Raw genomic sequence first — 127,392 nt, 5'->3', positions numbered from 1 at the left:
AGAAAATGAACAAAAATTTGTAAATTACAAAAGATATGAGATGTTCCTTTGTATAAGAAGGAAAATCACAGAGGAGGGTAAAGAGGGGAGAGAGCAGAGAAGATGAGTTGAAAGCACACCACGGTCTCGAAACACCTGCCCTGCTCATGTAACTAGTGTAAGTAGTCCCATTCATCAAGATAAAACACGGTTTTACAATGTTATGCACCACAAAGGGAGGCATCACATGTATAAAGGGAATAATCGAATCAGAAGAGGAAATAGACAAATCTCCATGTATGGTGATAGATTTTAACACACATCTCTCATTTCTAGAACAGGAAGATAGAAAAAAATCAAAAAGTAGACAGAAGATTTAGGCAACATGATTAATAAGTCTGATCTAATGAGCATATGTAGACTATTTCAGAAAACTTCCAGCCAGCTGTTTTCAAGTACATAGGAAACATTTATTATCATTACTCTTACATTTATCCAAGAAGAAATGCTTAAAATTTTTATAGTATTAAAATAATATAGACAACATTTCCTCACCACAATGTAATTAAAAGAAAAGTAAAATGTCATATGTTTAGCAATTGGAGAACACAGTTTTAAATAACTGATGGGTCAAAAGAGACAAAACAGAAACTGATCAATATTTGGAATGAAGTATAATTAAATAACTGCATTTCAAAGTTATGAAAAATTAAAATTTAGCTTTCAGTGTGCCTATTAGGAAAGAGAAAGAATGAAAATTAATCAGCAAAATACATATCTGCTTCAGATTCTGTGTCTCCCTCTCTCTCTGCTGCTCCCCCACTCATGCTCTGTCTCTCCCTCTCTCTCTCTCTCTCTCAAAAATAAATAAGGACTTAAAAAAATTTTAATTTCACTGAAGTGTAAAGCTTCTACAATCCCTGGCATATGCCTGCTCCCAGAGAAGAACCTGCAGTGTAGACAGGGCTGCTTAGAGCTCTCCCCATCCTGCCCTTCTCCTCCTGTCCTTGCCTTGGCTCTGATTGCTCATGGGCTGGGGGAGAAGAGGCAGGAACACTGAAGACCAGTCAGGTGTAGTCTGGCCTTGGTGGGGGTGGGGGATGGTGGCAGCATACTTAGTGGCTCTTCCCCCGCCCAGGAGACCTTTAATGAGTCTTTAGAGAGTCTTCCCTGGGAATCTGCAATCACAAGTCCAACAGACGGCCACTCTCTCCCCTCCCGCCGATTGCTTCCATGTCTGTTCCTGGTGCCTGGACTTCCAGAGCTCTGGTCCACACAGAAGCTGTTGGGATCCCTGCTGGGCCCCTGGGCAAGTCCCCTTCAAACTGGCTTTGGCTGCCTCCCTACTGTGTGGCCCACATTTGATATGAGGAACCTATGCTTTTGCCACCCCCCGCCCCTTAGTGAAAATTTTGACTGCTTCCAAGACAGCCACCACCGTGTGCACCCTGCTCCCTCCACAGAACACAGCAATAGCCTTCATGTATCCCATGGGACCAGCAAGCAGCAAAGCCAAACTCCAAAGGACACACATTAAGTCTCTTAACATACACCACCCACATCCCTCTGGCAGCATCAAAGTCCTGAGGCCACCTCATTAGCTTTTGGGAAGAGGGAACCTCCATCTCGCTGGACATGGCACGCAGAGAGGAGTCCCTGTGGGGCTTCCCTTATATAGTCACACGGTTACACCTGGGTCACCTTCTGCACTGGGGGGATGATTGCTCTACAGATGAACCCCAAGAATTGACCAATTCTAATTTGTCATTGTCCCTATAACTGAAGCCTTCTCTTTTAAAAGTCATTCCTCCTGGGGTTCCTGGCTGGCTCAGTTGGAAGAGCATGCAACCCTTGACCTCATGGTCATGAGTTGGAGTCCCACATTGGATGTAGAGATTATTTAAATAAAACCTAAAAAAAAAAAGTCCTTTCTTGTTGACCCCTTCAAATATCTATCAAATTAGTTGAAGGAATAAATCTCACAAAACTGGTTTTCGCTTCTTCCTTTGGGCATCCTATGTGGATATTCTGGCATATAGCTTTTGACTGTGGGGTATTGGCAATTAGAAAGATTCAGCTGAAATTGGAGATATTTATGTTAATATCCTGCCACATTTACCCCAAGCCTTTCACATAACCTTCAGACCCAGATTTCAAGTTAATGCAGGTCATTTATATTGGACCCTACCTTTGACATCTGATATTCAACTTGTCACAAACCTAACTGAACGTTGTTGCTCCTGACTCTACCCTTCCCCTGAAAATCTTACCTGTCACCCTGAACTTTCCTGCTTCTGAACAGAAGCATGATCATCCTACCCATCACCCACATGGACACATCCTACACATTCTTCACAGTAGACTTCACACCTAAATCCTTCCTCAGGTCTTCTTCTATAAATCCTTGTTTAAATTCCCCATCATGAGTCATGACTATCACATATTTCAACAACAGGGATCATGCACACATTAAACGCTGGAAATACCACAATCTTCAGCACTGAAATAGAACCATCTTCAGAGAAAACTGGGACATAAAATATGTTAAGAGAAGTGAGTGAGCAATATTTCAATTGTCAGGTGAAGAGATAATGATTTATTTGATTTACTCGTTTTTTCTCTGCGTATGTGTTGCCTTCCAAAATAGAACCTAAGGTTGGGAAAAAAGAAATTAGCTCACGTAAGCTGCACATTCAAACAGCCCTCGCACAGGTTAATTGTATTAAGAATGCTTCTGCATATCTCTGAGGGAAAATATCCTTTAAATGGTTCTTAAATGAAAAACCTCAAGACAGGGCATGAATACTTTGCTCCCTAAAGATACTATCACACAGATGAGTCACTTACAAGGAAGTACTTTTGAAAATAAGAATTGCATGATGGCAGAGAGTACTTTGGTCTTGCTCTATCATTTGACACATGTTTTCTCATAAGAGGATTTTTCTTCCGTGTTGTTTTTACTGCATTCTGAATACTTCTGATGAATCTTAGAAAGAACAGGTGTTTAGAATCTTATGTTTTCCAGATTCAATCTCTAATCTGTCTCCCTAATATTCACTCATTGGTAAATATTCTCAGTCATGTTCACGGACAAAAAAAAAAAAGGACGACTGTAAAAATTCTAATAATTTGGATTTGGAGTGTCTGCAATCCTCATGAGTGACAGAAAGTCACCTATCTAACTGAATTTTCTCTATGATTTTAGCAAGACAGAACCTTTCATCTACTCACTGCAAATGTCACACCATGGAAGGGTAAGGAGAGATATTTCTGGTGGAAGAAAACAAACACTACAGGGAATTTTAAGCCATCAACAACAATAAAGACGTTCTGAAAGAGAAGTGGGCATCATAAGATTTATGAATCAGATTCTAGCAAGAAAAAGGTGGTCTTCTCTCATTAGGTACTTGGAGAAAGTTTAGAGAAAGGGCAACTTACAAGCTGTAGACACAGGGAATTTGCAAATCACAAGGGACATTACTAGTATCGGTGAAAAATTACAACCCAACCCTGAGAGAGTGAACAAAGACTGGAACACAGAAGGAGAGTTGGGTACAAAGGCCACCAAGGGAGGAGCTATGACCTTTGGCATAGGACTGCAGCTAGTCAGAGATGGCCCTGCAGAGATAGAGGTGGAAGAATGGATACCCCAGCCTTGCTTTTCTACTTCCACAGGGTCTCTGACTTGGACTTCCCATTGGCCAGCCAGGCAGAAGTCAGAGAGCAAGAGATCCCACTAATGCAGTGCATATATATCAGCCTCATGGGGCAAAGAGCTAAGGTGAAGTGTGATTCTACAGAGGCAAATGAAAAATATGTGGCCCAGATGGGGATTTTTTGAATACAATTGGAGACATCTTAAGTTAGGATGGTCCCTAAAAAAAGAAAAGAGAGAAACACAGTAAAAGAAACCTGTGACTTTCAGGTCTCCATGAACCACAGTACAATCTTTCCAGAGAAACCAAATACCTCCCTAACATAGGACTTGTGGCCATGCGGTGCAACGACAAATGTGACCAGTGGTTCAGACACTTAACATGTGCAGGATTTCTGATTTGAATTTTCCTGAGTCTTTCAACTCTATATGCCATTGCCTGATTATGCCAACTTTGTGTGAAGAGGGACAGGTGGGAAGGGGAGGCCATGGGGACTGAGAGCTGGGAAGAGGCTTCATTCTGGTTAGTTCTCGCTGCATAACAAACCATTCTGAAGCTCAGTGGTTAAAAACAAAAACCATCATTTATTTGTTCTCATAAAGCTGCCATTTGGGCAGGACTCAGTGGGAATGGATCATCTTTGCTTTCTGCAACTTCGTCTGAGATGGCGGGGCAGCCGGAGAGCCCGCTTCTGTGTTGCCTCACTTGCATGGCAGGCAAGTTGGTGTGAGTCACAAATGAAAGGTGAGCTGGGAAGTGGGCCAGTGACTTCAGGCCCTCTGCATGGGGGCCTCTCAAGAGGCAGCCTGGGCTTTCTCACAACATGACAGTCAAGTTCCAAGGGCAAGAACCCCAACAGGGCAAGGAAGCATTGCCCATATATAACCTTAGAGTCACAAGGTGTTGCTTCAACCATCTGCTATTAATTGAAATGGTCCCAGATCTGCCCAGTTCCAAGGTAAAGGACACAGGCCCCACAAGTCAGTGGCAGGAGTAACAGGGTCAGGTTATAGGAAGAATAAGTAGAAGCTACTGTCACAGCTGTCTATGGAAACTACAATCTACCACTATCGCAAATCATCATAAATTCAGAAGGAAAAATGAAATGGACTTTACTATCAAAACATATACCATATTTTTGGAAGCACCCACATATCATATTTAAAACATGTTCAAATATGCCCTTCTCAGCTTCTTCCCTGATATTTTTTGTTTCTTCAGCATACTTCCTCTTTAGACATTTTATTTTTTCCTCCCGTTCTCCCTGTGATTTATCAGCATATTCCTTTTCTACTAGTTGAATTTCATTATTTAATTGATCGGTGTAGATCTTCTTCAGGTCTTCTTCCCGTTGCTTCAGCCTCTTCTCTGTGTCCTCGTAAATGGTATCGGTAAAGTAAGCCCCTCCGTTGCTCTGCACCATCTCCTCTATCAGCTCCACCAGCTCCTGCACTTGAGCTTCCTTCTTGGCCTCTGAGGCTCTGTTGTTGAAGGCACAGTAGCGGTTCCCACACTCGATGATGATGTTTCTTAGTTTCACATCTGCATCTGCTAAGAAGTCACTCAGGCTCTGCTCCTCCAAGTTATCTTTGCGAGTGAACAATATGATCATGTGCTTCAAGGCTGGCTTCCCAAAGAGAGCCTTGATCAATGCCATGGTCTTCTGCTCTTCATCCGTGTAGCGGCCCAGCTGGAGGACCAAGACAATGGCGTGGGGCCCAGGACAGGAGTAGAGGACACACTGGCTGATTTCCCTGCATGTGGTATCCAGGGTCTCCTTGGTGTCAAAGAGCCCTGGGGTGTCAACAACAACAAGTTTCCTCCCCTTCCATTCCTGGGATGCTCTTTGACAGCTGGAGGTGACAGCATGGGGAGCAACTCTAGACTCAAAGACTCTACTCCCCAGGATGGTGTTTGCCGTTGCGCTCTTCCCACTTCCAGTTTTCCCCACTAGTACAATCCTCAGAGTGTTGTCCTGAGGGTCTGCAATTTCACTACCAGGAGTCTCTGTGGTGTAAAGCAAAGGAAGGAGAAGAAAAAGAGTCAAAGAAGGTAAATGGAAACCATCACCTCGCTCCTATGACCTATGTGTTCCTCCCTGAAATCCTGCAGTAGTCTACTATCCATGTTGGTCCCATAAAGACAGAAAGATGAGACAATTCAATCACCATGGAAAAACAAAGTAGTTAAAGAGTTCCCCTACAAAAGAGTACCAGGTCCAGATGGGTTCATGGGGATCTCACTTAACCTTTCTTAAACTATTCCTGATGGCTTAAAACAGAAGGAAACCTTTCCAATTCTTTCTATGACACAAGTGTGATATTGATCCCAAAGGTTAACAAAGATTTAACCAATAAATAAAGCTACAGACATGTCTCAATTGCCTAATACTAATGCAAAAATCCCAAATAAATTGTCAGACACTAAAAAGTAATACCCCACAGTTACATGTGATTTATTTCAGAAATACGAGGGTGGTTCAATATGAGAAAATGGATTGTTACAACACATCTCTAGTAGTACACTAAGAAGAAAAATACCTCAATGCAGAAGAGACAATTCCCCAAATTCAACACTTATTTAATAGATACTTCTTTAACGTGATTTTATATAAATATAATTTAAAAATTTTTGTCACCACTTTTTTCCCTGCAGCTAAAATAGTTGACTATTAAGTTCATTTGGATGAATGAAGAAAGAAAATTAGCCTGTAGAGTCAAAAAACAGAAGAACGATGAGGGAGGACTAGCTCTACCAGATAGTAAAATATTTTAGCCCCTATAATTAAGGCAGTAGGACGTGTGTGTGAACAGAGACAGAACGGAAAACAAAAACAGACAATTCAGAAATAGACCAAATTGGTCTACTATATTCATGAGTATCCAGTTCAATTGTAGTACGTTACATTTATCTTCCGTAAGGCGGCATCCCACAGCAATGGGGAGAAAGATGGACTAATAACCAGCATTGGGATAAGTACAAAACCACACAGAAAAAGACAAAACTGCACCCACGTCTTCATGCCATTCGCATACTAAATACATTAGAAATATAAACACTAGAGGGGCGCCTGGGTGGCGCAGTCGGTTAAGCGTCCGACTTCAGCCAGGTCACGATCTCGCGGTCCGTGAGTTCGAGCCCCGCGTCAGGCTCTGGGCTGATGGCTCGGAGCCTGGAGCCTGTTTCCGGTTCTGTGTCTCCCTCTCTCTCTGCCCCTCCCCCGTTCATGCTATGTCTCTCTCTGTCCCAAAAATAAATTAAAAACGTTGAAAAAAAAAATTAAAAAAAAAAAAAAGAAATATAAACACTAGAAATCAATCCACATAAATACTAGAAGAAACTCAGACATATCCTTTGTAACCTAGGGGCGGGGCAACTCTTTCTAAGATTTGAAAGATTGTAAGGAAAAGGATTCATACATCTGACTACACAAAGATCTAAAAGACAGTGGGAGACAATGAACACCACAGACAATTAAAATATGAATGTCAGACTATATCAAAGAGGGTTAATTCTCCTCTTATACAAAGAATACCTAAAAGTAGAAAGACAAATGTCCAATAACTCGATAGAAAATGGAGCAATACATAGGAATAAACAGTTGAAAGAAAAAAAAGAAATGTCAATGCTCCTCAACTATGTAAGAATATATGAACACTCATTTAAAGTAGAGGAAAATAAATCCAACATAGGAAAAGAAAAAAACTAAATATAACAAATTAAAGTTACACTGAGATACTATTTCTCCACTTACAGATTTGGCAAAAGTGCAAAAATTTGCTGCTATAATCAGTCGGTAAATGTTTAGAGGAAACAGGTTTTCTCCTCCATGGCTAATGAGAATACAAAAACAGTCTAAAACCTACAAAGGAGAAATTAGCAATATCACACAAATTACATATACATTTATTATTGGATTGTGAGTCCCAATTTTAGGATTTATGCCTATAGCAGACAAGGACAGGTCATCCCTAAACGTGCAACTTTGGCATACTGACTATTTCATACAAAAGTAACTTAAGATACAGCCTGTGTGGCAAGATTACTAAGACCCTCTTCTGCCCCCTTCAAGCAGGAAACAAATCTCCCATGTAAAAGGTGCCCTTCCTGTCCCAGGAGGTAAAGAGACACCCTTATGACCAGGGATGGGAGATTTATTTATTTATTTATTTATTTTTTTAGAATCAGAAGATTTTATTTATTTATTTTTATTTTTTCCATAAGAAATTTGTTGTCAAATTGGTTTCCATACAACACCCAGTGCTCATCCCAACAGGTGCCCTCCTCAATATCCCTCACCCACCCTCACCTCCCTCCCACCCCCCATCAACCCTCAGTTTGTTCTCAGTTTTTAAGAGTCTCTTATGGTTTGGCTCCCTCCTTCTCTAACCTTTTTTTTTTCCTTCCCCTCACCCATGGTCTTCTGTTGAGTTTCTCAGGATCCACATAGGAGTGAAAACATATGGTATCTTTCTTTCTCTGTATGACTTATTTCATGTAGCATAATACTCTCCAGTTCCATCCACATTGCTACAAAGGGCCAGATTCCATTCTTTCTCATTGCCACCTAGTATTCCATTGTGTATATAGACCACAATTTCTTTATCCATTCATCAGTTGATGGACATTTAGGCTCTTTCCATAATTTGGCTATTGTTGAAAGTGCTGCTATAAACATTGGGGTACAAGTGCCCCTATGCATCAGCACTCCTGTATCCCTTGGGTAAATTCCTAGCAGTGCTATTTCTGGGTCACAGGGTAGATCTATTTTTAATTTTTTGAGGAACATCCACACTGTTTTCCAGAGTGGCTGCACCAGTTTGCATTCCCACCAACAGTGCAACAGTGTTCCTGTTTCTCCACATCCTCTCCAGCATTTATAGTCTCCTGATTTGTTCATTTTAGCCACTCGGACTGGTGTGAGGTGGTATCTGAGTGTGGTTTTGATTTGTATTTCCCTGATGAGGAGCGATGTTGAGCACATTTTCATGTGCCTGTTGTCCATCTGGATGTCTTCCTCAGAGAAGTGTCTATTCATGTTTTCTGCCCATTTCTTCACCGGATTATTTGTTTTTCAGGTGTGGAGTTTCGTGAGTTCTTTAAAGATTTTGGATATTAGCCCTTTGTCCGATATGTCATTTGCAAATATCTTTATTTTTTTTATTTTTTTATTTTTTTTATTTTTTATTTTTTATTTTTTAATATATGAAATTTACTGTCAAATTGGTTTCCATACAATACCCAGTGCTCATCCCAAAAGGTGCCCTCCTCAATACCCATCACCCACCCTGCCCTCCCTCCCACCCCCCATCAGCCCTCAGTTTGTTCTCAGTTTTTAACAGTCTCTTATGCTTTGGCTCTCTCCCACTCTAACCTCTTTTTTTTTTTTCTTTCCTTCCCCTCCCCCATGGGTTTCTGTTACGTTTCTCAGGATCCACATAAGAGTGAAACCATATGGTATCTGTCTTTCTCTGTATGGCTTATTTCACTTAGCATCACACTCTCCAGTTCGGGATGGGAGATTTAGAGCCAAGAAGACTGTATAAACAGCCCGCTACTTTCTACAAATTTACTATCCCAGCCCAAAGTCTCTTTAGAATTCCTGCCTAACAGATGCTCCCAAAGTTAAGTTTTCCTTGTTTTGTCAATCCCTCACAGATCCATCGTCTCTTTGCCTAAAAACTATAAAAACTGCCTGCCTTGGTCATTTCTCTTGGTTTTAGTTTCATTACTGAGCATCTGTGCACACTGCTTTTTTTTTCTCTTGTTAATCTGCCTCAAGTAAATGTAATTCTTAGTGCAGCTGGAAGACCTTGAAGGGTAGAGGAAGAAGTTTCCCTTCCTTATATCCCACAGCTACACTGACAGAAACATAGGAAAAGATTAGGCATAAGTTTATTCTCCACATCACTATTTGTAATAGCAAAAGACCAAAAATCTACCAAATGCCCAATAGTAGGGGTCTGATTGAATAAACCAAGGTACATACACACAGCGATGTACTATCCAACTGTAGAAAGGAATAAGAAATACCTCTCTATGCCAGGATGGAGAGATCTCCAGGATATTTCATTAAGCAAAAAAAAAGGCAAAGTGAAGAAAATAATATTTAGTTTACTGTCATTTCTCTAATGGGGAGGAACATGAACTGTAGGTACAAAATACAACATATATTTCATGCACATGAAAAAGCAACGGCAGATCATCTGAACCGCCACAAAGAAATTGCTGACAGACAGATGGGAAGAATAAGGTGGGGGTCAGGGTAGAAGCTGGAAACTACTTTGAATATACTTCGATTTCATAGATTTGTCTTGAAGGCATGTACTTCCTTCTTTTTGAGAGTTTGAATTACAGCTCCTTTCCTTTATGAAAGACCTACATGTGTACCTGCTGTTGCTGGCTGGCATAAATTCAAAGAGGATTTTTCATTTGTACAAAAAAAAGCTGAACACGAATACAGCATTCCGCATTTGTTTCACAGCCAGTTGAGCTAATGGAGAGGCCGAGTGGGCCGTTGTCCACGCCAGCTGCCAATCACCTTCCCCGGGAACCTCACACAGGGGTTCACCATCCAGCCACCAGAACTGTGAGCCAGATGAGCACGTGGGCTTTCTCTCAATTGAATGTGTGCATCTGTTAACAAGTTGTGTCTAAAAGTATCAGAAACACATAAGGGAGGTTATTTGGGGGAGATCTGGGAATGCGCACCCTTTTTCCATGCACATTGGTGGTAATTGCTTCTCTCCTTTATGTCATTTTGTTTCATAAAAGATTTCATAGGAACATTCTGCTTGCGGATAGTGAGGAACATCTGTAAATAGCTTACATAATTATACAACAAAAACTATATTTTCATATAACTAGTAAATATCAAAAGCAAATGCAATACATAGTATTTGGTGTAATAGACAAACCACACAAAGAATTGGTCCAAGAAACTTGAAAATGCAGTTGCTTCATTGGCTATTGTCCTAATGGGATAGAGTGTAAGGCCAAATAGGGGGAAAAAACGTCAAGAAAATCTTAAATTGCTTTCAGGAATCCTGTCCTATTCTTAGGTTTTTGTGCACATGTGTAGTTTTGAAGCCCAAGGACAAGCCCAGTGGCAATGAGCATCCTTAGTGCCCATACTTTGCTCTTCAAATGCCATTTCCCACCAAAAACATTAGGACTCTTAGGAGAAGGTACCGATTCCATTTCTGGGCCAAGAAATGTGCAAGTGGATCTTAGACTATCTAGTCATACTAGAAAGCAAGGATGCTGTCAAAAAGTACTCGAACCGTGAGACGCCTGGCTATCTCAGTCAATACAGCATGCATCTCTTGATCCCACGTTCATGAGTTCTAGCCCCACATTGGGTGCACAGATCACTTTCAAAAAAAAATGTTTGGATCTTACCGAAACGACTACAGAGCCACTTGAAGAGGCTGACTGGACAGAGATGGGGTAATTTGAGTATCAATGAGAATAATAATTTCAATGGATTAAAATTCATCAAATATGTTGAAGTTCATGAATTCATAACAATACCAACATTCCGAAAGAAGTGAAGTGTTCTCTTTGGGGTATGCTAGGAAATGATGTCATCAGTCTGAACATGGACAAAAAAGAATCAAGCATTCCTTTTGTCTTATTAACTACACCTTATGGAAATGAAAGTATGATTCAGGGGAAGTTTCTTTTTATAGGATTATGCCATCCAATCAATGAAGAAAGATTGATAGAATTATAATACTATAATTTGCGACTGTTAATGAAACAAAGTTAGTCTAGGCTATCATTACTGTCTGCTACATTACAGAAAGAGACAGAAGAATATATAAGGTGCCTTCTCATGGACGTTTACAACTGCACCTATGAAATGTTGCCACCCAATAACCAGGCAAGCCTTAATCTGATCAAGCCTCTCCTTAAATTTAAATTTATACAAAACACTGAAACTAGAAGAACATGTCATATGACATCTTGAGGATTTAAAGAACAAAATGTACACTGTCCAATTCTCTTGGACAAAGGACCAACCGTTTCTTAAACAGAAACATTTTACAAAAAGAAACAGGAAGGTGAAAACTTATTTATCAAATTAAACTTAAGAGATATGAAAGAAACGCAATTGATGAACCATATATGGAGCTGATTTCAATTTTAAAATGTATGAGACAATCTGGGGATTGGAATACACCTGATAATGTTTTTTAAATTCTAAATGCTTTTTGAAGTCTGATTATGGTATCTTTTAATGACCTTTATCTTCCAGACATAGATATGTAAGTATTTACTGATAAAGTGACAAAATTTTTAGTATTCTAGTAATTAAATACTTTTTAGTATTCTAATGTTTAAAGCATATGTATGTATGTATGTATATATGTATGTATTTAATCTCTACACCCAGCATGGGGCTTGAACTCACAACCCTGAGATCAAGACTCCCATGCTCTTCCCACTGAGCCAGATAGGGGCCCCCACTCTAATTTTTGAAATGAGGAGATTGATGTGGCTCAGAAATGCTGAGAAAGTTGACCAAGGTCACTGTGCTAATGGGCTTTGGGCAGAGGAGGGATCCAATGCAAAGTATGTCTGACCTCTACACTAATGCATAACCCTTGCATGCTCTGGTCTCTTCTTGGTTCCTTCTCAGGCCCTTGATTCTACATTTCTGTTTACATTGGATCAGAAATAGATCATGGGAGGCCAGGGGAGGTATTTCACTCTCTCTCCAGAAACATGAACTGGTAGCAACCCTGGAATTAAGGAAGGCAACCAAAGGGCTTCACGCACACTTGTTTTCTATAGAATAGCTCATTCTCTCCCCATGACATCCCTTCCTTACCTCCTCTGTTACACTGTCGATCACACCATTTCTCTCTTACATGTTGGAAAGGACACAGCCAGCTGAATTCTAGACTTCTTGTCCCATTTGTGACCTGGGTATCCCGGGGAATTTGATAAAACCACATGCACACCATCTGGGATTCAGATTTTCTTTCAGGAAAGAGAGGGATTGGGCCAGACTGGTCTCTAAATTGCCTTCCAGCTCTAAAGACCTGCCTTGAGGACACTAGTTTCCCACTAAGGGAAATGGATGGGGTGTCAGGCAGTACTCACTCTGTCATGACAGCAACTGATGGAAGATATGCTGTTCAGCAAGTTTGTCCTGCTAAATAGGAGCTGTGTGGACATGGGCCACTCAATCCCCTTACTCCCACTCTTCCTCCCCTGGGACCCCTGTGGCAGCATCCTGTTTGCAGGGCTGCTGGCACGGTACTTGGTCCCCTCTCAGACCAGAACCCACACCCATGCACAGCCCTGTGTCCTGCTGCCCCTCCCGGCTCCATTGCCCTAGGCCAGGATCACCTTCTTTCCAATGAGCTGATGAGTTCCTGAGTGTTCTCCAAAGAAGCTGCTTGAGCTGGTGCTTTAGTTTAACTGAGAGGAAAAAGTGTTTGCACCCTTTAAACCTCTGAGGCAGGAAGCTCAGATTGGGTGGACCTAGTGAAGGAACTATTCGTATTTAAAGAGACAGAAATATTACCCTATAATTTGGGGAATGCTTTAGTTTTACCAAGGTGTAAGCTTTTTCTCCATGTGCCTGCTATCACACAAAATTCCCAAAGCTATATTTGTTGTTTGGGGTTATAGTGGTGGATCCCAAAGGCCCTTGTTAAGTGACCCCAATCATGCACACAGAGCCGGGCGTGCTCTCTGATCATCTTCTCTGGATGGAGTGGGAGATGCTGGGTTGATTCTGGGAGAAAGGAACTCAGATATGTGGCTAGATGTGTCCAAATTTAGAGCCTGGGATACTTCCCAGTGATTGCATCATATGGGCTTTCATGATGGTCTTTCATGAAGCTCTCAAGTTACTCATTAAAAATTTAACAGCACTCAGGTACAAAGCCAAAAGAGTCTAAACCATTGAGAACCAAGAGTAAAAGAGGAAGATGTAGCCTGGAAAAAGTCATCCAATGACCACACACCTTCTCTAGTTTTCTTCATATGGTTCTCTCAAGCCCAAAAATATGCATGACCTGACAAGAAAAGATGGACCCAGGGAGGAGAATCATCTTTCCCCTAAACCTTCCTACCTTCCCCTACCCCAGACCCAGACAGAGATAGACTTTTTCAGATTTAGCCAGTACACCCATTCCAACCTGCTCTGGAAACTATGAGATGGGAGGCAGATGGTCAAAGCTCTCATGGTTGACCAGCTGTTCCAATTATTTGTTGCATCACCATAAAATTATTATGGTTTTGATTATATATTTTTGTTCATTGCTTTTAGACATGGGATTAGTCAATGCTGAAGCTTAAATGTGGGTACTAAGAAGACTAAATGTGGCAGGAAGTAATGTATAATGGGGTGACAACCAATGGAAGGAAGTAGCTACATTTTGAAATTACCGTGTTAATGAGTATATTATTGGTCAGTATCATTGGACTACTTATTGGTGTTAATGACTTGGAGGGCCCCAGGTAACTGTTTTCCAACTTGCAATACAGACACAGACCAGGACCAGCTATGTAATTTACAAGGTCTGGCACAAAATAAAAATGCCAGGCCCTTTGTCAAAGAGAATCAAACAAACAAACACACATAAACACACACACACACATACACACAAACACACACACAAAACTTAAGAATTTCAAGATGACATCACAGGGTCCTTTACATACCCATGAAGTAGGTCTTGATGAGGCTCCATACATAGAAGTCTAGAGGGGAGCCAGAACACTATGTCCTACTCAAAATATCTCTACCATTGCCTAGTTTCATTTCAATCTATATATTCCTTGAGTGAAACGTGTCCAGCCAGAGCCACCTTGGATGTTTTCCTGGTCAGCTAATTGCTTCTCCAGGTATTATCCTCAGGTATGCTGGTAAGTTCCCTAGTGGGAACGGGAGAGTAGTTGACACAGAATTCATGGATGCCACAGGAAATCAGATGTAGGTCTCAAATGGTAACAGCCTTGCGATCATTGGTTAAAGAGGAGCATGTGGCTCTTATCAGTCCCATGCTGAGCCCCAAGTTACGAGTGATCTCCTTCTAGAAGATATTTGATAAAAGTAGTCTTGCCCCATATCTGTATTGCTCACTTAGCCACGCTCCTCATCATTGAGGGCTTCCTTCCACTTCCTTTTTTTATGCTTTCCTTTTATTATTTCAATCTCACACACACAAAGCAATGTGGATATAATGAATTTGCAAAAAGTTGTAGGGTCATTAAAAGACATTCTTTAAATTCTACAGGAGTCTTCTTGTGGGAATCAGGGAGTTTTCTGCTGCTTAGATCTAGATGGCCTCAAAGCTCAACTTATTAAAACATTGCAGAGATAATAACAGGAGATGAAAAAGAATGGTTCCCTACATTGTCCTGGTTCTTCTACATATCATCTCTATAACCTGGTGAATCAGTTTTCTATTGTTGCCATAACAAGCTATCAAAACTTTAGTAGCCTAAAACAATATAAAATTAATTTCCAACAATACTGGAAGACAAGAATATGAAATTAGTCTTATGGACATAAAATCAAGGTCCTGCAGAGCTGGTTCTATCTGGAGGCTCTAGGAGACAATCCATTGCTTGCCTCTTTCATCTTCCAGAAGCTGCCTGCTCTCCTGGGCTTGTGGCCACATCACAGCAATCTCTGCTGCCCTCATCATAATGCCTTCGTACCTCTTCCTTAGAAGGACATTTCTGATTACATTTTGGGTCCACTCAGAAACTTCAGAATTATCTTATCATAAAATCATTAACTTAATAACATCTGCAAAATCCTTATGGAATAAGGTAACATTCACAGACTCTGGGGATTAGGGTGTGGACACCTGTCTGGGGCCACCATTCAACCTGCCACATTTGGGTAAATTAAACTATCTGCAACTCACTTTCCTAATCACTAAAATGGAGTACTTACTTCAGAAGGTCATTGTGAAACCAGACAAAGTCGTACACATGAAGTGGTTCTCAGACCATAGTGATCAACAGGTAGTACTTAGTAGTAATAATACAACCCTCAATGCTAGTCTCATAGATTACAATTCTGAGCCTCATCTACACATCATAGATGCTGTCTTAGTCGGTGTGGACCGCCATAATACGACAGCCTGGGAGCAGGAACAACAGGAATTAATCTCTCACAGTTCTGGAGACTGGGCAGCCCAAGCCCAATGTGCCAGCCAACTTGTATCCCTGGGGAGGGCTCACTTCCTGATTTGTGGATGACACAGTCTCACTGTGTCCATACATGATGGAACGAGGAAGCAACTCTCTGCTATCTCTTCTTACAAGGGCACTAATCCCGTCAAGAGGGCCCCAGATTCATGAACTCATGGAAACCCACTTACCTTATCCCCAAATACCATCATGTTGGGGGTTAGGGATTCTGGAGCCTTCTCTCTTGTTGCCAAAAAAAAAAAAAACTTGTCACTTCTACTTTGTAACAATATCCCTTAAGTGAATTGTTGGATATCACTCAAGGTTTCTTGGTTTCTCCCCACTCACTCCACCCCCAAAGGGCACTGCATGAAAAGGAAGACTCAGCACCTCCACAGCCTGTCTACCAGGATAAGGGATATGGATTATCTATAGCCCTGCACTCACATGTCTTTAATGAAATGGTCTTCTGGCTCCACGGATGTGCAAGAAGAGCTGCCTCTAGCAGCCTCATGGCAGTTGTGTCACAAAAGAGATATAGGTGTTTGGTGTGACAGTGCACTTGGGGCTGAATCCCTCAAAGGAAACATTGACCAAACCCCCGTGAAATAAAGACCATGCCCCCCAAAGAGCCTTTTACTGTCTTCCACGATGTTATATTGGGTTATGAACCACAACCATTCACTCGTGTTCTCAAACAGGTCTCTGCATCCTCCTAAGGCTTCTCCGAAGATCTGCCAAAAGTGACTACTCAGAATTTGTGTCTTCACCAGAGGGTCACAGTCTTGGAGCTTCAGGGGAAAAACTGTAGGATGTACTCTGAACTACTGTTGCCTCAAAGAGACTCTTCAGAGCAGGTTTCCAAGATGGCAGCACTGACTCAATGCCCAGACTGTGCCAGTGAGCAAAGCCAGGACTACTGGGACTCTCAGTCTGGAAGCATATGTACCTCAGGAAATCAGACGACTGACTCAAGATCCAGCAGAGTGAGAAGTAATGACATAGGACTGAGTGAACGGACTCAAGATGTGCCATTGTGGTTATTTGTTTGGAATATTGATGGCATTCTGTTTGATGTTCTACTTGTATGGCTATTTGTGGAAACCTTATTTCTTTCTCCTTAAACGAATTAGTAGACTGTGTATTTGTAAATCCACAACAACTGTCTTTAAACATTACCTCATCTTCACCTACCCTCAAAATTCAGAAACAAATGCTTCTACTGAGTTTCATTCACTTTCATGATGATAGAACCATTTGCATAGGTTTAATAAAACTCTGTCCTCTTGTTTACAAAGATACCATTGGAAAAATCGATTCTGCAGCAAGGCCATATATACAGGGTGATATCTGAGAGTGACTGTTGTTTAATCAAAGACCATCAGACCACTGCTAAGGAGCAATTGTTGTTACATGTGGAGCTAATGTCTCCAAAACCTTCATAAGAAAACTAATATGATATCTGGCATCCAGGATCCCAGACTCTCAGGTATTAAGGAAGTCCACTCCCTGGTAGTCCAGAAACCTAGGCAAATTTTGGAGACCTCAGGAAGAGGGAAATTCACTGAGATTTATGGGTACACCATGCAAAGTTTATTGGAGAAAGTGTTTGGGCCTTGGTTTCCTACTCCTAGGGAAGAAGAATGGCAGGGGCTTTGAGAAGTCTGAATCAAAATTCATTTTGAAAATTTCCAAAGGAAGCTTATCCTTTGGAATTGATACTTGCTTAATATGATTAGGATCTAGATTTCCCGAGCAAACTCAAGGAGGCTTTTCCTGTTAATTAAGATTCTTGCTGCATTGTATAAATAATCAGGCCATGCATAGTAAAAACAATCTACTAGGATCAACAACACTTGTTGGAGACTGCTTATGATCACAAAGTAGAGAACGCTATGAAAATGATCCAAAACTTAGAAATAGGGAAGAGAGATTACTGGAGTGTTCTATTGTTCTGTATGGTGCTGTGCTTGATGATCACCTGTGATATTTTACAACACTTTAAAGGCAGAGAGGGTTTTTGCACATCTCTGCCTTATAGATACTCAGCGAATTTTCTGTCTGGTGGAATATAGAACTCAAAAATTACATTTTGCTACTCTCTTGAACACATCAATCCTTGATTTCAAATGAAGTTTGTGTTTCTGTTTGTTTGTGTTTTTTGTTTTATTCTTTGCTTATTTGTTTTTAACTAGGTTTCACACCCAGCATGGAGCCCAAAGTCAAGACCCTAAGGTCAAGACCTTAGCTGAGATCAAGAGTAAGACGCTAAAGTGATTGAGACACTCAAAGGAACTTTGATGCAATTATACTATCATACTGGTTCTCTAGTCAAGCCATGAGTTGAGCAAAATCTTTGATGTGTTTATACTTGCCTGAGAGGCATGATTTTGCTTTTTTTCAAAACTGCACTCAGACAAGAAAGAGAGGGAGAAATAGCATGATCCAAGCCTTGGAGGTGGAAATATACTGGACACAGGCAGAGAACAGCTAACAATTTGGAGTGCAGGAATCATTACCAGCCTTTACTGAGGGCCCACTGTGTCTCAGGCACTGGCCTCTCCATCATTATCACCTTCGTTCCTTACAAAAGTGTAAACAGATATTAACGGGAACAGTGATATCTAGAAGAATCTCATTCTTGGAAGAGAAGTTGAGACTGATTATAACGACTGTTGAATACCAGGCCAAGGAATGTGGATTCTAAGCCCTAGGCAGTAAAAGATTTCCAAGAAGCAGAGACCTAAGAAAACTATCCCAATGGGTTAACCTGGTAACTGCAACGAGGACTGGAGAGGAAGAGATCAGGGGTACTGTACCCTCACAGTGCACACACTGTCCCTCTCTTACCATATTGTAGGTTGAATTGTGTCCTCCTAAAGAAGTCCTAACTCCTGGTACCTGAGAATGTGACCTACTTTGGAGCACGGTCTCTGTGATGTCATGTCATGAAGTTAAGGTTGAGTCCTACTCCAATGCCTGGAATCGTTTAATTCACAGTGAGGGAAGTTTACACAGAGATACACACAGAGAACACCATGTGACAAAAGAGGCAGAGATTGGAGTGAAGCATCTAGAAGGCAAATGACAAAGCAGGCCAGCCAGCACCAGAAGCTAAGAAGCAGCAAAGAAGGATCCTTCCCCAGAGACTTCATGGAGAGTATGGCCCTGGGAACGTCTCAGTTTGGCACTTGTAGCCTGTGCCAGTGAGACAGTAGCCATAACAATGAGACAGTAAGTTTCTGCTCTTTAAGCAACAGTTTGTGGTCATTTGTTACAGCAGCTCCTGGGGGAACTAATATAGATTTTAAGGCCAAAAAGTACGGTCCTGCTCTGGTAATTGCCTAACATGTAAGAGTCGTTTTGAAATTGAGTAATGCATGGAGGCTCGAAGAATTCTAAGGTACATGATAAAAAAAGGCCGAGATTGCCCTTAGACTATGTCAGTGGTAGGATGAACATCAAGGTCACTTTCTGGTGAGGTCCCAGAGAGGGGTGGGGAACACGCTGCTGGACATTGGAGGAACAATGGCACTTGCTATAAAATGGCAGGGGCAGGGGGCAGGGAGGCACAGAAAGGGATTATATGCTTTTTCAATCCCAGATAATATTTATATTATCCAGACTCTAAATTCTGGTTGAAACATTTTGCTTATTTGTCTGAAGCATTTCCTCCTGTTCTTTCTTTTGGAGTGAATTCCTTCATTTTTTCATTTTGGATGAAAAAGAAATAATGAAAAAATAAAGATTAAAAGTTAAAAATTTAAAACAACACAAAAAAAAGTCAAATAATGGACGCTAGTTCCTAGGTGTGTTCTGGTCTGGTTGCTGAAAGAAACTCGGTAGAATATAGAAAAAAGAGAAAGAAAGGGGGAAAAGGGAATAAAAAGAAAATGTTTGATAATTAAAAAAACGAATACAATAAAATAGAATAGAGTGAAATGCTGAAAGTAAAATGGAATAAAAAATTTTACAAGAAAGTAAAAAAATACAGTAGATATAATTTAAAGAAAAATATTTTTTATAAAATTCAGAAAATAAAAATAAATTTTTTCTCTTTCTATATTCAAGTATAAGAAAAGAAGAAGAAAAAAGAATGAATGGATGGACTAGCGAACAGAATGAAATATGAGTGAAATTATATCCAGTTTCCACTAGAAGTCAAACTATGGAGAAATCTATAGTCTGTAAACTAAGGTGGCGGAGAGACTCATGTTCCTCTAGAGCTTGGTTGGCACAGTTGGATAGGGCTTGGTGTGACGGCTCCGTTTACACTAGACGGCACTGCTTAGATTACTGGGGTAGATCATTGTGGCGCCTGTATCCATGAATGCACATGGGTGGGAGAGGTGTAAATGGTATCACCTACCTACCCAGTCTCTAGCATCAGAACTCTGTGCTCTCACTGACTGGCAATCATGCACCCCTCCTTTGTCCCTGGCTTCTGTCCACTCCCTGCCTCTACACTATCCAGAACCAAGTCAACAGCCTGCCAGGTGGTACCTCCCTTCTGAATTTTATCTCAGATGAGGCTGTGATTCCAAACCCCTCATTTCTGAGGGCCCTGTGGCTTGGACACACTCTGACCCTCTCAGGGAGTGTCTTGCCAAGACTTGCTTGGGTGCTGGCTGCCCTTGCCCCCAGGAAAATTTGCATGACCATGTTGCTGCTGAAGCCCAGAGACTATGGCCAGGTGCCAACATTCCCAGAAAAAATTCACTCAATCTTGTAGCAGCAGCATGTAAGAGATTATGGTAAATCACACCACACATCTGGCATCAGGTTTCGCTGCTTCCTAACACCCTTGCTCAACACCAGCAAATGGCTGTTCTCTAGGGTCTGCTGGGACCTTTGCCTGTGGGGAAGCTGCATAGCCTCTACCAAATGTCCTCTTAACTGGGGAACCACCTCTCCCCATGTGGCCAGAGACCCCTCACCCTTGGACTTTGCTGTCTATTCCTGGGGATTTGCCCTTCCCACCAGAACACCACCAGGCATTGAGCTGTATAACTAACTTCAAACTCTGTGCTCCCATGTTTATAGAGTGGCATTGAACTTTCTTCTTTCTCCTTTCTCTCTCTCTTGTTCAGTCCCTTATGTGTGTTTCCACTCTTTCCCTTTCTCTCCAGCTGCTTTCAGGAAGAATTTTTACTGTACTCTCCCCCCTGTCTCAATCCTCTTTCCACAAGCAAAAATAGTTCCCTAACATCTGAGCCTTCTCTCTCCACCAGTTCACCTCTCCATGCTGCATACCTGTGAAGTTCTGTGGCTCAAGTTATGAAGATTGTTGTGTTAATCCTCAGATACATTTTCTAGGTGTTAAAAATGCTTTGGTGCTGACCTAGCTGAAATTCAGGGATGACAGAAGCAGAAAACTTCCAAAACTCTGCCATCTTGGCCCCTTCTCCTAAGTGACTATTTCTAAAAGGATTGTGAGCTTCTTGGTGTTGTGCTTCTCTAATACTTGAGATTAATTAAAAGTTCAGTCTACACCGGGACTTCTTGGTAGAACATGGAAATGTGCTTTGGGAAACCTTAGAATGGATAATGTGAGAAGTACCCAGGAGAAAAGGAGAAAAGGGGTAGAGACACCTCTTATTGTTATACATATATTAAAGACAATTTTTGTTCCAGGAAAACCAGAAAGGTCTCTGAAGCCTTGGTTACACATAACATTTATCAGTGAATAATTAATCAGTCCAAGGAAAAGGTAGTGTTTGACTGGCAGAGGGGTTGAGAATGTGGCTGGGAATTTCCAAGGAAAAGGAGGAGAGATGTGCTGAGGATAAACCAAAACTAGCTCCAAAATCATCTTGAACTTTTACCAAAAAGTAAAATTCAGTGTTCTTAGAAGAAATAACAAAGGGGGTCACCTGAGTGGCTAGTCCATTGAGCATCTGACTCTTGGTTTCGGCTCAGGTCATGATCTCACAGCTCATAGGTTTGAGCCCTGCATCGGGTTCTGCACTGATGTGTGGAGTCTGCTTGGGATTCTTTCTCTCTCTGCCTCTCCCCTGTTCATGCTCTCTCTCTCTCTCTTGCTCTCAAAGTAAATAATTAACTAATTTTAAATTAAGTAATAAAAAAACAGGAAAGTTATTTTCCAAGAAAAAGTGGACTCCAATCTTATAGAAATATGAGAGAAGAGAAAATTTTTATTTTAATAACAAGCAAACAATTCAACTGAGAGGCGGTGTAAGTAATGAAGGTCTGAGGTGATGGAGGTGAAGTGGCAACAGTTAGTTTCACATGAAAAGAAGAGAACTGGTTATTCACAAATATATTGCATTCAGGTCAAAGAGTTGCTATACATACATCTGAATACAGCAAACAGTTGTTCTCTTCTGTGTTGAATCTCCGTCTTTCAACTGCTCTTTCTGGCATTTCACTTAGTTGAGTTCTTAGAGGTCTATTTTCCAAACAACTCTTTGTCCTTCAGTAGGCAGCTGATAAGGAACAATTTGAAGCCTTCTGTAAAACTCTTACTACATAAATGTCCATTCATCTGGAAAGAATTCTATAAACATCTCCACCGATAGATTACCCAACACGAAGAACAAATCTTTCTAACAAATCATAGGGGGAAGGTGATCACTGTGTCCTAAAGGAAAAATAAGTGAGTAGAAGCAACAGAGGGAGAAGATCCACCAATCTAGAAAGAAACCAGATTTTTCTCGGGATAAATAGACAAAGTTTGGGGCCACCTTTATACCTTCTACTCTGGAGTTCCACAAATTGAGAATTCGTCCCTCCCCTGTTAAGTCAATCAAACATCTACCAATCTCCAACACTGAATCTGATTATACCCCTTAGTCCTGAGAGTCTGAGAGACAGAAGCGAGAGTGCTCCAAGGTTGGTGAATGAGTTCAGGGGTGCGGGGGCTGGGTTGGGGGGGGGGGGGTGGCAGACAGTGGGCAGGGCCAGCGGGAAATATGCAGGAAATAGGGAGATCTTTTCATTCAGGTAAATCTTACATAAACAGGTGAGAGAAAACAGGAAAAACTATCTGCAGTGCTTCCATGATCAATTCAAGGTTCCTGCAATGAGTCTCACCTTCATATCTGGCGTTCTGCTGCTTTAGGGCATAGAAAGCCTCTTTCCCTGCCAATTCTCTCCATTTGTTCCTTTCATTTCTGCCGCTCCAGTTTATCCTCCAGCTTCCTGATTTTTTCTCCAAACTCCTCTCTTACCTGCACTCTCTGTCTCTCTAGCTGTGCTCCATAAAATTCTTGCATCTCTTGGATTTGTTTCTGAATCTCCTCTTTGGCCTTTTGGTACATCTTCTTAGTGTAGCATCGTCCTTCATTCTACGCCACAATGCGCTAGACCAGGGCCAGGAGCTGGCTTCTCTGGGCCTCCTGCTCAGCTCCTGTCGCACCATTCTTGTACACGCAGTAGTGATCACGGAACTAGCCCTCCAGCCCTCAGATGCCTTCGGGTGCTTCCTCTAAGTAATCATGGAAATTGATGCCATCCAAGTCATCTTTCCGGGTGAATAAGAGAATCAAGTATCTCCTAGGTCTGAGTCCAAATATTTACTGGATCTTTTCCATGGCCTTGTGCTCTTCCTGCATGTACGGGACCAGCTGTCCCATCAGGGGCAGGGTGTGAGGTCCTGGGGAGGTCAGGAAGATGTAGCGAGTAAACTCTTGCAGGTGTCAGCATCTTGTGCCTCGGTGTCAAAAATGCCTGGTGTATCCACGACACAATTTCTCTTACCTGCCATCTGCTGCTCCCTTTCTTACAGGTCTTGGTGGCAGATGTTGTGGCAGTGCTAGAAGGAAACACTTTCTCTCCAAGGGTGCTGTTGCCCATGGCACTTTTCCCTGCTCCGAACTTACCCACTAAGATGAGTCTCAACTGTGAATCTCTGCCATCTTGGTTTCTAAGCCCTGGGACATCAGGAAACAAAAGCCACAGCATTAGGAGGTAATCCCACTGCTTCCTCTCTACAGCCTCCCATTTCCCCTCACACACACCCCTCCTCTGTTGCCCCAGGGTCCCCTCCCATAAGTGACGGCTGCACTCCCAGGAACTCTATAGAAGACCCTTTTGGAGAAACCTATTCAAAGTCTATAGGAAGCCTGAAGTTCTCTGGCAATACTTGGGGAATTCCCAAGTACTTTCCAGGATTTCCTGGAGCTTCTTACTATTACTTTTTGTAGCTAAGTAGCCCACAGAAGAGGAAACAAAATATTGTAGTTTACAAAGAGAATTCTGAGCTGCTGCTGCTGCTGGTAGCTATTCCTCATAAGAGCAATGCAGCAAGTAACACAAAATCTGTCTTTGGGGCATGTCAGTAGGAGATTCCCCTCCCCCACTGATATTCAGAATGGAACTTTTCTTCTCCCATTAAGAAGCCAGCTAGGCAGGTTACACAAGCCAACTCATCCTTGAAGGGTACAAAAGGGTACAAAGGGGTACAAAAGGGTACAAAAGGGTACAAAAGTGATCTGTGTGGAAAGACCAAGTGTCTTTTTCTATTTCGTGTGTGCAACCATCCTGTCAGGGGTTGTGACATGAGAGAGAACAATATAATTTAACTTTAAAGTTTAAAAGCTTAGCTTAGAATCCAGTGAAGTTTTTATATTCTAAAATAAGACATTACAGAATTATAGTCATAAATTACTGACATTTCTCCAAAGTTATTATAAAATCCCTTGATACTAAAAAAAATGAAAGAAAAAGAGTACCTGGGTGGCTCAATTGATTGAGTGTTGGACTCTTGATATTCGCTCTGGTCATGATCCCAGAGTCGTGCGATTGAGTCCCACATAGGCTACACGCTGAGCATGGAGTCTGCTTAAGATTCTCTCTCTCTCCCTCTCTCTCTTAATCTCTCTCCCTCTGTCCCTCTCCCTTTCTATCTCTCTATAAAAAAAAAATGAGGGGCTCCTGCGTGGCTCCGTCAGTTGAGCATCCAACTTCACCTCAGGTCATGAACTCACAGTTCATAAGTTCGAGCACCAAATCAGGTTCTGTGCTGACATCTCAGAGCCTGGAGCCTGCTTGGGATTCTGTGTCTCTCTCTTTCTCTACCAAACCCCTGCTCTAGCTCTGTCTCTCTCTGACTCAAAAGTAAATAAGTATTAAAAATTTTATTAAAAACTTAAAAAAAAAATGATCATATGATTCAGTAATGCCACTTCTGGGTATTTATCCCAAGGAAAAAACACTAACTGGAAAAGTAATCTGCATTCCCATGTTTATTGCAGCATTATCTACAATAGCCAGGATATGGAAACAATCTAAGTGTCCACTGATGGATAAATGGATCGAGAAATCATGGCATATATACACAATTGGATATTAGTCATCCATTAAAAAAAAACCCAAATCTTGCCATTTGCAACAGCATGGATGGATATCAAGGGAATTATGCTCAGTGAAATAAGTCAGACAGAGAAAAACAAGTACTCCACCATCTCCCTTATATATGGAATGTAAAAAAGAAAAAAACAAGACAAGCTCATAGTTACAGAGAACAGGTTGATGGTTCCCAGGTTGAGGGGATTGGTGAAACCTGGGAAGGGATCAAAAGATAAAAGATAAAATAAAATGAATATATGTTATGACAACATACACATATATAGGCTAGTGGGAAGTAACAAGACTTGTTGGATATATTTTTCAATTGATGATTAAATCTACTGAAAGGAGATGAATTTTATTTTATGTAAATTAAAATTCAATAAAGCTGAAAAATTGCAGCACTTTAGTACAATTGGATGCATTTAGGATAATCCGTCATGGTAGATTTACATGATTTTTTTTAAGTTTATTCATTTATTTTGAGAGAGAGAGAAAGAGAGCATGAGCAGGAAGGGGCAGAGAGAGGGAGAGAAAGAATCTCAAACAGTCTCCAGGTTGTAGGGTGCAGAGCCCAACACAGGGCTTGAACTCACAACCCATCAGATCATCACCTGGGCCAAAATCAAGAGTTTAAATTTAAAATCAAGACATCTAACGCACTGAGCCACCCGGGCGCCCCAACATGATTTACAATCATCTAAAACTGGCTACAAGCTGTCATCCTACCTGTGTCCGTGCCCCGTTACGATATGAATTTGTATCTTTTCTCATCCACAGATGGAGTCTATTTCTGCATCTTTTGGAGTTCAAAGTCTCAAAGGTTTTGCAGTTTGCCTTTTGACAATGTCTGCTTCTTTATGCATTTCTTGTCTCTGTTTTATAATTTGACACTTTTTTTCAACCCATGTCCTCCCTCTCATGAATTTAAAAATATCTGTAACACTTTATTAGAAATGACATAGTAAAGAGAAGAAAGGATGCTTCCTATGCACCTCACAGCTCATTTCCCAGAAAGTCTGTAGTCTACAAACAACATTGGCCCAGATCCCAGAACTTTCTCACAAGAACAAGCACGGTTGTTGTCAGTTTACCGGTGCACAGCCACACTTCTTTCTTGTCTTCACCACAATCATTTCCTGCTGCATCTCCTTCTGTTTTTGTCTTCCGGTGACAAAGGGTTGTGAGGACCTCACAGCACACAAGGCTGAGGTGCAAGGTCCATGCCCCCTACCCAGCCCTGCAGTGGAAGCCTGCAGCATTTTGGTACAATTGGATGCAATGAGGATAATCAGTTGTGGTAGATTTACATGATTTTTCAAAGTTAATCATTTATTTTGAGAGAGAGAAAGAGGGAGAGATACCGTGAGCAGGAAGAGGCAGAGAGAGCAATCTACAAACTGGGAGAAAATGTTTGCGAGTCACATATCAGATAAAGAAAGAACTTGTGTATATACTTGATAAACATCTGGCAAAGAATAGAATGTGTCAAGAACTCTGAAAATTCATTAATGCAAAGACAGTCCAATTTAAAATGAAAATACAAACATTTTCAACATAATTAAAGTATGTATACACCAGTGAAACCATCATAACAAGCAAGATAGCGAATGTACCCGTCAGCCACAAAAGTTCTTCATGCACCGCTCACCTGCCCCTGTCCTTTAGGCAACATTTATGTGCTCTGCACAATATGCACAGCAAACTGTTCCTCATGTGAACATTTGAGTGGCCCGACCTAGATTCAGAGCTTCAGGTCCTTAAGAAGAAGGTTTTCTTACCATCAATGCCACCTTCTGCAACATGGTCATTGTTGATCCCAAACCCCAGAGAATGCAGTCCACCTTAGGAAGAATTTCAGATAATCAAGATACTTCTTAACAGGAAGAAAGAACTTCAGAACAATTGCCTCAGATATTCCATTTTGTATTTTTGTTCATAAACATAGACCAGGCCGAAAATAAATAAATAAATAAAATAAAATAAAATAAACATAGATAGACCACTGTTTTAAAAACATACCAGAAATTATGCAACCTTACATCCACATTCACAAATGATTACAAATGCACTCTGGGTTGTTGTTCATGGACTATGTGCACAGCACTTTGGCAAATGATCGCTGCCTCTGGAACATGCATCTTCAGGGCTCATCACTCGCAACGTCTCTAAAACTCCCTCAGCAGAGTCGTCTTCAGAGTTAAAGGCGACAGTGGAAGACAAGTCTCTAAAGTGTAGCTTCTTTTTGCTTCCAAACACTAGCATGCTTTGGTCACTCAACCCCAATCTTGAAAGACAGATTCAGTCTTTCAAAAATGAAATTCATTCTCAAAAAGCCAAGTTGTGGTCTCTAAGTGTACTCAGAAATTTAGCCCCAGCCACGCCACAAGCTTGCCAGCAAAATCACCCACACAGATGTAAAGATCATGTCCATTCGCTGCTGTGCTCTTGACCACCTGTCCTCTCCTCGGACACAAGGATGTGGACACTCCTTGGAACAGATTTTTAGCTGGTCAAGTCTTGGGTCTGATTGACCTTGAATAAGTAAGGCCCAGGGCCCAGAGGGACCCTGACCCACCTGAGATATTGGAGGCCCTACTCCACCTCTCTGAATCTCTAGATTCTCTGTGATTTACACATAAATGTCCCTCTCTGGTGGGATGTGGGAACTTCCTGTCAGTTCTCTGCATGAGCAAAGTGCCTGTCACCTGAATTCCCAGTGATACACTCATAGGAAACACACACCTCAGTTACAGGAATTAGGATCGGCAAGATCTTGGGGTTCTTCTCTACTGGAATCTCCTCTCCATCAAAGTCCTCCTGTGTGCAACTATGTGATTAAATAAGAGGGATGTCACAAGGACAGGGAGAGAAGACACTTATTCTTTCCTCCCATCGGCCCTTCAAAATGGCTCCATCCGTGCCACCTGAAGGAAAACTTACACAGGTTCTGCCTTAAGCAAAAAACCTCTCCAATCACTATTGGTCACATTCATGTACTCAAATCATCTAGTGTAATAATCACACTCTCAATTTCACTGAGGGGTGGGGCGCCTGGGTGACTCACTCAGCTGAGCATCTGACTTCAGCTCAGGTCATGATCTCGAGGTCCATGGGTTTGAGCCCCACGTTGGGCTGTATGCTGACAGTTTGGAGCCTGGAGACTGCTTCAGATTCTGTGTCTCCCTCTCTCTCTGCCCCGACTCTGCTCATGCTCTCTCTCTCACACAAATAAATAAACACTTGAAAAAATTTTCAGAAGGAGTTAACATGGCAGAGAAGTAAGGGAATGTGAAGTTCCCTCGTCCCTCAAACACAGAAGTATTGAGGCAAGAAGGTTTGAAATTCCAGGAATCCAGGCTACAGAGTGACAGAAACATCTTCAGGGGCCCATGGGGACAATGTGATGGGCCACAGATGCATGATTTCAAACTGGGAGAGATAAAAAAGGCAGCGTAGGAACGGAGGGGAGGGATCCCCTTCTGCAGAAAGACAAAAGAAAGCGAAAGAGATGTTGCAGAAGGGGAAGGTTGTATTTGGACAAGAGAAAAAACTTGGGTTGGGGAACAGAAAAAAATGGAGAAAGTACCAATTTTTAACTGCAGGGCTTTCTCCGGCCTCTTTGTGTACCTGGGGAGGAGGGGAGCCAGCCCGAGCTCTGTAGCCAGCTCCCAGGCACAGTTGGAGAGAGCAATCCCCTCCCTGAGTGCTGTGGGAAGAAGGCAAATAGCCATTCCAAGGACAAAGGACACTGCAGGATCCCCCGCCACCCAGAGGCCCTTTGGACCATACCCTGGAGTGACAGTAGGCCAGAACTGGGGCACGTGGAACAGGATCCTTTAAGACATTGGGGTTTGAATCCCAGCCAACTGCCTGGGAGACCCAGGATCCTGAAGCGGAACAGACTGCCCACTCGTGCTCCTTTGGCACTGTGAGGACGACCTGAACAGAGTGGTCTAGGATGCATGGTCTGGGGAGGAGAGACTGGGGTGTCACCATTTTACTCCCCATCACCAACAAGGTGGGGCTTCAGGAAACAGACAATGGATCCACAGTGGAGGTGGACCTGCTCACACCAAAGCATGCCCCTCTGCACTTGGTAACTGTGTGTCTAACAGAGCAAGACTCAACACTGACTGAACCAGACAGTCCCTCCTCCAGACCAGCACAGGCACTGGTTACAAGGCACCATCAGGTATTGGTCCAGTAGTTTTGCGTTCTCTGATTTGATTCTTGGTCAATTTTTATGTTATGTATATATATACATATATATTTCTTCTTCTTCTTCTTCTTCTTCTTCTTCTTCTTCTTCTTCTTCTTCTTCTCTTCTTCTTCTTTCATCTTTCATCTTTCTTCTTCTTCTTCTTCCTCTTATTTCTTCCCTTCTCTAGGCTGGTTATTCTGGTTGTTGGCTTGTTTAAGCAGACATTTTTAAACTGTTCTCTTTATGCCTCTTCTGTATCTCCTTTATTTTCCTCTCTATCTCTCTCTATGGAGTAAGCCATAAAGTTTCTCTGATCTCTGGTCAATTTTTTTTCTTTTCCTTTTCCCTGCCCCTGTCATTTCTCTCTTTGTGTGGGATAAGGACTCTTCCACCACCACCCCCATTAAAATTTTTTTTCCAGGCATACTTCAACAAACAAATCAAAGCACTCCTGGTGGAAGGTCCAAACCACCACTAGGAATAGGGAGACAAAGTAATCAGAGTCTCAACAACAAAGAGCACAAAACACACTCCAATAATACCTCTTGAAGGGCCAGGCCCTGGACAACATTATGACCCCCTGTTTTAATATAATAGTCCTCACAGGAGCAAGACCCATAAGAAGCTATTAAAACACATAAGTGACAGAAAACTAGGCAAAATGATGAAATGGAAGAATTCTCCTCAAAAGAAACTCCAGGAGGAAATGACAGCTAGAAAATTGCTCAAAACAGACATAAGCAATATAACTGAGCAAGAATTTAGAATAATAGTCATATTAGTGGGCTTGAAAGAAGCATAGAAGACAGACGAGAATCTATTCCCACAGAGATCAAGGAACTAAGAAATAGTCACAACGAATTAAGAAATGCTGTAAATGAGGTGCAAAATAAACTAGATGCAGTGACAGCTAGGATGAAGGAGGCAAAGGGTAGATTAAGTGAAATAGAAGACAAAATTATGGAAAATGATGAAGCCAAGAAAAAGAGAGATAAGAACATACTAGACCCTGAGGGGAGAAATAGAGAACGAGGAGATTCAATGAAACATAATAATATCCATAAGAGTTCCAGAAGAAGAAGAAGAAAAGAGAGAGAAAAAGGGAAGAAGGTTTACTTGAACAAATTTATTGCTGTGAACTTCCCTTATCTGGGGAAGGAAATGGACATCCAAATCCAGGAGACAAAGAGAACTCCTTTCAGATTTAACAAGAATAGATCTCCTCCACAGAATATCATAGTGAAACTGGCAAAATACAAAGATAAGGAGAAAATTCTGAAAGCATCCAGGGACAAAGGGGCCTTAACTTACAAGAGTAGACACATAAGGGTAGTAGCAGACCTATCCACTGAAACTTGGCAGGCAAGAAGGGAGTGGCAGGAAATATTCAATGTGCTGAATAGGAAAAATATGCAGCCAAGAATCCTTTATCCAGCAAGGCAGTCATTCAGGATAGAAGGAAAGATAAAGGTTATCCCAGACAAACAAAACCTGAAGGAATTCATGAACACTAAACAAGTTCTGCAAGAAATCCTTAGGGGGACTCTGAGTGGAATGCTGCAAAGACTCAAAGGAGCAGGGACATCACCACAAGCATGAAACCTACAGGTAACACAACGACACTAAATCCATATCTTTCAATAATCACTCTGAATGTAAATGGACTAAATGCCCCAATCAAACACATAACATATCAGAATGGATTAAAAAAAAAAAAACCAAGATCCATCTATATGCTGTCTACAGGAGGTCCATTTTAGACCTGAGGACACTTTCACATTGAAAGTGAGGGGATGAAATGGGTAAGGGGCATTAAGTAATGTACTGAAATCATTGCTTCACTATATACTAATTCAGATGTAAACTTTAAAAAATAAAAAATAAAGTAAAAAAAAACAAAAAAAAAGTGAGGGGATGGAGAACCACCTATCATACTACTGGAAGTCAAAAGAAAGCTGGGGTAGCCATGCCTATATCACACGAACTAGATATTAATCTATAAGCTGCAACAAAACCTGAAGAAGGGCAATATATCATAATTACAGGGTCTATACATCAAGAAGAGCTAACAATTGTAAATGTTTATGCTCCCAACTTCATTGCACCCAAATACATAAATCACTTAATCACAAACACAAGTGATCTTATCGATAGAAATTCTGTAATTGGAGGAAACTTTAATTCTCCACTTACAACAATGGACAGATCGTCTGGGCAAAAAAAAAAAAAAAATCAATGAAGAAACAAAGGCTTTGAATGATACAGTGGACCAGATGGACTTGACAGATATATCCAGAACTTTTCATCCAAAAGCAGCAGAATTCTTTTCGAGTGCACATGGAACATTCTCCAAAATAGATCACATCCTACGTCACAAAACAGCCCTCAACAAAAATAAAAGAACCGAGATCATACCGTGCATATTTTCAGACAACAATGCTATGAAACTTGAAGTCAACCACAAGAAAAAATTTGGAAAGCCTCCAAATGCATGGAGGCTAAAGAACATCCTACTAATGAATGAATGGGTCAACCAGGCAATTAAAGAAGGAATTAAAACGTATATGGAAGCAACTGAAAATGAAAACATGACAGTCTGAATCCTTTGGGATGCAGCAAAGGCAGTTCTAAGAGGAAAATACATTGCAATCCAGGCCTATCTCAAGAAATAAGAAAAATCCCAAATACAAAATCTAATAGCACACCTAAAGGAAGTAGAAGCAGAACAGCAAAGAAACCCCAAACCCAGCAGAACAGCAGAAGAGAAATAATAAAGATTAGAGCAGAAATAAAAAATGTAGAACCCCCTGCCGAAAAAAAAAAAAATACAGTAGAACAGATCAATGAATCTAATAGCTAGTTTTTTTCTTTTCTGGAAAAAACAAAGAAAATTGATAAACCCCTAGTCGGGCTTCTCAAAAAGAAAAGAGAGAGGACCCAAATAGATAAAAATCACAAATAAAAGTGGACAGATCACAACCAACATCACAGAAATACAATTATCAGGGAATACTATGAAAACTTACATGCCAACAAACTGGGCAACCTGGAGGAAATGGACAAATTTCTAGACACCCACACCCTACCAAAACTCAAACAGGAAGAAATAGAAAATTTGAACACACCCATAACCAGTGAAGAAATTGAATCAGTTATCAAAAATCTAACAACAGAGAAGAGTCCTGGGCCACATGGATCCTAGGGGAATTCTACCAGACATTTAAAACAGAGTTAATCCTTATCCTTCTCAAGCTGTTCCAAAAAATAGACATGGAAGAAAGCTTCCGGACTCATTCTGTGAAGCTACCATTACCTTGATTCCCAAACCAGACCGAGACCCCACTAAAAGAGAGAATTACAGACCAATATCCCTGATTAACATAAATGCAAAAATTCCCAACAAAATACTAGCAGATCAAATTCAACAGCATCTCAAAAGAATTATTCACCACGATTAAGTGGGATTCATTTCTGGGCTGCATGGCTGGTTCAATATTCTCAAATCAATTAATGTGATAGAAGAAAGGATAAGAACCATATGATCCTGTCAATAGATGCAGAAAAAGCATTTGACAAAATATAGCATCCTTTCTTAATAAAAGCCCTCAAGAAAGTCGGGATAGAAGGAACCTACCTTAACTTCATAAGAGCCATATATTAAAAGCCCACAGCTAATACCATCCTCGTGGAAACAAAGTAAGAGCTTTCCCCCAACATCAGGAACATGGCAGGGATGTCCACTCTCATGGCTGTTGTTTAACGTCATGTTGGAAGTCCTGGCCTCAGCAAGCAGAGAACAAAATGAAATAAAAGGCATCCAAATTGGCGAAGAAGTCAAACTTTCACTTTCCGCAGATGACATGATACTCTACATGGAAAACCTGAAAGACTCCACCAAAAAGCTGCTAGAACTGATACATGAATTCAGCACAGTCACAGGATACAAAACCAATATACAGAAATCAGTTGCCTTTCTATATACCAATAATGAAGCAACAGACTACTTTCTTACACCATACACAAAATTAAACTCAAATTGATGAAAGACCTACATCTTAGAGAGAAAACCATTAAAACCCTAGAGGAGAAAACAGGCCATAACCTCTTTGACCTGAGCCCCAGCAATTTCTTGCTCGACCCATCTCTGAAGGCAAGGGAAATAAAAGAAAAAATGAACTCTTGGGACCTCATCAAGATAAAAAGCTTCTGCACTGCAAAGGAAACAATCAACAAAACAAAAAGGCAACCAATGCAATGGGAGAAGATATTTAAAAGTGACATACCAAATAAAGGGTTAGTATCCAAAATCTATAAAGAACTTACCAACCTCAACACCCAAAAAACAAATAACCCAGTGAAGAAATGGGCAGACAACATGAATAGACACTTTTCCAAAAAAGACATCCAAATGGCCAACAGACACATGAAAAGATGTTCAACGTCACTCATCATCAGTGAAATACAAATCAAAACCACATGGAGAGGCCACCTTACACCGGCCAGAGTGGCTAAAATTAACAACTCAGGAAACAAAAGATGTTGGCGAGGATGTGGAGAAACGGTAACTCTCTTGACTGTTGGTGGGAATGCAAACTGGTGCAGCCGCTCTGGAAAACATTATGGAGGTTCCCCCCAAAATTAAAATGGAACATCCCTACAACACAGCAATAGCACTACTAAGAATTTATCCAAAGGATACAGGAGGGCTGATTCACAGGGGAACATGTACCCCAATGTTTATAGTAGCACTTTCAACAATAGCCAAAGTATGGAAAGAGCCCAAATGTCCATCAACAGAAGAATGGATAAAGATGTGGTTTATATATACAATGGAATACTACTTGGCAATGAGAAAGAATGAAATCCTGCCTTTTGCAACAACATGAATTGAACTGGAGGGTATTATGCTAAGTGAAATAAGTCAGTCAGAGAAAGACAGATGTCATATGTTTTCACTCATATGTGGAGCTTAGGAAACTTAACAAAAGACCATGGGGGAAGGGAAGGGAAGAAATAATTTCAACCAGAGAGGGAGGCAAACCATAAGAGACTCTTAAATACAGAGAACGAACTGAGGGTTGATGGGGGGGGGGGGTGTTGGGGAAAATGGGTGATGGGCATTGAGGAGGGCACTTGTTGGGATGAGCAGTGGATGCTGTATGTAAGTGACGAATCATAGGAATCTGCCCCAAAACCAAGAGGACACTGTATACACTGTATGTTACCTAACTTGACAATTTATTGTCAATAAATTGACAAAAATTTATTGACAATAAATTGTCAAGTTACCTATATATATATTTACAAAAACTTTTAACAAATATTGCTGAGGGTTAAATCTTCTACTGTCCTTGGCATCCTTGACATGTGCCTGCTCCCAGAGAACCTGCAGTGTAGAGAGGGCTGCTTAGAGCTCTCCCCATGCTGCCATTCTCCTCCTGCCCTTGCCTTGGCTCTGATTCTTCATGGGCTGGAGGAGAAGAGGCAGAAACACTGAAGATGAGTCAAGTGTAGTCTGGCCTTGGAGGGGGGGGGGGGGACAGTGGCAGCATTCTTAGTGGCTCTTTTCCCCATGGAACACTGTTAATAGCCTTCAGTCTCCTCCGGGAATCTGAAATCATAAGCCCAACAGAAGGCCACTCTCTCCTCTCCCATCACTTGCTTCAACGTTTGTTCCTAGTGCCGGAATTCCAGAACTCTGATGCACATACAAGCTGCTGGGATCCCTGCTGGGCCCCTGGGCAAGTCCCCTTCAAACTGGCTTTGGGTGCCTCCCTCCCATGTGGCCCCATTTCATATATGAGGAACACATACTTTGCCCCCCTGTTAGTGAAAGTTCTGACTGCGTCCAAGACCTCCACCACCGTGTGTACTCTGCTCCCTCAACAGAGCAAAGCAACAGCCTTCATGTATCCCATGACCACCAGGCAGCAGAGCCAAACTCCAAAGGACACACAACAAGTCTCTTAATGTACACCGTCCACACCCCTCTGGCAGTATCAAACTCCAGAGGCCGCCTCACTAGGTTTCAGGAGAGAGAGAACCTCCATCTCTCTGGACATGGCACGCAGAGACGACTCCCTGTGGGGCCTCCCTTACATAGTCACACGGTTACACCTGGGCCACCTTCTGCCCTGGGGAGATGATTCTGCCACAGATGGACTCCAAGAATTGACCAATACTAATTTGTCATTGTTCTTATAAATTAAATGTTCTCGTTTAAAAAGTCCTTTCCTCTTGGGATGCCTGGCTGGATCATTTGGAAGAGCATTCGACCCTTGATCTCATGGTCATGAGTTGGAGCCCCATGTTGGGTGTAGAGATTACTTAAATGCTAAAACCTAACAGAAAAGGTCCTTTCCTCTTGACTCCTTCAAATATCTATCAAATTAGTTGAAGGACTAAACCGCACAAAACTGGTTCTTGCTTCTTCCTTTGGGCATCCTATATGGATCTTCTAGCATATAGCTTTGGACTGCGGGGTTTTGGCAATTAGTAAAGATTCAACTGATATTAAGGGAGATATTTATGTTACCCCGAGCGTTTCATATAGCCTTCTGACCCAGATTTCAAGTTAATGCAGGTCATTTACATTGGACCCTAACTTTGACATCTGATATTGAACTTGTCACAAACCTATCTGAACGCTGTTGCTCCTGACACTATCCTTCCCCTGAAAATCTTACCTGTCACCCTGAACTTTCCTGTTTCTGAATAGATGCATGACCATCGTACCCATCACCCACATGGACACATCCTACACATCCTTCAGAGTAGACTTCATACGCTAAATCTTTCCTTAGGTCTTCCTCTATTATTCCTAGTGTAAATTCCCCATCATGAGTCATGACGCTCACATATTTCAACAAAAGGGATCATGCACACATTAAATTCCACAGTCTTCAGCTGGAAATTACAGTCTTCCAGCTTCAGCTGGAAATTCCACAGTCTTCAGCACTGAAATAGAACCACATTCAGAGAAAACTGGAATATAAAATATGTTAAGAGAAGTGAGTGAGCAATATTTCGATTGTCAAGTGAAGAGATAATGATTTATTTGATTTACTCGTTATTTCTCTGGTTATGTCTTACCTTCCAAAAAAGAATCTAAGGTTGGGAGAAAAGAAATCAGCTTACATAAGCTGCACATTCAAATGGCCTGAACACAGGTTCATTGTATTAAGAATGCTTCTGCATATCTCTGGGGGAAAATATCTTTTAAACGACTCTGAAATGAAAAAGGACATGGCAATGGTTCAGACACTTAACATGTGCAGGATTTCTAATTTGAATTTTCCTGAGTCTTTGAACTCTATATGCCATTGCCTGATTATGCCAACTTTGTGTGAAGAGGGACAGGTGGGAAGGGGAGGCGGTGGGGACTGAGAGCTGGGAAGAGGCTCCATTCTGGTTAATTCTCGCTGCATAATAAGCCATTCTGAAGCTCAGTGGTTAAAAACAAAAACCATCATTTATTTGTTCTCATAAAGCTGCCATTTGGGCAGGACTCAGCGGGAATGGATCATCTTTGCTTTCTGCAAGTTCGTCTGAGATGGCAGGGCAGCCGGGGGGCCCGCTTCTGTGTTGCCTCACTTGCATGGCGGGCAAGTTGGTCTGAGTCACAAATGAAAGGTGAGCTGGGAAGTGGGCCAGTGACTTCAAGCCTTCTGCCTGGGGGCCTCTCAAGAGGCAGCCTGGGCTTTCTCACAACATGACAGTCAAGTTCCAAGGGCAAGAACCCCAACAGGGCAAGGAAGCATTGCCCACATGTAACCTTAGAGTCACAAGGTGTTGCTTCAACCATCTGCTATTAATTGAAATGGTCCCAGATCTGCCCACTTCCAAGGTAGAAGACACAGGCCCCACAAGTCAGTGGCAGGAGTAACAGGGTCAGGTTATAGGAAGAATAAGTAGAAGCTACTGTCACAGCTGTCTATGGAAACTACAATCTACCACTATCGCAAATCATCGTAAATTCAGAAGAAAAAATGAAATGGTCTTTACTACCAAAACATATGCCATATTTGTGAAAGCACCCTCTTAATCCAATTTGAACCATCTCTAAATAATCCATTCTCAGCCTCTTCCCTGATATTTTTTATTTGTTCAGCATACTTCATCTTTAGCAATTTTATTTTTTCCTCCCGTTCTTCCTGTGATTTATCAGCATATTCCTTTTCTACTAGTTGAATTTCATTATTTAATTGATCGGTGTAGATCTTCTTCAGGTCTTCTTCCCGTTGCTTCAGCCTCTTCTCCGTGTCCTCGTAAATGGCATTGGTAAAGTAAGCCCCTCCATTGCTCTTCACCATCTCCTCTATCAGCTCCACCAGCTCCTGCACTTGAGCTTCCTTCTCGGCCTCTGAGGCTCTGTTGTCGAAGGCACAGTAGCGGTTCCCACACTCGCTGATGATGTTTCTTAGCTTCACATCTGAATGTGCCAAGAAGTCACTCAGACTCTGCCCTTCCAAGTTATTTTTGCAAGTGAACAACACGATCATGTGCCTCAAGGCTGGCTTCCCAAAGGCAGCCTTGATCAATGCCACGGTCTTCTGCTCTTCAAATGTGTAGCGGCCCACCTGCAGGACCAAGACGATGGCGTGGGGCCCAGGCCAGGAGTAGAGGACACACCGGCTGAATTCCCCGCATGTGGTATCCAGCATCTCCTTGTTGTCAAAGAGCCCTGGGGTGTCAATAACAACAAGTTTCCTCCCCTTCCATTCCTTGGATGCTTTTTGACACTTGGGAGTGACAGCATAGGGAGCAACTCTAGACTCAAAGACTCTACTCCCCAGGATGGTGTTGGCCGTTGCGCTCTTCCCACTTCCAGTTTTCCCCACCAGAATAATCCTCAGAGTGTTGTCCTGAGGGTCCGCCATTTCACTACCAGGAGTCTCTGTGGTGTAAAGGAAAGGAAGGAGGAGAAAAAGAGTCAAAGAAGGTAAGTGGAAAGCATCACTTCGCTCCTATGACCTATGTGTTCCTCCCTGAAATCCTGCAGTAGTCTACTATCCATGTTGGTCCCATAAAGACAGAAAGATGAGACAATTCAATCACCATGGAAAAACAACAAAGTAGTTAAAGAGTTCCCCTACAAAAGAGTACCAGGTCCACATGGTTTCATGGGGATCTCACTTAACCTTTCTTAAACTATTCCTGATGACTTAAAACAGAAGGAAATCTTTCCAGTTCTTTCTATGACATAAGTATGATATTGATCCCAAAGGCCAACAAAATTTCACCAATAAATAAAGCTACAGACATGTCTCATTTGCGAATACTAATGCCAAAATCCCAAATAAATTGTCAGACACTAAAAACTAATACCCCACAATTAAAGGTGATTTATTTCAGAAATAGTAGGGTGGTTCAATATGAGAAAATGGATTCTTAAAACACATCCCATTTAGTAGATTTAAGAAGAAAAATACCTTGATGCAGAACAGACATTTGCCCAAATTCAACACTGTTTTAATAGATACTTCTTTAATGTGATTTTATAGAAATATAAATTTTAAAAAATTTGTCACCATTTTTTTCTCTGCAGCTAAATAGTTGACTATAAATTTCATTTGGATGAATGAAGAAAGGAAATTAGCCTGTACAGTCAAAAAAGAGAAGAACGATGAGGGAGGGCCAGCTCTACCAGATAGTAAAATATTTTATCCCCTATACTTCAGGCAATAGGACGTGTGTGTAAACAGAGACAGATCAGAAAACAAAAACGGACAATTCAGAAATAGACCAAATTGGTCGACTATATTCATGAGTATCCAGTTCAATTGTATCGTGTTACATTTATCTTCCATAAGGCAGCATCTCACAGCAATGGGGAGAAAGATGGACTAATAACCATCATTTGGATAACTACAAAACCACACAGAAAAAGACAAAACTGCACCCACGTCTTCATGCCATTCACATGCTAAATACATTAGAAATATAAACACTAAAAATCAATCCACATAAATACTAGAAGAAACTCAGACATATCCTTTGTAACCTAGGGGCGGGGCAACTCTTTCTAAGATTTGAAAGATTGTAAGGAAAAGGATTCATACATCTGACTACATAAACATCTAAAAGACAATGGGAGACAACGAACACCACGGACAATTAAAATACGAATGTCAGACTATATCAAAGAGGGTTAATTCTCCTCTTATACAAAGAATACCTAAAGGTACAGAGACAAATGTCCAATAGCTCGATAGAAAATGGAGCAAGATATATGAATAAACAGTTGAAAGAAAAAAAAGAAATGTCAATGCTCCTCAACTATGTAAAAATATATGAAAACTCACTTAAAGTAGAGAAAAATAAATCCAACATAGGAAAATAAAAAAACTAAATATAACAAATTAAAATTACACTGAGATACTATTTCTCCACTTACAGATTTGGCAAAAGTGCAAAAATTTGCTGCTATAATCAGTCGGTAAAGGTTTAGAGGAAACAGGTTCTCTTCTCCACGGCTAATGAAATTGAAAAACAGTCTAAAACCTACAGGGGAGAAATTAGCAATATCGTACAAATTACATATACATTTATTCTTGGATTCTGAGTCCCAATTTTAGGATTTATGCCTGTAGTGGTCAAGGGCAGGTCACCCCTAAACGTGCAACGTTGGCATACTGACCATTTCATACAAAAGTAACATAAGATACAGCCTGTGTGGGAAGATTACTAAGACCCTCTTCTGTCCCCCTGCAAGCAGGAAACAAATCTCCCATGTAAAAGGTGCCCTTCCTGTCCCAGGAGGTAAAGAGACACTCTCATGACCAGGGATGGGAGATTTAGAGCCAAGAAGACTGTATAAACAGCCCACTACTTTCTACTAATTTACTACCCCAGCCCAAAGTCTCTTTAGAATTCCTCCCTAACAGATGCTCCCAAAGTTAAGTTTTCCTTGTTTTGTCAATCCCTCACAGATCCATCGTCTCTTTGCCTAAAAACTATAAAAACTGCCTGCCTTGGCCATTTCTCTTGGTTTTAGTTTCATTACTGAGCATCTGTGCACACTGCTTTTTTTTTTCTCTTGTTAATCTGCCTCAAGTGAATGTAACTCTTAGTACAGCTGGAAGACCTTGAAGGGTAGAGGAAGAAGTTCCCCTTCCTTATGTCCCAGAGCTACACTGAGAAAAACACAGGAAAATATTAGGCATATATTTATTCTCTGTGTCACTATTTGTAATAATTAAAGACCAAGAATCTACCAAATGCCCACTAGTAGGGGGCTGATTGAATGAACCAAGGTACATACACACAGCGATGTATTATCCAACTGTAGAAAGGAATAAGAAATACCTCTCTATGCCGGGATGGAGAGATCTCCAGGATATTTCATAAAGCAAAAAAAAAAAAAAAAAAGGCAAAGTGAAGGAAATAATATTTACTTTACTGTCATTTCTCTAGTGGGGAGGAACATGAACTGTAGGTACAAAGTACAACATATATTTCATGCACATGAAAAAACAATGGCAGATCATCTGAACTGTCACCAAAGAAGTTACTGACAGAGGGATGGGAGGAATAAGGTGGGGGACAGGTTAGAAGTTGGAAACTGCTTTGAATATACTTCGATTTCATAGATTTGTCTTGAAAGCATGTACTTCCTTCTTTTTGAGAGTTCGAACCACAGCTCTTTTCCTTTATGTAAGACCTACATGTGTACCTGCTGTTGCTGGCTGGCATAAATTCAAAGAGGATTTTTCATTTGTACAAAAAAAAGCTGAACACGAATTCAGCGTTCCGCATTTGTTTCACAGCCAGTTGAGCTAATGGAGAGGCCGAGTGGGCCGTTGTGCACGCCAGCTGCCAATCACCTTCCCCGGGAACCTCACACAGGGATTCACCATCCAGCCACCAGAGCTGTGAGCCAGATGAGCACGTGGGCTTTCTCTCAATTGAATGTGTGCATCTGTTAACAAGTTGTGTCTAAAAGTATCAGAAACACATAAGGGAGGTTATTTGGGGGAGATCTGGGAATGCGCACCCTTTTTCCATGTACATTAATGGTAATTGCTGCTCTGCTTTATGTCATTTTGCTTCATAAAAGATTTCATAGGAATGTTCTGCTTGCAGATAGTGAGGAACATCTGTAAATAGCTTACATATTTATACAACAAAAACTATATTTTCAGATAACTAGTAAAAATCAAAAGCAAATGCAATACATAGTATTTGGTGTAATAGGCAAACCACACAAAGAATTGGTCCAAGAAACTTGAAAATGCAGTTGCTTCATTGGCTATTGTCCTAATGGGATAGAGTGTAAGGCCAAATAGGGGGAAAAAACGTCAAGAAAATCTTAAATTGTTTTCAGGAATCCTGTCCTATTCTTAGCTTTTTGTGCACATGTGTAGTTTTGAAGCCCAAGGACAAGCCCAGTGGCAATGAACACTCTTAGTGCCCATACTGTGCCCTTCAAATGCCATTTCCCACCAAACATTAAGAATCTTAGGAGAACGTACCGATTCCAGATCTGGGCCAAGAAACATGCAAGTGGATCCTAGACTATCTAGTCATACTAGTAATCGAGGATTCTATCAAAAACTATTCAGACCGTGGGATGCCTGGCTAGCTCTGTCAATACAGCATGCATCTCTTGATCCCACGTTCATGAGTTCTAGCCCCACATTGGGTGCAGAGATCACTTTCAAAACAAATGTTTGAGGGGAGCCTGGGTGGCTCAGTTGGTTAAGCGGCTGACTTCGGCTTAGGTCATGATCTCACGGTTCATGAGTTCGAGCCCCGCGTCGGGCTCTGTGCTGACAGCTCAGAGCCTGGACCCTGTTTCAGATCCTGTGTCTCCCTCTCTCTGACCCTCCCTCGTTCATGCTCGGTCTCTCTCTGTCTCAAAAATAAATAAATGTTAAAAAAAATTTTTAAAAAAATGTTTGGATCTTACCGAAAGGACTACAGGGCCAACTTGAAGAGACAAGATGGACAGAGATGGGGTAATTTGAGTATCAATGAGAATAATAATTTCAATGGATTAAAATTTATCAAATATGTTGAACTTCATGAATTCATAACAATACCAACATTCTGAAAGAAGTGAAGTGTTCTCTTTGGGGTATGCTAGGAAATGATGTCATCAGTCTGAACATGGACAAAAAAGAATCAAGCATTCCTTTTGTCTTATTAACTACACCTTATGGAAATGAAAGTATGATTCAGGGGAACTTTCTTTTTAAAGGATTATGCCATCCAATAAATGAAGAAAGAATGATAGAATTATAATATTATGATTTGCCACCGTTAATGAAACAAAGTTAGTCTAGGCTATCATTACTGTCTGCTACATTACAGAAAGAGACAGAAGAATATATAAGGTGCCTTCTCGTGGACGTTTACAACTGCACCTATGAAATATTGCCACCCAAATAACCAGGCAAGCCTTCATATGATCAAGCCTCTCCTTAAATTTAAACTTATACAAAACACGGAAACTGGAAGAACATGTCATATGACGTCTTGAGAATTTAAGGAGCAAAAAGTACACTGTCAATTCTCTTGGAAAAAGGACCAACCATTTCTTAACCAAAAACATTTTACAAAAAGAAACTGGAAGGTGAAAACTTATTTATCAAATTAAAAAATAAAAAAAAATAAAAAAAAATAAAAAAATAAAAATAAAAAAAATAAATAAATAAACTTAAGAGATATGAAAGAATCGAAATTTATGAACAGTATTTGGAGCTGATTTCAGTTTTAAATTCTAGGAGACGATCTGGGAATTGGACTACACCTGGTAATTTTTTTAAAATTCTAATTGCTCTTTGAACTCTGATTATGGTATATTTTAATGACCTTTATCTTCCAGACATATATATGTAAATAATTACTGATGAAGTGATAAAATTTTTAGTATTCTACTAAATTAATAGTTTTTAGTATTCTAATGTTTAAAGTGTATGTATGTATGTATGTATTTAATCTCTACACCCAGCATGAGGCTCAAACTCACAACCCTGAGATCAAGAGTCCCATGCTCTTCCCACTGAGCCAGATAGGCGCCCCCACTCTAATTTTTGAAATGAGGAGATTGATGTGGCTCAGAAATGCTGAGAAAGTTGCCCAAGGTCACTGCGCTAATGGGCTTTGGGCAGAGAAGTGATCCAATGCAAATTATGTCTACCGTACCCTCATGCATAACCCTTGCACACTCTGGTCTCTTCTTGGTTCCTTCTCAGGCCCTTGATTCTACATTTCTCTTTACATTGGATCAGAAATAGATCATGGGAGGCCAGGAGAGGTAGATCACTCTCTGTCCAGAAACATGAACTGGTAGCAACCCTGGAATTAGGGAAGGCAACCAAAGGGCTTCACGCACATTTGTTTTCTATAGAATAGCTCATTCTCTCCCCAAGGCACCCCTTCCTTACCTCGTCTGTTACACTGTCAATCACACCATTTCTCTCCTTAAATGTGGGAAAGGACACCGCCAGCTGAATTCTAGATTTACTGTGCCATTTGTGACCTGGGTATCCCAGGGAATTTTATAAAACCACATGCACACCATCTGGGATTCAGATTTTCTTTCAGGAAAGAGAGGGATTGGGCCAGACTGGTCTCTAAATTGCCTTCCAGCTCTAAAGACCTGCCTTGAGGACACTAGTTTCCCACTAAGGGAAATGGATGGGGTGTCAGGCAGTACTCACTCTGTCATGACAGCAACTGATGGAAGATATGCTGTTCATCAAGTTTGTCCTGTTAAATAGGAGACATGTGGACATAGGCCACTCTCTTTCCTTAGCCCCACCCTGCCTTCTACTGAGACTCCTGTGGCAGCATCCTCATTGCTGGGCTGCTGGTACAGTACCTGCTCCCTTCTGGAGCAGAACCCACACCCATGTACACCCCTATTTCCTGCTGCCCCTCATGGCTCCATTGCTCTCAGGCCAGGCTCACCTTCTTTTGAAGGAGCTGAGTTCCCCATTGTTCTCCAAAGAACCTGTTTGAGCTGCTGCTTTTGCTTTCACTGTGAGAAAAATGTGTTTCACTCTTTAAACCTCTGAGGCAGGAAGCTCAGATTGGGTGGAGCTAGTGAAGGAACTATTTGGCTTTAAAGAGACAGAAATATTGCCCTATAATTGGAGGAGTGCTTGAGTTTTACCAGGGTGTAAGCTTTTTCTCCATGTGCCTGCTATCACACCAAATTTTCCAAACCTATATTTGGTGTTTGGGGTTATACTGGTGGATCCCAAAGGCCCTTATTACATGACACAAATCATGCACACAGAGCCAGGCATGGTGTTGGATCATCTTCCCTGCATGCAGTGGGTGACTCTGGCATGATTCTAGGAAGAAGAAACTCAAATAGGTGGCTAGATGTGTCCAAATTTAGAGCCTGAGATACTTCCCAGTGATTCTATCATATGGGTTTTTATGATAGTCTTTCATGAAGGTCTCAAGTTACTCATTACAAATTTACCAGCCTTGAGGTACAAAGCCAAGAGTCTAAACCATTGGGAGCCAAGAGAAAAAAAGGAAGATGTGGCCTGGAAAAAGTCTTCCAATGACCATACACCTTCTCTAGTTTTCTTCATATGGTTCTTTCAAACCCCAAAATATGCATGACCTGACAAGAAAAGATGCATCCAGGGAGGAGATCAAACTTTCCCCTACAACCTTCCTACTTTCCTCTACCCCAGACCCAGGCACTGGTAGATTTTCCCAGATTTAGCCAGTGCATCCATTCCAACCTGCTCTGGAAACTTTGAGATGATAGGCAGATGGTCAAACTTCTCATGGTTGACCAGCTATTCCAGTTGTCTCTTGCATCATCATAAAATTATAATGTTTTTGATTATATATTTCTGTTCACTACATTGAGACATGGGATTAGTTGATGCTCACACTTGAAGGTGGGTACTAAGAGAACTAAATGTGGCAGGAAGTAGTGGCCTATGGGGAGGCAACCCATGGAGGGAAGCAACTAGATTTGGAAATTATTGTATTAATACTATATTATTGGTCCATATCATTAGACCAGTTATTGGTGCTAATGACTTGGAGGGCCCCAGGTAACTGTTTTCCAACTTGCAATAAAGACACAGACCGGGCGGGACCAGCTATGTAATTTGCAAATTCTGGCACAAAAGGAATATGCCAGGCCCTTTGTCAAAAACAAACAAAAACAATTAAGAATTTCAAGATGACATCAACAGAACAGTAAACCCTTCTAAGTACAGGGCCCTGTGCAACCGCACAGGTCACATACCCATGAACTTGGTCTTGATGAGGCTGAATACATAAAAGTCTAGAGGAGAGCTAGAATCATATTTCCTGCTCAAAATATCTCTACCATTTCCTAGTTTCATTTCAAGCTACATATTCCTTGAGTGAAACTTGTCCTTGGATGTTTTCATGGTCAGCTAATTGCTTCTCCAGGTATTATGCTCAGGTATGCTGTTATGTTCCCTAGAGGGAACAGGAGACTAGTTGACACAGAATCCATGGATGCCACAAGAAATCATATGTGAGTCTCAAATGGTAACAGCCTTGTGATCCTTGGTCAAAAAGGAGCATGTGGCCCCTATCAGTCCCATTCTGAGCCCTAAGTTAGGAGTGATCTCCTTCTACAAGATTCTGGATAGAAGCAGTGTTGCCCCATATCTGTACTGTTCATTTGGCCACGCTCCTGATCATTGAGGGCTTCCTTCCACTTGCACCTGTGCTGTGAGCCACAGGCCTCTCCACCGCTTGTCTCCACCTGCAACCCCGGAAACAGAACTTTCCACCCAGGATCTTGCTCCTTCCACACAGTCAGAAGCAGAATGATAAATGTGGACAAAGCCACAGCTTCCTTTTTTATGTTTTCCTTTCATTCTTTCCATTTCACACACACACAGAAATGTGGATATAATGAATTTTCAAAAAGTGTGGGGTCATTAAGAGACATTCTTTGAATTCTATAGGAGTCTTCTTGTGGGGCTCTGTGTTTTCTGCTGCTCAGATCTATATAATCTCAAAGCTCAACTTATTAAAATAGTGCAGAAATAATAACAGTAGTTTAAAAGAATTGTTCCCCCATTGTCCTGTTTCTTCTACATATCGTCTTTGGAACCTTGGTGGATCCGTCTCCTATTGCCTCCATAACAAATTCCTAAAACATTAGTAGCTTAAAACAATATAAACTTCATCTTCTACAGTTATGGAGGATAAGAGCATGGAATTAGTCTTATGGAGATAAAACCAAGGTCCTGCAGAGCTGGTTCTTTCTGGAGGCTCCAGGAGAGAATCCATCCCTTGCCTCTTACATCTTCTAGAAGCTGCCAGCTGACCTGGGCTTGTGGCCACATCACACCAATCTCTGCTGCCTTCATCACATTGCCTTCTTGCCTCTCCTTAGAAGGACCTTTCTGATTACATCTGGGGCCCACCCAGGTAATCTGGAATAATCTCCCCATCTCAAAGTCATTAACTTAATCACACCTGCAAAGATGCTTATGGAATAAGGTAACATTCACAGGCTCTGGGGATTAGAGTGTGGCCTCTCTGCAACTCACTTTTCTAATCTTTAAAATGGAATACTTACTTCAGAGGGTCAAGGTGAAACCAGATAAATTTGTACACATGAAGTGGTACTCAAACCATAGTGATCAATAGGTATTAGTTAGAAGTAGTAATAGAACCTTCTATGCTAGTCTCATAGATTACCCTTCTAAGGCTCACTTACACATCAGAGATGCTGTCTTAATCAGCTTGCACAAACATAATACCACAGCCTGGGAGCAGAAACAACAGGAATTCATTTCTCACAGTTCTGGAGACTGGGCAGCCCAAGCCCAATGTGCCAGCCAACTTGTTTCCCTGGGGAGGGCTCACTTCCTGATTTGTGGATGGCGCCATCTCACTGTGTCCATACATGATGGAGCGAGGAAGCAACTCTCTGCTATCTCTTCTTACAAGGGCACTAATCCCGTCAAGAGGGCCCCAGATTCATGAACTCATGGAAACCCACTTACCTTATCCCCAAATACCATCATGTTGGGGGTTAGGGATTCTGGAGCTTTCTCTCCTGGTGCCAAATAAAACTAGTCACTTCTACTTTGTAACAATCTCTTTTAAGTGGATATCACTCAAAGTTTCCTGGTTTCTCCCCACTCACTCCACCCCCAAAGGGCACTGCATGAAAAGGAAGACTCAGCACTTCCACAGCCTGTCTACCAGGATAAGGGATCTGGATTATCTATAGCCCTGCACTCACATGTCTTTAATGAAATGGTCTTCTGGCTCCACGGATGTGCAAGAAGAGCTGCCTCTTACACGATAACGGCAGCCATGTCACAAAAGAGATATAGGTGTTAGGTGTGACAGTGCACTTGGGGCTGAATCCCTCAAAGGAAACATTGACCAAACCCTCATGAAATAAGGACCATGCCCCCCAAAGAGCCTTTTACTGACTTCCACGATGTTATATTCGGTTATGAACCACAACCATTCAGTCCTGTTCTCAAATAGCTCTCTGCTTCCTCCTAAGGCTTCTCCAAAGATCTGCCAAAAGTGACTACTCAGAATTTGTGTCTTCACCAGAGGGTCACAGTCTTGGAGCTTCAGGGGAAAACTGTAGGACGTGCTCTGAACTACTGTTGCCTCAAAGAGACTCTTCAGAGCAGGTTTCCAAGATGGCAGCACTGACTCAATGCTCAGACTCTGCCAGTGAGCAAAGCCAGGACTACTGGGACTCTCAGTCTGGAAGCATATGTACCTCATGAAATCAGACGACTGACTCAAGATCCAGCAGATTGAGAAGTAATGACATAGGACTGAGTGAACGGATTCAAGGTGTGCCATTGTGGTTATTTGTTTGGAATATTGATGCATTCTGTTTGATGTTCTACTTGTATGGCTATTTGTGGAAACCTTATTTCTTTCTCCTTAAACGAATTAGTAGACTGTGTATCTGTAAACCCACAACAACCATCTTTAAACAATACCTCATCGTCACCTACCCTCAAAATTCAGAAACAAATGCTTCTACTGAGTTTCATTCACTTTCATGATGATAGAACCATTTGCATAGGTTTAATAAAAATCTGTCCTCTTGTTTACAAAGATACCATTGGAAAAATCGATTCTGCAGCAAGGCCATATATACAGGGTGATATCTGAGAGTGACTGTTGTTTAATCAAAGACCATCAGACCACTGCTAAGGAGCAATTGTTGTTGTTACATTTGGAGCTAATGTCTCCAAAACCTTCATAAGAAAACTAATATGATGTCTGGCTTCCAGGATCCCAGTCTCTCAGGTAATAAGGAAGTCCACTCCCAGGTAGTCCAGAAACCCAGGCAAATTTTGGAGACATCAGGAAGAGGAAATTCACTGAGATTTATGGGTACAGCATGGAAAGTTTATTGGAGAAAGTGTTTGGACCTTGGTTTCCTACTCCTAGGATAGAAGAATGGCAGGGGCTTTGAAAAGTCTGATTCAAAATTCATTTTGAAAATTTCCAAAAGAAGTTTATCCTTTGGAATTGATAGTTGCTTCATATGATTAGGCTCTAGATTTCACGAGCAAAGTCAAGGAGGCTTTTCCAGTTAATTAAGATTCTTGCTGCATCTGTATAAATAATCAGGCCATGCATGGTAAAAACAATCTTCAAGGATCAACAATACTTGTTGGAGACTGTTTATGATCACAAAGTAGAGAATGCTATGAAAATGATCCAAAATTTAGAAATAGGCAAGAGAGATTACTGGAGTGTTCTATTGTTCTGTGTGGTGCTGTGCTTGATGATCAGCTGTGATACTTTACAACACTTTAAGGACAGAGAGAATTTTTGCACATCTCTGCCTTGGAGATACTCAGCGAATTTTCTGTCTGGTGGAATGTAGAACTCAAAAATTACATTTTACTACTCTCTTGAACACATCAACATTTGATTTCAAATGAGCTTTGTGTTTCTGTTTGTTTGTGTTTTTTGTTTTATTCTTTGCTTATTTGTTTGTCTTTAACTAGGTTTCACACCCAGCATGGAGCCCAAACTTAAGACCCTAAGGTCAAGACCTGAGCTGAGATCAAGAGTCAGATGCTTAACTGATTGAGCCACCCAAAGGAACTTTGAACCAATTATAGAATCATACTGGTTCTCTAGTTAAGCCATGAGTTGAGCCAAATCTTTGATGTGTTTATACTTGCCCAGGAGTCATGAGTTTGCTTTTTTTGAAAACTGCAGATAAGAAAGAGAGGCAGAAATAGCATGATCCAAGCCTTGGAGGTGGAAATAACATTGGACACAGGCAGAGAACAGCTAACAATTTGGAGTGCAGGAATCATTACCAGCCTTTACTGAGGGCCTACTGTGTCCCTGGCACTTGCCTCTCCATCATTATCACCTTCGTTCCTTACAAAAGTGTAAAACGGATATTAACGGGAACAATGATATCTAGAAGAATCTCATTCTTGGAAGAGAAGTTGAGACTGATTATAATGACTGTTGAATACCAGGCCAAGGAATGTGGATTCTAAGCCCCAGGCAGTAGAAGACTTCCAAGAAGTAGAGACCTAAGAAAACTATCCCAATGGGTTAACCTGGTAACTGCAACTAGGACTGGAGAGGAAGAGATCAGGGGTACTGTACCCTCACACTGCACACACTGTCCCTCTCTTACCATATCTCTTACCATATCGTAGGTTGAATTGTGTCCTCCTAAAGAAGTCCTAACTCCTGGTACCTGAGAATGTGACCTTCTTTGGAGCACGGTCTCTGTGATGTCACGTCTTTAAGTTAAGGTTGAGCCCTACTCCAATGCCTGGAATCGCTTCATTCACAGTGAGGGAAGTTTACACACAGATACACACAGAGAACACCATGTTGCAAAAGAGGCAGATATTGGAGTGAAGCACCTAGAAGGCAAAGAACAAAGCACGACAGCCAGCACCAGAAGCTAAGAAGCAGCAAAGAAGGATCCTTCCCCGGAGACTTCATGGAGAGTATGGCCCTGGGAACGTCTCGGTTTGGCACTTGTAGCCTGTGCCAGTGAGACAGTAGCCATAACAATGAGACAGTAAGTTTCTGCTCTTTAAGCAACAGTTTGTGGTCATTTGTTACAGCAGCTCCTAGGGGAACTAATACAGATTTTAAGGCCAAGAAGTAGAGTCCTGCCCTGGTAATTACCTAAAATGTAGGAGTCGTTTTGAAATTGAGTAATGCATGGAGCCTCGAAGAATTCTGAGGTGCATGATAAAAAGAAAGGCCTAAGAGGATGTCGGTGGTAGGATGATCATGCAGGTCACTTTCTGGTGAGGTCCCAGAGAGGTAGGGACCACGCTGCTGGACATTGGACGGACGATGGCACTTGCTACAAAATGGCAGGGGGCAGGGGGCAGGGAGGCGGGCTAAACTGAGGTGGGCTGCTGGGTGGAGAGTAGACCATGTAAGTGATGAACTTGAATATTTAGCTGAGGAGAATTCCGAGAACAGTGTGGAAGGTGTGGCCTGGTTTCTCCTTGCTGCTTCTAATGAAATGCATGAGGAAGGAGAGTGGTGGCCTATCTGCCAGCCAAGGAGCACCAAGATGGCCAGCTGCCAGAAGAGCCCAGGAAGAAGCAAGCAAGGTCCTCCCCTCAAGGCTTCAGAGAGCGCACGCCTCTGAGGGCATCTTGACTTTGGACTCCAAGAGCTACCACACAATCCATGTCTCAGCTTTTTCAACTGGAGTTTGGACGACCTGTCGTGCAGTGCTAGGCATCCAGTATGTCCCCTCCACCTTGCCCCTTCCTGCTTTCTTGTCCCATCCTCTGAGAAACCCAAAGGTCTCCCCTTCTGTGGCACGGTGTGAACAGGGCAAATCTTCTAGACTACGTTCTTCATCATTCCCGCCACATTTCTGGCCCAGATGGATCCCGGGTCTCCCTGATGAGAGAGAGCTTGGGGCTTTCTCAGAATTTAGATTTCAGTCCTCTAAAGAATTTTCTTTTTGGAAACAATTATACAACACCAAAACAAAAACTAACAATTGTTTCTTTTAAAGAGACACCAGGAATTTAAGGCCTGGGAGTGCGGTTAAGGCCTCCTGAACTCTTAAGGCAAACAGGCAGACTGTCAGGGCGCCACGAGCTGGGGGGTCACAGGTAAAAGCAGACCCCAGTCCCAGCAGCAACAATCAATTCCTCACTCTTACAGAATACCAACACCGTATAAAAGGACTATTTTCTCTTAATCAGCAAAAATGTCTCCTTAATATATGAAAATCAGTCAGAGGAAAAGTGTGTGGGCCTGATTCTGCCACGATCAAGATCTATGGCTTGGAGAAAACCCAAACACAAACAGACCCCACAAAACTACAATCCCCATGTGCCCCAGTATCTTTATGGATAAGAAGTCCTAGATTGTCTTAATTCAATGCCTCCTACAGAACAGCATCATGCGAGACTACCTGGGCCTCTCCCAGTGAGGACGAATCCCAAGACTCTGCGCCCCCCCCCCCCCCCCGGCATGATTCATGAGCCTGGGCCCACTTACCCACACAACTTCTCAGGTGTTGGTTGGCTGTAGGTATAAATCTCCAGGTGGAACAGGGGCCTGTGGCCCCCAAAGGGAGACCCTGAGGAGGGCCCAGTCCCAAGACTCCCAGCTGGAGGACCCAGGTGTGAATACGAGTATGGACCTTCTTTCCCAGGGCTTTGGTGTCCCTGGGCCATCAGAGTAATGGACCCTTACAGATGGTTATGGACATCACCTTTATTTACCAGCCAGCACCAACAGCCATGAACACAAAAAGCAAAGGCACAGGCATGTTTCACCCCGAGTTCTCTGCTACTCTCCACACACACAGCATTCTTCCTCACTCATCCACCTAGACTTTCCAGTCCCACACCTCCAAACCCCACAGCCTTTGCTTGGATGGCCCCTGGATTCTTAGCCATTCCTCGGTACCAATGGTGGAAGAGGCGGCTTGGGAGAATGGGTGTCAGGGAAAGAACTCACAGGCTGCCAGGACCAGCTGACAGCATTCAGTGATCTGCCCTCTCTGGGATTTACAACAAAGTTGGCACGGTTTCTGCTGTTACCTTCATTTCTTTCTTTTGGTTTCAACTTGACATCTTTTACTGCTTCACTCACATCTTTGTGGAGTGTCTTGAGTGCTTTATTGCAAATGATAAACACGGTAAGTAAATCTTTAACGAGGGATAAAGGAAAGACTGTTATATTTATGGCACCATATCACAGCACAGTTTTTTATGTTATTGTTTCCCACAGTCCCTTGCATTTTCAAGAAATGGGCAACAGGGTGATTTCTCGTAAATTCACTCATGCACAGAAAAACATACATCTTACTTCAGCCCCAGCAATTTCCTGCCTCACCTCTCCCGAGTCTGTCTTCCTCATCAGGCCACAAAGGCAAGGTCACAGGTTCATGTCTTCTCATTTGTGGCTGCTCTTGTGCTCAAAAGGGACTGGGGCAGGAAGGCGGGGCCAAGGAGGAACCCCCCACCATGGAGATCTCACTGGCCTCTGCACAGGATACTTTTCCCATCTCTCCCCAGGCTGGTGCTGGCCTGAGGATGAGGTGGACATCTTCCTGGGGATCTCCAACCAGGACCCATTCAAAGCAAGCACAGCAGCTAGATCTTTTGACCCTGACATGGGCTGAACAAGTCAGTTCTGCTCTTTATTAGAACAGGTGCACACGGATGCTGCTATCTTCCAAAATTTTGACCAATCTTTCTACTGGTTGTTTGTTCATTGAATGATTGATTGATTGATTGATTGATTAAAGTTTATTTATTAATTTTGAGAGAGAGAGAGTGAGGAGGGGAGGGACAGATAAAGAGGGAGGGAGAGCATCCCAAGCACACTCCCTGCCAGCACAGAGCCCGACACAGGGCTTGAACTCACAAACAGTGAGATCATGACCTGGACTGAAACCAGGAGTCAGATGCTCAAGCAAATGAGCCACCCAGGTCCTCCCAACTTTTAAAAAATTTTTCGCTCAAAACATAAATAACTAACAAACAACCGAGCAGCCTTATTATTTTGACTATTATTTATTTATCAGGAAGATATAGAACGTGAAAGTTGCACTGAAATGACTCATGTCCAAGCTGTGAAAGAATATAAACGACTCTTTAGAAATACAGGGAGAGGCCAGCGTCTCTCTCACCCTCTGCAAGTTCACCATATCTGTAATTAGTAGGACAGCGGGACTCCGTTTAAAGATGGCTGTCGGTAAGACGGTGGTAACTGCTGCCTGGCTCCCTTTTGACACTGTTTCGTTTAACTATAATAAGACACCACAAGGGGAAGGCAAAACGAGGCAAACTCCAGGCAGCCAGCAGGAAGGAAGAAGGGGAGTGTTGGCAATGTGGCCAGAGTTTGACCCAAAACTAGGACAGGCTTCCATATGCCCTGGAGGAACCCTACAGACCTAGTACTGGTGGGACAGCCATAAGTGGTGCAATGTACATATTTTTTAAAATATATTAAAGTCTCTTAAAGTTGTTCTAAGATCATTCAGCAAATGAAGAAAGACTATTTCAAAAAAACAAAACGTCTACTAAATAGTAGTAAGAACTGCATTCTGGCAGGTATGGCTAAGAAGCTGGGACTCCCTATTCCCTCAGCCTTCCAGCAAGAGAGCAGTATCTTAGGAGGAATCAGCTGGCGGTCAGTAGGTTTAACCGCTGGGCATAGTATGAACAGACAGAGTGGTTAGGGAAAGACGCACACAGTGGGGCTAAGACTACTGTGCAGACCCAGGCTGCACCCTCTGAGGACAGACACCAGAGGTTTCACCCTGCAGGGGAAGCAGACTTCACCAGGAGAGTCCAGCCAAACACGCAAACCCCCTGCACAAAGTTGCAGTGAAGCGACCAGAGCAGATATCCTTGTCTTATCTCTGATCACTGGGGCAAAGCTCTCAGTCTTTCATCAAGTATGGTACCAGTGGTGGAAGTTTTCACAGACGCCCTTCACTGAGTTATGGGCATTTCTTTCCATTTCTAGTTTGTTGAGGGGTTTTATTATGAAAGGGTGTCAGGTTTGTCAAATGTCATTTTTGAATCAATGGTGATGAGATATTGTCTCTGTAGCCTTTTTTACTTCTCTAAGTGTGATTTCCTTTAGTTCTTTCAATATAGAATTCCTGCTTGGAAGCTCTGTCTTTTAATTCAATATCCAGGGCCTCTGCCAGGCAATTCCTGTGGCCTGAGTTTTTCCAGTATATGGGTCACACCTTCCGGTTTTGTTGTACGTCTTACAGTTCTTATTAAAAACTGGGCACTTTAGGTAACATGGGTAGTGAATCTGGATACTAATTCCTTTTCTGCCTTTCTAGGCCTTGATTTGCTGCTGTCTGTGTGTCCATAAGAATACAGAAATTGCTTTTTTAAACAACAAAATAGAAATTCTGCAGCTGAAAAATATAATAACAAATGAAAATTTGACTAGTGGGGCTCAACGACAGATTTGAATGGTTAGAACAAAGATTCAGTGAATTTGAAAATGTAATAATTATAAACACACATGAACTTCACAATTGAGCCCCAAAACACAGGAAGCAAAAAATAACAGACGTCAAGGAGAAATAGACAATTCAACAACAAGCTGTAGACTTCAATGTCCATGTTGAACAATGCGTACCACAGCTAATCAGAAGGTCAAAACAGAAACAGAAGATGTGACCCACAGATAAACCAACTAGACCTAACACTAGAGCACTTTACCCAACGAAATAGAATATGCATTCTTTTCAGGTACACAAAGAACGTTCTCCTAAATATAACCAGTAGGCCATAAAATGAGTCTCAGTAAATCTAAGAGGCTTGAAATCCTAGAGTACCATAGGGGGTAAGCTCCTTTACATCAGTCTTGGCAATACTTTTTTGGATTTGACCCCAAAAGCAAAGGCAATGAAAGACAAAATGAGCAAGTGAGACTACATCAAACTAAAAAGCTTCTGCCTAGCAAAAGAAACCATCAACAATACAAAAAGGCAACCCACTGAATGGGAGAAAATATTTGCAAATCATATATTCGATAAATATCCAAAATATATAAAGAACTCATATAATTCAATAGCAAATAATGATCAATTCAATTAAAAAAGGACAGAGGAACTAAATAGGCATTTTTGCAAAGACATACATATGGCGTATAGGTACATGAAGACATGCTCAGTGTCACCATCATCAGGGGAAATGCAAATCAAAACCACAATGACGTGTCACTTCACACATGTTAGAATGGCTATCATCAAGAAAACAAGAAGTAACAAGCATTAGGGAGGATGTGGAGAAAAGGGAAGCCTTGTGCACTGTTTATGGGAATGCAAACTGGCACAGCCACTGTGGAAAACAGTAAGGAGGGCCCTTCAAAAATTACAGGTAAAATTACCATGTGATCCAGCAATCCCACTTCTGGGTGTTATTCCAAAGGAAAGGGAAGCAGGATCTCAAAGAAATATCTACACTCACAAGCTCCCTGCAGCATTGCTCACAATAGCCAAGATATGTAAACAAGCTAAGTGTCCACCTATGGATGAATGGTTAAAAAAGATGTATATATATATATATATATATATGCACATATATACATATATATGATATGCACATATATGTGAACTTGATATGGAACTTGAGGGCATTATCGTAAGCAAAATAGGTAGGACAGAGAGAAGCAAATACTGTATGATATCACTTTTACATGGAATTTTATAAAGCCAAACTGATAGAAATGGAGAGAGAAATCAAGAGTAGAATGGTGGTGACCAGGGGCTGGGGGATGGGGGGATGGGGAGACATTGGTCAAAGAGTACAAAGTTCCAGTTATAAGACAAATAAATTCTGAGGATCTAATGTGCAGCACAGTGATTATAGTTCATACCACTGTATCATACATTAATAGATACTAAGAGAGTAGATGATCTTAAATGTTCTCACTCAAAAAAAGAGTAATGGTAAAGATGTGATGTGATACAGGTGTTAGCTAATAATACTATAGTGGCAATCATTTTGCAATATAGAAGTGAATCAAATCAACACATTGCACCTTTTAAACTTAAACAGTGTTGCATTTCAAGTAAATCTCAATAAATCTGGGTAAGGTAGGGGGTGGGGATAAGGTGAAGGGCCGTGAGTTAGGTATCTTCACTAGAGTGTTTAACTGGCAAGACTGGGTAAAAATCAGACCCCCGAACATTAGCTTTAGATTAAATGAACCCCCTCACTACACACAAGGAGAGTTGACTCCAGAAACTGTGAGTTAGGCAGATCACAGAGTTGATTACTGACCTAACCAGGTCCAGGGCCCATAGCACCGTACCTTGTTGTTACCTTTTCTCCACACAATATCTAGCTATTTTACTCACCTCTCTCATGACCCTCCAGAGAGGAGAAACAGAAACTTGGGTCAGAGATACCAACTGAGGCTAGACTAAGCCTTGTATGAAAATTTCATCCTCTTCCTGCCATCTAATCTTTAATAGCTGAAAAGACCTCCTTTTCTTTAAGAATGTTAAGACTGGCAGAAGGGCATAATTCTCAGTCATATGGGATCTACCCTCTTGACTGACTCACCTTCCAAAGGCCCCAGCTCCTAAAACCATCCTCTTGGGCACGAAATTTTCAATATATGAAATATGTTGGGGGACACAAACATTCAGACCAAAGCAGACACTGACCCTCCTTAATACTGTCCTAGTTCTTATACCCAGCTAGATCTAGCCCTTTGTGACCCTTGGATGTTTTATTATCACCAGTGAAAGTGATGTCAGGGTCATACATATTAATGTCTACTTCTGATACATCAGTTTATTTCCTTTACAATAATTTACTGCCAAAAAAGAGAAATAACTATAGTGAAAATAACACAGTTCCCAAGTTTTTAGCATTTATTATGGCTGATGTCTTTCCAAAGTGAAGTCGAAATTTGGGGAATGTCTTCATTGTGCTTCTCAAATAGATTACTATGCAAAAAAAACAAAACAAACAAACTAAACAAAACAAAACCCAGAGGTCGTCTCACACAATGGAGAAAGAGGGAGCCACAGGTGCACTGGTGGAAAGCCTCAGACGCCGACATTCCACTGCTATGGTGGTCCCATGGAGTTCAATGAGGGAAGGCCAGCCCATGAAAGTGCTTGACCGCCACATCATTAGAAAATCAGATGCCATCCTTAGGTTGTGTAACCAAACCCAAAGGGTTTCCTTATTGCTCTGTCAGAATGTGACAAAACACTTTCAAGGAAGTTGGCTCCTCTCTTCAAATCAGCCATGCTCTAGTCCGGAGGTGTGGTTGCAACAGGAGGCACCTACTCACCTGGCCCAGGGTTCAGGGGCTGGAAGGAAGGTGGTGTTGGCGGGAAGTGGGGGGCAGCTCCACGTGGAGAAGGTGGGGGACCCCTAGGGCCATCCCAGTTCCACATGGATTAGAAGGGCCCACGCACGACTGTGCTTAGATGCCACTAGTTCCTGGGGCGCCAGAGTGGGGGTGGCACGTTGGACTTCGGGGTTGTGGTGAGCTGGGTCAGGAGGTCTGAGGGCCCTGGTGGCCCTTGCAGTGAGCTGGGCTCGGTGAAGTGCCTCTGGGCGGAAGTCCGCCATTAATCTCCGTCTTTAGGGTCCTCAGCAGCCCTGCGGGGCTCACATGGGGGCTCTGAGCCATGCGGGAATCCCTTCGGTAACCCGGCAACTCGGGAACCCGCAGGGCAGCAGGGAGGGGGCCGGGGATGGGGGGGATGGCCGCTGTCCCCAGCTCTGCCTCCAGGACTGCGTGTGCATGAGCACGCACTGTGGGGCTGACTTTAACCCGTCATTCTTTCATTTCACGTTGTCTTGTGCACACGTGTCCACACACTCCCTCCAATTGTTGTTTGTTTCTGTCTTGTTTGCATATAGAAATGAGTTTTAAAGTAAATATAAGTATTATGGCTTTTAAATTCGCATACGGAAATGTATGCTTAAATCAAAGGAAGGCTTCGACACCCACGGGTAAAAAGCCCTACTTGGGACATCGCGAGGGCGTGTTAGAAGGAGTAGCGGAGAGAGCAGGGTGTGGCACGTGGCCCCGCACTTGTGTCTGTCTCAGAGCCATCCCTATGCACCTGCTCCAAGAGGTGGGGCCGAAAGGGGTTCCGTTTCTTTATTGACATGATCACATTAATGTTCATCTTGATAGCTTTGTGTATGATGAAATAATATGATGAAACCACTTTGTAGGTTAAATTCCATAAAACTGTGATACAGAATCATCAAATCCAAGAGGAAACTTTTCGTAATAGTAAATACTCATAAATTTAAAAAATATTTCGTAAACAGATACATTTCACACTCATACATACTCCACAGGTATTATTCACAATAATAAATACTGCACATTATTGTGTGTATATCCCTGGGAGCTAGTGGAACTATAAGGTAGGATATGATTAGATGCCAGATACAAAGTGCAAATGTGGAAAGATTTTGATCTATATCTATGGATATCTATATAGTAATAGTGTATTGAGGAACCTACAACGTATGTGAAAGTCAGGCATATGACAACACCCAGGAGACAGAAGTTGTAAGTACACTAGTGTAAGTTCCTTAAACGACATGTGAAGTGGTCTAATACTACTTCCATGTAGACTGTGATAAATGGTCTAAACATCCCAGAATAAAAAGCAGGGACTGTAAGATTGGATTAAAAAGCAAGGCCAACACATGCTATTTAAAAGAAACTCACTATAAATATAACCAGTGCATTACTTTTTTATCGGTGCCTAACAAATGACCTCCAACTTAGCAACTTGAAACAACATACGCTTATTGGCTCCGTCTCTGGGGGTCTGGAGTCTAGGCAAGGCCTGACTGGGTCCTGTGCTCAGAGTTGCTTGAAGCTTCAGTCAAGAAGTCAACTGCTCAGTGGTGTCCTCTGTGGAGTTCAGGGCCTTTTTCCAAATTCATTCAAGTTGTTGGCAGCATTGAGTTGCTTGTGGTTGTAGGACTGAGTTCCTCCTCCCAGAGAGTCACCCTGGCTGCCCCTCTTGATAGGCAGTTCTCAATATGGATATTGAATATGGATATTCTCTCCAGTGGGAGAATCTCTTGCTTTTGAATATTTTTTGATTAGGTCAGGCCCACCTGGTATAATCCCACCCCACCCCCTTTTTTCTAAAGTTTATTTAGAGAGAGACAGAGTGCGAGTGAGGGAGGGCAGAGAGTGAGAGAATCCCAAGAAGACTCTGCACTGTCAACGCTGAGCCGGATGGGAGGCTCCAACTCATGAAACCATGTGATCGTGACCTGAGTTGAAACCAAGAGTCAGATGCTTAACAGACTGAGCCACCCGGGCTCCCCTATAATCCCCCTTTGACTAACCCAAAGCCAACAGATTAGGAACCTTAATCACATGACAGAATGTCTTCACCTCTGCCATGTAAAGTGACATCTGTCCTATTCACAGGTTTGCCCATGCTCAAGGGGAGGGGATAGTCCCGGTCTTGTGCTCCAGTAGCAGGGGCATCTTGGGGCCCATCTTAGAATTCTTTCTACCACAACAATATAGATGTGTTAAAAGCAAAAGGGTGGGGAAAGAAATACCATGAAAACACTAATGAAAAGAAAGCTGAATCGCTATATCAATAGAAAGGTAGGCTACAAACAAAGAATACTATTAAAGATAAAGACAGACATTATAGAAGGATAAATATGTCAATTTACCAGGAAGACATAACAGTCCTAAAAACACATGCACCTAAAACTTCAAAATACATGAAGCAAAGGTGACACAAATCAAAAGGACAGACAAATCCAAAAGTATACTTGGAGACTTTAACCTCCTTTCTTACTATTGGGTAAAACACATAGACAGAAAGTCAGTAAGAATACAGAAGGCGTAAGACTGGATACTTTCCCATTAAGGTGAGGAAAAGGCCAGTATGCCCCTCCTTATTATTCCAGTTCATCATCATACTGGACATCCAGCCAGTGAACCAAGGCAAGGAAAAGAAATGTCATAAAAACTGGAAGGGAAGTAATAAAGCTCTCTTTCATCAGAGATGATGTGATTATCTATGCAGAAAATCCCAAAGAGGGGAAAAAAAATATTCTAGGACTAATGAATCAGCTTAGCAAGTTATGATAATGCAAGGTCAATGTGCAAAGACTGATTATATTTCTGTGTACTAGCAATGAACAATTGGAAATTAGAATTAAATAACCAGTACTATTGTAATAGCATTAGAAACCATGAACTACTTTGGGATAAACCTAAGATTTTTATGCTGAAAACTATGTTGGTGAGAAAAATCACAGAAGACCTAAATAAATGAGGCGATATCTCGTTTGTGGATAAGAAAATTCAGTATCATTAAGATGTCAATTCTCCCCAATTTCATCTATAGAGCAATACAATCCTGATCAAAATCTGAGTGGGATTTTTTTGTTCACGAGCTGCTTCTAAAATTTATATGGAAAAACAAAGAACAAAAACTATTTTGAATAAGAAAAAGTTGGAGGATTCACACTCTCTGATTGCAGGATTTGCTATAAATCTATACGCATCATAACTGCAAGGTATTAGTAAAGGTTACCATACATATGGATCAGTGGGACAGAATAGAGTCCAGAAATAGACCAATGGAAATATGACCAATAAATTCTTGGCAATTTTTACAAAAATTGAGAGAGAAAGAGAAAGAGATAAGATAATCTTTTCAAGACATGGGGATGGATGGCATCGATTTGAAATAAAAAATAATCTTGATGCATACTTTACGCTGTATAGTAAAATTAACCATGTGATTTTGTGAGTGGCATTCCTCTACTCTGGGCATCAGTCTCCTTATCTGTAAAATGAAAGGGAAGAAAAGAAGAAGAAAAACTTCTGGATGAGCTCTGAGATCCTTCTAGCTCTCACCTCCCATGGCTGTCTTTCTTGCCTTCTGTCTACACAGAACTTATTCACTGCGTTAAACTTGCAGATGAAAAAATGTATACATGCACGTCTCCCCAAGGCTAATGGCAGCAGAGGCTGTGGGTGTCAGAAATACACAAGCTATAGCCTCTCATGACTTCTTATGTTGTCACTGAACTGTTTCTAGCACCTCTTGTGCAAATCAACCCCCTTTACCACCCCCCACAGAGGAATCGGTTTTGCATTCACATTTTACCTTACCCAGTGCTGTGCTTCCTATTATCTGAAGGATGGATTGGAGAAGTTTACTTTCCCTTTGGATAAAGGCAATTAGCTAACAGGTGGTCCTCCAAATTACCAGGTGAATTTAGGGTGAACTGTGTCTAACAAATAATACAGTCAAGTCTTCTTACTTGAGGAATAGTTACAGTTTATCCTGACCACATATGCAGTGGGCTGCATCTGCTTGGCTACATAGCAGGCTACAATTTCCTTGTCTTTGCAATCTCTTTGAGGATCGCCTGTGATGCACATCACCTTCTGGTTTAATGCCTGTTCCAAGATAAAACTGTTTTCTTTCTCTTCTCTTTTGATGGAGAGGCTTTCTGAATTAGCAAGAGATTGTTTCAAACTATATTCCCCCCCCCACCAAATCTCAGGCAATGATTATTAGGTGACGCTAAGCCTAACTTCAAATATGAGCAGAAAGGAATCTGGAGATTCTCTAGGATAAGACTGGGCTCTGCTTAAACATGTATCATGCTCTGATCTTGCTTTGCAACATAATTGTTTTTGATTGATTGGTTGATTTTAATTTCAGTATAGTTAATATACAGTGTTGTGTTAGTTTCAGGTGTATATACAGCAATTCAACAATTCCATATATCACTCAATGCTCATCATGATAAGTGTACTCTTAATCCCCATCACCTATTTCACCCATTCCCCCCACTTCCCCTCTACTAAACCACCAGTGTGTTCTCTATAGTTAAGAGTCTGTTTCTTGGGTTGTCTCTTTTTCTTTGTTCATTTGTTTTCTTTCTTAAATTCCACATATGAGTGAAATCATGTTATTTGTCTTTCTCTGACTTCACTTACTGTTATACACCCTAAAGCCATCCATGTTGCAAATAGCAAAATTTTGTTCTTTTTATGGCTGAGTAGTATTCCATTGTATATATACACCACATCGTCTTTATGCATTCATCTATTGATGGACACATAGGTTGCTTTCATAGTTTGGTTATTGTAAATAATGCTGCAATAAACATAAGGATGCAAGTATCCCTTGGAATTAGTGTTTTTTTGTAATTTGGGGGGTAAATACTCAGTAGTGCAATTACCAGATCATGGGGTAGTTCTAGTGTTAATTTCTTGAGGAACCTCCATACTGTTTTCCACAGTGGCTGCACCAGTTTGCATTCCCACCAGTAGCGCACAAGGGTTTCCCTTTTGTTCCACAACCTCACCAACACTTGTTGATTCTTGAGGTTTTTTTTAATGTTTATTTATTTTTGAGAGAGACAGAGCATCAGCAGGAGAAGGGCAGAGAGAGAGCAAGACACAGAATCTGAAGCAGGCTCCAGGCTCTGAGCTGTCAGCACAGAGCCCTATGTGGGGCTCAAACTCACAAACCGTGAGATGATGACCTGAGCCAAAGTCGAATGCTTAGCGGACTGAGCCACCCAGGCACCCTGCTCCTTGAGTTTTTTCCTTTAGCCATTTGGACAGGTGTGAGGTAATATCTCAGTGTGGTTTTGATTTCCATTTCCCTGATGATGAGTAATGTTGAGCATCTTTTCATGTGTCTGTTGGCCATCTGGATGTCTTCTTTGGAGAAATGTCTGCTCCTGTCTTCTGCCCATTTCTTCACTGTGTTATTTGGGTTTTGTTGTTGAGCCATATAAGTTCTTTATGTATTTTGGATACTAACCCTTTATCAGATATGTCATTTGCAAATATCTTTTTCCATTCACTAGGCTGTCTTTTAGTTTTGTTGATTGTTTTATTTGCTGTACAGAAGCTTTTTATTTTGATATAGCCCCAATAGTTTCCTGAGGCAAGAGAACCAAATGCAAAGTAATTGTTTTATATTCATTACTCTAGTCTGAAATGTGCAATCAGTTGACAAATAGAAGAGCCACAGCCTCCCAAACCTGCCCCAGGAATCAATGGGCACGTAAGCGCCAAACCCCATTAAGCCCCTTAAGACTGGCTTGTCAGAGGACAGGCAAGGGGTAGCCAGCACGCGGGGTCTGGAAAGCCCTTGAAATCACATCCTTAGAGTTGTTCTTTCAACCCCTCTGTGGACCAGCACAGCCTTTCCGTCCCTGATAAGCAGAAGCATTCTAGAAACAGGAGTCTGGGTACCATCGGTGCTGAGGGGAATGCCCCACTGGGCCCTTCCTGGGTCACTGGAGGTGTTTCTTAACCTGGGGGTCCTCCACAGTCTTCAGAGCCTCTACCTCCAAATTCCATTTATTCTAACAAGTCCTAAAAAGGAAATGGGAGGATGTCTTCTTTAGAGAAGTGTCTATTCATGTTTTCTGCCCATTTCTTCACCGGATTATTTGTTTTTCAGGTGTGGAGTTTGGTGAGTTCTTTATAGATTTTGGATACTAGCCTTTTGTCTGACATGTCATTTGCAAATATATTTTCCCAGTCTGTCGGTTGCCTTTTAGTTTTGTTGATTGTTTCCTTTGCAGTGCAGAAGCTTTTTATCTTCATGAGGTCCCAAGACATCCTGATGGTCAACAGACACATGAAAAGATGCTCAACGTTGCTCCTCATCAGGGAAATACAGATCAAAACCACACTGAGATACGACCTCACGCCGGTCAGAGTGGCTAAAATGAACAAATCAGGAGACTATAGATGCTGAAGAGGATGTGGAGAAACAGGAACCCTCTTGCACTGTTGGTGGGAATGCAAATTGGTGCAGCCGCTCTGGAAAGCAGTGTGGAGGTTCCTCAGAAAATTAAAAATAGAACTACCCTATGACCCAGCAATAGCACTGCTAGGAATTTACCCAAGGGGTACAGGAGTGCCGATACATAGGGGCACTTGTACACCAATGTTTATAGCAGCACTTTCAACAATAGCCAAATTATGGAAAGAGCCTAAATGTCCATCAGCTGATGAATGGATAAAGAAATTGTGGCTTATATACACAATGGAACACTACTTGGCAATGAGAAAGAATGAAATATGGCCTTTTGTAGCAACGCGGATGGCACTGGAGAGTGTTATGCTAAGTGAAATAAGTCATACAAAGACAGATACCATATGTTTTCACTTTTATGTGGATCCTGAGAAACTTAACATAAGACCATGGAGGAGGGGAAGGAAAAAACAAAAAAAAAAAACCTGGAGAGGGAGGGAGCCAAACCATAAGAGACTCTTAAAAACAGAACAAACTGAGGGTTGATGGGGGGTGGGAGGAAGGGGAGGGTGGGTGATGGGCATTGAGGAAGGCACCTGTTGGGGTGAGCACTGGGTGTTGTATGGAAACCAATTTGACAATAAATTTCATATTATAAAATAAAATAAAGTGAAGTGAAATGAAATGAAATAAAATAAAATAAAATAAAATAAAATAATATTGGGTGGGGAAGGCAATGGGAGGAGGCATGGCGACCCCAGCAGGCTCAAACAGGAATTGTCCCTTTATGGAAGCCACACGGCCACCCACTCGCTCGCCGCTCTCCAGGTGCTGCGGACCCCAAGGGACCGTCCCCGTCTGGGCCGGCGGGGGCCAGGCTCCCTGATCCCCTTTGCCTTCTGAAGCCAAGGCCGAGCCCTGGAGCCCGCGGCCTCCCCCGCGGTTCCTCCCTAAATGCACCCGCCCCGCTTCCTGCGGCGCCCTCATCGCCCTGAGAGCCGCCCACGTCCCCGCCCTCACCCCACCCCCCATCCCCGGGAGCCACCCGCGTCCCCGCCGCCCCGAGAGCCGCCCCGAGAGCCGCCCCGAAAGCCGCCCGAGAGCCACGGGCCCCCGAGAGCCTCCTGCTGCCGCGTCCCTGCTACCGCGAGAGCCACGTCGAGCACGCAGCCCGCAGCGCCACTCCTGGTAAGGGGACGGTCCCAAAGTCTTTAGGGGGTCTGAGGGCCCAAGGTTTAGTCCCATCCAGTTCTGGTGTGATCTCACCCAGAGTGCAGGACTTGTGGGTTCGCCCCTCAGTGAACCGGGATGGTGATGGTGGGAGTTACGGGCTCGGGGGATTCGGGGTGGCTGGAAACAGGCTTGGAACCACTCAGCCTGCGCTCACAACCCAGCACATTTCATGGCGCCACAGGCCAGTTGTCCACTTCCTGGCCCCTGTGATCCTCGTGAGCCTCGCAGGGTTTCTTAAAGCAGGACTATTGTCCTCCCCTTTGACAGATGAGAAAACTCAAACGCCCCAGGTACCCTAGCCAGGTAGGGACACACGTCTCAGTTTCAATCCCTTAACCTCCCCACCACCCTCAATCCCTGACTTGTGCCAAGGCCCAGAAAGGTCTGGGAGAAGAGGACGCATTCCTAGGGTTGCAAAGGGCAAATGTGGGATTATTATTCCCTCACCCCCACACACACCAGTCCCATGGGCCAGGTGTTCCAAAAAGACCCCTCAGGGGACATTGTCCCATGACTTTGATCAGAAGCCATTCCATTCTCCCCCAAATACCCCCCCCCCTATCTTTTGTATGACACGATATAGGTAGGTAGGACTCTATTCTAGGGCAAACATACTATGCTCAGGGCATATGGGAACAATCCTTTTGTCTGCTAACCCTTGGTGGGAGTTGTGTCACAACCTCACAGTGACTGAAGTACAGAACAAGTGAGCCAAACCAGGAAATACAGGGACTGGGCAGATGAGTGAAGGAGATATTTGTGAATTAGGCAAGAAATATTTTTTATCTTTCCCAGAACAGCATTAGAGAGCCTGCTTTCTCATGGTTTGATAAAATGAAGTAGCATCATGATAAAATCAGGCTCATACAATTTTAAAATCAGAATGCACATTATGTTTGCTCTCAATTCCTACCTAGGCTAGATCCTCCTACCATCCCAGTCTGATTCTGTCATTTCTGCTTACATGCTGCCTGCCACTCTCTCATGATACCTCGTCCCATTTTGGAGAAGGTTAGCAGAATTTTCCTTTTGGAGAAGAAATCTGCCTTAGTTCCCAAATCACTCACTTTTGCCTATGCTGAGGTTGACACGTACCACATTCTTTCAGGTATTCAGTGCTTCCCCAGCCTTTTCCGAGGCTTTATTCCATCCTGTTAATATTTTGTCTGTGACTCATTTTAACATTTCTGTCAATATCCTTCAGACTTGCCTCTGGACCCTTTCTTATTTGTTAATATCTGCCTAAAAATCCATCCCTCAGGGGGAGGTATGTCTCCCCCCGCAGCCTGACCCACTCAGAAGATAGTTCAGAAGAACCACTATACTGCATTTCCACTAATGTAACCTGAGTTGATTGGCCTTTTGAGACAGCCACACTGCACCATTTGGGTCACACTTAATCAAGTCAAGCAAAAACTCCAGATTATTTTAAACGAAACTACTTCAATTCAGAGCAACTCCTGCCTCCTGCAAATTTTTTTGAACATATATATATATATATATATATATTTTTTTTTTTTTTTTTTTTTAAGAACATGCACTCAAGATTTTGCAATAGGGGCGCCTGGGTGGCTCAGTCAGTTAAGTATCCAACTTCAGCTCAGGTCATGATCTTGAGGTCCGTGGGTTCAAGCCCCGAGTCAGACTCTGTGCTGACAGCTCAGAGTCTGGATCCTGCTTTGGATTTTGTGTCTCCTCTCTCTGCCCCTCCCCAACTCACATAGTGTCTCACGCTGTCTCTCAAAAATAAATAAATGTAAAAGAAAAATTTTAAAGATTTTGCAATACAATTCTCCATGTTGATTCTAAGGCAGACATCCAGCCTGTCAACACCAGTTGATGTTCTGACTGTGGGATGCTAACATTGTATGCAGTGTTCCAAGATGATGGTGGACTTGTTTGGAATAATCTCTTTTACCCCCTGTGGAATCAAGGAGGATATGCAGGCAAAAGGGGCCTTTTTTATATAGCTTAGCTCCATGGCAGTTGGGTGACCTTGGGCAAGTCATCTGATGCTCAATTTCCTAATATTTTAATAGAAATTTCAAGACTATTTGATCACATCACAGGGAATTTATTTCTTTATTTTTTTTGTTTTTATTTTGAGAGAGAAAGAGAGAAAGAGGGAGGGAGGGAGGGAGGGAGGGAGGGAGGGAGGGGCAGAGAGAGAGAGACAGAGAGAGAATCCCAAGCAGACTCCATGCTCAGCATGGAGCCTGACGGGCTCAATCCCACCACCGTGAGATCACAACCTGAGCTGATATCAACAGTTGGACATGTAACCGACAGCCACCCAGGCACCCCTCACATCACAGGGAACTTAGAAGAACAGTTAGAATCGTGGACATGAAAGAATTCTGAAGGTTATAGATGGCTGCACAGAGGATGTTCACAATGATGAAACCCATCATCAACATCCTCACCCCTATCATCATCGTCTTTACCGAATCAGTAGATTGATTCCAGCATGTTTTATGAGGTTCCCAAACCTCAGAAAATGTCATCTAAAAATACGAAAGATGTCAGAGAACTTGAGGAGTTTTAGCAAAAGCTGTAATATAATTTACTAAAAGCAAAGGACAGCATGTGAAAGATGGTGAGGCAAATGGTCCTCTCTGGTCTTAAAGAAGGGAAGGGAGGAAAAAGAAAGAGAAGGAAAGGAAGAAGGGAAAAGAAGGAAATAGTCTTAATATATTCTGATAATGTAGAAGAGGATGGTTTCCCCTAAGGAGGGCCAAACAAAACAAAACAAAACAAAACAAAAAACAAACAAAAAAAAACACATCCACTGCATGAGTAGAAAAGCATGCAGAAGTTATTTCTATATGACAGAAGCCACCTGAATAGCCAATGAGCTATGAAAAACACTTTTGATTCTATGGCAATTAGTAAAATTCGAGTTTAAACCAATTAAGATATCCTTATTTATGCCCAGAAGAGCGACAAAAAATTAAGTCTAATATCACCAAATGCCAGTGAAGGTTTGGGAATTCTCATACGTGGCTTGTGCCAATGTGAGTTAGCACAACCATCCTGGGGGCATAATTAGCAATACCTAGTCAGATGGCAGCTGTTTATCCCAGGTAAATTGCTGCACGTGTGCACAAGAGGACATACATGGGGATTCTTTTGCAGCATTGTTGATAGTACAAGCACATAGCTTGAAACAGCTCAAAGTTTGTTGATAATTGATAAAATGTTCCATAAACAAGGTCATCTACATAAAAAGCTTAAAATACAAAACCAGTACTATACATTATCTATAGAGACATGTGTATGCAGAAGTATAAATAGGCAAACGAGAATGATCCACAAAATCCTCAGAATATTGTCTTTCAGAGGACAGAGGGAGGGGCAATAAGACTGGGGAGCCAAACAATGTTAATGAAACTACATGTGTAATGTTTGACTTTTCAAACAGAATAGCTCCAGTAAAAATGCCCAAATATTTACATTTGTTCATTGCAAATGGTAGCTACTTCATGCATTTCTCCACTTAAAAAATGTGTTTCAAAACCGCATAATCTTTAAACCTGGATAAAGACAAAGAACCTCAGAGTTCATCTTCATTATATTGCATGTCTCGTGCCTGCCTTATCTAATGCTTACTTACCTTTCCTAATACCAAGAAGAATGACCCAATAATCTGCCTCATTTGAAGGAAACATTTTTTTTATTTTTTTTTTTTAATTTTTTTTTCTCAACATTTTTAGTTTATTTTTGGGACAGAGAGAGACAGAGCATGAGCGGGGGAGGGGCAGAGAGAGAGGGAGACACAGAATCGGAAACAGGCTCCAGGCTCCGAGCCATCAGCCCAGAGCCTGACGCGGGGCTCGAACTCACGGACCGCGAGATCATGACCTGGCTGAAGTCAGACGCTTAACCGACTGCGCCACCCAGGCGCCCCTGAAGGAAACATTTATGCCAATCCTGGTGCCGATTTCTGATTAAATCCGCTGAGATACAAAAATGGCGATTATCTGGGGACCAGGACCTCAGAACCCACCAGGAAAGAAGTTGGATTAAGATCTGAGCAGGCAATGAGTTTATCTTCAATTTGTCCTGAATGTTGATTCTGTCCCTTCAGTCATGGCACCACCTTCTCTCCACCAAACTCCCTGGCGTGGGGCAAGGTGGGGGATGGGGTGGTAAGGAAGGTGCTGGGGCTTGGCCCTCTACAACTACTTCCTCTGCTGTCAGTGCCTGAAGGTAACCTTGTTCCCATCCCGCCCTCCCACTGGAAGGAACATTGTGCTTTCCTCTTTGCCAATGGAGTATCTGACACAGTTTCTGGGAGCAAAAACTCTCAGTACTTCAAACAAACCAGTGTTATTTACAGAAAGGCAGGGTTGTTTTTTTTTTCTCTGTATTCTAGCAAGTTTGCCTACTTTGATTCCAACTAATAATAATGCCCCACTCCTGGTTCCATAGAAGAATGCTTTCTTCATTTCATGCCTTTTCAAGTTGGAGAAAGAAAAACCAACTGATTCCATTTTGAAAATCTTTCCTAATTTCCTATAAGTTGAAAAAAAAAAAAGCAACAGTGCATTGCGTTAACATAACCTAACTTAACTTTGCCTGGCTTGCATAAAGTTATTCATAGATGTTTGGAAGTATAATATGAGTTAGAAAATTAGCAATGGAAATGGCTCATCCTAGGATAATTATTCTTAGTTGTCTGAATTGAAAGTGTTCTCAGGCCTTAGCAACTCCCATATGGACACTTGCTTTTATTCCTTTCCTGTTTTTTATTCCAGAAGAGAATGGAAGGGCTTCAGAGAAGCAGATATGGAACTATGACTGAAGGTAAGAAAGCCTTGGTGTTTGCAGGAGCTCCAGGCACCCAGGAGCATCACTGTTCTGTCTCCACCGACTCTCACCTCAAACACGGGGACAGAAACCCAGTTACTTTAAACTGAGGAGGTGCCTGGGTGGCACTCTTTGGTGTAACACACTGTCCAGAGAATGAAAAAATACAAGCTACAGACTGGGAGAAAATATTGGAAAAATCCATACCTAATTATGGTATATTCAAAAAAGAAATCTTCATGGGGCGCCTGGGTGGCTCAGTCGGTTGAGCGTCCGACTTCAGCCCGGGTCATGATCTCGCGGTCCGTGAGTTCGAGCCCCGCGTCGGGCTCTGTGCTGATGGCTCGGAGCTTGGAGCCTGCTTTGGATTCTGTGTCTCCCTCTCTCTCTCTGACCCTCCCCTGTTCATGCTCTGTCTCTCTCTGTCTCAAAATAAATAGACATTTAAAAAAAAAAAAAAATCTTCAAACTTAATACTAAGACATCAAAAATAAAATAAATAATAAATAAAAAATGGGTGATATGAAGAAACATATCACCAAAGACAATACACATAAAGAAGCACCTGGGTGGCTCAGTCAGGTAAGCATTCAACTCTTGACTTCGGCTCAGGTCATGATCTCATGGTTTGTGAGATCCAGCCCTGCCACAGGCTCAGTACTGACAGTGCGGAGGCTGCTTGGGATTCTCTCTCTCTCTGCCCCTCCCTTGCTCGCGCTTTCTTCCTCTCACAAAATAAGTAAACATAAAAAAAAAATAAGCTGAAGAAGAAAGAGACAACTGTCACCTGTTCTTCCCCTTCCCTGTCATCATCATGCCCAGCACACTCTCGCCTGCACATGATTGGTGGGAAATGTGGAGGTGAAACTTCACGTCAGGGTTTGGAGGATTTGGAACCAGGCTGTGAAAACGATTTCTCTTTCCTTGTCTGCTCCCAACTGGAAAGAGGAAGAGTTCCCGTAGAGATTTAGTAACCCTGCATGCTCCAAATGCTTCAGGAGAGGAGGAACCAACACTGAGTAGAAGGAATCAAATAACAGATTTTAGGAGCCTGAAATGGCCTTAATTCATTTGAACTCATAAAGACTCTAAAAAGTCCTCGGGTTCTCACCCCCCTCCAACCCTTGAAGATTTTAGCTCTTGGCTCGTGTCACCCCACCTCCAACACCTCCCTGTGCAGTTCACTCAGCCTTCACTCAGCCAGATATCTCCAACACATGTGCTTCTAATGTCCTTTCTTCCACTTTTCTTCAGCCTCCCATCCAGGGGCATCTCCCAGACTTTGTCCTTGACGTTAACGACCTTCTGTCATCTCAGTTTCAAGCCTCCAACTGCCCACCCACAGAGCAGACATCCAGGGACATTCAGCTAGTCCTTGGCAGGAGGTCACCGAAGCTCTGACAGCTGAGATGCACTTTACGCCTGAGGTTCCTATGTGTGCATTGAGCCTGGGGATTTGTGGGTGGAAAAGAGGTGATAATGTTTTCTCATTCGTGGCTTCTCATCCTCTGCCTCCTTCTAATCTCACATTTATCTAGCATGAAATTGACCAAAGCACCATCTATGGAAAAGCCCTGGGATCACATTCCTTTAAAAAAAAAAAAAAAAAAGCTGTATTTTCCCTGCTGTAGATGAAGTGCTTAGAGCATTCTTCTCAGTGGAGCGGTCCCTCCCTTGGCTGTGGGTCCAAGCTTCTAATTTCTAACATAGGCTTTCTATGATCCAAGAACATCCTAAAGGATACGAACTTTCGGGGCGCCTGGGTGGCTTGTCGGTTAAGCGTCCGACTTCAGCTCAGGTCATGATCTCACAGTCCGTGGGTTCGAGCCCCGCGTTGGGCTCTGTGCTGACAGCTCAGAGCCTGGAGCCTGTTTCAGATTCTGTGTCTCCCTCTCTCTCTGACCCTCCCCTGTTCATGCTCTGTCTCTCTCTGTCTCAAAAATAAATAAACGTTAAAAAATATATATTTTAAAAAAAGGATACGAACTTTCATATGTATTTAGATGTGACTGTTTTGGCGACAGGGAGGTCCATGAGTTTTCATGCGATTCCATGAAGGTCCCTGCCCTGGAAATCTTAATCGCTAACTTAGTAAGACACACACAAATTGGTTTTTTATAGGCAGAGGGGAAGATAACTGGTTTGCAACATCGTCCTCACTGAGGATCATCCTGGTGGGCAAGACAGGCAGCGGGAAGAGTGCCACAGGGAACAGCATCCTCTGCCAGCCAGTGTTCGAGTCCAAGCTGAGAAGCCAACCTGTGACCAGAAAGTGCCAGGCAGAGACAGGGACCTGGGATGGAAGGAACATCCTGGTGGTTGACACACCCCCCATCTTCGAGGCAGGGGCTCAGACCCAGGACACGTACAAGGACATCGGGGATTGCTACCTGCTCTCTGCCCCGGGGCCCCACGTGCTGCTGCTGGTGACCCAGCTGGGGCGCTTCACCGCCCAGGACACGGTGGCGGTGAGGAGGGTGATGGAGATCTTCGGGGAAGAAGCCATGAAATACATGGTGGTCCTCTTCACCCACAAGGAGGACTTGATGGGCGAATCCTTGGACAATTACGTCGCAAACACGGACAACCATAGCCTGAGGAGCGTGGTCCAGGAGTGCAGCAAGAGGTACTGTGCCTTCAACAACAAGGCCACCGGGGAGGAGCAGGGGGAGCAGCGGGCCCAGCTGATGGCCGTGGTCGAGAGGCTGGAGAGGGAGAACCAGGGCGCCTTCCACACCAACAGCCTCTTCTTTGAAGCCCAGATGCTGCTGCAAGACGGGGGCAGTGCCCACGGGGAAGAGCACAGGCGCTTCCTGACCAAGGTGCAGGAGTATGTGGGAAAGCAACAGCGAGCCCTGAAAGAGAGAGGCAGTAACTGGGCCTCCAGGGTGCTCCTCAGAGTCAAAAACTGGGTGTTTTCTAACCCTGGGATATCTGCCTTCCTTGTTATATGCTTTCTGATTTTTCTTGCCGTTTTAATTAACTTGTGTATTACTCATGCACACTGAGCATTTTCAGATGACTTCTGCAGTCAGCTATATTATTTTTTGAGTCCCCGTCTCTGTCTGTGTCAGATTCTTTATATGCTTTTGTACATAATTTCACTTCAGTTTCTCCTCCTTGCATTAGACATGCCACCTTTTCCTTTTTTTTTTTTTTTCAAGTGCTTTTAGGTAAATAAAATCCAAAGGAAAAAAATTTTTTTGTTTTTGTTAAAAATTGTAGCAGTAAGAACAAAAAGGATGAGAAACTAACCGTCACAGGATGTCTGCAGGAAGGAAGGTGGTGGACTGTGAAGCTGTGCGGATGTCCTACCTCTGGGCCCTATTTTGTGCAACGATGCTGTCGAGGGGAGACACGTGTTACATTAAAAGCCGGTGGCAGAATTCTCTATTTTATTCAGAAACATGCTCTGATTTCATTGGAGTTGGTCATAAAAGACGCCCATCCCCATCCCCACACCTTCGAGAGAGGATGATGAGGTTGTTGAGGGGACTTGGGGGGACTTTCCAAGGCAAGAAGAGGTCCGGGACAGAATGCACAAGAGGGGTCTGGCATGATGAAGGAGAGAAAAGGGGTCACCACAGCAGGGTGGGGCTGAGCCTTAGGAAAAGCAGTCGCTGAGAAATTCCAGTGGCGGGGAAATGAAGGAACTGTAATGTCTTAAAGCAGGGGTTGGCAGGGCCAGATAGTGAATATTTTAGGCTTAAAAATGGTCTATAGTCTGCTCAGCTCTGCCCTGGCCGCCACAGGCAATGCGAGGCTACATTCCTATAAAACTTAATGAACAGGGACATCTGAATGTCATGTAACTTTCCTATGTGGCCATGAAACATAATTCTTCCTTTTTTTTTTAATTTTTTTAATGTTTTTATTTATTTTTGAGAAAGAGAGAGATAGAGCACGAGCAGGGGAGGGGCAGAGTGAGAGGGAGACACAGAATCGGAAGCAGGCTCCAGGCTCTGAGCTGTCAGCACAGAGCCCAACACGGGGCTCGAACTCACAGACTGTGAGATCATGACCTGAGCTGAAGTCGGATGCTCAACCGACTGAGCCACCCAGGCGCCCCTAATTCTTCCTTTGATTTCTTCAACCATTTTAAAATGTGAAGGCTTCTCTTCCCTCACAGGACGTATGAAACACACAGCAGGCCAAAGTGGGTCCATCTTATGGTATATTTCCTGTTGGTGGTCGAGCTGTGTTATAATGCAACATCTTAACCTCAAACCCAGGAAAGGCCAGTTCAGTCATGTGTGTTCTCCATGGGACTTTGGGAAAAGGGTCGTGTCCAACTGTTCGATGGTAGTAAAGAGAAGAGGGCAGACACTGGGGTGGAATCTGAGCAGAGGTCATGAATTCAGCAGAAACAGGAAATCAGATGAGGCGTGTCTGGTGGCCCCTCCCCTGCCATCTTGTTGATAGCTGCCCCTCCTTCTGTGCTCCTTTGTACCTGTGAGGGACCTGCAGTCACCCTGGGCAGCCTGCGACTGGATGTGGGGTGAGTCTCAGGAACTCGATGTGACACCCAAGCATCATTCTCCAAGCCTGTATTGGTAATAAAGGTGCCATATTGAACCTTACAACTGTATCACGTAACTGACTCCAGACATGTTCCACGAATGTTAAGTTTAAGCTCCTCAAGCCCTGGACACACTAAGGAACTTTGAGTTTTCAGGCCAAGGACCACCTCCTGAAGGCAGCAGTCCCAATTTGGCCAGCCTTACTCGGTCTCTCCTTCCTTGAGTTAATCTGGTCCAGCTCCATATGCGTTTACTACGTGAGTACTGAGTGCCGGGTTCTATTTGGGCACCAGGGATAGAACATAAACGGTACATGGCTCCTGCTTCACGCACATGACTGCGTGGTGGAAGGATGAAGGGCACATGGAAGTGGGTATAAGGGAAATTTACTGGAGAAATAAGGTGTCCACCAAAAGGAGAGTACACAGGCTCCCTAGATAGGCTGCTGTGCGCTGTCTAGGAACATGCTGGCCTCTCTGGGCAGTCACTTTGGGTTGGGGGAGGCCACTGTCAAGGACGAAGAGGTGAATCAACATGCGGGAGGATTGGGGCAGGGAGAGACAGGGCTGAGGGGGGTCCTGGGCATCACCTCCAGGGCTCCATGGCTGTCTCCTACAGAAAGGAAGTCACTGGAGGCTTTTAAAGAGCTTAGTATATTTTAAGAAGTTCCCGTAGCAGCAACGTGGTGGTTGGATTATATAAATGTAAGCCCGGGGGCAGGGACAACATTTAGAAGAGAAGATTTCCATCTCAGCCGTCAGGGCCTGAGCTGTAGCAAAAGAAATGGATGGAAAGGAGAGGATGTCCATGGGCAACACTGAGGAGGGGCAGAATCAACACCAGGTGGTCCTAGACAGCAACACAGGCTGTCTGCTTTTTCCAAAAGCAGGACATTCCTAGGAAACCTTTTGAAAGCCAATATGGCATAAAGCAAAGAAACAATTACTGTTAATTTATATGAAAATTTTTTGAGCATTCCCAGACCCACAAAATAACCATTCTTCAGGCACATGTCGCTAACAGGTGCACAAAATCAGTTGAGATAAAGCCCAGAGCTCGGGAGGCTGGATGCTGAGACGCTGTGTGGAGCTCCAGGGGAAAGCACTGACAGGGCCGCCCTCACTGCCTGGGGTGCATCTGCCCCTCCAAAGTCTCATTGCAAAACCAACGCTGAAATCTATTTTCACTTTTTGCTGTTTGTCAAAAAATGAAAATCCTCTTCAGATTTCTTTCACTAAGCAAAACAGGTACTAATGTAAGTCTTTCATAAAAAAATTTTTTTAATGTTTATTTACTTTTGAAAGAGACAGAGACAGAATGCAAGTGGGTTGGGGCAGAGAAAGAGGGAGGCACAGAATCTGAAGCAGGCTCCAGGCTCCGAGCTGTCAGCACAGAGCCTGACGTGGGGCTCGAACTCATGAGCTGTGAGATCATGACCTGAGCCGAAGTCAGACACTCAACTGACTGAGCCACCCAGGCGCCCCTGTAAGTCTTTTATAAAAGCAAAGTGGCGTACCATGAACTTTCAAAAGAAGGAGATTCCTGTATCAATCAGGGAGGGAACCAGATTTCTGTCTGGGCCACACTGTGACATGTAGCTCCCTTCACTGCCCTGCACCTTCAGAGGGAGAGTGGTTTGAGCAGAGCAAGGTGAAGACTTTGGATCTGAATGTGCCAACCTTGAAGCCTTCTGAGACATCAGTACAGATCCAGGAGACAGTGGATGATCTGGCCTCCCTTCAGGAAGGCATCTGGATGAGCCATAAACAGCCCAAGAAAGTATCGGCTGCAGCAGGGTTACAGGAGGAGAGCCTCCCTCCAGGCGTGCGGCTGGTCCATCCCCAGACTCCCGGTCCAGCCCCGGGCTCACACAAGGGGTCTGTGTCATTGCCCAGTAATCCAGACTGCATCCCACCTCTGTTGCTCTACAAGGGGAATAAAGCTGGAGAGCTGGCCCAAAGGTATTTTATAGCAGAGATGAAGAAAGGGTTTTGTTAAACATTTACTCACATGGAAATGTTTGCCAAAGAAATTCCTTGGAAAGTGTTCAAAGGTAAGCTCTGTTTCTCCCAAAAACTGTAAAGGAAACACACAGAAGACTTGCCAAGAGAGGCTCATATTTCCCCTACTCTCTCCCATTTTATCAAAATCATCCAACTAAATGGAGTTTTCACGTTACTCAGGATTCGCTGAATGTCTACTATGGATCAGACACGTTAGTAGTAGAGGGAGGCCTTTCCCAATTCTAGGAATAAGAAAAGAGAAACCAGTTCATCTGTTCTCAGTGCCCTGTCCTCAGAAAAAGCATGGGAACAGGAAAGATCTGAGAGATTTAAAGATTTTTTAAAAAGGAATATGGAGAATTCTTCATTAGTTCAAATATTTCCAAGTGTAGTTCCAAAAGAATTGAAGCATCAGGAAATTTGTAGGTTGACATTTCTGAAATCCAGAGATAGGGTGGGCTTCAGGACTGGCTGGTTCAAGGCTCAGGTTTGTTCCATCTCTCTGTCTGCTTGGAAGTGTTGCCTTCAAGATCAGGATGGATGCAAGATGGCTGCTGGGGTTCCAAGCATCACGCTTACATCCAACAACACCTAAAAGAAAAGCAGCGATGTTCTGAAGAGGGCTCTGCACTGACAGGCTAACAGCAGTGAGTCCAATGTGGGGCTTGAACTCACACACTGCAAGATCATGATCTGAGCCGAAGTCAGACGCTCAACCGACTGAGCCACCCCGGTGCCCCTGAATGTCCAGTTTGAATAAGAGTTATCCAGATTGAACCACAGTACTGGGTATTCAAGTCAGGCCCTGCTTTTATGTCAAAGCAAGTGTGGGTCTGCTGGATGGAGATCAGCCCCAAGAATTTTCTGTCATCCTGCCATCCATGAAGGGGCCTGTCTAATCAAGTGTGATGGTTAATCTTAGGTGTCAGCTTGGCTAAGCCATAGCACCCAGTGATTTAATCAAACACTGATCTAGGTATTGCTGTGAGAGTGTTCTTTGGATGTCCTTAAGATTGCCTGCCAACGTGGGTGGGCCTCGTGCAATCATTTGAAGGCCTTAAGAACAAAAAACAAAGTTTCCCAGAGAAGAAAGAATCCTGCCTCAAGACTTTAATTTCCGCTCCTGCCTGAGTTTCCAGATTGCCAACCTGCCCTACAAATTTTTGACCTACCAGCCCCTATAATTACATGAGTCAATTCCTTAAAGTATATGTATTCATATATATGTTTTATTGGTTCTGTCTTCTGGAGAACACTGACTAATACATCAGTCTAGCCCAGTTCCCCCTATTGAAAGTTGGGGAAGGAACAAACCTGAACATAATTCTCATCTTTGTCTGGTTCTTTTCAAGGATGGAGTTTGAAAGATGGAGTTTTTCTTTTGTTTTGTTTTTTTGTTTTTGTTTTTGTTTTTGTTTTTTTGGAAGACGTGATTGCATGGGTGGTGGCAATGTTGGAAGCTGATGTTTTTGAGATAACAGCTTATTTTCGATGTTGAGGATTTGGAAACCAAGGTGCTCTGTTTTCCCACATACTGACTGCCCTTGGATCGTCTTCGGTGGTGGTCTCCAGAGGGGGAGCACGGCCAGGAAGGGGGCTGGTGTGCATAGACTCGCAGAGAGAGAACCTTAGAGTCAGGTGACATCATCAGTTCTTTTACCTGTGGGGGGGGGGGGAGGAGGGACAATGCACTGCGGGGTCCCTAACACGGCAGAGACACGAAGCCCTCTTTGCCCAGGACCGCAGGATGGAGGGACGGTGGGACTCAAAGGGCTGCACCTGCCTGGACCCCTCGGTGATTCTTGCCCCGTGCGGGGGGGGGGGGGGGGGGCCGCAGAGTGGGGAGGGGGGTGACCACCCTCGGCCCCTAGCCCGGAAGCCAGACTGAACGGAAGAGAAGTGAAAAAAAGAGTCCCTCTCCAGGCCATCTCAGGCTTTCTCAGCTTCCTCAATTGTTTAGGCGGAGCGGGGGAGGGCGGATTTTTCCCTCCCCAGTCACAGTGCTACTCCTCCAGTCCAGCTGCCATCTGGGGCCACACGGCTGTTGCCACCCCTCCCCACTCCGTCCCCGCGCGTCGCTGTGCCCTGGTGGCCACTCAGTCCCCTCCAGACATCAGGCTTCCCCCCTGCTCAAAACCCTACTCAGGGCTGCCCATCCAGCCGCCTCTCATCTCCAGCCATCCGTCCTCCCATCAATCCGTTAATAAATGTTATTAAGCACCTCATCCGCTTGGTGGACGGCGGGGGGGGGGGGGGGATGGGGGGGGATGGGGGGGTTAGACCAGAGCTCCTTCCTGCCAGGAAAACACCTCTAAGAGAAGGAGAGTGGAAGGGGGTCCCCTGCATCCCCCTTGGGGAGCCCTGCGTCCTGCAACACTCCAGCTAGTGGTCAGAGAGAGCGCAGGGAGAGGAAAGGTGGAGCCACCTCTGGGGGAAGTGCAAAGTGATCTGAAACTCACTGTGGTTTACCCAGAGTAACAGTAATGTCATCCCTCCTTCCCCCACTGGAAGGGCTGGAGACGGTCCGCGCTGATGTGGGAGCAGAAGCAGGTGCATTTGTAGGAAACCGCCAGTGAGAGGGTAGAGGCCGGACATCTCCCAGGAATAGAACCCTGCTGCTTATAACTACATTCTGGCTAACGATGAGGTTTAAATAAATTTTTAAACAATAGCGTGTGTTTATCAGGAAAAAAAAATTTTACCTGAGCAGATCACTTTGAGCCATACCCCCTGAAATCTTTTTCCCTCGCTTTAGAATAGAAACTGTTTCCACCAAGTTGGGTGGTGTATTCAACAAAAACAAGTGATGGAAAGGAAGATTAAAATCAAAAGACAAGTTTTCAGGGGTGCCTGGGTGGCTCAGTTGATTAAGCATCCAACTCTTGGTTTCTGCTCAGGTCATGATTCCACAATTTGTGGGTTCGAGCCCCACATCAAGTTCTGTGCTGACAGTGCAGAGCCTGCTTGGGATTCTCTCTTCCTCTCTCTCTGTCCCTCCCCCCACTCAAAATAAGTAAATAACCTTTTTTTTTAAAGGCAAGTTTTCAGCCTGTTTTTCAAAGGGCATCCTATGAGTTCCAGGGGAAAAGTAGGGGAGGAAGTTCAAGCATCTTTCCTTGCCCAGCAGCGGGGAGGGCACCCTACATGTGCACCCAGGTATGGGTGCAGCAGGGGCTGTGTGTATATGTGGAAACGCTTTTGCACAAACACAGGAAATAAGCTTGTATCACCAAAGGGCTTTTCATTGCTCTGAGCTCATTCTGTTCAAAATTTTAGGTTCTGAAAAATATAATATCAGTAATATTTTCAGTTTGCTCTTATTGAGGGCTTTAGGGTATATAATCCTTGACCCTAATTATTTAAGAATAAAGATAAGGTTTAGAAAGATCAAATGTCCAGATTGACACAGATGTTACTGGTGGACCTGGGACAAGAGGGACAGGGATAGACAGAGACAGAGGACAGAGATAGAGGGAAATGGGGAGAGACAGAGACAGGGAGAACCCTGTTATCTGGTGGGCCCTGGGATATTTTGCAAGTTCTACAGAGGGTGTCTGAGCAATCTTCCCCTCCCTCCTCTCCTGTGCAGCTCTCTCATTGGCTTCTGGTCTCTTCAAACACACACACACATGCACACGCACACACACACACGCAGTGAGAGAAGAAAAAACTGGCCGCCACAAATTCTGTCTGGTGAGGGCAGGTGTTAGACCGTGTCCCTGGGAACAGGAAAAGAACAACAGGTGTGTTTCCTCAAAAAGCCATTCTCCAAGTGACCCAGAAGCCCTCGGAGACTCCAGAGGAGAAGAGTTTTCTGTTTTGTTCTGCTTTTAGTAACGGCTGCATTCCTTTCTCCCCACCACAGCTTCACAATGCTTCTGTGCAAAACAAGTTCTCTACCCAAGTTAGTCAGGAGAATGGAGACCCAGAGAAGCCTATCAACCTCTGAGTCACCCCAAACCAAGCCAGCTGCTGCCTTTCACTGGATCCCAAATGTAGTGGTTCTGGGAGAAATAAAACTTTCAGACTGGATATGCATCTCCCTATCCCTGCCACATACCTCTCTGGGATAAAGATAGTATCTTATACGTAATTCGGGATGGCAGTGAAGGCTGAGCTCAAGGCCAGCATCTTGCTGAGATGGTCTCTGGCTCTGCCCTCTCTCTTATTTCTCTGCCAAATGCCCTGCACTTGGGTTGCCGGTGCTCTGACCTGAGAGGTAAACAAGGTTTAGTAGGTTTCTTCCCACACAGGTGGATTCGTACATGCACAGAAACCAGGGCGACATCCGGTCCCACCCCACGGTGTGATTGAGGCAAAGCGACAAGCACTGAAGGGGTCAGGGGTGCTCTGGGCCCCTTACGCTGCCCTGGGCAATGCTCCACCTCTCCCTGTGCCCACTGGCCCTGCTGCAGAGCACCTGCGTCCTGGGTAGTTTAAACGCCCTTCTGGAGACATCCTTAGGTTGCGTGGGGCAGAGTTCCACTGGTGGCTTGCACGTTTGAGTTCAGACTGCTTCTTGAAGAGCACCTAGAAGCAGGAAAATGAGACACAGGTAACTCTTGGTTCTTGGCTTAGTTTAGAGAGAAGAGCAATCATAATGCAGATAAACACAATTCACATTTTGTGATGAAAGCCATGCGTGACTTACAAAATATTCTCCCATAATAATATTGTAGTCTTCACTTCCCAAATAATAATGGCTATTACACTGAATGGGGTGGGTATCTGCCCTCTTGCTATGGAGGACAGAAAGGCATGTGTCTAATGCATAGAAGATATCATTTTCTTTCACCAGCTAGAAATACCTCTGATATCTCATTTTTGCCAAAATTAAAAAAAAAGAAAAACAAGGCTCCTCCAAAACAAAAATAATTATTATTTTTTAAAGGTTTATTTTTTTTAGAGAGAGAGAGAGCAGGGGAAGGGAAGAGAGAGAGGGAGACAGAGGATCCAAAGCAGGCTCCACGTTGATAGCAGAGAGCCCCATGTGGGGCTTGGACTCACAAAACACGAGATCATGACCTGAGCCAGAGTCAGATGCTTAACCGACTGAGCCACCCAGGTGCCCAATAATTATTTTGAATAGAACTTTATCAGCTCTAAACTGCTTTATCACGAATTTTATTTTATTTTTATGACTGAAGCCAACTCATTTAGTTGCCTCAGCATATATTTTGTAAATAGTTAACATGCAAGAAAGGGACCTTGCTCAAAGGTATCAAATGCATGGTTTTCATGGTTGAGGTGAACATGTAAACTATCCAGGCTAATACTCCTGTGTCTCCACCAGAGACAGAAGACTGGATCTCAATCAGCTACTTTCTGTGCCTCAGAGAAAATACAAATTAACCATTGAGGGAAAAAAAAGAATCTTGATTCTGTATTTAGGCATTTCCTCAGCTACTCTGTTGACTGAGGTGGGATGGCCTTCTATTTGGGACGGTTTCCTTTTCCTCTACACATTCTCTTCAAAGACTTGGTTGATTTTTTTTTTCTGTTAACTTATATGTATTTTTCTAGTTGATTCAAGAAAGGCCTTTATTTCTGATTCAAGAAAGCAAAATATCAGCCACTCTCTGTTACACCTGCTAAACAATCCTTTTTTGCCCATTTCTTTTCTGCATTCAGAGTTTATAGCCATTCGGTCTCTTCTTTTCTCTCAACATTAATTCATGGAATTGCAGTGACAGCACTTCAAACACTGGTGAGAGAAATGTCAGCAATAAAGAGGGGGGGAAATTGTTCCTTTCCTCCTACAGCTACAGAGAAAAACAGCAAATATTTGGTCCTACAAAGAAGTCTGTGAGCTCGTCATTGTTTGAAAATTGTAGCTCTGTCCTGGGCGTCACCTCCAAAAGTCTGGAGAATTATGGTTGTCCTTCTTAATAATAGTTTCCCTGTCAGTGAGATGTATACTGAAATCTAGTGATTCCTGAGAGATCTAAATACTTAACAAAATTTCTTGGACAGATCCAAAAGAGATCGCTGATATTTCCCTCTTCTATCACAGGCACGCAGGTAATACAATAAAACAAAATAGAATAATCAGAGTTTGGAAATCTTAATGTGGTTTAAATCCACTGTGTGCTAAGTAAAACAGAACTGTCAATGGTTGTCAAATGTCTTGCAAATACCACCCCCTGCTGTTTGTCATAAGTTAGTTATGGTGCATTTTTAACTAAGTCCAGAATACAACTGTTTTCTTTACGGTTTCTGTCACTCTTAGAAAGTCCTCCCACCCCCACTTCCTCCCTTTATTTAAAAATATATTACTGGGCACCCAATGGACTAAACAGGTGATGGGCATTAAGGAGGGCACTTGTTGGGATGAGCACTGGGTGTTATATGTAAGTGATGAATCACTAAATTCTACTGAAATCATTGTTACACCATATGTTAACTGACTGGGATTTAAATAAAATTTTAAAAATACAAATAAAAAAAAGGACCAGGAAAAAAGAACGAATATAAGCTAAAATAAATAAATAAATAAATAAATAAAATAAAAATATATTATTGGGCACCTGGGTGGCTCAGTCAGTTAAGCGTTCAACTCTTGATTTCAGCTCAGGTCATGATCTCATGGTTCCTGAGATCAAGCCCCCCATTGGGCTCCCCACAGTCAGCTTGGGATTGTCTCTCTCTCTCTCTCTCTCTCTCCGTGCCCTTCTGCTCATTGCGCATTTTCTCTCTCTAAATAAATAAATAAATAAACTTTAAAAATATATATATTACTTATGTCCATGTAAAAATCTACATGGACATTAGTAATATATATTTTTTATGGCATCTTTATATTTATAGCTGCTTTATTCATAATTTCCAAAATGTGGAAAAAACCAAGAGATCTTTCAATAAGTGAATGGGTAAATACACTGTGGTACATCAGATAATGTAATATTGTTCTGTTTTAAAAAGAAACGAGCTATCAAGCTATGAAAAGACATGGAGGAAACTTAAACTCAGATTACTAAATGAAAGAAGCCAATATGCAAAGACTACATACCATATGCTTCCAACTTTATGACATTCTGGAAAAGGCAAAACTATGGAGACAGTAAAAATCACTTGGTTGCCAAGGTTTGGGGGATTGGATTAATAGGTGGGGCTAGAGGATTTTTAAGGCAGTGAAACTACACTGTATGATACGATATGGTGATGGTGGATACGTGTCATTATGCATTTGTCAAAACCTATAGAATGTACAACACTAAGAGGAAACCCTCATGTAAACTGTGGACTTTCATTAATAATAATGTATCAACACTTGCTCATCTATTAAAACAAATGTACCACACTAATGATAAGCATATGAATATGTGGGAACACCAGCATTCAGGCCATAGAAAGCATAAATTGCCTCTGTCAGAAAAGAAGAAAGTTCTCAGAAAAGTAATTTTGCATGCACCTTAAGAAACTAGAGGAATGAAAACAAAACAAACCCAAAGCAAGCAAAAAGGCCAAAAAAGGATAAAGATGAGAGCAGAAATGATGAAATTAAAAACAGAAGAAACAGGGGCGCCTGGGTGGCGCAGTCGGTTAAGCGTCCGACTTCAGCCAGGTCACGATCTCGCGGTCCGTGAGTTCGAGCCCCGCGTCAGGCTCTGGGCTGACGGCTCGGAGCCTGGAGCCTGTTTCCGATTCTGTGTCTCCCTCTCTCTCTGCCCCTCCCCCGTTCATGCTCTGTCTCTCTCTGTCCCAAAAATAAATAAAAAATGTTGAAAAAAAAATTTAAAAAAAAAAAAAAAAAAAAAAAAAAACAGAAGAAACAATAGAGAAAAATCAATGAACCCAAAAGCTGATTCTTTGAAAAAAGCAATAAATTAATAAAGCTCTAAAAAATATTTGCCAAGGGGAAAAATGGAGAAGACACAAACTACCAATATCTCCAGTAAAAGAGGAGACATCACTACTGATCCCACCGAAATTAAATAGTCATTAGGGATATACTATGAACACCCCTATACCCATAGAATTGACATCTTAGAAAAAATACACTTTCAACAGTCTTCACTTCTTTGAAAGACACAAACCACCAAAACTCAGTCAAGAAAAAATAGCCTAAATAGTTATATATCTCTCAAGGAAATTAAATCCATACTTTGAAACATTCCGAAAAAGAAAAAGAAAAAGAAACTCCAGGCTCAGATTATTTCACCATCTAATTCTATCAAATACTTAAGGAAAAATAATATCAACTCTACACAACCCTTTCTAGAAGTGGAAAAGAAGGAAATACTCCCCAACTCGTTTAGGAGGCCAGCATTATCTTCATACCAAAATCAAAGAAAGACATTACAAGAAAAGAAAATCCTCATTTATGTCTCATAAACATAGATGCAAAAATCCTAAACAAAATGTTAGCAGATGAAACCCAGCAATATCTCAAAAGGATGAAAATGTGTTTCATCACAGAAATGCTAGGCTGAATCAATCAGCATTCAAAAATCAATCAATGCAATTCACCATGTATATAGACTAATGAAGAAAAATCATGTCTTCATCTCATTAGATGCAGAAAAGAATTTGACAAAATTCAAGAAACATATTAAAACTCTCTTACACTAAGAAAAGAATTTCTACATTCTGATAAAGGGCATCTACCAAAAATATTATATTATAGTACCATGCTAATGTATTAATATATTATAATGTATATATTATATTACATTACATTGCATTACATTATATATAATAGTGAAACACTGAATGATTTAGCCCTAAGATGGGAAACTCAGCAATTTTGAAATTGTAGAATACTATGGTCCAACCAATTAGCAAATATACTGCAGCTAACAAGAACCAAGTTTCTCACTGTCAAAGCAAGAAATTACAAATGAACAAAGGAAGAATGCTAGAATAAACCCTCTTGCTGGACTGGAGTCAGAAATACCAATATGAATTAGTGACTGTTATTTTTTAATAGAGAAACAAATATATGTGTGTGTGTGTGTGTATGGATCAGTAACACAAACATCCCAGGAGCAACAAGAACAGTCAGCACACAGATCTCAGTTTCCAAAACCATTCTCCAGTGAAAAGGAACCAGGACTCCTTAGAGAAGTAGCTGATTCCAGGGCTGGGACAGGGAAAATACAAGATGAGCCTGAAGTGTCTTATAGTGTCAAGAAGTTAAGGAAGTGAGCTATTTTCAGAAAGAGTTGTGTTGTGTAGAGTTGATTTTTTTCCTTAAATATTTTATGGAACTGAACAGTGAAATAATCTGGGCCTGGAGTTTCCTTTTTTTGTAATGTTTAAAGTATAGATTTTATTTATTTCCTTGAGAGATATAGGACTCTATGAGGTCATATCAAAAGGATACAAGAGGCAACCTGAAGAGTTCCCAGTGGCCAAGGCCTTCTTTTTATAGATAGAGTATAGCTAATAAACACAGAGGCATGATAAAGTATTATTATTTTGCAACACCAATAAATAAATTAATGGATCTAGGCAATGATCATCGATGATTATAGGTATCACTAAAAGAGATACAAGTGGACATCACATGCCTCCAGGAGGAAGTGTACATACTAGTCATAAGTTGCAACGCATGGACCTTATGTGGTCCATAGAATATAAACCAAATATATCTTTTGAATATAGATTCAAATAAAATGCAAAATAAAAATCATGACAATTGGGGAAGACTGAACACTGCCTAGAAATGTAATATTCCATATTCACTTCTTAGATGTGATATTAATAAAAAAAAGAGTCTTACTGCTTTAGAGTGATGTGCTGAAATGTTCACAGATGAAATGATAATATCTAGTATTGGTTTTCAAATAATCGGGAGAGGAAGGGATAGGGTTTAGATGAAACAGGATGGCCATGTATGGTAGTAGTTGATGTTTAATAATGGATACTTGGATGGATACTATTTTTTCAACTTTTCTCTATATAGAATTTTCCACTCAAAATATATTGACAAAGCTTTGTCAAAGTTCACAAAATTTCCATTTACCCAAGCATTTTAGATATATTGGGCTAAACAGGATAACTTCCAGTCTCTCAGTGAGAAAGTAAGAGAGATAGTACAGTCATTTGATACATCTTGGTAAAGCTTTTTTGGTATACTTCCCAGAGACTGCGAAATCTCACGTCTCCAATGACTGGCTGATAAATCCTTTTGCAAGTCAAGCAGTTTACACTATTTTGTGTTCAACAAAAAGGAAGGCAGATGTATCCATTAACAGACAATTAAAAATTAATGGCAGATCGCTATTGTAGTTTTGGCATTCATCTTGGAAGGAGTACTAAAACTGAGTGGCATTGCCATAACGAAATTGTTTCCATTCCTATTTATTTATTTATTTATTTATTTATTTATGTGACTGAGGCTTCTCAATGCCTGCGTTGGTTAAAACAAAATATTGGAATAGAATTAATCTGAACATTGCCCCATTCCTGCAAAGAATAATAGTCCATGCACATATACATATGAAAGAAATGGGGGGAAATGTCATTCATCCCATTGAGAGATGCATTTCCAAAATAGAATTCTGGGGTTTGTTTTCTATAAATGTGGTACGTTTGTGTTGCTTTGATCAACTGTGTACAAATAACAGCTAAGAAATAACCAAATACAGAAGACATACTTCTGTATTTCTAGCTACATAAGCTATTCAAACTTAAAGCTCTATGGTCACATCATTTTCTTCAATTTTCATATATATTTTTATAGCAGAAATGTAGGTGACTAGGGTGATCAGAATTTCCCAGCATAAAAATCTATTACAATAAAATACAGTTCAGTAGGGCAGGTAAGTGGACAGTGAAGGAGAAAAAGGAAGAGTGTAAATTTTCTGACTATTGAAAAAGAGTTTGCACATGTATTATGTATTTTTTATTTTTTTAAATGCTTCTTTGTTGAGAGAGAGAAAGAGTGTGTGTGTGTGTGTGTGTGTGTGTGTGTGTGCGCGCGCATGAGTGGGGGAGGAACAGAGAGAGCAGGAGAGAGAATCCCAAGCGAGCTCCACGCTTAGCACAGAGCCTGACACGGGACTCGATCTCACATATTTTTTCATGTATTTTTTAAATAGTTTATAGGTATTCAATTTCTGTGTTTTTATATTTTTTTTAAGAAGTAGTAATATTATTTTAAAATGTTAATATCCACAATGTGCTAGAAATTGCATTCTTTGCAAGCACTCAGGATGAAAAAATTTTAGAAGTTCAGTTTAAAACGCTCAAGAGGGGCGCCTGGGTGGCGCAGTCGGTTAAGCGTCCGACTTCAGCCAGGTCACGATCTCACGGTCCGTGAGTTCGAGCCCCGCGTCAGGCTCTGGGCTGATGGCTCGGAGCCTGGAGCCTGTTTCCGATTCTGTGTCTCCCTCTCTCTCTGCCCCTCCCCCGTTCATGCTCTGTCTCTCTCTGTCCCAAAAATAAATAAAAAACGTTGGAAAAAAAAAATTAAAAAAATAAAAAAAAATAAAATAAAACGCTCAAGAGAACACTTAGAGTTTTAAAATCCTTTCAGTGAAGGAGCATCTGGGTGGCTCAGTGGGTTAAGTGTCTGACTCTTGATTTCGGCTCAAGTCATGATCTTGCAATTTGTGAGATCCAGCCCCACACTGAGCTCTGTGCTGACTGTGTGGAGCCTGCTTGGGATTTTCTCTCTCTCCCTCTCTGTCCCTCTGCAACTCATGCTGTCTCAGTCTCTCTCAAAAACTTAAATAAATAAATAAATAAATAAATAAATAAATAAATTTCCTTCAATGAATAGAAAAGCAAAAATGTTAGAAGACCATTGCCCTAGATAAACTCTTACATAAACACATGATGATATATTTTTATAAAAAAGCTCATTAAGGTTAGAACCTAGAAGCAACCCAAATATCCATCAACAGTAGACTGGATGAACAAATCACAGAAGACACATACAATGGAAAAATACACAGCAGTAAAAATGAACAAAGTACAGCTATCAGCATCAACCTGAAAAAAATCTCATATACATTATGTTGAACAAAAGAAGCACTTCCCAGAAGAATATGGAGTCTGATTCCATTTTTGTCAAGGTTAAAAATGGACAACGCTAAAAATATGTATTACAGCAACAGACATAAATTTTACAGTAAAACTCTAAATAAAATCAAGGAATGATGGTCACAAAGGACAGGGTAGTGATTACATCAGGGTGAGAGGGAGGAAGAGCTATGTGACCAAGAAGGAAGAAATTGGGATGAAGAGCCTCAAAGTCAATGCTCTATTTCTTACACTGGATTCATTGATATTCTTTACATTATACATACACTCACATACATGACATACTTAACTACAAAAATTCAACCAGATTGAAAAGCACGAAACAAGATCTGAACTAATAGAAAAATGTACTATCTTCTTGAATTAAAATACTATATTATAAAAGTATACATTCTTCCAAAATGGATAGATATTTAATGTAATTCCAACTGAAATCCCAACTTTTCGTGTGCAGAATCACACAATATTTTAAGGCCTCCACGGGATGAAAAATGCCTAAGTATAATGAAATCAGTCTGATATTGACATAAGAACAAACAAATAATTCAATAGAATAATATACATAGGACAGAGTGAACCCCAGTTAATAATGGAATTTAATATATGACAAAGGCAGGGAAGTAACAGTTTATGTAGTCAGAGTTGCTGACCTGAATGGTTTTCTAACTAGAAGACAATAAAGCTGAGCTCCTACCTCACACTATATATAAATCTAAGAAAGATTAAATTCTCATGTATAAAAAAAGCAAAAATATTAAAATAAAAACAGGAAACTGTACAATCCAAGTTGGGTATACTTTCTTAACCAAGACATGGAGACAGAAGTTATCCAATAAATAAATAAATAAATAAATAAATAAATAAAAGATAGCTTTAAATATTTTATTATGACAAAGATGCCATAAATAAAGTTAAATGAGAAAAATAAAACCACCATATTTGAAAAAAGATGAAAATCTGGGCTCTGTGCTGACGGCTTAGAGCCTGGAGCCTGCCTTGGATTCTGTGCCTCCCTCTCTCTCTGCCCCTCCCCTGCTCCTGCTCTGTCTCTCTCTCTCTCTCTCAAAAATAAATAAATGTTTTTAAAAAATGAAAATTTAAAATCTGTTCTAAAAAGAGCTCACAAAAATCTAGGAAGTGTGCACCATATGTGTGGGCTGTTCCAAGGCACACAATAAACACCCGATCCACATATGAAAACATACTCAACTTTGTAAACAGTAAAGGAGGTGAAAGTTAAAATATCAACTTGCAAACACTGGAAAGGGTAATAATATCCACGACGGGCACAAATTAGTGGTGAGGTTAAGGAGAAGTACAAAGGATGCTTTAATGGACTGCCAGTGAAATGTAAATTATTACAGCCTTTCTGGAAAGCTTTCTGATGATATTGATTGCATTTTGAAATATTTATGCCCTTCAATGAGCAATCTTATCCAAATACTTCCTCTAAGAGCAATAAAAGCTCTGGTCAGGGCCTTCTAGCAATGCAGCAGTGTTTCCAGAGACAAAAATACAGGATGCGGAGTCAAAGCTCACCAGTGGGGAGATGAGGGGTATATTATGCAGCCATTAAAAAGGATGCTACATATGCTATTTGGATGTTCTTCGTTTCCCTTCTGCTTCTCTTAGAGCCTGCTTTTCTCTCAGCTCATTTAGCCTTCTACTTTCCTCAGGTACCTGGTCAACCCTGGGTTTCTCTTTCCAGAGCTTCCTCCTCACACCAGCAGTCCAGTCAGGGACTCCCAACCCCCAAAACAGCTCAAGAAAGGGGACCACTTGAAATCTCAGCTCTCCCAAGAGACTCAGTCATTCTAGAGAAGGGCTTTTCATGGTTTATGAGTTTTTGTGCTCTTTGGCCAGCCCTCTGGGTCCTTCTCTGTGCACGCTGGGTCAGCCCACAGATTGTAGGATGCCATGCTGTTGTCTCGCTTTAAAGAAGTAAAATGACACAAGCAGATGGGTTTAGTGAGAAAGCCAGATGGCTCGGGGAGCAGAAAGAGGATGTAGGGGAAGTCTTCCTCCAGTTTTTAGAAGCTTTTATAATATTTAATTCAAATTACTTTTTTGATTGGAGAATGTCCAAAACATAGGAACAGGTATACAATAAAAATCTCCCTCCTACATGCTCAGTTTCTCCCCCTTGAGGCAGCCAATGTCACCAGTTTTGGTGTTTCCTTCCCAAACCATCCTGTGCATACGTACATAAATATCCATACATTTACATATATATGCATGTGTATATTTGCCTACATTGTAAAGAATATATACGATCTGTTATGCTACACATATGGTTTTGTAACCCAAATTTGCTCATCAGGGAGTGGTAACTTAGGGGAATGGTGTCAGTATAATGTGACAGTCACGTTGGTGCATATGTGATTTTCTCCCTGGTGTTACATAATGTTTTATCCCACCAAGTAACAACAATCAAGCAAGTGCCCGATTCACTCCCAGAAATAGTACCCAGCTCAGGACGCTTTGAGGGCACCACCCAGCATCTGGGAGCTAGAGACTCCTGGGCACCAACTCAAATGCCAGTTACTTATCTCTGTCTCTCTACCTATTTTTTTAAAAGTTTATTTATTTATTTTTGAAAGAGAAAGAGGGAGTACAAGCAGGGAAGGGACAGAGAAAGAGGGAGAGAGAGAATCCCAAGCCCACTTGGCATTATCAGTGCAGAGCCTGACAAAGTGGGGCTTGAAGTCACAAACCGTGAGGTGATGACCTAGCCGAAATCAAGAGTTGGACACTTAACTGACTGATCCACCCAGGCATCCCTATCCACCTGTTAATTGGACCTGTTTCAACAGCAAGTGGCTTTTAGGGAAAAGATTACTTACTTGGTCACATACTAAAATGATCAAGAGTCACTCTGGCTTCAGGCACTGCTGAATTCAGGCCCAAGCAATATCATCTGGAGTGGGTTTTTTTTCCACCTCAGCTCTGACTCCACAGCTTGTCTTCATTCTTAAGTTCCTAGGGTGGACCGCCCATGGTGACAGTATGGCCACCACAGCTCCAACTCTACATCCTTCCAGGTTCAAGTTCAGCATAAAGAGCAAAAGTCTTTTCTGGTAGCCCTAAGACTTACCCTGATGTGGCCAGTTTAGGTGTGCCCACTCGTGAAACAATCACCATGGTCTCAAGGAAATGATCTGTGGCCTAATTTGGGGTCTAAGTTTGGGTTACATACTTCATCCCTGGAACTGAAGATAAAGCCCCACCATGAACACATAGCCAGACAATGAGGAAAAGGAGGATCCCCAAATGGAAATCCAGGGCCGTCCTTAGGAAAAGGGAGAATGAATGCTGAGGCCACCTGATTCTGAGATTCCATACTAACACTCACCCATTGGTTCCCAAAAAGTATTTTCCCCACCTCAATGTTTCAACCAAGAAAAGGTGGATAATTTGAGAAAGCCTCCAGATGGTTCTGATGTATCTACTAGTAGGAATGTTCTTCTAACCCCACACTGGAAATCGCAACCCTACTCAATTACCACCCAAACATGTCCCATTAATCCCAATGCAAATTGAATGTAAGTGGCTCAAACAAACTCTATGCACAGCTAGAAAAAATAATCCATTCCATTTATTGATCCATCCAACAAATATTTAGAAGCTGTCCTCCCAATTCTCCCTACTATCACTCTTGTATATACAAAACAGGAAGGTTTGTTTACCGTTACAATTCACTGCTGACTTCCAAATTTACATTTACAGACCAAACTGTCCATCCACAGGAGAGTGACTGAACTAAATGTGTTATATGCATACAAATGAATATTATTCATGGTTAAACAGGAAGGGAACTCTGACACATGTTACAACATAAATGAACCTTGAAACAAGCAGTCACAAAGAATAAATATTGTGTGATTCCGCTTATATAAGGCACCTAGAGCATAAAATTCATAGAGGCAGAAAGTAGAATGGTGGTTTCCAGGGGCTGGAAACCAGGGGGCAGGGGGTGTGGGGGTTGGGGGGAGTTAGTGGCTCATGGGGACAGAGTTTCCTTTGGGGAAGATGAGACATTCCAGAGACAGAGGGTGGGGATGGTCACACAACAATGTGAATGTACTTAATACCATTGAACTGTATACACTTAATACTGATTAAAATGATTAAAAAAAGTTGTATATAAAAATAAATTAGATATCGTTAGTGAGAGTAGGTTAGGAGAAAACAACAAAGACTTCAAACCTTCAAACTTTGGTATTATTTCCTACAGACAATAAAATAAATAATGCAGTAAGCTTTTAAAGAAATATAAGACATCCTCAGTGGCATGGCTGAGGAACAAGAGAGGATCAGGAGAGCCAGAAGATTTGGGGCACCTGGGTGGCTCAGTCGGTTGACTTCGACTCAGGTCATGATCTCATGGTTCATGAGTTCGAGCCGTGCATCGGGCTGTCTGCTGTCAGTGCAGAGCCCGCTTCGGATCCTCTGCCCTCCTGCTCTCTCTGCCCCTCCCCAGCTCGTTCTCTCTCTCTCTCTCTCTCTCTCTCTCTCTCTCTCAAAAATAAACATTAAAAAAACAGAAAAGAGGAAGATTTGAAAAAGAAGTGAATATAATGTCTAGAGATATTTAATAAGAATTTTAAATGTAATAGAATAGTTAAAAGCCGATTGTTACAGGGACGCCTGAGTGGCTCAGTAGGTTGAGCATCCGACTCTTGATTTCCGCTCAGGTCATGATCTCACAGTTCATGAGATCCAGCTCCCCTCTGTGCTGTCAGAGCAGAGCCTCCTTGGGATTGTCTTTCTCCCTCTCTCTCTGCTCCTCCTCTGTTTTCATGAGTGCGCTCTCTTCCCCCTCCCCCTTTCTCTTTCTCTCAAAAATAAAGCAGACTGTTATAACTTAGGCGGTAATGAGTGAACGTGGTAAATAATTATGAAGAATTTATCCGGAATGAAACAAGTAGAAACAAAGAGATGAAAAATGGAAATCAGGAAGGGAACAAGGAGATCAGGGGCTGGAGTGTGAAGGTCTAATGCATGTCTCATTTTGATTTCAGAAGGAATTACAGGGGAGAACCCGGGAAAAAGACTGATCAAAGACATAATTCAGAGGTTCCCAGGTTTTAAAAATAAAAGTGTGGGGGCACCTGGGTGACTCAGTCAGTTAAGCATTGGACTTCAGCTCGGGTCATGATCTTACAGTTCAGTTCATGAGTTTGAGCCCTGAGTTGTGCTCTGTGCTGACAGCTGGGAGCCTGGATCCTGCTTCAGAATCTGTGTCTCCCTCTCTCTCTGCCCCTCCCCCCCCCAAAATAAACATTTAAAAATGTTAAAATAAAAAAATAATATAAAAAGAAAAGTGTGAATTCCAAGATTCAGAATTCTTTACAATAATTCCTCAGGAAGGCTTTTTCAAGGGAAAACAAATTCATATGCACCAACACATTTTGAAGAAAATCTTGAAAACACCAAAGAAAGGGAAAAGATTTTAAGGAGCAACCAGAATCAGTTGCATTTAGCAAAAGCTAGAATTGTATGTCCAGTGAAACTGTTTATCTTGAGCTGGGTATAATAAAGAATATTCTGATAAATACAAACTAAAAAGGTTTACCACCAAGAGACCTTTACTTTTTTTTTCTGTTTTAGTATTTTATGCATTCTTTTTTTTTAAATTTAAATCCAAGTTAGTTAACATATAGTATAATAATGATTTCAGGAATAGAATTTAGTGATTCATCACTTACATATAACACCCAGTGCTCATCCCAAGTGCCCTCCTTAATGCTAATCGCCCATTTAGCCTGCCCCCCCAACACCCTGCCAGCAACCCTCAGTTTGTTCTCTGTATTTAAGAATCTCTTATGGTTTGCCTCCCTCTCTGTTTTTATCTCATTTTTCCTTCCCTTCCCTTCCCCTATGTTCATCTGTTGTGTTTTTAAATTCCATATAGGAGTGAAATCATATGATATTTCTCTTTCTTTGACTGACTTATTTCACTTAGCATATTACACTCTAGTTTCATCCACATAGTTGCAAAGATTTCATTCTTCCTGATCACCGAGAAATACTCCATTGTATGTGTATATATATATATATATATACACGCACACACATATATATACACATATAAGCATATATATATACATATATATGTGTGTATATATATATATATGTGTGTGTGTATATATATATATATATATATATATATATATATATACCACATCTTCTTTACCCATTCATCAGTTAATGGACATTTGGGCTCTTTCCATACTTTGGCTATTGTTTTTTTTTTTTTTAACGTTTATTTATTTTTGAGACAGAGACAGAGCATGAACGGGGGAGGGGCAGAGACAGAAGGAAACACAGAATCGGAAGCAGGCTCCAGGCTCCGAGCCATCAGCCCAGAGCCTGACACAGGGCTCAAACTCACCGACCGCGAGATCGTGACCTGAGTCGAAGTCAGACACTTAACCGACTTAGCCACCCAGGCGCCCCTTGGCTATTGTTGGCAGTGCTGCTATAAACAGGAGAGTGCGTGGGCCCCTTCGGATCAGCATTTTTGTATCCTTCAGGTAAATACCTAATAGTGCAATTGCTGGGTCGTAGGGTAGCTGTATTTTTAATCTCTGAGAAACCTCCATACTGTTTTCCAGAGTGGCCGCACCAGTTTACATTCCCACCAGCAGTGCAAAAGTGTTCCCTTTCTCATCCTCGCCAACATCTGCTGTTGCATGAGTTAATTTTAGCCATTCTGACAGATGTGAGGTGAGACCTTTACTTTTAAAGAAACTTAGAAAGGATGTAACTTAAGAAGAAAACCAGTATCAGAAAGAAGGCCTGAATTACAAGAAGAAAAGGAGAGCGTTCTGTTCTTAGTAAAAAAATAAGCAAATCTGAACAAACATTGAGCACACCAAAAAAATAAGATATCCAATTTGTGAGATTAAAATAAATCAAGATAGAACTTAAAATTCAAGACAAGAATGGCACGTAGCAAGGAATCCTCTAAAGGCATTGTATTTTTCAGATAGAGGATAGGATATTGATCACCTTTTGGTCAAGTGCGCAAGTTTGTTGTTGTTGTTATTTGGGTTTTTTTTTAAGATGTCAAGGGAATCCACTAAAAACAAAAACAAACAAAAACAAAACAAGAAATCCACATGAACGAGGAGGGGGCGCCTCAAGAGGGGAGAGAGAGAAATGAACTCAGCCAGAAAATACTGACGACGGCCACAGCTGCCCCTAGCGGTGAAAACGAACAGTTGTCATGTCTCCTTCCTACTTTCAGAAGGAATGTTTAAAATAAAGTCCACGGTTTTTCCTAAACTTTCATTGCACATTTTGTGTGTGTGTGTGTGTGTGTGTGTGTGTGTGTGTGTGTGTGAAAGAGAGAAAGACAGAGAGAGAGAGAGAGAGAGAGAGAGAGAGAGAGAGAGAGAGAGAGAGAAAGTTCTTTGGACGTGAGGCTCCAGGGCTTTCTTTGTGCGATTTGAGACAATGGGGTTTGACCTTGTTCTCAGAAACGTATCTGAAGATACTGTGTTTTGAAAGGGCCAGAAAGCCTTCCCCTTCCCACTGTCTCGGGGCTCTGTCTTTTGGACATAATTTTCCAGGAAGTTTTCCCATTTGCAGCAAATGGAGCAGAGGGCGGGGGGAATTGTCTGGTGCCTCCCAGAGTGGGGTACAGTTCCTTCCAGTCCCTCCCAGTCTAGCATCCTGGTCTACACTGGAGCAGGGGAGCCAAGCTCTGACCAGTGAAGTTTTAAATAATGGACGGTGGGGAGCCTGGGTGGCTCAGTCGGTTAAGCATCCAACTTCAGCTCAGATCACGAAGTCACCGGTCATGGGTTCCAGCCCCCGTACCCGGCTCTGTGCTAAAAGTGCAGAGCCTCCTTGGGATTCTCTCTCTCTCTCTCTCTCTCTCTCTCTCTCTCTCTCTCCCTCACTCTCTGTCCCTCCCTTGCTCAAACTCTCACACACACACTCTCTCTCAAAATAAATAAACATTTAAAAATAAACAATAAATGGGGCGCCTGGGTGGCTCAGTTGGTTAAGCGTCCGACTTCAGCTCAGGCCACGATCTCGCGGTCCGTGATTTCGAGCCCCGCGTCAGGCTCTGGGCTGATGGCTCAGAGCCTGGAGCCTGCTTCCGATTCTGTGTCTCCCTCTCTCTCTGCCCCTCCCCCATTCATGCTCTGTCTCTCTCTGTCCCCAAAATAAATAAATGTTAAAAAAAAATTTTTTTTAATAAACAATAAAAAACTAATGAAAATGAATAGGACTGGGTCTTGAACACCAAATGTGAGACCATGTGCAGGTTTTGGAATCTGGAACCTGGCCCTGATGCTGAAGGACCTCATATCCAATGAGGAAATGACGAGTTGACAAAACACAGTTAAAAGCAGTGATTAGGAAATAAAAATAGAACCATTTCCTGTTTATACTCTGGTTTTAAATCCTTCAATAAATGTAAATAAAGCTTAGGATTACTTGCCTGACCCATGTCAGGGTCATGAGGTCATTTCCATCTATATATACAGTTTCACCACCAAGACCAAGCTGTGCAAATAGACGAATAGCTGTTGGTTTTTCTAAGTAAACAAAAGCAAGGGGAGAGGGGTTTCACATCTGATTCCCTACAGAAAAGAAAAAGATTCAGAAACATCCAGGGCTAGTCACAGAGTGAGGAGAGGGAGGGCAGGGGAGGCAGGAATAGAGGAAATGGGGGAGGGGAGAGGGATGAGGTGGAGGGAGCTCCACCCTCAGAGACTTAGCAACTTCCGGGGGAAGTTGCCAGACTCCGACAGTAAGAGACCATTTCGTGCAACAACATCCAAAAAACCCCCCAAAAAACCGCCTCATCAAGTTGACATTTATTTACCAGAATGAAAAATGAAAACCACTTCTATCTGATCTGGCCATAAATGGACTGGTTTAGAAACACTGATGCACAGAAGCTAATAGCATCTGACAAGCTCATACAAAGAACTAAAACAAAAAGATTTAATTCAAGGGGCCATGTTCCGTATCTGAATTCTCCCCAGCAAGGTGTCATTATCTATCCCTATGCTTCTCAAAATGTGTTCAGCACATGAAACACCACCTGTACATCTTGTGAAAATACAAATTTTTATCCAGCAGGTCTGGGGTGGGGCAGGGTTTGTATCTCTAGCAATCTCCCTGAGTTGCCTATGACACAGGCCAGTGCATCTGGGGGCAGATTGACACTTGAGGCAGCAAGAATATAGGCTCCTGGGGCTCCTGGGTGGCTTAGTTGGTTAAGTGTCCGACTTCAGCTCAGGTCATGATCTCACAGTTCATGAGTCCGAGCCCCGCATTGGGCCCTGTGCTGACAGCTCAGAGCTTGGAGCCTGCTTCTGGTTCTGTGACTCCCTCTCTCTCTGGCCCTCTGGCTTGTGCTCTCTCTCTCTCTCTCTCTCTCTCTCTCAAAAATAAATAAAAACATTAAAAAATTAAACAAACCAAAAAAAGAATATAGGCTGCCGTCAATCACCCAGTAGAACTAGCCACTCTCCCCACTGTGGTCCTCTACACCAGGGGATGGCAAACTTTTTCTGTAAAAGGTCTGCTAGTAAATATGTTAGGCTTTGTGGGCCATTCAGTCTCTGTTGAGGCCACTCCACTCTGCCTTTGAAGCAATGTGTAAACAAATGGGTGTGGTTATGTTTCAATAAAACTTTATTGACAAAAACACGTGACAGATGGGACTTGACCCTCAGGGTGAAATTTGCCAACCCCTGTTCAGTACTCTGAACATATTTCTGTCTCATCTCTGTGACCTTTTCTTCCACAAGCTTATTTACAACCCTCTATCAAGGACGAGGTGGTAAGGGGCCCTGGGGTGACAGACACAGACCCTCCATTCTGAACCCCCATGTGCAGGGCCATCCTTCACTCATTTTAACAGCTCTGCATCTGTTCAGCACAACCCAGTGAGGCAGCACTGTGTGGTGGGTGAAGGTTGAGGCTCTGAGCCAGTCTGCCTGGATTTGAAGACCAGTTCTTCCCGTGGTCTGCTAAAGAGTGATAAATCCCACCTCACAGAGATTTCATAAAGCCACATGGAGGTACAAGGCCGCTGGCTACGTTGGAATCAGATAGCCAGACTCACTATGACTTGTTAACTCTACAGACCATAACCTGCTTTCTTACCCTTCAGAAATGCTTACATCTATATATTTATAATATATTTTTATAGGTGTATAAAGAAAGTGAAAAAAGGGTCTCCTGGGTGGCTCAGTCAGTTGAGCATCTGACTTCGGCTCAGGTCATGACCTCGCGGTCTGTGAGTTCAAGCCCCTCGTCGGGCTCTGTGCTGACAGCTTGGAGCCTGGACCCTGCTTTGGATTCTGTGTCTCTTTCTCTCTCTGCCCCTCCCTTGCTCATGCTCTGTCTCTCTCTCTCTCTCTGTCAAAAATAAATAAAACATTAAAAAAAAAATTTTAAGTGAAAAAAAATTTTAGCTATTTTCCTTTCTTTTTCTTTTTCTTTTTATTTTAGAAAGAGAAAGGAAAAATGCACAAGAGGAGAGAGAGGCAGAGCGAGAGAGAGAGAGAATCTGAAGCGGGCTCCACACTCAGTGAGGAACCCAATGCGGGGCTTAATCCTACAACCCTGAGCTGAAATCAAGAGTCAGATGCTCAACCGACTGAGTCACTCGGGCACCCTGAAAATGAAAAAAGTTGTAAAAATTCCTCATATCATTTAAAATGAAAGTGAAAAATAATAGGTATGTGCATGTGTGTGTGTGTGTGTGTAAAGGGAAAGAACTAACAAATTACTGCAGAAAGAAGAGAAAGAGAGGCAGAAGGAAGGAAGGAAGGAAGGAAGGAAGGAAGGAAGGAAGGAGGAAGGAAGAAGGAAAGAAGGGAGGGAGGAAAATGTCTTGTTCCAGGGGCACCTGAGTGGCTCAGTCAGAACTTGGAGCCATCAGTTAAGCATCCGATATAGGCTCAGGTCATTATCTAGCGGTCCGTGGGTTCCAGCCCCAAGTCAGGCTCTGTGCTGGCAGCTCAGAGCCCGGAGCCTGCTTTGGATTCTGTGTCTCCTTCTCTCTCTAACCATCCCCCACTCGTGCTCTGTCTCTCTCTCAAAAATAAATAATAAAAAGCATTAAAAAAAAAGTCTTGCTCCATGCCTCACATAGTCCCATAAATCCCAAAGAAAGTTATAGTCAAAATTACAGATGCTTAAAGACAAATTCAATAGGTAAAAAGATTCTAAGTACAGTATATGAGAATTATTTTCACTTTACACTGAATAGAAGGAAATCGAAAAAAGGAAGTTTGCCACTTGGGATATAGAGCAGAACATAATTAAATTTAGTCTTAGTGGGACTTTGTTTCCATGTCACAAACTGGCCCTCATTTAATTCAATATGTATCAACACAGAGTAAGTCGCTTCACAGCACACTGTGTGCATAAACAAAGGGAGACCACATCTTTTCCGGGCAAAATGATTTTCCCTGTTGTTTCTGTTTAATTAGCGCTGGAGAAAATGCGACAACACCTGTTCAATGACTTGAGGCCACTGCAATGGGAACAGTGGGGAGAGGAGGAGGGCCGGGACAGTGGCCTAAAGAGAGGCAAGTGTGAAGGGCAGGTCAGCAAGGAATCCTGGGGAGTGGGTGCTGTCCTCCCCAGTAGCGCTGGGCTATCCCATCAGGGACATGTGGGAGCCCAGGCAGGGTCTTTGGCGGCTCACAGGATGATGGCATCCATGGTCTTCTCCTTGGAGGGAGAGGGAGGCACTGAATTCTCTCCCAGTAGCTCCTTCTCTGCCCCTTCCTCATCCTGAAAAAAACAGGGAGAAGTCAATAATTGTGGGAGAAAAGACAGGACCTTGTTAGCTTCATAGAACTTGAAATTGGGAAAGGAAAGAGGAGGGGAAGGAAAAGATACAGAGGAGGGTGAGCTAGCCAGAGATCTGGGACAGAAAGGGGCAAAGGAGGGCCTGGAGAGGCAGAGGGCAGAGGCCAACCCAGACACGGTGCTGGCACATGCTCCTCGCACAGCAAAGGGCTCAGCCAAGTTCCAGAAAGCAGCTGAGCTGTGCTCCCTGATGACCCTCCATGTTCCCAGAGCTTCACCAAATAGACCCATTCTTTCCCCAGTGCATCCTCGAAAACTCACCAGGGGCCGAGAGCTCTGGCCACACAAGCTTCGAAGACCCACGCTCAGGGAAGCCAAGGATACAATGACCTGCAGGACACAGACAGCCAGGAGCAGAGCACGGATTCCTAGGAACAAGTTCTAGAGATGAAGGAAGAAAAAGAGATAGTCAGGAGCCTGCTCCTCTGATTCTGCTCTTACAACCATCTTATCAACCCAGCCAGGTATCAGACTCTGTCCAACCAACTACTTCCCACAAAAACGGAGTGCATTTTCCAACTACTGGACAGCGACAGCTCTACGCCATAGTGGTCTGCAATGTGACCTTACCACACCTTATGAAGAGGCAGGTCTATTTCTCCACCCCTCGAATCTGGAACAGCCTATAATTGTTTTGAACAATAAAATACAGTGGAGGGTGACACTATGCCTGGCAGTTTCCATTTCCTGCCTCTTAAAATATGCACAGTGAGATACTTCCTGTTGGAACCTAGTTGCCATGCCATGAGAAGCCCAAGCCCAAGCCGCATGCAGGAGCCATTGTAGGCTCTCTGGTTGATGGCTTCAGCTGGGCTCCCAGCCATGTGAGAGCCATCTTGGAGATCCAGCCCAAATGAGCTCTCAGACGACTTCACCCCCAACTGACATCCGACTACAACTGCATGAAAAAAAAACAAGTGAAGACTGCCTGAGTCCAGCCAACCCACAGAATGTAAAAAGTAATAACAAGTTAGTTTTAAGCCACAACATGTTGGGTGTTGTGTTATACAACAATAGGTAACTGGGACAGGGGCACACCAGGAAAGCTAGAAGGGTATTCCATGATGTCCTCTCTTCAGTGTCTCCTCTTTGCTCCTCATTCCCTTTGATTCAGGGAATTCTCATGCTATGAGGGTCTGAAATATGTCTCCAGCTAAGTTAAAACCTCCTGAACCACAGACCTAGGTCCATGCTCAAAAAGCCTACATCTTTGCCCTCCGGTGCCCTAGCTCCTTGGGAATAGAACCTTGTGATGGATCTCTGGAAGACTGGACTCTTCTCACCATCAGTATTTGCATGTAGGTTTTACATCTATCCTCTGTCCAATGTGACTTGTGACTTCTTTGCCATGTCTCTTGGTACCCAGTGGTTGTGGCAGCAGGTTCTGGGTAATCACACACATAGTCGATGTCATAGAAGCCATCACTTTGCCAGGTTAAGCTATTCACACAAAGGACAACAGCAGCCATGGCTGTGGCGACACCAGCCAGCATGAGCAGACCTGATATGCAGCCCTAAAAGGGAGAAGTGCAGGGGCTCAGACCCTCCTTATTAAGGATAGAGCCATAAGGTCCTGGCTCCAAACTTGTCTCTTCTTCTTCACTTCCTGGCCCAGAAATCCCTCCCCATCCCCCCAGTAGCAAAGATCCCAAGGTATCAGGGACCAAAGGGAAGAAGACCGAAAACTAGGGCAGAAAAACAGACATAGGAGGGGGCAGAGGACACCCAAGACTCACTGAAAGTTTTCCCTGGTGCTTCTCATAGACAATGGCCCCAGCTCCTGCTACAATAGCCTGGAAAGACAAGACACAGGAAAAGGCCTCCAGTTTACCCTCCTGAAATGACCCCTCATTTATTCCCAGGACTGCTGATTTGAAGCAGGATCCGAAGGACTGACAAAGAAAGTAAGCATATGGACACTTGTGATGGGCTCCATTACAGCTGCCCCATCCTTCCCAGCCTGGCCTTAGGGAGGTATGTAGAAAGTAAAAGGGTTTTGCTTGTCCCTTAAGGCACCTTCCTCATGGCAAAGGGCATTTGGATCCGGATGTTTGGTTTCTTCCCCAAATCCCTGACCCAGATCCAAAGGAACTTTCTCCTCACCCATAACCACTTGCCTCCCACTGAGCTTACAGCCCCTTCCTTACTCACCACAGACCCTGCCCAGAAGGCGCAGCCTGAGGCACACAGCTCTATCCAGGGCCCTAAGCACAGCAACACTCCAAGGGCACAGCTCACAGCCCCCAGCAATATCTGGGTCACCTGAAAGACAAGGTGAAAAGCCAGGTCCCTTTCCACCAGTCCACAGGCCCCAGGAATGGCCACCCAGCTCCTACCTAGCTGTCTTTCCTCTCCTTTTCCTGTCTTGACCTCTCTGCAGCTCTGATTCTAGAAGATTCTGGCCCCTTTACATCCATGAACCAGCAAGCATATCATGGCTCTTCACCATCCCTATGATGTGAATTCTTATCATTACGTTTTCCTAAATATCACACTTTGTCATCCTACCTGATGATTCTCACTTTTTTCTCCTCATTGTCCCTTGGGAATCCCATCATCCCATCCAAGATGGGATGAAAGGACTCCCTTCAAGAGAAAAAAAGAGTTGTGTTGGCTGATAGCTTTCAGTGGTCAGCATTTTCAGGGTCCCCTCATCTTTCAAGCCATGGGCACACTCTTTGGGGATGGCCAACTGGCCACTGGTGAAGCAGGGCAGTGGTATGAGGGCCACTTTCATCCAACATGGCATCCGATAATGGGCAGTCCTTGCTCTGGAGCCCCGTACTGGGCTGGCAGAGACCTTATCGGGACTGCATCATGCTCTGGTGGCTCCCTTTGCCAATCTTGCTCCCTCCTTTTTCATTTCATAGCTGTCACACTGTGACATTGCACATTGAACTCTTGACTCAGCACCTGCTTCCTGGAGAACCCAACAGTCTCTTGGACGTCAACACCTACACATCCCGGCAGCATTTCAGATCTGTCATGTCCAAGTTCCACACCTCACTTGCACCCCCAGTGTCTTATTCTCCTGACTTCCAGGACCTCACTTCCCTGGTCACCCACACTCCAAACCTCAGCATGTTCTTGGATTCCTTTCCTCCTTTGTACCCCAAGCCCACCCACTCCCAAGTAACAGAGACATCATTTACAGATAATGTCGACTCCTCTGTTTCTTTGTCATTTCTACTGTGACCCAGGCAGGTGCAGACCCTCCACCCTTCTTATCTGGACAATTCCCAGCTGTGAGGCAGCCCAGAGCCCAGGTTCCTGCTCAGAAGCCACCCACAGCCTTCCCACCACTGATGCTGATTCAGGACAACTTCTCACCTTGTCACTCAGGGCTCTCAGCAATAGGGCCCTAGGCTGCATTTCCAGTCTGATCTGCCAGAAACCTCATTCTCTTTACTCTGACGGGACTTGCCCAATGCATACTCTCTTCTCCTTCCTTGCTCCTGCCATTCTCCTGACGTGGGATTTTTTTTTTCTTCCATCTTTCACCTCTGTCTACATGCACTCTTCCTCCATTCAAGGTCTGGCTCAGATGCCAACTCCTGCAGGTCAATTCCCAAGGATCTCACCTGCTTTACCTTTAATTCTAGTTATGCGTATAGTGATCTGATCCCCTCTGATGGATGTTGAGCACTTTTAGGTTACAGCCTAGGGATTCTTTCTGTAGTTCTCCCTGAAGTGCTTATCATATTGCCTCACATCTGCAGGCCCTCAGTTCACATGGGTTCCATTCAACTGAGCTAACAGCCCCCAGGGATTCTTCCACCTATCCCCCACCTCCAGCTGGGACAGCCCGTGCTGTACCAAAGAAGAGGCCCATCATTCTTTTCCATCTAAGTGTGTGGGGAACCTGCTAAAACTTTTTTTTCCCAAAAAAGATGGGATACAATTAGTAAGTTCTCATGAGGAGTCAACCCACTTTTTTTTCCATCCTATGGAAGGAGAGTTACCAACCTCTGCAGTACCTGCCACTCTTACCCCCAGTGCCAGCTGCCCATAGCTCATCCTGGCCTTGAAAGGGCTAGTGTCCAGAGGATGAGAAAAAAGCTCCTCCAGGGAGGCCCCAGCTTTGAACAATTGTGCCAAAGATGATTCCTGGTAGATGTGGATGTTGATGTGAGTGGGCTGGGACAGCGTAGAGGCCACATCGACTCCATTCACAGTCACCATATTTTGGGTCATCCTTCCTGCTGGGAAGAAGATGTATGGAAGTGAGGTCTGGGAACCAAGTAAGATAAAAAGGAATATGTCACCTGAGTGAAAGGAGAGAAAACGGTCCCTTGTCAACATCCAAAGGGTCTTTCCAGAGCAAGTATCAATGTCACCGTGGCCTTAATCTGCGATGCAGATCCAAATCACCTCTAGAGTTCTTCACCACGTATATTCTTGGGTCTCTCCCCAGAATTGTCTGATATGGTTTGTCTGGGTCTTGGGTTGGACAAAGAAAGGAATCTGAATTATTTACTTAGTATACATATTTACACATGACACTTCCATATGGTGAAAAAATTCAAAAGATATAAAAGGGTATACTTTTAAAACCCTCCCTCTCCTCTTGCTCTCCCACCACCTAGTTGCCTTCTAGTCAGAAACTAATATTATCATTTTCTTCTATATCCTACAATGACATTTTGTGCACACAAAAACATATAAAAATATTATCTTCCCCCTTTGTCCACAAATGGCAGGATACTACATACACTGTCTGCACAATGATTTGTTCACAGAACTGTATTCAAAAATGATCCTTTCTCACTCATTTGTCCAGCTGCAAAGTATTCTGTTGTAGGAACGCATCATGAATTTTAAGCAGTCTTCTATTGATAGACATTTATTTTCTCTTGCAAACAATAATTGTCTCTTACAAACCAGTGAATAATTGGTTACAAACAATTGGCAGGTAAATGGGATAAGCATTTGTCACTTGAATAGATACTGCCCTCTATGGAGCTACCCCATGAAATTCACACTTAGGAGCAAGATGGAAGAAGCTCCACTGCCCCTCTCCATGACCAGAGGAAGGTGTCAACAAATCTTTAAGTCTTTTTCGAATGCATATCAGGAAAATTACATTTCATTTTAGATTTTAATTAGTTTTATATAATATACTGCCCCCTTCCAGTGTATATCTCAGCGACATTGGACAAATTCATACATTTCTACAACCCCAACTACAATCAAGATAGAGAACATTTCTATGTTGCAAAAGGTTCTGCAATGTTCCCTGCCCAGTAAGCCCCCCAACCCCTGGCCTGAGGCAACCACTGATCTGCTTTCTGTGACTATTCCAGTATAATTTCAATCCATAATTCTCTTATTATGAATGATATTGGTCATTGTTTCCTATGTCTAAGAGCCATTTTTTTCTCTTCTTCTGTGAGCTCTCTGTTCATATCCTATGTCCTTCTCATTTTTACTGTTTTGTTTTGTGTAGGAGTTCTTTGCGTATTCAAAAAATTGCCATCTGTGATATGATTTCCAAATATTTCTTTACAATTTCACGTTTAAATGTCAATCCATCTGGGATTTATCTTGTAAGTTGGAATGTATGAGTCCAAGTTGTTGTGGGTTTTTTTTCCCCAGATGGTTAACTTCTGAAGGATAAGGTCTGTTTGAAGAATATATTTTCTTTGTCCTACTGATTCAAAATGCTCCCTTGAGCAAAAACGAAATTCTCATTGTAATTCAGGGCTATTCTAGTCTTTATACTCCACCCATTGGTGTTTCTGATGAGTCGGGTACCATTGCCACAATTTTACTTATGAGTATAGGGTTTATGGAGTGCCTGGGTGACTCAGTCAGCTGAGTGTCTGACTCTTGATTTCGGCTCAGGTCATGATCCCAGGGTCATGGGATGGAGCCCTGTGGGCTCCGCGCTGAGCATGGAGATTCCTTCAGATTCTTTCTCTCTCTCCCTCTGCCCCCTTCCCTGCTCCTCTCCCTTCTCTCTCCAAAAAAAATTTAAAAAATTTTTAATGAGTATGGAGTAAATTTATTTTAAAAAATTCAGTGAGGAGCACCTGGGTGGCTCAGTCGGTTAAGTGTCCGACTTCAGCTCAGGTCATGATCTCACGGTTTGTGGGTGCGAGCCCCACATCGGGCTGTATGCTGAACGCTTGCTCAGAGACTGGAGTCTGCTTCAGATTCTGTGTCTCCTTCTCTCTCTGCCCCTCCTCCACTCGTGCTCTTTCCCACTCTGTCTCTCAAAAAACAAATAAATGTAAGAAATTTTTAATTAAATGAATATGGAGTAAATCTTTAAAAAGAGTATGGAGTAAAAATGAGGATATTTAATTGTTATTTTTTTCATGTTATTTTTTTCTTTCATGGCCATTTTTGCTAGGTTACTTCTCCATATGCACTTTGGAATCAACTTGCCCACCTCCAAAAGCAACCCTCCATAGTAATTCTAATGGGCATCCTACTTCAGCATCAATGATGGAAATCATGATCACATCAGTAACAATTCTAACAACAACAATGATTGCAATCCTAAAGTCTTCCCTTTGTATTCTATGTTCTTTTCAGAGAAGTGCCATACTTGCACCTACCTGGTCTTTTTGGAGGTAAAAAGGACAGGTGTTTGACAGTCCTGCAGACACACAAGGAGGTTCAGACTTATTGATAGACATACATAAGGACGTCCCGCTGGATTCCAGCCAGATCTCCCCTGCAGTCCCAGGAGCCAGCATCACGGAACAGCCCTCTCTGAGCCTCCTGGGAACCACCACTTCCCCCAACACATTACAATCCCAGCTCAGCTGAGCCCCCTGCTCTACCTCTGGACAAGGCCAATCCCATGAGAACTCCCCTCCCACACCACCAGACCCCTGCCACATCAGGGCCCTCCACTTTCCAGCTTCACTCTGAAAGACTTCTCACCACCACACCACCTGAGTCTCAGCCACTGCACTGGCAATGAAGGTAAGGTGAGGTCTGGTGAGGTGATAGAGAGCCAGGCTGCTGCAGCCAGTACATGTCCCTCCCTTCCCCAGGTCACATTCTGTCTAGGGCATCCCACCACCCCCAAGCAGGTCCTATAGGAACTGGGAATGGGGGCAAGCAGCATCCTGTGAGATAGGATGGGGGCTTTGGGAACTGGCTTTGGAGACTCTGCAAGAGAAAAATGTCCTGTGGTGAGAGTCTCCAGGGAAGGGGCCACCTGGCATGTGGGGGCCCTGCTCACCTGCTGTCCTCTGGGAGCCCCTGCCAGCGGGTAGGAAGGAGAAGAAGAGCAGAAGCCAGGGGTAGAGGGAGGAGGGCCTGACCTTCAGCACCGCAACTTCCCAGAAAAAGGCTGAGGCAAAGGGGCCCCTCTGGGGGGGGTCTAGTCTTGAGTAGATAACCAGGCTGGTGAGGGGTGGAGGAAAGAGACTGCGCGAATGGGAGTGCACACACATACACACACACACACACACACACACTCACAGCACTGGCAGATCTGTGTTCAGAAAGCACCTGCCCAGGTGGCCATTGGGGAGAGGAAAGCTTCCCAGGGTTTCCCTGGGCTGATCACTTCTATGGACTCCCAGGCCACCCACCTTGCCCCCATGCTCTCCAAGCTGGAGCCCAAGGATGTACTGGCAGCTGGAAACCCCCTACACAGGGGCCCTTCTGCCTGGGCTGTCTTCCAGAGAGGCTGCGGCTAAAATTCAGCCTGCCCCTCCTCCACCCTGCCCCTCTGGTGTTCTATCAACCTCTTCCTCCATCTGCCTGGTGCCCAGCTCCAGCTCAGCCCTCCCTGTTGGCACACTCCCTGCCGTCCCCCATCCGGAAACCCAAAGAGAGAGCAGGTGAGGCAAGCCCACAGCCAGGCAGCCCTTTCCCAGGACCCCTCCCCACCGGACTCCCATCTGCCCCATCACAAGCCTCCAAAGCCTGGTCCAGAGCTTGCTGAGGATGGTGGGAGGGAGAGACCAACTGCCTGTGGAGAATGGACTCCAGGAAGGTGGCAGGAGCAGAAGGCAGGTGTGTCCCTGTTTGATACCAAGTCAGTCTGGCCTTGACCTCCACCTCCACAGGCACACAACTTGGTCCTTCCTTGTGTGTGATGTGTGTGGGAGTGGGGAGCGCAGCTTGAAAAGGCTGTGCAGAGCTGAATGGCTGTTGGTAGAGAGGGAGGTGTTTAGGGGCTGAGGGGGGTCCCCGGACCCTCTGTGGAGCATCTGCGGCAACAGAAGTTCACCTGGCAGCCGGTCACTTGGGTTCTTCCCAGGAGCCCAAGGGCTCCGGGTGGGGACCGCGATGGCACATGCAGGTTGGGAAAAGAGTCTGGAGAGGTGAGGAATCCAGGGCACTGCTTGGTCCAGACCTCAAGGCCATGGGAGGATGGGGGGACAGCAGGTTGAGGGTGAAAGGGGAGGCTCCAGCGGGCTCAGCATTTGCCACAGCACCAGGAGAGTTAGGCTGTCCTGACAGGACACCTCTCAAGAAAGGGCCAGGGATGTTGCTTTGTGATCAGGGACCTCCACCAATCCCAAAGGCCAGTGAAATCTTTGGAAACATTCTGCCAATGCTCTCCCTGACACTACCTTCCTCCTCCCTCCCAGAAAGATGTCCACGGGCATGGGGACAGTAGAGAGTGATGAGGTGGCCCCTAGAGCCCTGCAGCCCACCCACATCGATGTGCACATCCACCAGGAGTCAGCTCTGGCCAAACTCCTGATAAGTGGATGCTCCTTGCTTCGTTCCCCCATCTCCAGCGCCGTCTCCCAGACCAGGAGCAGGAGCCGGATACTGGTGGCCTCCTGGGTGAGTAGGGGCCCAGAGGGGTGCCCATGCTCCCCACATCAGGAAACGAAGAACTTTCTTTTGCTGTGCACACTCCTTACCAGCCTCTCTGAATCAGATGCTGAGCCAGTTTTATCTTATTAGAAATCAAGATCTCCTGTGCTCCATTTCTGACTTTTTTATGTACTTACTGGCCTTCTCCATAAAAGCTGTAGGCAGAATGGGCTTTGGGCTAAAAGGGTGCAGGAGAGACATGGCCATTTAAAGTCCCACGTGGTGGAGCCCTGAGCCATCCTCTCCCTTCCTCCAGACCCAGCGTGGGCTGGCTCTCCCTCCTCTCTTCTCCCTTCTCCATTTCTTTTCCATGGGGGGTTCCAACTGTTTATACCTGGAATCCTCAAAGCTGCCTGAGACTTGGGGGCAGAAGGTTGCTCCTGGGCCCAGGCATCTGGTAATCAGCTCTTAGTTCTTCTCTTTTCCTCCAGGTGGTACAGATCGTGCTGGGGGTGTTGAGTGGGGTTCTAGGGAGTTTCCTGTACATCTTCTACTCTTCCCCCTTGTGCAACTCAGGAGCTGCCATCTGGACAGGAGCTGTGGTGAGTGCAGCAAGGGGATGGTTGACAGGCCAAGAAGGGGCAGATTCACCTCCTATCAGAGGTGATAAACCACCACCATCAGCACCAGCAACATCATCCATGGTACTATAAAATGTCAGCAATCAAAAAGTCCCTCAGTTATTCTAGGCTGAGAATGCAGATGAAAAAACAGCCAAGGAAAGTGGTGGTCTGTCCAAAGTCGACCGGCCAGCTATCCTGGTTTCCTGCCCCGGCCTTCTCCCACCAGGTGGGCCACTTCACCCCAATTCAGCAAACATCAACCAAGGCTCTAGGACATAGCTGATTTCCAGACACTTGCATTGAGATGAGGAGGAAGAACATACTAGAGAGTGTATACTCTACAAGATAAAGTCAACTCTTCATCATTTCCTGGTGCCCTGTGCGGGCCCTGTACACAGTGGGAATCCAGTAGGGGTCACTGAATGACAGTGATGAAGGTCAACACATGGGTGTGTGCAACAAGGGCTTGGGGGCAGGTCATGGTAGCACTGAGGGGCCCTTTGGCATGCCCACACTCACAGAGTAATAGCAAAACACACGCATTTATTGAGAGAGGAGCCAAAAGTAATCATCCTCATCTACCCAAAGGCAAAACACTCAGATTAGTTCTAGAATTGCAGATAGGATTCAAATCCATCTGTCTACCATGATGTACTAGATGTCCTGTTCTATCAGCCGGGTTGTGGGGTTGCTGAGCACCTGCTGGGACGGGTGCCTGGACTAGAGACCACCCAGAGACTCATCCTGCACTGAGAGTTTCTCCAATATCCTAGGGCATCCACCATCTGGAACTTTCACAAAGCACCATTGCTTTAAAAGGAAGGTTTTGGAGAAGGGAGGGAGACCTCTCCAATGTCCCTAAAACAGAGGATCCTGCCACCTCGAGAGTTTGATCCTGGCCCAACCATCACCATTAGCTTACTACAGATGACAAAGCTTAGCTCAAAAATTCAGGCCCACCTGCAGTGTGCCAGGGAAGGACCAGCCCATGGCTGGCTCTGTCTGATGGGGTTACTGGCAGCTGAAAGGCTTGTATCTGCTGTGTTAGCCCTGCTCTCATCCATCTCCCCCCAGGCTGTGCTGTCTGGAGCTGTTGCCTTCATTTATGAGAAACGGGGTGGCATCTACTGGGTGAGTTTGGGGAAGGGCAGGAGTGGGCACCAGGCCCAGAAGCTGGAGGCCACCCAACCAAGCCTTCTGCTCAAACACACATAGGCTACATGGGCCTAACCCTCTCTCCCCAACTGGGCTCCCAGAGACACTGAGTCTCCAAGGTCTCTCTCTGCCTCCTCTGCTCACCAGGCCTTGCTGAGGACCCTGCTCGCCCTGGCAGCTTTCTCCACGGCCATTGCTGCTATCATCATTGGGGCTGATAATTTCTATAAGGGCTACTTTGATTTTGGAGACTTTATCTGTGATGTCTCCTCGAGCACCTGGTACAGGGGCACCCCGCCCCCCAGCACTCCGAGTCCAGAAGAAGTCAGAAGGCTGCACCTGTGTCTCTCCTATCTGAACATGCTGAAGGTAGGGGGGCAAGAGGGAGGGGTGCAGCTGGCAGTGGGCAAGAAAGACCAAGATGGAACACAAGAGTAAGGCTGTGTTACCTGTCCCACACCTAGCGTGACTAGTGTCACCACCAATGTGGCATTAAACAAACTAGAAATAGTTCCTGGGATTGTGGGTGTTATAGATTTGTGGAAAATACAAACACTGAAATAATAATAAATGAATTAACCTTGTGAGTGTGCAAAGTACTGCAAAGGCATTAAATGCATGTTCTCCCTTGATCCTCTCAAGCCTTGGGGCTGCTGGGGCACCAAATCGTAGCCCGAGCCCTTCACTGTCGGAACAAGGACACTGAGGTCTGATAAGAGGGGTTTCTGGCTGCTCTCTGCATGCTGGACTCGTTTACCCCCCATGCACAGCTCCTTCCTCAGCCCCTCAAGAAGCTACAGACTTGAGGATGAAGGGGTAGAGAGAGACCCTAGGTTGGAAATGCATGACAGCACAGAGCACAGATGGCAGCACTTTGGTGGTGACAGATTTGGTCCTCTGTCCCCAGGTCCTGTTCATAAGTTTTCAGGCCATGCTCTTGGGGGTTTGGGCTCTGCTGCTTCTGGCATCTCTGGTCCCCGTGTGTCTGTATTGCTGGAAAAGGCTCCGATGTAAGGTGAGTCCCTAAAGTATGCTTCTGTGTTTGGGTGGAGAGACTGTCCAGAGGAGACAGAGATGGAGAGCCCATGGCTTGGGGAGGAGAAAAGAGCCCTTACAGTGAGTCCCAAGGGGCATCATGCCTGTCTTTCTACACCATTGGTGGCCCAGTTCAGAGACCCTCACTCCTTGATCAAGTGGTCCCCACGATAAGGACCCCAGGAAGGCAGGGAAGTCCACATCCATGGTGAGATTCTAGGGATCTTTGCGTCAGGTACCATGAGGCTAGTGTTGGATCTGGTTGGCTCCAGAACTAAGCTGCCCTGGAGGAAAGGATTTGCACCTTCTCTCCCTGGGCTATCTTGCCCCTCTGCCTCCCTTAGGAAACAGACCAGAAGAAACTGCTTCATGTGAATGAAATCTAGCCTTGCTTTTCCTGAGTGTTCAAGCCTGGACTCTTTCTGGACTGCATGTTCCTGCCTCTGACTCCTGGGAGAAGGACAAGACTGGGGAAAAGAGATTCTGCAGCAGCTCCAGCTATCCTGCCTCCACTGCCGTGCCCACTGCCTTGCCCCACTGATCGTGACAGAAGCTCTTCTGGCTGACTCACCTTCACCATCCCGCTCTGCTTCCCATCCCTCCTGAGCAGTGATGCTAATAAATGTCCTGCTGTTGCTCCCAGCTTCTTGCACAATTCTTCCAGGGAATTTCTCTTGGCTGGAAGAGGTGGAGGAGAATGAGCTGATGCAAACCTAAGATGCTCCTCCCTCTCCCAACCTTCCATCTGGGTCTGGAGTCACTGGCCATGAAAGTAGCCTCTCTTTGGGGATGGTTCTGGAACTGTACATCCAAGTGCCTGTGTACAAAGGATGAGGCAAGCGGGGGCTCTGAGCCCTGCTCCCTACGATTCAGATTTAACAGAGTGAATGCTGGGCAAACTGAGAATTAGTTTTGTTTTTTGGGGGAGGGAGAGGTTGTTGTTTTTTGGTTTTTTGGCTGTTTGGAAAAAGTGAGAAACAGAAGATGTAATCATTTTGGAAATTATTTTCTTTTAAAGACAGTTGAGGAAATAGAAACCCTGAATAGTTGCCCCATGAAAAAAATACCTAGAGCTTCTGGAAACTATATGAATCATATATTTTTAAATTCATGGCTAACTTGAATAAGCTACAATAGAAGTAGGAGCATGAATTCAGAGAGCTGAGTCTTGATATTATGATCTGCCTGTCTGGGACTTCTATGAGCACCCACACATTCAGTGCTGCCTTGGAAGGATCCATAGAACTTGGCACAAGGTTGTACTCATGGCTGTATTTATTACAGCAAAAGGGTCCACAGCAGTGTCAACCAGGGGCAAAGGTGTATCAGGTAGACTCGGGAGGAGTCTGGGTTCAGGCTTCCGATATCCTCCTACCAGTAAGGGAGGGACAATAACACAGTTCAAAGGTGGGGGAAGGATAATCAACTATCCCCCAAACTTGGAAGGCACTTTGAGACTGGAAAATGAAGGAGGCACTCCATAGCATTTACACAGAGTTTTATTCAGGCTAACATACTCCCAGGGGGTCCACGACAGCTGCAAAGTTACTCTCCACAAAGTCCAGACCTCAGTCCACAGATTCTGTCGTGAGATCAAAGGGTTCACATGCACCTCAGATGGTTTATATGCTCCTAATTGACAGATACCCTTTTATATTAGGTCTTGAGGCACCACCCGGGCATCAGGAAAGGGAAAAACTATGTTATCTCTAACAGATGTTATGGGGGGCCAAAACAAACCTCCTCCATCCCGACATTGGCTGGCATTTCTAATCTAGCAAACATGAACAAGATGGAAGACCAAAGATGGAGTCACTATTATCAGCACTCCTACAAACACATATGCAGTGTTTCTGCTCAGAGAAGCCCACTGAAGTCTCAGAGCCCAGGGTTTTTACTGGAGGCTGTTCACGTAGACAGTCTCTCCACTTGCACAATGACCACAATTCAAGGCTCTCAGAAGAAAAGCAGGTGTCCACCTGAAATCATATTGTACAGTCCGGGAAAGTTGATACAATGTAATTCAGTGCTTCCAGCACACAAAACAACCTTATCAGTATAAGAACATTCCAAAAACCAAATTCTGAGAAGGCAGCCCAGAGCTAGTCCTTCAAACAGGGCCTTGCAAGGAGCAGCCTCTATGTTAATGTTTCCTGCTCACTGCTGTGGAGGCATCTATCAAACTCTGTAACCAAAAACTGCAGTTCATAACCATGCTAAAGACAGCCATCAAATCCTAGAGTCACTTAAATTGGGGAGTCAAAGTGAAGAATCCTGTATATAAATCTGCAATTTCAGGGAACAACTAGGGGGAAAATCCACCCTATCAAAGTATGTGACGAGCAAACTCTTGGTGAAAGAAGTGACTGGAGAGCCATGAAAGCAAATCTACTCTCATATCGACTTGGGGCTTGAATTCCTACTGCTTGGGTGATCTGAGACCCTGAGAAAAAAATTCAAAGTCCTCAAGATGGTAGTGACCTTAGACACCTGTCAGAAACCAATTGCAAATTCTGTCAGGAGAAATTCACCTACATCCTTGGACCTCTAAGAATTCCTAAAAACACTGTTTCATGGAGAAAGAAAGAAAGAAAGAAAGAAGAAAGAAAGAAGAAAGAAAGAAGAGAGGAAGTAAGGAAGAAGAAAGGAAGAGAAAAGAAAAGAAAAAAGAAACTGAAATTCAGCATAAATTTACAAACATCAAATCAGGAACACAAATCCTTCAGTCATTGCTATTTTCTTATCTAAAAATAGCATGCTTAATATGTTTAAAGAAATTTTAAAAAGGAATTAAAGTATTGGCAAAAATAAGAGCTTGGCAAAAATTATTAGATTTTTTAACCCCAAAGACAACCTCTAGAAATGAAAATTATAGTCATTAGAATAAAAACCCTAGTAAACAAATTAGACATAGCTGCAGAGAGAAATACTAAGCTAGAAGATAGGTCTAAAGGATTTATCTGAAATGCAGCTCAGACAGAAAAAAAGAAATGGAAAATAGAGGACTACTTAAGAGATATTTAGATTTGATGTATGGACAGAATTCCAAGAGGAAGAAATAGAGAGAAAGAAAGAGAAAAGTAAATAGAGAGAAAATCAGACATAAAGGCTGAGGAATTTTCTGAATTAAGAAAACACAAGAGGGACACCTAGGTGGCTCAGTCACTAAAGCATCCAACTTCCGCTCAGGTCATGATCTCACAGTTTGTGAGTTCAAGCCCCGTGTCAGGCTCTGTGCTGACAGCTCAGAGCCTGGAGCCTGCTTCGGATTCTGTGTCTCCCTCTCTCTCTGCCCCTCCCCCCACTCGTGCTCTGTTTCTCTCTCAAAAATAAAAACATTAAAAAAATTTTTAAACAATTACACATTTTATATATAATACAAATATTTTGTTATATAAGAATTAAATTGCTCTGGCTCTGTTAAAATCAGACTTTAAGGCAGAGAGCATTCCTACAGAAGAAAAGGCCACTAGTAGTCAATTCAGCAGACCTTGTTCCTTCTCCCATTTTATTCATTCTCTCCCAGAAGCAGGAACCTGTACTTCCAGCTGGAAGAGCTGTCTTATAACGAGGAGGGTACCATCCACAGGCTGGAGACGGTGCAAAGGAAGACCCAAGGAGCCTGTGCCTTCCACAGCATGACTGCATGTGCCAAACCAGCCTTGGATTGCTTACCTTTTAATATCTGTCTATGAAAAAAATTATTTCCTTACTGATTAAAAAAAAGAGAAAATAACTTCTTAAAGAAACCATTTACAATAACAAGGAAACTGTAAGTTACCTAAGATCAAATCTATATATTCAAGACATTAATAAAATTAATGGAAACTGTTTATGAATACCTAAATAAAAAGAAATGCATACACCATGTCAACAGAAGGGAGGACTCCGTTCTGTAAAGATGGCTTCTTGCTCCAAATTGACTCATTAATTCAATGAAATTCCAATCAAAAACTCAACAGCCTTTCTTAGTTCTTGCTTAGCCAATTCTCAAATTGATACAGATCAAAAGACCAAGAACAGGGACGTATGGTGTCTCAGTTGGTTAAGTGTCTGACTCTTGGTTTCAGCTAGGTCATGATCTCACAGTTCATGAGATAGAGCCCCGAGTTGGGTGCTGCACTGAACATAGAGCCTGCTTGGGATTCTCTCTTTCCCTCTCTCTCTATCCCTCCCCTGCTCGTGCATGTGTGGAAGTGCACGTGCTCTGTCTGAAAATAAATAAATAAGCTTTAAAAAAAAAAGACCAAGATAAGCAGACAATCTCACTGTCCCATGAAACTCAAATAAGGAGTTGGACCAGGGGCGCCTGGGTGGCTCAGTTGGTTAAGCATCTGATTTTGCTCAGGTCATGATCTCATGGTTTGTGAGTTGAAGCCCCACATCGAGCTCTGTGCTGACAGCTCAGAGCCTGGAGCCTGCTTTGAATTCTGTGTGTGTGTGTGTGTGTGTGTGTGTGTGTGTGTCTCTGCCCCTCCCTCTCCCTCTCTCTCAAAAGTAAATAAGCATTTAAAAAAAGGCGGGGGGGGGGGGGGGCTGGACCAGGTAGGCACTCAGACCAGACAGCTCCCTGGCTTGCAGAATCAAACCAGAGACAACAGGGAGAATAATGCAGGAATGGACAAGTTTTGGGTCAGAAGTAATAAGACCTGAGCACAAATCCCAGCACTGCCACTTACTAGTTCCTCAACATTGAGTCAGTTACAATTACCTCTTGAGCAATATAGTCTTTTCACTTTTAAAATGAGGACAATTGCAGGGCACCTGGGTGGCTCAGTTAAGCGTCCAACTTCAGCTCAGGTCATGATCTCATGGTTTGTGAGTTTGAACCCCACGTCAGGCTTTGTGCTGACAGCTTGCTCAGAGCCTGGAGCCTGCTCCAGATTCTGTCTCCCTCTCTGCCCCTCCTCTACTTGCACTCTGTCTCTGTCTCTCTCAAAATTAAATAAACATTGGGGCGCCTGGGTGGCGCAGTCGGTTAAGCGTCCGACTTCAGCCAGGTCACGATCTCACGGTCCGCGAGTTCGAGCCCCGCGTCGGGCTCTGGGCCGATGGCTCGGAGCCTGGAGCCTGTTTCCGATTCTGTGTCTCCCTCTCTCTGTGCCCCTCCCCCGTTCATGCTCTGTCTCTCTCTGTCCCAAAAATAAATAAAAAATGTTGAAAAAAAAAATTAAAAAAAAAAAATTAAATAAACATTAAATTTTTTTTTAATGGGGACAATTGGGGGCACGTGGGTGGCTCAGTCGGTTGAGGGTCTGACTTCGGCTCAGGTCATGATCTCATAGTTTTGTGAGTTTGAGCCCCGCATCTAGCTCACTGCTGTCAGTGCAGAGCCTGCTTCATATCTTCTGTCCTGCCCCTCTCTCTGCCCCTTCCCCGCTTGCGGTCTCTCTGTCTCTCTCAAAAATAACTAAATCTTTAAAAATTAAAAAATAAAGTAAAACAGAGGCAATTGTACCTAAAATCCATGGTTAATGTAAGGATTGAGTGATAAATATAAATATAACATTGTTTAAAAAATTGGACACCCCACAGTACAAATTTGTCGAAGCAATGTGGATTACTAGAGACAAAATTGGGGAGAACAGAAAGTACTCACCAATCCCCAAATCCTCTCTCCTCCTTCCCTCAAAGGAGGTAAAATAACATCCCCAAATGGAAATACTATCCCCTCCTTTGAACTTCTATATTTGCATTAGGGAGACCAGAGCTAAGCCATCAGTGGACCTGAACTGTGCAGGCACAGTAGAAGGTGTGGTCTGCTGTGCCTAGAAATATCAATGGGGTGCCCTCCCTCAGAGATTAGTATTGTTCTCCAGTTTTCATTTTTCCTTTATTCCTTATAATAGGCCCCCTGGGTGTTAACTGGGCACATAACTTCTCAGAATGCAGACTAGATTTTTCAATCTCTTTTCCAGCAAAGTATGATCAAGTCACTCAATTCTAGGCAATGAGATTTAGGAGAAAGTAGTATGTGCAGTTCCCTGCAGCACCCGTTGAGGGGTTGTGTCCTCTTCCCACTGTGCCCTCTTTCATGATGTTTGGAATGCAGGTGTGATAGCTGGGTCCAGAGCAAGCCTTCTTAGACCAGAAGGTGATTTGGGACTGGAGTCCATTCATTGGAGAACAACAGGACAGAAAAAGTGTAACCCATAGTACAACATACTCAATCCTGGACTGCTCGCCTAAGTGTTTGTGTGAGAAAGAAACTTGGGTTATTTTACATATTCTGTCACTTACAGCCAGATGTTACTCTAATTAATACAATTCCCCTCAAAAAAGTGAGAGCTAAGCCTGTCTAGTCAGCATATTGTGGATAAAATCCTTCATCTAAAGAATGAGTATGTTGGGCACCTGGGTGGCTCAGTAGTTCAACATCCAACCTTTGATTTGGACTCAAGTCACAATCTGACCACAGTTCATGAATTCGAGCCCTGTGTCAGACAGGCTCTGTTCGAACAAAGCAAAGCCTGCTTCTGATTCTCTGTCTCACTCTCTCTGTCCCTCCCCCCACCTTTCAAAATAAATAAATAAACATAAAAAAAAAAAAAGACTGAGTATCTCCCAGAGCAGAAGCTGGAAAGCACAACTTGATTATAGCTAATTGAAAGCTGATTATATATCTTTTTTTATAAGTTTATTTATTTTGAGAGAGAGACAGACAGAGCACAAGGGGGGAAAGAACAGAGAGAGACAGGGAGAGAGAGAATTCCAAGCAGGCTCCATGCTGTCACCACAGAGCTCATGAACTGTGAGATCACGACCTGAGCCGAGATCAAGAGTCTGACAATTAACCGACTGAGGCACCCAGGTGCCCCTGGTTATATATATTTAAAGAAGCATTGTTTGGGCCTACGTGGATAACATGAGTCATAGAAGAAAAGTGGGGTATGATCAACCAGAATCAGACCAAAGACTGAAATGGTCAGGTTCTTATTTTACTTGAATTGTCTGGATCCTGTGCATGTCCCCTTAGTATCCTACCACCTGGGTATGCTGAGGACGGTCCTATCACCCCCTAAAGAAGGGCTCTGCTTTGCTCTATTCAAGCCCAGTGAGTGGGAGGTGAGCTATGGTGACCCACTGACCATATTCTTTCTGGCCCATAATACAGCCCTGGCAGCAGCCTCAGATCTGGTGACTTCTACATTTCCCTAGACTTGCTCCTAACTCTGTACCGACTTCTGTCAGAAAGGGTTCCCATGACTTGCTGGAGGGCAATCCAGTCTCTGATCTTCATGCAGGGATGGCCGTCTTGACCATTCCTGACACACCCAGCTTCATACTTGCCCCTCAGTACTTCAAAATAAAAGAATGTGTTATTTATACCTACATATCTCAAAACTAAAAAGGAAAGCAGGGAGATGGACAAGAGGAAAACCAGGGTAGGGGAATCAGGAATGGGGATGGGGAAAGTGTATCTACAGAGAATTGCATAGAGGTCTGCAGTAGTGGTCAAATTTCTTCTTAACCTAGGTGGTAGACGCATTATGATCATTATTATTATTATAAAAATTGCACATAAACATTTTCTTCCCCCTTCTGTTTGAATGATATAATCACAATAAAAAGTACGTATCAGGACTTCCTTTGCTTGAGTTAATTTCAAAACAATATGAAATAATAACTAGTACAAAAGTCATTCATCAAATCTATTGATGCAAAACCTATCAGCAAAAATTGAATGGAACTTTGTTCTTCAGGATGCCCAACTCAGAAAAGTATCAAAACCTGTAGGAACAATGAGAGACAGCTGCCTGCTCAAGGATGATGAGTCCTTAGGAATGATGGGGGTGACAGGCCAACTGTGGTCCCAAAAAACCACTCTTTTTGTCAGGGTCCATGCAAAAAATTGACGGCACACTCAAAGTGGATCATTTGAGAAGTGTTTGATAAAGGGGCTATGTACAAGGGTGCCAGCAAACTGTAGGGAACTGTATGTGATCATGCCCTACTGGGGTCCTTAACCTAGGGGGATCACGGAGGGTATCATTACTTCTCGGCCCGAAAGATGAGGAAAGGAAGCAATTGCTGTGTTTCAGCCAGACACCGAGAAAGTTGACAGAGATGGTGCTTGATTTGAGCTGTCCCCTTCTCAGAGAGACACAGCCAGCCTGAGATGAACTTTCAGGGAGGAATCCTGGCAAGTAAATACCCAAAGTACCCCCCTCTGATCTCTTGCTATTGTTTCCTATTGGCCAAACCCAGTGGGAAGTCATAGAACACGAGAGCTTACTGATGTGATCAATAGGAGACTCTCCTTTGGGGAACACAGAAGGCTAGAGAAAGGTGGAAAGACTATCTGGGGAGGTAAATGAAAGCTATCCAGAAGAATGACTTTTGCTTGTGTGAATAAATATGGTTGAAAACTTCTCAAATTTGGTGAAAGCCATAAACCTCAAGATTCAGGGAGCTCAGTGAACCCTACACAGAACAAACTCCAAGAAGCACAAGCACAGACATATCAGGATCAAACTGCTAAAAACTAAAGACAAAGGAAAAATCTTGAAAACAACCCAACAAAAGTGACCCATTACCTACAAAGAAGAGTGATCCAAATTTCTGTGGTTTCTCATCAGAAACCATGATGGCCAGAGGAAGTGGCACAATATTTTTTGTAATTGTTGAATACAGGCACAATGTGGAACAGAAACTGGGACTAAACAAGGTGTAGTGCAAGGGAGTTTTGGGGGTGATGGTGCTATTCTTTATCCAGATCATGGTGTTGATTACATGAATCTATGCGTGCATTAAAACTCACAGAACTGTTCACAGGAAAAAAAATCAATTTTACTATAATAATAATGAGATAAATTTGAGGTAATTTGCCTATCTCTATCTCAAAGTCTCAGAGTCATTTCCAGATGTATATCTTCATTTTCCCCATCAAAACTGATACCTCAAGAGGCGTCTGGGTGGCTCAGTTGGTTGAGCATCTGACTCTTGATCTTGGATCATGTCCGATCTCATAGTTTGTGAGTTCGACCCTGCATTGGGCTCTGTACTGACAGTGCAGAGCCTGCTTGGGAGTTTCTCTCTCTCCCTCTCTTCCCCTCCCCTGCTTGTGCGCGCTCTCTCTCTCTCTCTCTCTCAAAATTAAAATAAAATAATAAAATAAAATAAAATAAAAACCAAATACCTCAAAACTGATCTTAGCTGTATTTTCAAATAAACAAACTGCTTTTGGGTTTTGTTTTGTTTTAAACAAAAAGCAGGGATGACGTGACTTCTGATTTCCTGCAGAAGAGAAATCCAAAGATCCCAGGACTCTGTGAGGCTGTTGGGGCAGAAGAGGGGGGAGTGGGAGGAGGGCTGAGGAAGAGCTGTGGAGGTGACTTGTAAATGGGCCAGGTTTTCCTCAGAGACTCAGATCTGCCAGAGGCAATATACAAAGGAGGTTGCCAGATTCTGACAGTAAAAGACTTCTGTGCAGGGCAAACTGAGTTGACATTCGTTTATCTGAATAAAGAATGGAAAGAATTTACATCCAGCCAAGCCATAAAAGGACTGATTTAGAAACACTATGGAAGAGAAATTCATACCATTTTTAGCTTGAGGAAGAAAGCAATTCACCAGGGCCTTTATTTCAACTTTGCAGTTGGTTCTTATGACGGTATGCTTTTCAAACTTAATGACTGAGTTCAAAAACAAAATTAAAACAAGATTCAATTTAAATTCAAATCCCCGAAACAGAAATCCCCCTTACAAGCCACACAGATGTGATTAACCTCGCCACCTAGTGGCTACTAAAAGTTTTGTTCAGAAGAAACTAGAAGAGAAAAAAGTAACTTTTTTTCACACAATTCTTTGAAAACTAGGAGTGCACTTTTGAACAAATATCTACTAATATCTCCATGTGGCAGGCACTGTGTATGGTGGAAGTGAAACTAAACAGGTTGGACAGTTCCCTGCCTTGCCCAACCCTGGTGACACTGAGGAATAAGATCCAATAAGTCACGACATTTTCCCCCTCCTCTATCAGGCATGTCCTTACGCCACCTGCTCCTCCTGAGCCAATTGGTCAGAATCATGTTATTACATTCCCAATGCTCCAGATATAGAGGGGGAGGGGTGCTTCTTACTGCTCTACTGTCTCCAGCCAGTTTTTTCCCTGTCCCACCTCATCTGCTCCAGGGACACAATTCAGGAACCAGATATCCCAGTTCTGAGTTGGACTCACCCTGTCACAGCCCACCCCGCCTGAGCATCCACGGAGATGTTAGCTCAGTCCTGCCCCAAATGGCACACAGGTCGGCTCATTGAGAAGACCTTCCACACTCATAAGAATGGTGGGGGAGCAGCCTTCTTGGAAAGCTCTTCTTGGAAGATTGGGATCCATGGTAGAAGAACCCCAGGAGTGGTCTCTCTCCTCCACCCAACCCAGCCAAGTCTTAGGTGTCAAAGGAATCTGTCTACCCCACAGTGGAAGCATTGTGACCCAGGCCCCAGAACAGAACGTCCTGGGAACACAGCTCCAAGCCCCCACAGTCTGGTCACCTTCAGCACGAAAGACAAGACGGGTTTCTGAAACAGGACATAAAAAGTATTAGCCATGTAGAGGAAAAACTGAAAATCCAACTATATTAAAATTAGAAACTTCTGACCCTCAAAAAATAAATGAAGAAAACAAAAAGATTAGCCATATAGCGTGATAAAATATTTATCAATACATATAATTAACAAAGGTCCAGTATCCAGAATGTGTTCAGTTGGACCATATGAAACCACCTGTTTTGTAAGTCAAAAATGGTCAAATACTAGAGATTTCGTATGGCTTAACCGAACATAAAGAATTCTTCCCTCTCTCTCTTTCTGTCCTCCTCTCGCTCTGAATACAAAAATAAATTCAAAAGCGGGGGGGGGGGAATCTGGGTGGCTCAGTCGGTTAACTGTCCAACTCTTGATATTGGCTCAGGTCATGATCTCACGGTTTGTGAGTTTGAGCCCCGCATCGGGCTCTGCCCTGACAGTGAGGAGCCTGCTTGGGATTCTCTCTCCCTCTTGACCCCTTCCCCCACACACACAAAAAAACTTTTAAAAAAAGAATTCTTACAAATCATAAGGCAGACAACCCAATTTGAAAAATGGTCAAAGATTTGAGCAGACACACTACATAAGAGGAAATCCAAATGATGAATAAGCTTACATAATGTGCTCAATTGGGGCGCCTGGGTGGCTCAGTCAGTTAAGCGTCCAACTTCAGCTCAGGTCATGATCTCACAGTTCATGGGTTCAAGACCTGCATCCGGCTCTGTGCTGACAGCTCAGAGCCTGGAGCCTGCTTTGGATTCTGTGTCTCCCTCTCTCTCTGCTCCTCCCCTGCTCACACGCTTTCTCTCAAAAATAAACATTTTTTTAAATATTTTAACAAAAACAAAAGCAAAATGTGCTCAACTTTATCAATATTCAGGATGAGGTAAATTAAAGCCACAATAACATAACTTAAAATAATCATCCATATTGGGCAAAAATATTAAAGTCTGACAATATTGGTGAGGATGTGTGGGGCAATAAACAGTTTCCCACACCGCTGGCAGGAAAGTAAACTGGCACCAACTACCTTGAAAAACATGCATGAAGTAGAAAATTTGAGATACATGGCTTATGGGACCACCACTGCATTCTGAGGCATACACTCAGGTACACATATTCACCAGCACCAGACATTTATAGAAACATTGTTCGTAACATTCCCAAACCGAAAAGAAGCCTAGTATCTGTCATATCCAGTGTTGATAAAATGGAGATATAAATTGTTGCAAACTCCCAAAGTAGAAAATGAGATAGCAATGAACAACCCACAACTATATGAAATTGAGCGAAATATGCAAGATACAAAAAAAAATGCCTTCCGTGAGATTTTATTTATACAAAATTCAAACCAGGCAAAACCAATCTATAACCTCTAGGGACACACACACAGACAGCAGAACACTAGTCTGGAGAAAAGAAGTGGCTTGACAAGAGTCAGCACACATGCCTCTTGTGGAGTGAGGTTGAGGAGGGCACATCATTATGAGGATATTGGAGATGCTTTCGCGGCACTGAGCAATGACTTGATTTAGAGGTATGTAAATTTGCTTTATAATTAATCACACAACCATATTTATATGTTTAATGTGTGTTTATATATATGCTAGATTGTACAATTAAAAAGAAAGACAAAGCGCCTGGGTGGCTCAGTCGGTTAAGCAACTGACTTCGGCTCAGGTCATGATCTCAGAGTTCGTAAGTTTGAGCCCCACATCAGGCTCTGTGCTGACACCTCAGAGCCTGGAGCCTGCTTTAGATTCTGTGTCTCCTTCTCTCTTTGCCCTTTCCTCTCTCTCTCCCTCCCTTTCTGTCTCAAAAATAAACATTAAAAAAAAATTAAGAAAGATAAAGAAGTCACAGTTCTGCCAAACTCAAAGTTCTTTCAACAAATCTTAACAGGAATGCACATTCCATTGAAGTGGTAAGTGACCTGGCTAGAAATCTATAGATTATAATCTGAGTTGAAAATCAGAAATGATATGACCCAAATCCAAGAGGGAACGCTAACCGACCACCTCCTTGAAGTTCTAAAATCCCTATTTTGGATGATAAATAAGATTCAGGGTGTTCCATTACTGTGACAGATATGGATGCAGACACATCTAAATCAGGTACTCTAGTTGTTTAGAAGTCTCAGAAAACTGAAAACACACTCCCCACAATTGAGAACCACAATCTTAGAGATGAATTCATACGCGAAGCAGCACTTTCATGGAGAAAAAAGTAAAATCAAATCAGGGATGCCTCAACGTCCCAAAACGTTTAAAGCCAGAAAAAGAAAACGCAGTGAAAGAAGCTGAGGCTAGATGTAAGGACTGAATGAAATGATATGCCACCGTAGCTGGAAACTCCTCATTCCATTGCTGAATTCCTAAAGGGTCGCGTGGTTTGGATGAGACGAGAGGAATTTAGAAGGGTGGTGCTATCCCGAGTAGCATACAAGCCTATCCCTGCCATGTAGGGGAAATCAGCCCTTGGCATAGTGCCTGCCCACGGTGGGCATGCATTCAACATTTGCTGAGCGCAACCAAAACCAGAACAGAAGCATTTCTGAACTCCGCGAAGCCGCGCTACCCGGACACGAGGTGGCGCTGTTCCCCATCACGGGGTGGGAAGGCGGGGCTTAGAGACGGGGTGTGGCCATGTTCTCGTAGCCAATGGACAACCTGCCCGCTGTTCACTCTCTTGACAGCCAATGAGCAGGGAGCTGTGGCCTCGAGAGAGGAAACGCCCCGACGCGCGGTGGGCTTTTACTCTGACCCCGGAAGCAAGGGAGCTTCTGCACTAGCGGAGGCGGGCGCGGTGGGATGTGGCCTTGAAGGACGCCCCCGCCCCTGAGGCCGTACCCGGTCCCCGAGCCCCATCCTCCGCCGCCAGTCCTGACCCGCGGCACCCTGCAGGACGAACCTCCAAGGGCTGCCCCGGGAGCACCCACCCTTTCCGGAGGGCCTGGGGTCAGGCGGGGGAGGGACCACCCCGCTGCGCGCCCAGCTCGTATTTAATATCACTCTGACCCCACTTGCCCCCATCTACGTCTATCTACAACCCTTTCGCAAGCAGGCGACCCTCCCTCGCTCGGGAAGCCCCCAGCCGGGAAGCCCCCAGCCGACACTTCCACCCTGCGTGTTCTCTGTAGCCCCCCCCCCCCCCCCACCTCCCCAACTAGCACGTAAACCCTGAAGTCAGGACTGGCTCAGGTGTGTTTGCATCTCCCGGCAGCCCTTACCAGAGGGCGGGGGCTCTTACACATTACCCAACTCAGCCTAACTCCTGGGACAATGCTGGTTCCCTGTGCCTGATCATAATAGAATGAGGCTTTCCTGTCACTCCATTACCAGGGAAAGAAAAGTGGATCGCAGGGGGAACAGAGTGACTCCAACTACTTCTGATTAGTCTTGTCCATGATTCCGAACATGATGTTTTCTGCCTGAAGGCGCATGAACTGAGCCCGCCTGAGGCACATAGGCTGAATTTGGGTGCTCAGAATAGAAGAGGAGGAGACCAATTAGGTTCAGCCTTGAGACTTGGTTTAGGAGCCTCCTTCCTAACAGAGCATGTGGCCAGACCTGAAGTCAAAAATAAAAGTGGGGTACTTAAAGTTTATGCTGAGCGTGCAGTAGAACATGGACTCACTCCTGACTGCTGTGAGCTACAGAAACTAGCCCCAGGTTCTAATGATTTCAGAAGAGAACGCTAGCTCACCATAGGAAGGCCTCCACAGAATTCTCTGGGGATGTCCAGGAGAGCCTGGATATCAAGTGTCTGTCTCTAGGAGCCCTGGTGACTGCTGTGCCAGGACTAGGAATGGCTCCAGACTTCCTCACTTGCCACTGTGGTTTTTCTGGTTGAAAAAGGTGAAGCCGGAAGAAGAAAGGAAGTACTGTGCTCTTATGGATGTGAGTGCCTTGCTTCCTCCATGCTCTGTCTCAGGGACCTAGACCCAGTCTGTGGACAGGAGACCGGGATTCCTAAGTGCCTATTTTCTTGATCCTCCAGATGTACTTCCCACCCTTTCCACCCTGCCCTGTGCCCTGGCAGGCTGGCCTTTATGGACTACAGTCATGGACTCCCTTGTGCCATGGATTCAGTCTGCAAGTAGCCCTCACAGGTAAATGAGATCAAGGTATTCGGTCCCCTGGCTTCCTCCGTCCAAGACCCTAGTTTGACATGGCAGTGTCCTTCTACCAAAGGCCACAGATCTTGTCAGGTGGCTCTGTCCTACAAGTCTCCCTCTTTCTAGAACCACTTCTCCCTCCTTCAGGTCTAGGGGTGAACATGGCTTCCAACTGGGGTGCCTGGGTGGCTCAGTTTGTTAAGCATCTGTCTCTGGATTTCAGCTCAGGCCATGATCTCACAGTTGGTGGACTCAAGCCCCACTTTGGGATCTACTCTGACAGCTTAGAGCCTACTTGGGATTCTCTCTCTTCCCTCTCTCTCTGTCCTTCCCCTGCTCATGCTCTCTGTCTCTCTCTCTCTCTCTCTCTCAAAATAAATAAACATTTTTTTTAAAAATGGCTTCCAACTGCTGCTGGCCTCAGGGTGCTTCACTGTCCCTTGATGATTTCCCTTAACCCTGCCTCACCTTTGAAAATAGCCCCTTCTTTAAAGTCTTTTCATTCCCCCTGGGAGAATGCCATCTGTTTCCTAACAGGCCCCTAGCTGACATGCTGAGTTTTCTTTTACTCTCCTTTGATCCTAGAGTCAACCTCATTCACTAGACAAATATAATATCTACAATATGCCAAGGATGCAAAGCTACACACTAGGGTTGCAAAGATGAAAGACAGAGGTTACAGACAGTCAATGTCATGGACAATGATGACTGTGTTGGAGGTCAGTGCCGGGCGGGGCAC

General features: G+C 43.2%; 4 protein-coding genes and 1 pseudogene across 11 annotated transcripts; 2 read left to right on the top strand and 3 right to left on the bottom strand.

Annotated features, from left to right (window-relative positions):
• Window positions 1-4,199: 4,199 nt before the first annotated feature.
• On the bottom strand, window positions 4,200-44,369 carry LOC131508388 (uncharacterized). Its single transcript, XM_058723480.1, has 5 exons — window positions 44,230-44,369; window positions 37,318-38,209; window positions 13,737-13,804; window positions 12,472-12,744; window positions 4,200-5,642 (listed from the first exon to the last, which is right to left on the bottom strand). The coding sequence occupies exons 1-5, from the start codon at window positions 44,255-44,257 to the stop codon at window positions 4,690-4,692; spliced, it is 2,214 nt and encodes a 737-aa protein (XP_058579463.1). The 5' UTR covers window positions 44,258-44,369; the 3' UTR covers window positions 4,200-4,689.
• On the bottom strand, window positions 21,951-26,609 carry LOC131508752 (GTPase IMAP family member 4-like; annotated as a pseudogene).
• A 20,717-nt stretch (window positions 44,370-65,086) lies between the features above and the next one.
• Window positions 65,087-74,662, top strand: GIMAP5 (GTPase, IMAP family member 5). Its single transcript, XM_058723842.1, has 3 exons — window positions 65,087-65,233; window positions 70,036-70,084; window positions 72,209-74,662. The coding sequence occupies exons 2-3, from the start codon at window positions 70,042-70,044 to the stop codon at window positions 73,093-73,095; spliced, it is 930 nt and encodes a 309-aa protein (XP_058579825.1). The 5' UTR covers window positions 65,087-65,233; window positions 70,036-70,041; the 3' UTR covers window positions 73,096-74,662.
• Window positions 74,663-100,042: 25,380 nt separating this feature from the next.
• TMEM176B (transmembrane protein 176B) lies at window positions 100,043-122,383 on the bottom strand. 5 transcript variants are annotated; one of them, XM_058723830.1, is made up of 8 exons: window positions 122,187-122,383; window positions 112,578-112,684; window positions 104,448-104,656; window positions 102,609-102,719; window positions 102,194-102,250; window positions 101,741-101,971; window positions 100,719-100,838; window positions 100,043-100,379 (listed from the first exon to the last, which is right to left on the bottom strand). In XM_058723830.1, the coding sequence occupies exons 3-8, from the start codon at window positions 104,649-104,651 to the stop codon at window positions 100,287-100,289; spliced, it is 816 nt and encodes a 271-aa protein (XP_058579813.1). In that variant the 5' UTR covers window positions 104,652-104,656; window positions 112,578-112,684; window positions 122,187-122,383; the 3' UTR covers window positions 100,043-100,286. The 5 variants fall into 5 exon arrangements, with proteins under 5 accessions (XP_058579813.1, XP_058579812.1, XP_058579811.1 ...); XM_058723829.1 differs by lacking the exons at window positions 112,578-112,684; window positions 122,187-122,383 and adding an exon at window positions 107,656-107,785; XM_058723828.1 differs by lacking the exons at window positions 112,578-112,684; window positions 122,187-122,383 and adding an exon at window positions 107,656-107,782 and having other exon boundaries at window positions 104,448-104,659.
• TMEM176A (transmembrane protein 176A) lies at window positions 108,130-112,648 on the top strand. 4 transcript variants are annotated; one of them, XM_058723831.1, is made up of 7 exons: window positions 108,130-108,262; window positions 109,019-109,220; window positions 109,685-109,795; window positions 110,891-110,947; window positions 111,119-111,340; window positions 111,879-111,986; window positions 112,351-112,648. In XM_058723831.1, exons 2-7 carry the CDS (start codon window positions 109,023-109,025, stop codon window positions 112,390-112,392), a joined length of 738 nt encoding a protein of 245 aa, XP_058579814.1. In that variant the 5' UTR covers window positions 108,130-108,262; window positions 109,019-109,022; the 3' UTR covers window positions 112,393-112,648. The 4 variants fall into 4 exon arrangements, with proteins under 4 accessions (XP_058579814.1, XP_058579815.1, XP_058579817.1 ...); XM_058723834.1 differs by having other exon boundaries at window positions 108,155-108,262; window positions 109,023-109,220; XM_058723833.1 differs by lacking the exon at window positions 108,130-108,262 and adding an exon at window positions 108,311-108,437.
• Window positions 122,384-127,392: the final 5,009 nt, after the last annotated feature.

The sequence above is a fragment of the Neofelis nebulosa genome, chromosome 4, assembly GCF_028018385.1.
Source record: "Neofelis nebulosa isolate mNeoNeb1 chromosome 4, mNeoNeb1.pri, whole genome shotgun sequence".
NCBI classification, from domain to species: domain Eukaryota; kingdom Metazoa; phylum Chordata; class Mammalia; order Carnivora; family Felidae; genus Neofelis; species Neofelis nebulosa.
This window is presented reverse-complemented; position numbering and strand designations above follow the sequence as displayed.

Coding starts and splice junctions, on each gene's coding strand:
- LOC131508388 (XM_058723480.1), bottom strand. CDS start 44,257: ATGGGGAACTCAGCTCCTTCAAAAGAAG. Junction 38,210..44,229: donor CTCAGCTCCTTCAAAAGAAG/GTGAGCCTGGCC, acceptor TTTACACCACAG/AGACTCCTGGTAGTGAAATG. Junction 5,643..12,471: donor TCGACAGTGTAACAGAGGAG/GTAAGGAAGGGA, acceptor TTTACACCACAG/AGACTCCTGGTAGTGAAATT.
- GIMAP5 (XM_058723842.1), top strand. CDS start 70,042: ATGGAAGGGCTTCAGAGAAGCAGATATGGAACTATGACTGAAG. Junction 70,085..72,208: donor ATATGGAACTATGACTGAAG/GTAAGAAAGCCT, acceptor GGTTTTTTATAG/GCAGAGGGGAAGATAACTGG.
- TMEM176B (XM_058723830.1), bottom strand. CDS start 104,651: ATGACCCAAAATATGGTGACTGTGAATGGAGTCGATGTGGCCTCTACG. Junction 102,720..104,447: donor ATGGGCAGCTGGCACTGGGG/GTAAGAGTGGCA, acceptor CTTGTCTTTCAG/GTGACCCAGATATTGCTGGG. Junction 100,380..100,718: donor GCCAGAGCTCTCGGCCCCTG/GTGAGTTTTCGA, acceptor TGTTTTTTTCAG/GATGAGGAAGGGGCAGAGAA.
- TMEM176A (XM_058723833.1), top strand. CDS start 108,403: ATGGACTCCAGGAAGGTGGCAGGAGCAGAAGGCAG. Junction 109,221..109,684: donor GGATACTGGTGGCCTCCTGG/GTGAGTAGGGGC, acceptor CTTTTCCTCCAG/GTGGTACAGATCGTGCTGGG. Junction 110,948..111,118: donor AACGGGGTGGCATCTACTGG/GTGAGTTTGGGG, acceptor TCTGCTCACCAG/GCCTTGCTGAGGACCCTGCT.